The sequence below is a fragment of the Xenopus tropicalis genome, chromosome 1 (genome assembly GCF_000004195.4).
Source record: "Xenopus tropicalis strain Nigerian chromosome 1, UCB_Xtro_10.0, whole genome shotgun sequence".
Lineage (NCBI taxonomy): Eukaryota > Metazoa > Chordata > Amphibia > Anura > Pipidae > Xenopus > Xenopus tropicalis.
The window spans coordinates 17058823-17181339 of record NC_030677.2 but is presented as its reverse complement, the minus strand read 5'-3'; the positions used below and the strand labels follow the sequence as shown (position 1 = coordinate 17181339).

The 122517-nt window shown below is 43.3% G+C and overlaps 1 protein-coding gene across 2 annotated transcripts; it reads right to left on the bottom strand.

Annotated features, from left to right (window-relative positions):
• Nucleotides 1-17055: 17055 nt before the first annotated feature.
• Nucleotides 17056-108456, bottom strand: sfxn5 (sideroflexin 5). 2 transcript variants are annotated; one of them, NM_001004915.1, is given in 15 exon segments: nucleotides 17131-17340; nucleotides 43058-43175; nucleotides 56049-56134; nucleotides 57130-57245; nucleotides 60711-60801; nucleotides 68233-68298; nucleotides 69621-69677; nucleotides 75756-75809; nucleotides 81955-81980; nucleotides 82462-82516; nucleotides 84192-84218; nucleotides 88131-88208; nucleotides 91903-91911; nucleotides 91914-91971; nucleotides 108204-108396. In NM_001004915.1, coding segments are annotated over 14 exon segments (909 nt in total). In that variant the 5' UTR covers nucleotides 91962-91971; nucleotides 108204-108396; the 3' UTR covers nucleotides 17131-17262.
• Between the last annotated feature and the right edge of the window lie 14061 nt (nucleotides 108457-122517).

Below are 122517 nucleotides of genomic sequence, written 5' to 3'. Positions count from 1 at the left end.
ATGTTGCCCCTTTGTGGCCCATAATGCTTTGCAGCGACACAGAGCGATTTGTTTGTTTGTTTGTGCCAGGATGTGCAGCATTAGCCCCGTTACTTTACTTAATCATATTTACGGATTTTTACACTAGACAAACAAATGCTATTTTTGAGAACAAAGGCTGCCAGTTTGGCTCATACTCAGCACCGCAAAGCTCCTCTCCGCTCCAGATTTTTATTTTCTCACGTGTGCGCAGAGCCAGATGCCAGATCCCAAGGTGCCATCACACCTCCTTGGTACTTTGGGGTTACTGGAAAGTGAATTTGCTCAGCACATGTCACACCTTCCCCAGCATCGCTCCATCTATAGCTGTGTCTGAGATGAGCCCCGGCCCCTCAATAACTCCAACGAGCCACAGTCTGGGATCCTAGCCCCCCCTCACCCCCGCACAGCTGTACCACTAGGGGGAGACACTGCAACGGCTCCACTTTAATCCACCCGTCACTGGCACCATAACCCAACTCATGTTACCCCAATTTTCTATATACAGGTATGGGATCCCTTATCCAGAAACCCGTTATCCAGAAAGCTCCGAATTACAGAAAGCCCATCTCCCATAGACTCTATTTTAATCAAATAATTTAGAATTTTAAAACTGATTTCCTTTCTCTCTAATAATAAAGCAGCACCTGTACTTGATCCCAACTAAGATATAATTACCCCTTATTGGGGCAGAACAGCCCTATTGGGTTTGTTTAATGGTTAAATGATTCCCTTTTCTCTGTAATAATAAAACAGTACCTGTACTTGATCCCAACTAAGATATAATTACCCCTTATTGGGGGCAGAACAGCCCTATTGGATTTATTTCATGGTTAAATGATTCCCTTTTCTCTGTAATAATAAAACAGTACCTGTACTTGTTCCCAACTAAGATATAATTACCCCTTATTGGGGGCAGAACAGCTCTATTGGGTTTATTTCATGGTTAAATGATTCCCTTTTCTCTGTAATAATAAAACAGTACCTGTACTTGATCCCAACTAAGATATAATTACCCCTTATTGGGGCAGAACAGCCCTATTGGGTTTATTTAATGTTTTATTGATTTTTTTAGTAGACAAAGTATGGAGATCCAAATTACGGAAAGACCCCTTATCCAGAATACCCTTGGTCCCGAGCATTCTGGATAATGGGTCCTATACCTGTATCTGTAACCGTGTTATGAGCTAAGGGGGCCCAGCCTGAAGGCCAGTTAGGGGGGGATTTGGGGTGAGTGCTTATTTGTGCCCTGGGTACCCCTGGAACTATAGCGGGGTGACTGTTACCCCAATGTTTCTATATATCTGTAACCTTGTTATGGGCTAAGGGGGCCCAGCCTGAAGGCCAGTTAGGGGGGGATTTGGGGTGAGTGCTTATTTGTGCCCTGGGTACCCCTGGAACTATAGCGGGGTGACTGTTACCCCAATGTTTCTATATATCTGTAACCTTGTTATGAGCTAAGGGGGCCCAGCCTGAAGGCCAGTTAGGGGGGGATTTGGGGTGAGTGCTTATTTGTGCCCTGGGTACCCCTGGAACTATAGCAGGGTGACTGTTACTCCAATGTTTCTATATATCTGTAACCTTGTTATGGGCTAAGGGGGCCCAGCCTGAAGGCCAGTTAGGGGGAGATTTGGGGTGAGTGCTTATTTGTGCCCTGGGTACCCCTGGAACTATAGCAGGGTGACTGTTACCCCAATGTTTCTATATATCTGTAACCTTGTTATGGGCTAAGGGGGCCCAGCCTGAAGGCCAGTTAGGGGGGGATTTGGGGTGAGTGCTTATTTGTGCCCTGGGTACCCCTGGAACTATAGCAGGGTGACTGTTACCCCAATGTTTCTATATATCTGTAACCTTGTTATGGGCTAAGGGGGCCCAGCCTGAAGGCCAGTTAGGGGGGGATTTGGGGTGAGTGCTTATTTGTGCCCTGGGTACCCCTGGAACTATAGCAGGGTGACTGTTACCCCAATGTTTCTATATATCTGTAACCTTGTTATGGGCTAAGGGGGCCCAGCCTGAAGGCCAGTTAGGGGGGGATTTGGGGTGAGTGCTTATTTGTGCCCTGGGTACCCCTGGAACTATAGCAGGGCACTTTGAGACTTTTGAAAGGTGACTATGAGTATACTGTGCGATTATATACTTGTATTTACATTTGGGATACAGAACAGCATCCCTCTGGCTGATACAGATCTGAAACCCCTGTCAAAGTAAATAAGCCCCAGTGGCAGCTGACAGATCAGCAGACAATTATAAGTATTTAGGCGTAAGCCACCTGACATGTGTGTGAATAGTGCCATATACCCTGGATAAACAATATATTAATACAAATGGCAGGCAGTATCACACATCAAATGTTTTATTTGGTGCACAAAACAGAAAAAAAGGAAACCATTTTTAAAAATGTGAATTATTTGATTAAAATGGAGTCTATGGGATACGGCCTTTCCAAAATTCAGAACTTTCTGGATAATGGGTTTCCAGATAAGAGGTCCGATACCTGTACTTGATATGCCAGGGCATATTTTGTACCCCAGCCCAGACCTGTACACATGGCTGGATACAATGTTCACTGTAATTCCTTCCCAGCTATGCAGGGCCGGAACTAGGGGTAGCAGAGTAGGCAGCAGCCTAGGGCGCGCTGGGAGGGGGGCGCTATATCCAATGGGATACAGACACACGGGAAATAACGCTAAAGGTAGGTGGGTGATAAGGGAAAGGAAGCAGGGTATATGGGGAAATGAGGGAGGCAAGAAATAAAAGAGACACACTGGGAATGGGGGGGCAAGGTGACAAGGTGGGGAAGGAGAGAACAGAGGCAAAGAGAGACAGAAGCTGAGAGGATAAAGGTGGGACAAACAATATAATTTATGTCAAGAAAAAACAAACAAACAAAGACCAGGAAATCAGGGGGGTTAGAGGAGAACGAAAGCTTGAGAATGAAACAGTATTAAACGCTTCCTTATCCCCCCCCCCCTTCTAAATGTATTACCCTTTGGCCAAACTATCAGTTTGAAGTTGATTGTTTTATAAAGACTTTGGCGCCACCTTGCCCTTTACTCCCATCTCTTCCGCTTCTGCAGCGCATTTGCCTCCGTCTGGGCCCCGGGCATCATAAACTAGATGAGTAGACAGGGAGACTGAGGGGTTCTATTGCCCAGGGATCCTTACCCATTAAATGCCCATGAGTGTGCCCTGAGTCAGCCATTTTATGGAACATGTAAGTACATGTACGTTTAATGGCCAATAATGACAGCATTATCTATGTTTGTGGTTTCCTTGTCCTTTAAAAAGTAAATCCAATATAAAAAATTGCTTTATACATGGATACCGTATGGGGTGTTATGGTGGGGGGAACTTTGCTTGGTTTGCCTGGGGCACCAACAGCTTAGGCCCAGCGCTGCCGCTATGTGTGCAAAACCATGCTTATGTGGCACACTGTAACCTTGTGTGTTCAATTTTAAAAACAGAGTGCTCCGGTCAGAAACAAAATACAATGAAGAAATAGAAACAAAATTGTGAGTTTTCACACAAAATTCTTCCACCAATATTGGCTGGATATTACACTATGGGGGCAGAGCTGGGGTGGGGCAGACCATTGTGCTTTGATGGGGGAGTATACAAACAGCGCTTTTGTCTGCCCGGGGGAGTCACTGACCCTAGGGGGTTATGAATGCTGAGAGGTGCTGATGCCCCGGCCTTTCATGTGACACTGGGGCCAGTGTGTAGGTTAAACAGACGGCTAATTGGTTTTGCTGCCGACATATAATCCCCAGCCCAGGTGTGAGGAGCGGCACAGGGAGGCTGCACAGAGCCACATACCTGGGCTGACTCTCAGCACAAACTGTGGGGATGGGGGGGTCGTATACCCTGATATAAACTGACAGGTAACATGAGCCGGGGCTACAAACAGACGCCCCTACAGCCACCTGGACACCATCTCCCTGCTGAGGGCTCTGTGCAATCAGGGATGGAATGTTCCAAACCATTGCTCTCCAGGGGGTGCCAGGGTCTGTAGAGGCCAGAGGCAATGGCTGCAGCTACAGTTGCTATGGGTTACTAGACTGGGACAATGGTAGCCCATCTTACTAGACGATAAACATTAAAAGCCAGATCTCCCAGAAGCCTTTGCGGCTGGCTGGCTGAAGTCCCTGGGGCCGTTTCCCAGGTGCCCTGGTACTGACAGGGACTTGTTTGTTTATTTAGAGTGTCTGGGCTGCTTACACGGCTTGTTAGAGACCCTTTGGGGAGACACCTGTTGCACAGCTACACATACAGCCACATTAGCCCCAGGGCGGGACAGGGAGCGGAGGGTAATTGGGAAGCCAAGTAATCTGATTTCACTGCTGCCCCTCCCCCACTCACAGGGGCAATGATCTCTTCCTACAGGTGGGGGAATTACATGTACTTACCCTCTACCTCTTAACACAGGGCTAAAGGTGTGTGTTAGCCTATATGTGGTGGAAACTGAAAACACAGCTATCTGTCCCACTGGCCATATAACTGATATCTGCCCCACTGGCCATATAACTGCTATCTGCCCCACTGGCCATATAACTGCTATCTGCCCCACTGGCCATATAACTGCTATCTGCCCCACTGGCCATATAACAGCTATCTGCCCCACTGGCTAAAGCACTTCTACCTGCCCCACTGGCCATATAACAGCTATCTGCCCCACTGGCCAAAGCACTTCTACCTGCCCCACTGGCCATATAACAGCTATCTGCCCCACTGGCCAAAGCACTTCTACCTGCCCCACTGGCCATATAACAGCTATCTGCCCCACTGGCCAAAGCACTTCTACCTGCCCCACTGACCATATAACTGCTATCTGCCCCTTTGGCCAAAGTATTTCTACCTGCCCCACTGGCCATATAACTGCTATCTGCCCCTTTGGCCAAAGCACTTCTACTTGCCCTACTGGCCATATAACTGCTATCTGCCCCTTTGGCCAAAGCATTTCTACTTGCCCTACTGGCCATATAACTGCTATCTGCCCCTTTGGCCAAAGCACTTCTACCTGCTCCACTGGCCATATAACTGCTATCTGCCCCTTTGGCCAAAGCATTTCTACTTGCCCTACTGGCCATATAACTGCTATCTTCCCCTTTGGCCAAAGCACTTCTACCTGCCCCACTGGCTAAAAACCTGTTACCTGCCCCACTGGCCAAATAGCTGCTATCTGCCCCACTTGCCAAAGCACTTCTACCTGCCCCACTGGCCAAATAACTGCTATCTGCCTGTGGCAGCCCAAAGACACACTGAGGCAGGGCAAGTAATGCATATGCTTTTATTATATATTGATATATATCTGTGTTGTCCAGTGAAAGAGAAGGCTACAGAGCGAGATAGAAAGGTTGGTTAGCAGTACTAGTAATTGCTCATCAGATAGAGGTATATGTGCTGTGATTAGTTTCACATTGCTTGGAAGACTGACAGAACTGCTGGCACGTCACATTCTATACCCACAATGCCAGGCTCCCTTCTCTGCAACACAAGCGCCCATGCCTACAGGGCAGAGTTGATGAACATAGCTTTATATGGATGCTGGGAAATGTAGTCCAATGACAGCAGGAAGATCTCTATTACACCAGAATACCATTAGCCAAAGAAAGAAAGCCATGGAGTTAAAGCACATCAATTCTATGCTACATTTATCTGTGTGTTTGTGCTGAGATTGTGCAAATATCAGTATAAGCAGGAACTGTCTGATCTGCTACTGCCTTCATTTCTAACCCCCAGCTTAGTCTGCATGTAATGTCTGTTGCAGGTTATTCTGTCAGAGTACCATGACAGTTAGACAACTGCAGAAGTTGCAGGTTATTCTGTCAGGGTCCCATGGCAGTTACAGGTTATTCTGTCAGGGTACCATGGCAGTTACACAACTGCGGCAGTTGCAGGTTATTCTGTCAGGGTACCATGGCAGTTACACAACTGCGGCAGTTGCAGGTTATTCTGTCAGGGTACCATGGCAGTTACACAACTGCGGCAGTTGCAGGTTATTCTGTCAGTGTACCATGGCAGTTACACAACTGCAGCAGTTGCAGGTTATTCTGTCAGGGTACCATGGCAGTTACACAACTGCAGCAGTTGCAGGTTATTCTGTCAGGGTACCATGGCAGTTACACAACTGCAGCAGTTGCAGGTTATTCTGTCAGGGTCCCATGGCAGTTACACAACTGCGGCAGTTGCAGGTTATTCTGTCAGGGTCCCATGGCAATTACAGGTTATTCTGTCAAGGTCCCATGGCAGTTAGACAACTGCGGCAGTTGCAGGTTATTCTGTCAGGGTACCATGGCAGTTACAGGTTATTCTGTCAGGGTCCCATGGCAGTTAGACAACTGCGGCAGTTGCAGGTTATTCTGTCAGGGTCCCTTGGCAGTTAGACAACTGCGGCAGTTGCAGGTTATTGTCAGGGTACCATGGCAGTTACACAACTGCGGCAGTTGCAGGTTATTCTGTCAGGGTACCATGGCAGTTACACAACTGCAGCAGTTGCAGGTTATTCTGTCAGGGTACCAAGGGGGAATGCAGATGTGGATGCTTTTCAGTTAGCAATAAAGCAGCAATCAGATTGAATATAATTCAGATAAAAATATGGCTCACATGTAGAAGACCCAGCTTAGAACTGGGGCAGTCTGAGTCCCTGAGGGTGGGAGCAAGGCTCCTCCCTGTAATTGCTATGGTCAGTGCCCCTCTGTCACGGCAGCCCCTCCACCCATAGTATGGCTTTAATCAAGGACAGTAGAAAAGATTCACTGGGGCCACGGGACACGGCTCAGTATCACACCTGAATATTCTGACAATGGTGACAAAGAAGGATAAGTGGCGGCTTGTGGGGTAAAAATCCAAACCCTAAAGAAAACCTCTTGCCCAACAATATGGCCCTTTTCCGGCTGTACCATGGGCTAGTCACTGCTTAGCTATGGTTCTGCCAGTGGCTACAGACACAGGTGTGGCCATAACTCTTGTATATCACACGTGTAATAGTGAGCCAGTATAGCACACGTGTAATAGTGAGCGTGTGTGTATAAGGAGCCAGTATAGCACACATGTACTAGTGAGAGTGTGTATATAAGGAGCCAGTATAGCACACGTGTAATAGTGAGTGTGTATATAAGGAGCCAGTATAGCACACGTGTAATAGTGAGTGTGTATATAAGGAGCCAGTATAGCACACGTGTAATAGTGAGTGTGTATATAAAAAGCCAGTATAGCACACGTGTAATAGTGAGTGTGTATATAAGGAGCCAGTATAGCACACGTGTAATAGTGAGTGTGTATATAAAAAGCCAGTATAGCACACGTGTAATAGTGAGTGTGTGTATAAGGAGCCAGTATAGCACACGTGTAATAGTGAGTGTGTATATAAGGAGCCAGTATAGCACACGTGTAATAGTGAGTGTGTATATAAGGAGCCAGTATAGCACACGTGTAATTGTGAGTGTGTGTATAAGGAGCCAGTATAGCACACGTGTAATAGTGAGTGTGTGTATAAGGAGCCAGTATAGCACATGTGTAAGAGTAAGTGTGTGTATATAAGGAGCCAGTATAGCACACGTGTAATTGTGAGTGTGTGTATAAGGAGCCAGTATAGCACACGTGTAATAGTGAGTGTATAAGGAGCCAGTGTAGCACACGTGTAATAGTGAGTGTATAAGGAGCCAGTATAGCACACGTGTAATAGTGAGTGTATAAGGAGCCAGTGTAGCACACGTGTAATAGTGAGTGTATAAGGAGCCAGTATAGCACACGTGTAATAGTGAGTGTATAAGGAGCCAGTATAGCACACGTGTAATTGTGAGTGTGTGTATATAAGGAGCCAGTATAGCACACGTGTAATAGTGAGTGTATAAGGAGCCAGTGTAGCACACGTGTAATAGTGAGTGTATAAGGAGCCAGTATAGCACACGTGTAATAGTGAGCACGTGTGTGTATAAGGAGCCAGTATAGCACACGTGTACTAGTGAGAGTGTGTATATAAGGAGCCAGTATAGCACACGTGTAATAGTGAGCGTGTGTGTATAAGGAGCCAGTATAGCACACGTGTAATAGTGAGTGTGTGTATAAGGAGCCAGTATAGCACACGTGTAATAGTGAGCGCGTGTGTGTATAAGGAGCCAGTATAGCACACGTGTACTAGTGAGAGTGTGTGTATAAGGAGCCAGTATAGCACACGTGTACTAGTGAGAGTGTGTATATAAGGAGCCAGTATAGCACACGTGTAATAGTGAGTGTGTGTATATAAGGAGCCAGTATAGCACACGTGTAATAGTGAGCGCGTGTGTGTATAAGGAGCCAGTAAAGCACACGTGTAATAGTGAGCGTGTGTGTATAAGGAGCCAGTAAAGCACACGTGTAATAGTGAGCGCGTGTGTGTATAAGGAGCCAGTATAGCACATGTGTAATAGTGAGAGTGTGTATATAAGGAGCCAGTATAGCACACGTGTAATAGTGAGTGTGTATATAAGGAGCCAGTATAGCACACGTGTAATAGTGAGTGTATAAGGAGCCAGTATAGCACACGTGTAATAGTGAGCGCGTGTGTGTATAAGGAGCCAGTATAGCACACGTGTACTAGTGAGAGTGTGTATATAAGGAGCCAGTATAGCACACGTGTAATAGTGAGCGCGTGTGTGTATAAGGAGCCAGTATAGCACAGGTGTACTAGTGAGAGTGTGTATATAAGGAGCCAGTATAGCACACGTGTAATAGTGAGCGTGTGTGTATAAGGAGCCAGTATAGCACACGTGTAATAGTGAGTGTGTGTATAAGGAGCCAGTATAGCACACGTGTAATAGTGAGCGTGTGTATATAAGGAGCCAGTATAGCACACGTGTAATATTGAGCGCGTGTGTGTATAAGGAGCCAGTAAAGCACACGTGTAATAGTGAGCGTGTGTGTATAAGGAGCCAGTAAAGCACACGTGTAATAGTGAGCGCGTGTGTGTATAAGGAGCCAGTATAGCACATGTGTAATAGTGAGTGTGTATATAAGGAGCCAGTATAGCACACGTGTAATAGTGAGTGTGTGTATATAAGGAGCCAGTATAGCACACGTGTAATAGTGAGCGCGTGTGTGTATAAGGAGCCAGTATAGCACATGTGTACTAGTGAGCGCGTGTGTGTATAAGGAGCCAGTATAGCACACGTGTAATAGTGAGAGTGTGTATATAAGGAGCCAGTATAGCACACATGTACTAGTGAGTGTGTGTATATAAGGAGCCAGTATAGCACACGTGTAATAGTGAGAGTGTGTATATAAGGAGCCAGTATAGCACACGTGTAATAGTGAGAGTGTGTATATAAGGAGCCAGTATAGCACACGTGTAATAGTGAGAGTGTGTATATAAGGAGCCAGTATAGCACACGTGTAATAGTGAGTGTGTGTGTATAAGGAGCCAGTATAGCACACGTGTAATAGTGAGAGTGTGTATATAAGGAGCCAGTATAGCACACGTGTAATAGTGAGTGTGTGTATATAAGGAGCCAGTATAGCACACGTGTAATAGTGAGTGTGTGTGTATAAGGAGCCAGTATAGCACACGTGTAATAGTGAGTGTGTGTGTATAAGGAGCCAGTATAGCACATGTGTAATAGTGAGTGTGTGTATAAGGAGCCAGTATAGCACACGTGTAATAGTGAGTGTGTGTATATAAGGAGCCAGTATAGCACACGTGTAATAGTGAGTGTGTGTGTATAAGGAGCCAGTATAGCACACGTGTAATAGTGAGCGTGTGTATATAAGGAGCCAGTATAGCACACGTGTAATAGTGAGTGTGTGTGTATAAGGAGCCAGTATAGCACACGTGTAATAGTGAGTGTGTATATAAGGAGCCAGTATAGCACACGTGTAATAGTGAGTGTGTATATAAGGAGCCAGTATAGCACACGTGTAATAGTGAGCGTGTGTATATAAGGAGCCAGTATAGCACACGTGTAATAGTGAGTGTGTGTGTATAAGGAGCCAGTATAGCACATGTGTAATAGTGAGTGTGTATATAAGGAGCCAGTATAGCACACGTGTAATAGTGAGTGTATATAAGGAGCCAGTATAGCACACGTGTAATAGTGAGTGTGTGTATATAAGGAGCCAGTATAGCACACGTGTAATAGTGAGTGTGTGTATATAAGGAGCCAGTATAGCACACGTGTAATAGTGAGTGTGTGTATATAAGGAGCCAGTATAGCACATGTGTAATAGTGAGTGTATATAAGGAGCCAGTATAGCACACGTGTAATAGTGAGAGTGTGTATATAAGGAGCCAGTATAGCACACGTGTAATAGTGAGTGTGTGTATATAAGGAGCCAGTATAGCACACGTGTAATAGTGAGTGTGTGTATATAAGGAGCCAGTATAGCACACGTGTAATAGTGAGCGTGTGTGTATAAGGAGCCAGTATAGCACACGTGTAATAGTGAGCGTGTGTATACAAGGAGCCAGTATAGCACACGTGTAATAGTGAGCGTGTGTGTGTATAAGGAGCCAGTAAAGCACACGTGTAATAGTGAGCGTGTGTGTATAAGGAGCCAGTATAGCACACGTGTAATAGTGAGCGTGTGTATATAAGGAGCCAGTATAGCACACGTGTAATAGTGAGCGCGTGTGTGTATAAGGAGCCAGTAAAGCACACGTGTAATAGTGAGCGCGTGTGTGTATAAGGAGCCAGTATAGCACACGTGTACTAGTGAGAGTGTGTATATAAGGAGCCAGTATAGCACACGTGTACTAGTGAGAGTGTGTATATAAGGAGCCAGTATAGCACACGTGTAATAGTGAGTGTGTGTATAAGGAGCCAGTATAGCACACGTGTAATAGTGAGTGTGTGTATAAGGAGCCAGTATAGCACACATGTAATAGTGAGCGTGTGTGTATATAAGGAGCCAGTATAGCACACGTGTAATAGTGAGTGTGTGTATATAAGGAGCCAGTATAGCACACGTGTAATAGTGAGCGCGTGTGTGTATAAGGAGCCAGTATAGCACATGTGTACTAGTGAGCGCGTGTGTGTATAAGGAGCCAGTATAGCACACGTGTAATAGTGAGAGTGTGTATATAAGGAGCCAGTATAGCACACATGTACTAGTGAGTGTGTGTATATAAGGAGCCAGTATAGCACACGTGTAATAGTGAGAGTGTGTATATAAGGAGCCAGTATAGCACACGTGTAATAGTGAGAGTGTGTATATAAGGAGCCAGTATAGCACACGTGTAATAGTGAGAGTGTGTATATAAGGAGCCAGTATAGCACACGTGTAATAGTGAGTGTGTGTGTATAAGGAGCCAGTATAGCACACGTGTAATAGTGAGAGTGTGTATATAAGGAGCCAGTATAGCACACGTGTAATAGTGAGTGTGTGTATATAAGGAGCCAGTATAGCACACGTGTAATAGTGAGTGTGTGTGTATAAGGAGCCAGTATAGCACACGTGTAATAGTGAGTGTGTGTGTATAAGGAGCCAGTATAGCACATGTGTAATAGTGAGTGTGTGTATAAGGAGCCAGTATAGCACACGTGTAATAGTGAGTGTGTGTATATAAGGAGCCAGTATAGCACACGTGTAATAGTGAGTGTGTGTGTATAAGGAGCCAGTATAGCACACGTGTAATAGTGAGCGTGTGTATATAAGGAGCCAGTATAGCACACGTGTAATAGTGAGTGTGTGTGTATAAGGAGCCAGTATAGCACACGTGTAATAGTGAGTGTGTATATAAGGAGCCAGTATAGCACACGTGTAATAGTGAGTGTGTATATAAGGAGCCAGTATAGCACACGTGTAATAGTGAGCGTGTGTATATAAGGAGCCAGTATAGCACACGTGTAATAGTGAGTGTGTGTGTATAAGGAGCCAGTATAGCACATGTGTAATAGTGAGTGTGTATATAAGGAGCCAGTATAGCACACGTGTAATAGTGAGTGTATATAAGGAGCCAGTATAGCACACGTGTAATAGTGAGTGTGTGTATATAAGGAGCCAGTATAGCACACGTGTAATAGTGAGTGTGTGTATATAAGGAGCCAGTATAGCACACGTGTAATAGTGAGTGTGTGTATATAAGGAGCCAGTATAGCACATGTGTAATAGTGAGTGTATATAAGGAGCCAGTATAGCACACGTGTAATAGTGAGAGTGTGTATATAAGGAGCCAGTATAGCACACGTGTAATAGTGAGTGTGTGTATATAAGGAGCCAGTATAGCACACGTGTAATAGTGAGTGTGTGTATATAAGGAGCCAGTATAGCACACGTGTAATAGTGAGCGTGTGTGTATAAGGAGCCAGTATAGCACACGTGTAATAGTGAGCGTGTGTATACAAGGAGCCAGTATAGCACACGTGTAATAGTGAGCGTGTGTGTGTATAAGGAGCCAGTAAAGCACACGTGTAATAGTGAGCGTGTGTGTATAAGGAGCCAGTATAGCACACGTGTAATAGTGAGCGTGTGTATATAAGGAGCCAGTATAGCACACGTGTAATAGTGAGCGCGTGTGTGTATAAGGAGCCAGTAAAGCACACGTGTAATAGTGAGCGCGTGTGTGTATAAGGAGCCAGTATAGCACACGTGTACTAGTGAGAGTGTGTATATAAGGAGCCAGTATAGCACACGTGTACTAGTGAGAGTGTGTATATAAGGAGCCAGTATAGCACACGTGTAATAGTGAGTGTGTGTATAAGGAGCCAGTATAGCACACGTGTAATAGTGAGTGTGTGTATAAGGAGCCAGTATAGCACACATGTAATAGTGAGCGTGTGTGTATATAAGGAGCCAGTATAGCACACGTGTAATAGTGAGCGTGTGTGTATAAGGAGCCAGTATAGCACACGTGTAATAGTGAGAGTGTGTATATAAGGAGCCAGTATAGCACACATGTAATAGTGAGAGTGTGAATATAAGGAGCCAGTATAGCACACGTGTAATAGTGAGTGTGTGTGTATAAGGAGCCAGTATAGCACACGTGTAATAGTGAGAGTGTGTATATAAGGAGCCAGTATAGCACACGTGTAATAGTGAGAGTGTGTATATAAGGAGCCAGTATAGCACACGTGTAATAGTGAGAGTGTGTATATAAGGAGCCAGTATAGCACACGTGTAATAGTGAGTGTGTGTATATAAGGAGCCAGTATAGCACACGTGTAATAGTGAGAGTGTGTATATAAGGAGCCAGTATAGCACACGTGTAATAGTGAGTGTGTGTATATAAGGAGCCAGTATAGCACACGTGTAATAGTGAGAGTGTGTATATAAGGAGCCAGTATAGCACACGTGTAATAGTGAGTGTGTGTATATAAGGAGCCAGTATAGCACACGTGTAATAGTGAGTGTGTGTATATAAGGAGCCAGTATAGCACACGTGTAATAGTGAGTGTGTGTATATAAGGAGCCAGTATAGCACACGTGTAATAGTGAGCGTGTGTATATAAGGAGCCAGTATAGCACACGTGTAATAGTGAGCGTGTGTATATAAGGAGCCAGTATAGCACACGTGTAATAGTGAGCGTGTGTATATAAGGAGCCAGTATAGCACACGTGTAATAGTGAGTGTGTGTGTATAAGGAGCCAGTATAGCACACGTGTAATAGTGAGTGTGTGTGTATAAGGAGCCAGTATAGCACACGTGTAATAGTGAGTGTGTGTGTATAAGGAGCCAGTATAGCACACGTGTAATAGTGAGTGTGTGTATATAAGGAGCCAGTATAGCACACGTGTAATAGTGAGTGTGTGTATATAAGGAGCCAGTATAGCACATGTGTAATAGTGAGTGTGTGTATATAAGGAGCCAGTATAGCACACGTGTAATAGTGAGTGTGTATATAAGGAGCCAGTATAGCACACGTGTAATAGTGAGTGTGTGTATATAAGGAGCCAGTATAGCACATGTGTAATAGTGAGTGTATATAAGGAGCCAGTATAGCACACGTGTAATAGTGAGCGCGTGTGTGTATAAGGAGCCAGTATAGCACATGTGTAATAGTGAGAGTGTGTGTATAAGGAGCCAGTATAGCACACGTGTAATAGTGAGCGCGTGTGTGTATAAGGAGCCAGTATAGCACATGTGTAATAGTGAGAGTGTGTGTATAAGGAGCCAGTATAGCACACGTGTAATAGTGAGCGCGTGTGTGTATAAGGAGCCAGTATAGCACACGTGTAATAGTGAGCGCGTGTGTGTATAAGGAGCCAGTATAGCACACGTGTAATAGTGAGTGTGTGTATAAGGAGCCAGTATAGCACATGTGTAATAGTGAGCGCGTGTGTGTATAAGGAGCCAGTATAGCACATGTGTAATAGTGAGAGTGTGTGTATAAGGAGCCAGTATAGCACACGTGTAATAGTGAGTGTGTCTAAAGATATAACAGGGCAAGTAGCTGGGGGTACAGTAGAACTATCTTGTGATTCTAGAGGCAGTGTGTTTCCCTGCTGTACCCTGGGGTGAGCATATAATGAATGCACAGAAATCAATTAGGCACAGATCATGTAACGACGTATTATTTGGGGCTGGTACAATGTCATTATCAGCCGAGGTGAGTACGTCAGGCAATTCCCCTGCCCTACTGCCACCTCCCCGGCCTCATTACTCACCGCTCGATAATTACATATAAATATGCGCTCTATGCTTATTAGCTACTATATGCTTTATTAACAAATACCAGAGAAGATAAGGGAGGGGCAATCCTAAGCCCCACCCACTGGGAGCCAGCAATTGGCTACGGCAGGGTGTCTCTGACACACCCATTGCTATCACTTTGTTATTACTGTTTCCCAGCAGTCTCTGGGCCCCAACTGAAACTGCTCAGCTCACAATATGCAGAACCACCAGTGGCCCAATGAGGTCTCTGATTTTGGACTGTTGGATTGTATCCAGCCTGCAGTTGGTCAGTTCTGTGCATTCAGTTTCGTTATCTCTGTACTAGGTAGTGACCTCTGACCCCAGCCACTGTATGGATTATCTACTGACTTCTCTGGAAGATGTACAGTCATATAATATATATATATATATATGGATTGTGCAGAAGGTTGCCAAAAATAGTCTGAGAATGTAAGCAGGGCATTCTGGGAGGTAATAGAGGCTCTGCTGATTGGCTGGGCTCAGACAGACTCACTAGAGTTCCTAATGTGAGATTTAACTTTAGGCCATAAACACGAGAATGGTACATACAGGAAACTGATTTGCCCCGTGGGGGTAATAGATTGTTTTTGTCTCCATTACCTGAACTGCTGAATGGCTTGGTATGTCCTGAGTTTCAATCCTGCCTCACTGTGCGTCTTGCACCAAAAGTAGATTGCAGGCTCTGCAGACAAGGACGAGATTTGCTAAAGTGATACTCTTATGCCACAATCAGGTTATTGCGTGCCAATTAACCACAGGGTGGTGCGCATACAGGTACGGAACCCACTCAGTGTGGAGGAAGAGGTAGCCCGGCGGGGAGACCAGCTGTGTATGCACGGCTACTGGTGCCACCACTGCTTTCCCAATCACACACTGGCACCAGAGGGGAGTCAGCCACGCTGAGACTGAGAATGCCTTCCCCTGATGTCTCGGGCACTGAATAGTCACGTGCCATTAGCCCAGAGCCATGGCCACTATACTCCATCTTTAGTCTCACCCGCAGGCATTCTCTGAGCAGAGGCTGGTTGTGTTCACTGAAGAGGCTGCTACGTTTATTTTGGCAAAATGAGTCTTTAGCGCCGGAGCCGTATCCCAGCCCATACTCCATTGGGGATGTGCGGCTGATGCCTCCAGGAAAGTTGGCACGGCTGTAGCATTGTGGCACTAGTTAGGGTTCTGATCCAAGGGCCCCATAACAAAAGGACATTGGCTTGAGCGCAGGAGACCCCTGGAAGCATATGTACCTATGTGACGTCACTTCCCCTGAGTTTGGGGGTTCAATTTAAGTAAAGCTGGTTCCACATCCAGGCAAGACATGAAAATGAGCTAATTTTGTACATTATAGACTATGTGAGGAACTCAAGCAACCATGGTCCGGTCTATCATAATGGAATATTCTGTGGCTTTTGCTGTGCCTGGTTAGGCCATTAGGTTAGCAGAGGCAGATGGTACTGAGAAACATGGATTGTGGTTGCACACGTAGCATGGAACCCGGGCTGTATGAATGTGGTTGGACATGGCACGGAACCTTGACTGTATGAATGTGGTTAGACACAGCACATACCCCCTGTAGAGGTTACGGAACCCTGGCTATAAGAATGTCCTTGCGCGTGGCATGGAACCTTGATTTTATAGGGTATGGAACACTGGCTGTATATGGCACGGAACCCTGCCTGTAGGAATGCCTATGAATATGGCACAGAACCCTGACTGTAGGAATGCCTATGAATATGGCACGGAACCCTGCCTGTAGGAATGCCTATGAATATGGCACGGAACCCTGACTGTAGGTATGCCTATGAATATGGCACGGAAACCTGCCTGTAGGAATGCCTATGAATATGGCACGGAACCCTGCCTGTAGGAAAGCCTATGAATATGGCACGGAACATGCCTGTAGGAATGCCTATGAATATGGCACGGAACCCTGACTGTAGGTATGCCTATGAATATGGCACGGAAACCTGCCTGTAGGAATGCCTATGAATATGGCACGGAACCCTGCCTGTAGGAATGCCTATGAATATGGCACGGAACCCTGCCTGTAGGAATGCCTATGAATATGGCACAGAACCCTGCCTGTAGGAATGCCTATGAATATGGCACGGAACCCAGGCTGTAGGAATGCCTATGAATATGGCACGGAACCCAGGCTGTAGGAATGCCTATGAATATGGCACGGAACCCTGCCTGTAGGAATGCCTATGAATATGGCACGGAACCCTGCCTGTAGGAATGCCTATGAATATGGCACGGAACCCTGCCTGTAGGAATGCCTATGAATATGGCACGGAACCCTGCCTGTAGGAATGCCTATGACTATGGCACGGAACCCAGGCTGTTATAATTCCCAGCACAGAAGTAGTTAGATGGCCAGTAGTGAGTGCCAGATGGCCATGGGGCTAACAGGAAGGACATGATGTGGCTCGCTGTTAATGACGAATGCACAATTCATGCAGTGCTGTTTCTGGGTGATTTGTTTTTAAATCTACTTCCTAAAATGTCCGTACTGCATTGTGCTATTTATTATCCTCCTTGGTAATCTTAAAAGTGATCATTTCTGCCATGGGGAAGTGATAACTATGTTAACTCCACCCCCCCAGTGGTGAGAGATTCTTGGCTCCTCCCCCATGTGCCGCTTACAGTCCCTTGTTGTAGACGACGGTTCTGGAGGTGGTTCTGGCCGCAATTTCTGGCTCCAGTCGGGAGGTCTCAATCTTAAAAAAAAAAAATCTTTGTCAGGTTCTAATATGTGTTATTATCTATATATATATATATATTCACATATAGATATAAACACATACACATATATACATACACATATATACATACACATATATAAATCTATATATAATACACATGAGTCATAAATATCCTGCAAATTATATCCTTATAAATGGCGCTTAGTGATATAATTTCTGTCACATGACCCACTGAAACTTTTGTATTATAATAAATAACGTGCCCCTATATTTTACAACAGAAGGTACTTTATTCACTAAATAAATACACAAATATATATATATACACACAAACAAAAAGATATATACACATATATTTATCCATACACATGACACACTCACAGGTGAAATACACACACTGAACACAGACACGCATTCTGCATAGACAAGGACACATGCAATGTACACACACAAACAGGTTATTATGTGCTATATATCATACAAACTGTGCATACACAAAGACTCACACAATGGGCCAGAATCAATTCAATGACACGCACAGTTCATTATACACAGATACACACACAGCTCATTATACACATATACACACACAGCTCATTATACACAGATACACACACACAGCTCGTTATACACATATACACACACAGCTCATTATACACAGATACACACACAGCTAATTATACAGATACACACACACAGCTCATTATACAGATACACACACACACAGCTCATTATACAGATACACACACACAGCTCATTATACAGATACACACACACAGCTCATTATACAGATACACACACACACAGCTCATTATACAGATACACACACACACAGCTCATTATACAGATACACACACACAGCTCATTATACAGATACACACACACAGCTCATTATACAGATACACACACACACAGCTCATTATACAGATACACACACACAGCTCATTATACAGATACACACACACACAGCTCATTATACAGATACACACACACAGCTCATTATACAGATACAAACACACACACAGCTCATTATACAGATACACACACACAGCTCATTATACACAGATACACACACACAGCTCATTATACAGATACACACACACAGCTCATTATACAGATACACACACAGCTCATTATACAGATACACACACACAGCTCATTATACAGATACACACACAGCTCATTATACAGATACACACACACACACAGCTTATTATACAGATACACACACACACACAGCTCATTATACACAGATACACACACACAGCTCATTATACAGATACACACACACACACAGCTCATTATACAGATACACACACACACACAGCTCATTATACAGATACACACACACACAGCTCATTATACAGATACACACACACAGCTCATTATACACAGATACACACACACAGCTCATTATACACAGATACACACACACACAGCTCATTATACAGATACACACACACACACAGCTCATTATACAGATACACACACACACACAGCTCATTATACAGATACACACACACACACACAGCTCATTATACAGATACACACACACACACACACACAGCTCATTATACAGATACACACACACAGCTCATTATACAGATACACACACACAGCTCATTATACAGATACACACACACACACACAGCTCATTATACAGATACACACACACAGCTCATTATACAGATACACACACACAGCTCATTATACAGATACACACACACACAGCTCATTATACAGATACACACACACACACACACACACACAGCTCATTATACAGATACACACACACACACACACACACACAGCTCATTATACAGATACACACACACAGCTCATTATACAGATACACACACACAGCTCATTATACAGATACACACACACAGCTCAATATACAGATACACACACACACAGCTCATTATACACAGATACACACACACAGCTCCTTATACAGATACACACGCAGAGCTCATTATACACATACACACACACAGCTCATTATACACAGATACACACACACACACAGTTCAATATACAGATACACACGCAGAGCTCATTATACACATACACACACACAGCTCATTATACACAGATACACACACACAGTTCAATATACAGATACACACGCAGAGCTCATTATACACATACACACACACACAGCTCATTATACAGATACACACACACACACAGCTCATTATACAGATACACACACACAGCTCATTATACAGATACACACACACAGCTCATTATACAGATACACACACACAGCTCAATATACAGATACACACACACACAGCTCATTATACACAGATACACACACACAGCTCCTTATACAGATACACACGCAGAGCTCATTATACACATACACAGCTCATTATACACAGATACACACACACACAGTTCAATATACAGATACACACGCAGAGCTCATTATACACATACACACACACAGCTCATTATACACAGATACACACACACAGTTCAATATACAGATACACACGCAGAGCTCATTATACACACACACAAAGAGAGCTCATTATACACAAATACACACACAGAGAGAAACTTTATGTACTGAGTTGGAGCTGACAGAAAAGCTCGGGATGTTGCGGTTGCCGCGAGTTAGACAAATTAGTGGGGAATAGTGACAAACAGTTTAGGGAGCGGAGTGAATAGTGACTGGGAGACGAGAGAAGGAGTTGTGGGTTTGAGGTGCAGAGCCAAGAAACTGCAGAGCTGGATGGGAGTTAGCATGAGGTGCGACGCAACCCTTAAGCAAAGCTGTTAAACCGCGCGGAAAGCATCATGGGAAATAGCACTTCATTTATTCAAATGCACATATGTCAGGTTTTTGCACCATATGCCATTCCGAGCTATTTACAGTAATAATTAAATCTTAATCAACGTTTAACCTCTGTAAAATGTTTGAAGGATCTAATCACCCTTCAGACAGCACTAATGAAGGAGAAATATATAAACATAAAAGGAAATGATGCATAGATATCACACCGCAAAGAAGAGGAGTAATTGCAAAAATTCTATGGCTTGTGATGAAAGTGCGGGCGGCGAGCGAGGGGCTGAGGAGGCAAGCGGGGATCTGCGCGCGGAGCCATCTTGGGTGTCAGAGGTGTGAGGAGCTAATTTTGTACAGCTATCCATAACAGATGCAGCATATTCCTCCTACTGCCATTATTAGCAACTTCTACACTCACACACAACTCAATAGCAATCCCAAACTAGTCACCAAAGGTGCCCCTCGCTGGGAGACCAGCCCTTAACCCCTCGCTTGCCAGCTGCCATATGGATCCTCAGCAGCTCCCTAGCCCACACCAAATCCCATGTATGAGCAGATGGGGGAAAGCTACTGTCGGTTGGGTTTGGGCTTATGGTACCTAAAGGGAACCATTTGATCGGACCACAAGCACGCGAGGCTAAAGGCGGCCATACACGTAACAATTACGATTACCATTGGTCACAGTAAAGATCGTTCCTAACCTCCACTGACATTCAGGGCTCAATTGTTAAATATGGAGGTAGATACAACAGGAATTGTACCCCATCTGACAATTCTATTCTAAATGCAGCTTTTGCTCAGGTGCCTCAACGGAGCCGAATCATAATCTTTTGACCCGCCCGATCGGCGAGACAACCAATATCCAAAGCTTTCACGAAATCGGTCATCTCATCAATCCACCTTACACACACCGAATATCATACAAAACCCCATGTTGTGTGATAATATCAGTGCGTGTATGGCCAGCTTAAGGGTCCCCGACTAGCGTAAAGGTGGTCACATTTGGCCACTGGCCCATAGGGATACCGGGAAAACTCCCGGTGGGCCCAGGTGTCAGTGGGCCCTCCCGCTCACACTACCATTTGCCTTGTATGCCTATTTCATGGCCATTTCTCAATTCAATATGAAAAAAAAAAACAGAATAAATAAAGGAAGGAATAGATAATAGTAAGTAAAAAGAAGTAATTAAGAGACTAAAGAAAGTGAGTGTACAGGGAAGGGGAGAGTGGGGAGAGTGGGCCTAAGGTTTCCTGTTGGGCCTTTTGCACCCCAGTCCGACACTGCTTAAAGGGGATATAAACCCAGCCATGACGCTGTCCCACTAAGCCCCCTAGTTTTGCTATAGAAGTTGCTGGAAAATGTAATTATAGATGCAATAAAATTAATCAATGAGAATTGTACTGACCAAAAACTTTATGATAAATGGAAAAGAAATGACCAATGAGAATGCTGATTCCCAGCACTGTCAGGCACCTTCCATATAGAGATAATGATGGCATTTTCTTCCCTTCATTATATGGCACAGGAATCAGACATGGGACAGATTTAAAAGGGTTGTTCACCTTTGAGTTAACTTTTAGAATGATGTAGAGAGAACTATTCTGAGGCAATTTGCCATTAGTCTTCATTATTTGTTACTGGAGTTTTTTTTAATTATTTTACTTTTTATTTCACAGCTCTCCAGTTTTTGAAATTTCAGCAACTATCTGGTTGCTAGGGTCCAATTTACCTTAGTAACCAGTGTGTGGTTTGAGGGAGTGACTGATCTATGGGCAATAAAAGTGAAGCCTCGCAGGGCAATAGTTTTTGGCTGCAGGGGTCAGTGACCCCCATGTGAAATCTGCACAGGGGCAGAAGATGAAAACTATACACTGTACAAGATAAAAAAATAAGGACCAATTGAAAAGTTTCTTAGAATTGGCCATTCTAGAACATATTAAAAGTTACTGAAAGGTGAACCACCCCTTTAATGCAGATTCGGTTCAGCCAGGACCGTGGATTTGGCCAAATCCGAAAAAGGCAGAATACCAAACCGAATCCTGTATTCGGTGCCTCCATAATTCTAACCAATCAGCACTTGGCATCTTACGATCACTCCATTTACTTGGGAATTCTTGCTTTACTATAAAGGACACCTATCTCTGGAGGTGCGGGTGGCTGGGTAATACAAACAGCACACCTCCCTGTTCAGCCTATTTAAGTGGTAAAGTCCAAAAGGGGTGTGGCTTAAACAAGGAGGGCAGTATTTGTGGCAGCCTGGGGATATATGTAACTTGGCATGGCCTAAAAAAATTATAATGTATTACTGAAGAATAAACGGCAGTGTGGGTAACTGATGAGACCTGCTAGAAGGGTCCGCATACGGCCCCCCAGGGTAATTTACCTGTCACCCCATCACCATCATGGTGGTGATGGTGACCTGGCCCCCCAACATTCTGAGGGGCATGAACTGGCCCCTTGCTTAAGAAGTTTGAGGAGCCCTGCTCTAGTCCCTATGGCTTCTAATAGTCATAGGGAAAAATACAATTATAATCCAGTTCACACTTCCAGTCATGTACTTTGAAGGATTAACACTTTCATCAATGAGAATCATGGTACCATTGTGATTGGATCATACCTTCTTACACCTGTCAGTTTCAGCTAACACCTAACTGAACAAGTTCAATGGAACCATTGTGATTGGATGCCTGTGACTGTACTACCATCAAGAGTTTAAATACCGGGGAATTCCCTACCAGTCATTTGAACTGAAGAAGCCACTCGGATGAGGGGTGAAACGTTTTCAAGAAAAACTCAGAAAAGTCCAGTTGTTTTAGACTTAATTCTACTAGATACTGAATATGCACTTTTAAAAATGTCTAAAAAACACAGGGACTTACTTACATAAATGTTAAACTGCACCAGCACAGTTACTCACGGGAACCAATCAGAGCGTTTTTTTCATTTACCCCATGCAAGTGCCACATATAGGGCCCCCTTTTCCTACAGAACAATAAAACTGCCCACTAAGGTGCCCCTAAATGCCCAGGGGGCTGCTACCCATGTGTACTTTATATACATTATACACGTTTATTTAGAGCATAACAGTTTGTAGCACAGGAAAGGCAATGATCCATTACTGGGGATCCTTTTCTCCAAATGACTTGTTATGTCAGTTGTACAGTGTTAATATAGCAACATCATTATCTGTGGAGCAACATAAACACTTACACCTAATACTGTCACAGCCATTTGCATATTAATCAGCCCCGGAGCTGCTGTACAGAGCGGGGAAAGGAGTGAACGCAGGGACGGCGCCAACCAATGTGGGTCTGGGTTCTGCACGAGCCGCCATGTATAATACATGAAAGTAAATACATTAAATCTCTATTAACATGTGAAACGCACAAATTGCCACTCCCGGTACCAAAGGAGACGTCTGTGACAAGGTGAAAATTGGAAACACGTAAGACAAAAGAGAGAGCAGCTGTTAATGGGCCCTTAGAGTCCTGCCTGTTTATTTACGTCCATGTATGATGGTAATACAGGGATACAGTGTGGCCCCAGTGGGGGGAATATAGTCTGTAAAGCTCCTGATCCTAAACTGGGAATTACTGACTCGAATTCAGGTATAGGACCTGTTATCCACAATTATCGGGACCTAGGGTTTTCCGGATAAGGGGCCTTTCTGTAAAGGTGGTCTTACACGTTCAGATTTTAGTCTTCTTCCAATGAATATTCGATCACACGTTTAACTAACATTCAGAATTAAATTGTAGGATAAAGCCCTAAAAATAACAAATGGGAGGATGAAAATAACATGAAATAGTTGGCACCAATCGTACGAAAGTGACTCCCACTGTAGGTCCCACAAGGATATCGGCAGATACACAATACATGCGCAGATTTTATCCTTATCCAAAAGAAATTTTCTAACGTATCCGATCCACTAAACAACCAATCGCTATAATATAAAAATTATTGGAACAAGAATTTGGAGCCCACACACTCCGAAAATTGTACGATCGTACCTACGGCCACTTGGATCTCCATGTTAAATCTATTAAAAATAATTTATTCATTAAATAAACCCAATAGGATTGTTTTCCCTCCAATAAAGATAAAACATATCATAGTATCTTAGTTGGGATCAAGTACAGGTACTGTTTTATTATTACAGAGAAAAGGGAATCATTTAACCATGAAATAAACCCAATAGGGCTGTTCTGCCCCCAATAAGGGGTAATTATATCTTAGTTGGGATCAAGTACAGGTACTGTTTTATTATTACAGAGAAAAGGGAATCATTTAACCATGAAATAAACCCAATAGGGCTGTTCTGCCCCCAATAAGGGGTAATTATATCTTAGTTGGGATCAAGTACAGGTACTGTTTTATTATTACAGAGAAAAGGGAATCATTTAACCATTAAATAAACCCAATAGGGCTGTTCTGCCCCAATAAGGGGTAATTATATCTTAGTTGGGATCAAGTACAGGTACTGTTTTATTATTACAGAGAAAAGGGAATCATTTAACCATGAAATAAACCCAATAGGGCTGTTCTGCCCCCAATAAGGGGTAATTATATCTTAGTTGGGATCAAGTACAGGTACTGTTTTATTATTACAGAGAAAAGGGAATCATTTAACCATTAAATAAACCCAATAGGGCTGTTCTGCCCCAATAAGGGGTAATTATATCTTAGTTGGGATCAAGTACAGGTACTGTTTTATTATTACAGAGAAAAGGGAATCATTTAACCATGAAATAAACCCAATAGGGCTGTTCTGCCCCCAATAAGGGGTAATTATATCTTAGTTGGGATCAAGTACAGGTACTGTTTTATTATTACAGAGAAAAGGGAATCATTTAACCATGAAATAAACCCAATAGGGCTGTTCTGCCCCCAATAAGTCTGTACTTACTGACAAAGACACCCTAATCACAAAATGAGACCACCACACAGACAATTTCATGCAAAAATAAATGTACAAATTTATTTCACAATCCATAAAAAAAATCAGTAACCCCTTAGATGTATGGCCTACATTAGGCCAATTTTTAATGGATTGAAATAAATTTGTATATTTTTTATTCATTTCTAAGTGGTATTTGAGCTAATTTTTGCATCTAGTTGTTCTATTTCCCCCCCCATTGATCACTAGGGGGAAGTTTCTTTATACCACCCAATATAGAGTTTACTTTGTATCGTACTTCTTTTTTTGGGGTTTCCATTTTTCTGGAGTTGTGGTTCACCACACAGACCGACAAGATACATGAACATATGTCGCCTGTCCTCAGCCTGCATCCCCACAATCCCATAATTCCCTGCACACATGATGCCAATAAGGAAAGGCACATCACAGTGCAATGCTTTGTGGGTTATGTAGTTCCTGCATGCTGTCAGTAAGCTGTGGAGAAGTTGTTACAATTTGTAACATCAATGTTTTAGTCCCTCCTCCCCTGCCAGGATTTCAAATGATGCAGAAAGAGAACAGCTGTTTTGCAGCTGGATTACAGCTTTTAAAAATGGTGTTTTTTTGGTACTTTTTGAAGGAACAGATTACAGTGATAAATATAATAGGGGTTTCTGGGTTGTGTGGGGCTCTTTAACAAATTTTGGCTTTAAAATGAAAAATAGAAAAAAGATGTAGCTCCGTCTGGTTCAGGAGTTTAACACAGACTCGTCCAAAAGATCTAGGAGAATGTACTGTGTCTGCTGCATTTGGGGTAAGCCTTCCATGTTACTACAATGTAACTACATAGGCACCGCATGTATCAGATCACATATTTGTTGTCAAGTTCTTGTGTTTATTCATATTAAGCACTACTATGGGGGAACAAGGTGAGACAGGAGGTGAAAGAAGAAAAGAGACTGTTTAGCAGGGTGATTAGGGTATGAAGAGAGAGGCAGCTTTACACCGAGAATGGGAGCAGTTATCTGGAGAGGGTATCTATCTGGCCGGAATCAGCTTGGCTGGACACTCACTCACTGCGAAGACTCTCAGCCCAAACAAACGGCAATCTATAGAATCTTACAGCGAGTGTGTGATGCACCTCAAAATATTCACCTGGAAGTGGGTGTAGGAAGACGTACAGTGGCCCGACGTTCACCTGTACCAAGGAAATGTTTATTTTAATGTTTCTCCTGTTTTTTATCATTAACATTTAACGAGTGGGAAGGCGGTGGGAGCTTTTGGCTGTGAGCTACAAACTCAATCATAAAAGGAATTTAACAACAGGAAAACAATTTGTTCACTGCCTACAATAGCTTCTGGGTCTGGTTTGTACGTATGTGTAGGTATGTGTGGATATATACGCATAGGTAAGTATGTGTGAATATGTATGCGTAGGTATATGTAGGTAAGTACATATAGGTATGTACTTATTGGTAGGTATGTGTAGGCATGTATAGGAATGTAGGTATAGGTAAGTATGAGCAGGTAAATATAGATATGTAGATATAGGTAAGTATGTATAGGAAGGTATGTACAGGTAAGTATGTGTAGGCAAGTATAGATATGTACATATAAGTAAGTATGTATAGGAAGGTATGTATAGGTAAGTATGTGTAGGCAAGTATAGATATGTACATATAGGTAAGTATGTATAGGAAGGTATGTATAGGTAAGTATGTGTAGGCAAGTATAGATATGTACATATAGGTAAGTATGTATAGGAAGGTATGTATAGGTAAGTATGTGTAGGCAAGTATAGATATGTACATATAAGTAAGTATGTATAGGAAGGTATGTACAGGTAAGTATGAGTAGGCAAGTATAAATATGTACATATAGGTAAGTATGTATAGGAAGGTATGTATAGGTAAGTATGTGTAGGCAAGTATAGATATGTACATATAGGTAAGTATGTATAGGAAGGTATGTACAGGTAAGTATGTGTAGGCAAGTATAAATATGTACATATAGGTAAGTATGTATAGGAAGGTATGCATAGGTAAATATGTGTAGGTAAGTACATATAGGTAGGTATGGGTAGGTAAGTATGTAGCCAAAACTTATTGCTTTGCAAGGCCACAATTTTTTTTTTTTTATAATTTATCTTTCTATTCAGTCCCTCTTCTATTCATCTCCCCCTCTCTCATTCAAACCACTGCCTGGTCTCTAGGTTAATTCAGACCCTAGCAACCAAATACCTGCTGAAATTCCAAACTGTAGCAGTAGCGCAGTAGCGCAGCAGTAAAGTGTGCCTGAGTCTGAGCTTTCAGAAGGAGCCAGCGCTACACATTAGAACTGCTTTCAGCTAACCTATTGTTTCTCCTACTCCCATGTAACTGGAGGAGTCCCAAGCCGGACTTGGATTTCTTACTATTGAGTGCTATTCTGATACCTACAGAATACAGCATAGCAGCCTTATATACCAATTAAAAGATGGGGGGAGGGGGCGGCATAGCCTAGGTCACATCAGGGTGGCACTAGGGGTGAAATGCCCCTGACCCCAATGACAGCGGCTACACCTGGGAATGGCTTTGACTGCCATTTGCTATGTATCTGTATACTTGTAACAAGTGAGGATTCAAGGTTTCTGGTCTAAAAATAAAATAATGAAAGAAATGAAAATCCGAGTGTATAATAATCTGTTTGGGATGAACAGAGCTGCCGAGAGACAATGTAGTGAAGGAAAGGGGAAGGTGACGCAAGTGTCAGAACAGGAGCTACATCCATCTGCATCATGAATATATGAATGAACCTGGTGGGTGTCAAACGTGGGCCTGCATCCCATTTGCACTCCGGGCCCTCACCAAACTGCAATCTGTGAGCAAGAGAGTAAAGTTGAGGCCTCGCACTGGGTTTTTTCCTTTGAGATCCCTGCAGATGAGTGGGTGACGGATTATCCGCTGCCTTTAAGTTCAGTCTCAGTTTTGCATTGTATTTTTTTAGCTACGGGTTTGCCTTCGACACATACAGAGCCACAGCAGTGTGACCAACTGCATAGCTGACTGCAAGGGAATTCTCCCTAACTGCCCCAGAAATCCAAGTGCCCGTGCAGAGACAGTCCAGCTGGGATTCTCTCGCCCGAGGTGGTGGAAAAAAGAGCAACTGGAAATATTTCTGATTTCAGAGCCGCCCCTAGTGCTTTTGCCCCCCATTTGTATACATACGCAGCCATATCTGCCCTTATATAGATATTATTATATATGTACATATTTACAAATGGAAAAGGGCAGGAAATAAAGATGGTGGGGAGCCGCCAAGTGCTTGCATTTATGTTTCCGGCATCTTTGTTTATCAGTCTAATAAGTCTGGGCACTTCTAATGAAGGGTGGGCAGCTCTCGTTAATAGCTGGTGTCATGGATTCGGAGGGCCGCCAAGGCTCTATTCTGGTTGGGAACATGTGAATATATCGTGGGAGAAGAGTCTGCTCCCAGCTGGCCCATACTTACTAAGCCACAGATGCTATCTTTGGCTGCTTCTGCTGTAAGAAGGCTTTATGTGCAGCTAAGATTTAGCACGAGATACCGGAGCGGGAGAGAAAGCCGCACTGACCCCCATGGCCAACTGGCGGCTTGCACAAACAGGTGGCGCCTCAATATGAGTGACAGCTTTCCATTGGTTAGAAGCTGTCACTAGGATCAGTGCTGTATGTTACAGGGGCTGTACCTGGAGGCCCTGAGGGGCCCCATTATTTACATAAATATTAGACCTATGGTCATTCAATGTTTGCTGCTCTACAGCCCCCAACTGAGTGTTCCTGTCCCCATCTTGCCCCTCTAACATGACTTTTATACCCCAAGTCCAGCTATGTAGGGCTGCCACTCAGCAGACAATTAGCACTTTAATTGTGGGCCGTCTGTGCTCAAAAGAATTACAGTGCGGGGTTATGTAGTGGGGGGGACATAAGGAGGCATTTGTTGGATCAAGGTGGGGCATGGAGGCTGATATGGGAGAGGGGATTGGGGGAAATCGGGAGTGTAAATGGGAGCTCAGAAGAAGGTGGAAGAAAGGGGGTACAGTAAATTTACTAAATACAAATACTGCTGTTTAGATTAAGGAAACCATCAGGAAATGTGTGAGTCAGGAAGGATTCTATCCACTTTAGAAGCTTTTTTCTCTCCATGACAGTATCTCCGTCCAGTTTCAAGCCTCAAGGGCCTTAGTCAGCCAAGAAGTAACGTATACCTTCCTAAGTGCATGACATTAACCATTTGCTGAGTCAAACAGTGGTATTTCGCCGGGAAAATACACCTAATGTCTGGCCTTTACAGGCCCCCAGGCCATGAGCTGGAAGGGTCACAGTGCATATAAAGGCAAAGCATTTTGCAGATACTGCACAAGGTCTACACCAATCACTGCCACGCACGGATATTGCCCCAAGTTATTTAACTTTATGTATTTGTATAGGCTACATCTAAATCCTGCAAATAGTGATGGCATTGAGCCAAATCCAAACTGAACCCTGGATTCAGTACATCCCAAGGAGATACACTTTCCCATGTAATATATGTTTAATAATTAGTGATCCCTGACCTGTACAACTCAGCCTGTGGCCTTGTGTCTTTATATGGTCACAGAACCCCTCAGTGACTGCTTATATCCTTATCATTTACAGTAGGGGGTACATTATCCCTTATAATATATGAGTGATACTCAGAGTTCCCTGTATAACTCAGCCTGCAGCCTTGTGCCTTTATATGGGCACAGAACCCCTCAGTGACTGCTAATATCCTTATCATTTACAGTAGGGGGTACATTATCCCTTATAATACATGAGTGATACTCAGAGTTCCCTGTATAACTCAGCCTGCAGCCTTGTGCCTTTATATGGGCACAGAACCCCTCAGTGACTGCTAATATCCTTATCATTTACAGTAAGGGGGTACATTATCCCTTATAATACACGAGTGATACTCAGAGTTCCCTGTATAACTCAGCCTGCAGCCTTGTGCCTTTATATGGGCACAGAACCCCTCAGTGACTGCTAATATCCTTATCATTTACAGTAGGGGGTACATTATCCCTTATAATACATGAGTGATACTCAGAGTTCCCTGTATAACTCAGCCTGCAGCCTTGTGCCTTTATATGGTCACAGAACCCCTCAGTGACTGCTAATATCCTTATCATTTACAGTAGGGGGTACATTACCCCTTATAATACATGAGTGATACTCAGAGTTCCCTGTATAATTCAGCCTTCAACCTTGTGCCTTTATGTAGTTACTAAAGTCTGATATTCAATACTAGGAGTGTGTACAGAGGTAGAAGAGAAGGCAGAAGAGGACAGACGCTGACACCCTTGCGCTGGGAAGAATGCCCTCCGCTCCCACACGACAGTTAGATGCCATTCAGGGCCTGCTGTAAGCCTACACACTGGCTCCGTCTGTTAGGAGAGCAGCATGCATGTATGGGTGTTGGGCATTTAACCTCTTAGCTGACTATTGGGCAAGCAGTGCTAGGCAGGGCATACAGAAGCTGTTCCCTGGCCTTCACTATAAGGAGATAACAATGAGGTGGCAGAACAAAGCACTATAAGAACCATATGCCACAGAGCTATTTGTTTGTGTATGAGTTGATTCCATGGGTTAGTATGGGAGTTCGCAGGGAGTGATTTCCTGCAGAAATTAGGGGAACTTTGCAGATCCCATGGTTAATGGGGAGATCTATTAATAAGAAGAATGGAGAAAAAAAAGAGATAGTAGAAGAGAGAGGTAGAAGAAAAAGGGGGAGAAAAAAAATGAACAGTGGAAGGAGGGCAGAATAGAGAGGAAACAGGGAGTGTGGAGATCCAGAAGGGAAGATATGGGGGCACAAGAGAACTACGGAAAGGGGGCGATGGTGAAAGCACGGAGAAATGGGAATAGGGGCAAGAGGGAAGAGCGGAGATCCTTAGAAAAATGAGTAAAATGGGTTCAGATAGGGATTCAAGTACACAGCATGTCAAGTTAACAGAGGCTCAAACAGCCCCCCACTAATCCACAGATTGCCAGTCCGGGTCTGGGGGCTAGGGATAAGAAAAAAACAGAGATAAGAATAGAAAAGGGGGAAAAAAACTGATATGTATGGCAAAAGAACAGAGGCACAAAAGAAAGAACAAAAGAATGAACAGGATAAGGTGAAGCACACCCCCTGAGGGGTCCTTTCTTTAGATGTGGTTTTAAAAAATCATTTGTGGCTTGAAAATCAAGAGTGGTGTAACCACAGGAACCTGGTTGGTGACCAAGATAACAGGATAACAGAGGGCAAATCGCGAGGCCACAGGTGGATAAGAGCGGGTAAGGCCGTGAGTGGATAAGAGCGGGTAAGGCCGTGAGTGGATAAGAGCGGGTAAGGCCACCAGTGGATAAGAGCGGGTAAGGCCGTGAGTGGATAAGAGCGGGTAAGGCCACCAGTGGATAAGAGCGGGTAAGGCCACCAGTGGATAAGAGCGGGTAAGGCCACCAGTGGATAAGAGCGGGTAAGGTCACCAGTGGATAAGAGCGGGTAAGGCCACCAGTGGATAAGAGCGGGTAAGGCCACCAGTGGATAAGAGCGGGTAAGGCCGTGAGTGGATAAGAGCGGGTAAGGCTGTGAGTGGATAAGAGCGGGTAAGGCCACCAATGGATAAGAACGGGTAAGGCCACCAGTGGATAAGAGCGGGTAAGGCCACCAGTGGATAAGAGCAGGTAAGGCCACCAGTGGATAAGAGCGGGTAAGGCCACCAGTGGATAAGAGAGGGTAAGGCCCTGAGTGGATAAAACTTTAGCCTGCCCCTGAAGACAATAAGGCCGCCCTTTGCACTTGGAGCAGGTCACACCATTTAACACAAGAGTAAGCTTGTTTTAATACATTAATATGTTACTTAGATGCTGCAATTTGCATTTGCTATCAGACTACAGAACAGATGGGCAGCTTTAGATGAATGTAGAACAAGCACTAAAATAACCCAGGCTGCCTGGCGACTCCTCTAGTCATGGAGAGAAACCCACATTCGGCTGCACTGTGGACACCGACTACTGATCTGTTTAGATAAACTCCCAGCAGCCTCAGCCAGCAGTCATTTCTTGCCTACATATATTTCTATATTCGTTATGTACCAGGAACTCTCATACACACAAAGAGCAAACCCACAAGCCCACTCCTAGAGGTAAATGAGGAATGCTTGCCATCACATAAAGGGGTCAAGGATAATGGGGCCAACTACTTGCCCCTTCAACTGGTACAAATGAGGGAGCTATTGGGCTATATATCTAGTGGTGTTGGTAGTCAAGCTGCCTAAGGGGCATAATGGACTGCGTGCCTGTATAATAATATTTCTTCCAGGTAAATATTTTAGACACAATCAGAGAGGTGGGAATCTCAGGCCCCAGTGGGGAGAAGCTAGGCTGGAATCTAAGCCCCCCTTGCCAATGCCCAGCCCCTGGGAACTGTATCCCACTCAGGGCCAATGAGCGAGGGTGCCGGAAATGCCTCCCATATAGTATCATTCAGCTGCACAGGCAGATCTGGTTTCATGTTTACAGATGGGTCGCCCCCCGGCAGACAAAACTATGTCAGCTCTCCGCGCCCAATGCTCTGCAGGTGTGAGGGTGGCATCAGCATCAACAAAGCCCTGACACCTTGCTTTCTAAACACAGCACACCTCAAAGGCCCGGCAGCCATTAGCATTCAAAGGGAAAGCACTGACATCCGACAGCCGGGTTACAAACAGCTCACCGTTAACTCTTTGTGGACTTAAAAGCAGCACTTAAAAGGCACTTGAGCAGAAGACTTTTTTTTCCGGTACTTGATAATTGTTCCCCTGTCAACGTAATGATCTGTGTCCTGGGTCTGGCTGCAGGGCATAGCCCGAGCCAAGCGTCTGAGTCTGGGCAAGTGTACCCTGAGGGGACCAGGCAATAGCCACCCCTGACCTTTCAGAGAAACAACCATTGCAGCCCACAAGCTTCCACTGATTGTTAAAGGGGTAGTTAACTTTTAGTATGATATAGACATTGATACTTGCAATTGGTCTTCATTTTTTTACTTAGCCTTTTTAGTTATTTAGCTTTTTGTTTAGCAGCTCTCCATTTTGGTTTTCCAGCAGACATCTAGTTGTTAGGGTCTTATTTACCTTAGCTACCATGGTTTGAACGGGAGACAGGAATATGAATAGTAGAGGGCCTGCCTAGAAAGATAAGTATTAAAACAATAACATTTTAGCCTCACAGAGCAATAGTTTTTGACTGCTGGGGTCAGTGACCGCCCATTTGAAAGCTGAAAAGATATAGAAGGGGAAGGCAAATAATTTAAAAACTATAGCAAATAAATAATGAAGATTAATTACAAAGTTGCTAGGAATAGGGCTTCCTAATACATACCATCATTTAACCTAAAGGTTAGTTAGTGCAAATGCCCAAATACTGTGTTTTTGTTAATTATACCACTCAAAATTTAGCCAAGTCCAATAGACTGGAGATACGGGAAAAGGAGTGAGATGTCGAACCCAAAGCAGCACAAGGATCTCTTTACACTGGAATATTGGGGTTACACCTGCTAGGATGGCTGGCATTAGTGGGTTAGGTACAGTAAGCACTACTCTGGTATTCTGGAGGTTAACCTTGCACCACAGAAGGGCAGTTATCCTATAAAGGGTAAATCCTTGGTAAATATGATTTTTACTTAGATTTTAAGAGGACAAACTGAAATAGAATGAGAGAATGTAAAAGCAGTGTGACTCCTGGGTAGCACCACACCACTTATCCTGCACAGCATCTCACCACAGCACTCAGGGGCACAGACTGGGCAATGCCTGGCATACAGAAACCTTCTGCTGCCGACAGGCTGGGGGAACGTGTGAGTGGAGAGAGGCGCTTGTGCCTGCTCCTTCTTAGCACTGGGTGCCTCTGTACATATGGACGGTACATGAACTGCTGCTCCAATCACATCTTATACAGCGCTGAATCACTTAGGGAGTCAGAATACTATAATTGATAACCATAGTGTTGGGTCAGAATAATGATACCTGTTAAATTATGAACATGTATTTATAAAGCACCAACATACTCTGCGGCACTGTGCAATGGAAGGAACATACGAATTATAAACAAATACTGATCAATTTGGGAGGTAAAGAGGCCCCCTGCTCACAAGGTCTTCTTGTGCTACTTCACAGGTCTGCTACATTGTTTCAAGAGTCGGGAGGAGCAGGGCAGAGATCAGAAATGGACAGGCAAATACTCTCCTTTCAATAGCAATTGATGTCGGAATGCTGGCAATTCCCCAAGAGATGGTGGCTCGGGATACAGTCAGCGGAAAATCTCTTTATTTACATGCGAGGCAGAGAAAGCAAAGTGATTCCGTTTATAGCTCGGCAAGACTTGGAGAGAATCAGATGGCAGATCCGCGCTTGCCGACAAGACAATATCTGTTGAACACGTTTTCCTCGTTCTTAATCGCTGTTCTTGTTATAAAGAAGGTCAACAGCAACAGAACCAAAATAATAAAAACAATGCGGCTAAATGCAGCCGCCGAGACAATTAGGCCCCCCTTAACTTCTGTTTAGATAAAGAAATTATGTTCTGAGCCCGATACCTTGCAAAATATAGCGCTTGCCTTGTGTTCATTTCCACCGACTCCGAGCAAGCAGCAAATCATTTATATATAAATACTGTATTCATATATGGAAATTTAAAGTGGGGTACATTAAAACTGCATGAATTTGTGGGATAATGTCTTACATAGAAATTGCCTGAGCAGGAAAACTGCTTAAAGGGGTAGTTCACCATTGAATTAATATTCATTACATATTCTTAAACAATTTGCAGCTGGTCTTCATTTTTTATTTTTTCATGTTTTTTATCTGGTTGCTAGGGTCTTATTTTCCCCAGCCACCATGCAGTCGTTTGAATAGGAGGGGTCCTGCTGAGAAAGATAAGTAATAAAAAAACTCACAGAGCAACAGTTTTTGGCTGCTGGGGTCAGTGACCCCCATTTGAAAGCTGGAAAGGGGCAGGAGATCAAGGCAAATAATTCAAAATCTATAAATAATAAATAATGAAAACCAATTGCACACTTGCTAGGAATAGGACATTCTATAACATTAAAAGTTAACTTAAGTGTAAACCCCCCCCTTTGCTGTGTAATTGCTGCAATTTGGGGGAACATTTTTTAAAAAATTACAGTCACATTTTTGCTTGTAAGGGGGCAGTATTTCCTGGTGCTCAGGAACAACTTCCATTTTGGCATTAGCCATCTTGCTTTGTGGCAGGGATTGTAGATATATATTTGGGAGCAATGGCAAGAACAATGGGTAAAAGCAAGGGAGTAATGGGAGAGGGATAACCTACATATATAACTGTATAAAAACCCTTGGGATAACACGACAATGCTTACCAGGATATTTAGACAGTGTTTTGGTGCAAAGCAAACTGCAGAATAGTGCCGGCAGAATATTATGGAGCATAACAAGTACTGATTAACAGGGAAGGGGCAGGGTATTTATGACAAGAGGCCGGGCAGAAGCAGGCTTGTTCTTCCAGGAGAAAAGACGCTTGCGAGGTCATGCCGCGATGCTTTATCCATGTGCTGGAGGTCACCGCAGAGGAAAGATCTGAGGGTTTCTCTAGACACGAGCATGTATGTAGAACAAGAGGCCATTCCTCACAATGAGATGAAAGCATCTTCCCGTTCAGCCACATAAAGGGTTCCCCGCCGAGGGATCGGCACTTATTCCCTGCCAGGCTTTGCTCACCATGGCTTATCTGAAAAGGCGCACATCTCTTTTTATAGATGCTAAAATACCCAAAGCTTAATCTTTACATTCCATGGAAATGTTCCAATTGTTGTTTTGGAGGCAGGATGATTTGAATTCTACTTTCGGAGAAGCCTATGAGGCTCTGGTATCATAAAGCCTTCCTCTGCAGACTAGCTGAGTATAGGTTTTACAGCTTAGCCCCCTAGACTCAATAAAGTCAAGGTACCAAAGAGTACCCGCATCCCCCAGCCAGTCCACCAATTGCTCCATCTGCATTTCATGCACAAGTTACACATGGAATGTAAGACGGGGCTGGAATTTGACACATAACTTCCACTAACTGGTCTCTTATATATAAACAAGACCAATAAATATGGTTTGTCTGGAACGATTACTAAAAGGCTGATTGGGCTTCTCTCCTAAAAACACTGTTTCACTAACTTTGGGCACGGTTATGGTAAAGTTTTTATGTTGGTTCCCTTTGATTCCCCTAATGAAGTCAACTGGGGGTCAGGGTATTCATTTCATAATGTGCAATTATGTATCTGCCACTCCAAAAATAAGTGGGGCTAGCCCAGGAAGAGAAAGTTCAGTAGAAAGTAACTTCCTGTAGGAGGTCAGAGCTCCAAGGCCCTTTTGGCACATAAGGCAGGTATAGCCTTATCTTAGGGAGAGACGTGTGTTGTGGCTCCATGGGGGAGCCCATCATTAGTGCATTGAGATCCCCTCAGTACAAATCCCAGTACTAAACTGAAAGTTAGGAATGAGCCCATCGGTCATATTTTGAGCTGTATCTTGGCTATACCCATTAGGCTTCTTGCCCATGCCTTATTATGATCAGTGCCGGACCGGCCTACCAGGAAAACTCCTGGTGGGCCCAGGTGTCAGTGGGCCCTCCTGCTCCCGGCCATCTGGCTTTATGGTTATTCCCTATTTCTGAATGAAAACAGAGAAATAGATGGAAGAATAGATTTTAGCATGTAAATAAAAGAGATTAGGATAATAAAGATGCTGGGTGAGGAAAGGAGGAAAAATAGTTTGGAGAGTGGGCCTTTGGTCTAAGGTTTTTTTGTGGCCCCCTGGGGTCCCAGTCTGACTGCCAACCCCCCCCCATTTATGCCCCCTACAGTCTTGCTTCTATCTAAGATTAATTTGAGAGGGACTCCCTACTACCAAAGCCTCTAGATCACTTATGAGGGCTCTGCTATTCTATGCAAAAAAAAAACTGTGGCCCTACACTGGATGGGTTCCCTACCTCCTACTTTAAATAAATGGATAAAGTTGATTAACTCACAACTGGAACTCTACAGGTTAACATATCTAGCCAGAAGATGCCCACTAAAGTCCGAGAAGATTTAGAACCCATGGTTGGAGTCTCCAGCAACAACTGTCTAAAGCACCATAATACACTCTCCATTCCCTACTTCTCACTTTCTTCCTACTATCATTTCCCTTGTTTATAAAAAAAATCAATAAAAGTTGACTACTAAACAAAAAAGATAAATTTGAGAGGGTTTATAGGCTGAGTAATGGCTGAGTGCAAACTATAGAAAACTCCTGACTGGGCTGTTACTGTGGGAAATTGTCGGGTCAAAACTGTGTGACTCTTAAAAAATTTGGAAAAGTTGACGTGTCTGCTGAGATTCCCCTTGGGAGGCTACACTTAGATCCTCTGTTTTCTTTTCCTCCTTATATTGGTGAAAAAGGACAAAATCCTCCCCAAGCCCTCGCTCCCGACCTCTCCGTAGCTCCTCTGTCAAGTGGCATTTCATTAAAGCGTCAGCCTTTTAACTGTGGACACATTTCAGCCGCACCAGATCTGCTAATTATTGACAGTTGGTGAAGAGGAGATTTCACTTTTTCCTCCTGTTAAACTGCATCTAATTAGTAATTACTGGTTCCCTGTCATCTCCCTGAAATAATCCCACTGCACATTGGCTCATTAACCTTTTGCTGTTTGCGATTTGGCCTGCCAGCAAAGAGGAGGGCTCCAACAGATTGCGAGAAAAACACCCTACGTTTGGCTGCTGCTGTTCATGGGCCGCAGTGGGGGAAGGAGAGGTGTGAAGTTGGTGGGTACCGCAGCGTTGCCAGGAGGAAGGGGTAGTCTGTGGCTTTGGGGTCTATACAGTTCAGCTTCTGGCTATATGGAACTCTGCACCAGAAACCAGTAGTACAAAATAACAATATGCTCTTAAAGTTGGAGCCATGGGGCACGGATACCTATAAGCAACTCATTCTGTCCTCAGTTACCATTTCTCTTCCTAGTAGTAGCTATAAAAGACCTGAAGGGTAGTAATTGGGCAATTAAGCAGGTTTGTATGTGTGGCTGCCTTGTGAGATCCTGTGTCACATTGGGATCTCTGTTCCATAATGGAGATCTGGATTAATACTGCATACTCCTTTTGAAACTAGTGTCAGTTTCTGCTTTATATACCCCTAAAGGAAAAAATTAGTGGGTAACTTGGGCAAGGGCATTGCTTTCCCAACATATACACAGTCGCTGGGTAAATAAATCCTCTCCGGAGCCTTTCCTGGGAGTCAAACAAATCTGCCTATGGTAGGGGCATATACTCCGCTCCAAAGTAAAAACAAAAACTCAAGCTGTTTCATAATTGGCTGAAACAAGACAGTTGCAGTTTAACATGACTATTCTGGGTCTTGACTTAAAATATTACTATTGTTTATAGGGGTATTTCACCTTTAAGTTAACTTTTAATTTGTTATAGAATGGCCATGTCTATGCAACTTTCAGTTAGCCTTATTTTTTTTTTTATCTTTTATAGTTTTTTTTAATTATTGGCCTTCCTCTTTACAGGTTTCAAATGGGGGTCACTGACCCCAGCAGTCACAAAACTATTGCTCTGTGAGGTTACAATTTTAATAAAATTGTTACTTTTTATTACTTAAAGAGAAGATACTGAGGGCAGAGGGGATAGAGGTAGGAATACTGAGGGCATAGGGGATAGAGGTAGGAATATGGAGTGCATAGGGGATAGAGATTGGTATACTGAGGCATAGGGGATAGAGATAGGAATACGGAGGGCATAGGGGATAGAGGTACGAATACGGAGTGCATAGGGGATAGAGATTGAGATACTGAGGGCAGATGGGATAGAGGTAGGAATACGGAGTGCATAGGGGATAGAGATTGGTATACTGAGGGCAGATGGGATAGAGGTAGGAATACGGAGTGCATAGGGGATAGAGATTGGTATACTGAGGGCAGATGGGATAGAGGTAGGAATACGGAGAGCATAGGGGATAGAGGTAGGGATACTAAGGCATAGGGGATAGAGATAGGAATACGGAGGGCATATGGGATAGAGGTACGAATACGGAGTGCATAGGGGATAGAGATTGAGATACTGAGGGCAGATGGGATAGAGGTAGGAATACGGAGGGCATATGGGATAGAGGTAGGGATACTAAGGCATAGGGGATAGAGGTAGGGATACTGAGGGCAGAGGGGATAGAGGAGAGGATACTGAGGGCAGAGGGGATAGAGGAGAGGATACTGAGGGCAGAGGGGATAGAGGTAGGGATACTAAGGGCAGAGGGGATAGAGGAGAGGATACTGAGGGCAGAGGGGATAGAGGAGAGGATACTGAGGGCAGAGGGGATAGAGGAGAGGATACTGAGGGCAGAGGGGATAGAGGAGAGGATACTGAGGGCAGAGGGGATAGAGGAGAGGATACTGAGGGCAGAGGGGATAGAGGAGAGGATACTGAGGGCAGAGGGGATTGAGGCAGAAGATACAGAGGGAATAGCGGCAGGGGAAACACAAGGCAGAAGGATAGAGTCAGAGGGCAGCAGGGGAAGGATACACAATGCATAGGGTGGATGAATCATTAGATAAATAAGGCACAGAGAAATAACACTTGTTTTGTTCTTGGATCAGTACTTTTCTCTCCCATACAGCATTCTCCTTAATTCGCAAATGTTGTTATTAATCATCTCACTAATCATAAAATCAGCGATGGCCACATGACCTCAGACTGGCGTAATGGAGCCAACACAGACGGTAAGTAATGAGCGAATGGTACATTTCTGAGACATCCACATGAAAAATAAACGACTACTTGCATCTGGGCACTTGGCATTACTCATGGATCTGAGGGAGCTCAGGGCTCGCGGCCACTGAATTCTTGGCGCCTTGCACTGGAGAATGATGGGTTTTGGGTTGCTATCGGTGCTTAAGAGAAAATGTTGCTTAATAAGTGAACAATTTCAATGTAATATACAGAGAGGGCCTATAAGACCTCAGTCAGTCAGGGTGTAAGAAACAATTAGACAACCCACAGCCATTAGCATGTTGTTGAATGATTACTCACAATTCCTTGAGCTTTGGGTAGCATGCTGGGTATTGCAGTTTTACTATATCTGCTTTTGAAAGGAGAAGATGTTAAACACAGAATACTTTAGATCAGTAGTTTAAGGACTTTTATTCCTTTTTTTGTTTAAGCCCCCATTTGACAATCAAAATTTGCCCAGGGCTCCTCCCAAGGTTACAGATATATGAACGCAATGCTAATATAAACCAGCCAGCTTTACTCTGTGATGGCAAATAGGAGTTCACACCAAATATAACCCTAATTGACCTTCAATGAGACTTGCAGGACTATTTAGAAGAGAAAGTTCAGAAGCTGAAGAAGTGGTAATGGGCCACTGTGTGCATCAAGCTTAGCATGGAGACTGAAACACACCTTGTGTATATTATCCTGACTTTATTAAAATATGGGTTTCAATTTATAGAGGATCTAGGTGACAAGAGCCGTACATTTGTATCTGATTTACCTTCCAAAACTCCATGTTGCTTATTGAACAGTTGTGTATATGCACTGCCAGGTGGATGTGCTTGTGTGCACTAGTGAAAAGCACCCCAAGAGACTTCTCCCGTACTCCCCTGGGTCCTTGCTTTGGTTTTGGAGACTGGGAGATATTGAGCCTACATATTGTCCTATATGTGAGGTATGCCTATTTATTCAAGATATTAGTGCAGCACCTCCCTATAGCAACAGCTGATAGTGAATTTTTCTGTACCGAGCTAAACCGGGAGTGCCAGTAATCCTGCGGAGGACAAAAAGTGCTTTAAAGGGATACTTGGGCTCAAGGCACCTATATAGCATTTCCAGGCCAAAATCCACCAGTACATGCATCTCTCTGACAATGCCCCCTGGTGCCTGCTGTGGGACATCACTGGATATCCTATAGCCCCCAGGCATAGTACAACATACTCACAGTGCAAGTGATTAGTCCAGATTCCTGGGCATAAAGGACACTAGAGACAGCACAAAAGGGATTATACGGTACTTCTGGCCGCTGGAAAGTAGATGACTCCACACACATAGTACTAACAGTCTTGCATACCCAAACACACATACACACACAAAACAGTAATAAAAGTCTCAAACATACAAGCAAATCTACTCACATAATACAGTTGCTCATACACCTAAATTCTTTGGCCCCTCTTCTGTATTATACAAAGGTACAAATACAATAGAGTTTTCTTCCCCAGGGATAAACACATTAATAACAACAACCTTCCCAGTATTAAAAGTATGTGATCATTTTTAAGTCATGCCCATTACTGCAAAATCATGGCACGTGTGTTTATTGTGCTTAAAGAAAAACTTTACCCCTGAACAATGTGGGTCTCTATAAAAACACATTGCATAAAACTGTTCAGATGTAAAACCCTGCTTCAGTTGATACTGTACTGATAAAAGTTTAAAGTTTGCTCCAGAAAGACTTCTATAGTTTATATAAATAAGCTGCTGTGTAGCCAAGGGGGCAGCCATATAAGATGGAAGAAAGAAGAAAAGGCACAGGTTACATAGCAGATAATAGATTTGTAGAGACATTTGTAGAATACAATACACAGCTTATCTGTTTTCTGCTCTGTAACCTGTACATTTTCTCCTCTTTTTAATTTTATATAGCTACCCCAATGGCTATTATACTATCTATAGTAGCGATTTGAAGTAAACACAAAAATTTTACCAGAGCAGGGCAAGAGAAAGGTAATATTTACTGATATAATATATTTAGCCTATTGAAGAAACTTACCAAACTGGAACATATATATATATATATATATTCTAGTTTGGTAAGTTTCTTCAATAGGCTTAATATATTATAAACTATATGTGGGTTAAGTATTCATTCTGGGGGTATAGTTTTCCTTTTAAAGAGACCTGACACCTTCAGGCAAAATAAACTTACACTACAGGTATTGGACCCCTTATCGGCAAATCCATTATCCAGAAAGTTTCGAATTACAGAAAGGCCATCACCCATAGACTCTATTTTAATCAATTAATTCACATTTTTAAAAATGATTTCCTTTTTCTCTGTAAATATAAAACAGTACCTTGTACTTGATTCCAACTAAGATATAATTACCCCTTATTGGGGGTAGAACAGTCCTGCTGGGTTTATTTAATGGTTAAATAATTCCCTTTTCTCTGTAATAATAAAACAGTACCTGTACTTGATCCCAACTAAGATATAATTACCCCTTATTGGGGCAGAACAGTCCTATTGGGTTTATTTAATGGTTAAATGATTCCCTTTTCTCTGTAATAATAAAACAGTACCTGTACTTGATCCCAACTAAGATATAATTACCCCTTATTGGGGCAGAACAGCCCTATTGGGTTTATTTAATCCCAAAATCTTGTTTATGTGCAAGAATGGGAGACCCAAATTCCCAGGCCCAGGATACACAGTTATAGAGGGAGAGAAGGGAGGGGGACAGAGAGGAGTGTAGTGACATCCAGGAAGTGTATAATGGGAAGAGTAATTGCCTGCCCCGCCTCTGTGACCTAGAAGCCAGTTGAGAGGCGGGGCATATAATATATGATTGACAGCTGATATTTTGAAATGCATTAATAACAGGCATGGTTTAATTAAAAAAAAATATTGGCTTTTGTATTTCATTTTAAAAGAACTTTTATTATACAGCTTTTTATGTCTGCGTAACAGGTTCCCTTTAATTCAGCATGTAAGGCAGACATCATTCTTAATGAGATTCCCTATATTTTTTTCTTACCTTCAGGTCCTGCCTTGGCACTGTGGAAACCTGACAGAAGCTAGTGTTGCCGGGCTGGGAAAGCTTAATGAACCAAGCATTTTAGACTGTTGGTGACTATTTCCGAATATTGAATGGGCCACTTACAGTGCAGGTTGTTGGACTGTGCCAACACACACACAGTAATATGGCCATTCAAGGTAATGGCAGAGCAATCACCCAGTAGAAAGGAAGAGTGTGACTGACCTCTGACATCTGGGGAAAGAGACTGATGGCCAAAGGAAGAGCCAGTCCAAAGGCAGCAAGGCACACAAGGCTATGCACGGGGAGGACCAGTCTTGGGTATGAACGCAGCAGAGATGTCCTGCAGGAGAGAGAGAGACAGAGGGTGAGAGGAATGGTCGCTGGATATGGTGCCAATACAGTCGATGCTGTTTGCTGGGTTCTGCTCAATAACATCAGCTCATTATGATAGTGGGATTTTATTTCTGGCTGGGAACATACTTGCTAGCGCTATGTTGTTTGTTACTTACAACAATACATTTCCAGCTTTCCCCGTTAGGATTTTAAATTAGCAGATCCCTATTTTAAGCCTCGCACCAAAGTAAAATCTGCATGTTTTTTGACATTGACATTGCGTTCCTCAGCGAGACACGCATTCTCCTAATGACTGCATTTCATACATTATGAAACAAGAAAGCAAGCAGGTGTTACATGCGCTAATTTTTTGTTTACTTTTACATTAATTACCAGACTATGTAACAAACTGTCACCGTACAAACATACAGAACAGGAACCAGGTGAGGAACCGTCGACTTCTTTCCTTCCGGATCCATGAATAATGTGACACACATTTCTGTTACGGTTTTAAGAAAAGGAGTGTCATTCTCATCAGTGGATGAAGACATCTCCCACAAGACCCTGACTCTACTCCATGCTATCCAGTCCTATGTGTTTCTACTCCATGCTATCCAGTCCTATGTGTCTCTACTCCATGCTGTCCAGTCCTATGTGTCTCTACTCCATGCTATCCAGTCCTATGTGTCTCTACTCCATGCTATCCAGTCCTTTGTGTCTCTACTCCATGCTATCCAGTCCTATGTGTCTCTACTCCATGCTATCCAGTCCTATGTGTCTCTACTCCATGCTATCCAGTCCTATGTGTCTCTACTCCATGCTATCCAGTCCTTTGTGTCTCTACTCCATGCTGTCCAGTCCTATGTGTCTCTACTCCATGCTATCCAGTCCTATGTGTCTCTACTTCATGCTGTCCAGTCCTATGTATCTCTACTCCATGCTATCCAGTCCTATGTGTCTCTACTCCATGCTATCTAGTCCTGTGCACGTCTACTTCATACTATCCAGTAATATGCATGTCTACACCATGCTATCTAGTCCTGTGTACGTCTACTTCATGGTATCCAGTAATATGCATGTCTACTCCATGCTATCTAGTTCTGTGCATGTCTACTCTATGCTATCCAGTAATATGCATGTCTACTTCATTGTATCCAGTAAGATGCATGTCTATTCCATGCCATCTAGTCCTGTGCATAGCTACTTCATGCTATCTAGTCCTTTATATATCTACTCCATGCTATCTAGTCCTATGCATATCTATTCCATGCTATCCAGTTCTGTGCATGTCTGTTCCATGCTGTCTAGTACTATGCATGTTTATTCCATGCTATCTAGGCCTGTGCATGTCTACTCCAAGCTATTCAGTCTTACTCTCTAACCTCTTTGTTTTTTGTGCACAACTTTCGTCACTCTCTTTCCTTTCTTCTCCATTTATCTCCTAAAGCTTATTTTATGCTTGTACCTTCTTTCTTTTCCTATACTATTCTCCTTTTCCATTTGCTCTTTCACATTGCCATGTTGTGGGATTTCTTGTCTTTCATACCACCCTCTTTTAGATGTTTTTTTTCTCTCTCTCTCTTTCTCTGTCTACTCCTTTTACCTACTCCTTACCCCACATTCCATTCTCTATTATTATATTAGCTCTTATGGGCATTTGTACCACATACAGCTCCATGTGTGCTTGGATAAACCAGACTATACCCCTAGGTAGCAAAGCTTCATGTTGGCTTTGAAACCGGGGCCAAAGTAAATTAAAAAAGGGTAATTGCCATGCAGGCATCCCACTGGGTCTACATTTGGAAGGGTCCCCCACAGGACTAGCACCTGTACTAACCCCCCCGAAGGTGGCCCTGAGCACATTACACATTACCATCTCACACATCTGGCGCTATATAAAAGCAAAGTCATCATTTTAATAACAGGGAAACTGGTTCCTTTCTTTTCCCCCAAATCTTGGCACGTACCCATTCACTTTTATCAGGCGTTTAAATGCCTTGGGTGACTTGTAAAGAAGACAGAACCCAACAGATAATTTCTGTCTGTCTTCCACAGCCATCAATAGCCCAATGCATTGCCTAATTAACAGTTATAGCTCATTAGTTTGAGGGAAGAACTTTTGGTTGCACTGTGTCTGTTTTCTATCTGCATCAGCACAATCAGAGGGGAACGTGAGAGCAAGTCACATAATGACTTCAGCAAGTGCACATACAAATGAAGGCCCTAAGGGCTGCGAGTTACAGAAGAACAGACAGACTGAGCCAACCCCGTCTTTGTTTGAGAAAACTTCAATGTGATCAAGAGATTAGGATGTGTTGGGACACCTATACAGGAAGTATCAAGAGCGATCGTGCAAGCGTGAAAGCGTGTCAGTGACGCTGAGGTGACAGGTACAAGAGATTACACCGCTCCTTCAATGAATGGACCAGATTGCCAGCTTTAATGATGGTGTCAGGTTGGATTAATTTTCTAGCAGGTAAAAAACAAAAAGAGTGCTTGGAAGCAGATGACTCTTATTCTATGCCAACCCTTGGGCTCTGTCATTGTAAAGAACTGTGAGTTTTTGCAGAAATAAAACCAGTAACTGTGACTGAAGGAAAGGGAGGAGGATCAATATGTTAGGGCATCTACTGTTCATTCTGTGCGGCTTTAACTAAGTGCCAGAATGGTGCCTTTCTTAGTTCTGGTTATTATTTATATAAAAGGCCTTTCAGTTGCCAGTCCTTTAGCTGACAACTAAAATCGACAACCTGCAACCACCAAAACCAAGGGTTCCAACTCATACCATGAGGCTATTATCCTGCTGCTACTATAGGCACCATCTCTCCCTACTATACCTGCTATCCCACAGCCCCAGTCCCTTCCCAGAGGCTATTATCCCACTGCTACTATAGGCACCATCTCTCCCTACTATACCTGCTATCCCACAGCCCCAGTCCCTTCCCAGAGGCTATTATCCCCCCACTGCTACTATAGGCACCATCTCTCCCTACTATACCTGCTATCCCACAGCCCCAGTCCCTTCCCAGAGGCTATTATCCCCCCACTGCTACTATAGGCACCATCTCTCCCTACTATACCTGCTATGCCACAGCCCCAGTCCCTTCCCAGAGGCTATTATCCCCCCACTGCTACTATAGGCACCATCTCTCCCTACTATACCTGCAATCCCACAGCCCCAGTCCCTTCCCAGAGGCTATTATCCCCCCACTGCTACTATAGGCACCATCTCTCCATACTATACCTGCTATGCCACAGCCCCAGTCCCTTCCCAGAGGCTATTATCCCACTGCTACTATAGGCACCATCTCTCCCTACTATACCTGTTATCCCACAGCCCCAGTCCCTTCCCAGAGGCTATTATCCCACTGCTACTATAGGCACCATCTCTCCCTACTATACATGCTATCCCACAGCCCCAGTCCCTTCCCAGAGGCTATTATCCCCCCACTGCTACTATAGGCACCATCTCTCCCTACTATACCTGCTATCCCACAGCCCCAGTCCCTTCCCAGAGGCTATTATCCCACTGCTACTATAGGCACCATCTCTCCCTACTATACCTGCTATCCCACAGCCCCAGTCCCTTCCCAGAGGCTATTATCCCACTGCTACTATAGGCACCATCTCTCCCTACTATACCTGCTATCCCACAGCCCCAGTCCCTTCCCAGAGGCTATTATCTCCCCACTGCTACTATAGGCACCATCTCTCCCTACTATACCTGCTATCCCACAGCCCCAGTCCCTTCCCAGAGGCTATTATCTCCCCACTGCTACTATAGGCACCATCTCTCCCTACTATACCTGCTATCCCACAGCCCCAGTCCCTTCCCAGAGGCTATTATCTCCCCACTGCTACTATAGGCACCATCTCTCCCTACTATACCTGCTATCCCACAGCCCCAGTCCCTTCCCAGAGGCTATTATTCCCCCACTGCTACTATAGGCACCATCTCTCCCTACTATACCTGCTATCCCACAGCCCCAGTCCCTTCCCAGAGGATATTATCCCCCACTGCTACTATAGGCACCATCTCTCCCTACTATACCTGCTATCTCACAGCCCCAGTCCCTTCCCAGAGGCTATTATTCCCCCACTGCTACTATTGGCACCATCTCTCCCTACTATACCTGCTATCTCACAGCCCCAGTCCCTTCCCAGAGGCTATTATCCCCCCACTGCTACTAAAGGCACCATCTCTCCCTACTATACCTGCTATCCCACAGCCCCAGTCCCTTCCCAGAGGCTATTATCCCCCCACTGCTACTATAGGCACCATCTCTCCCTACTATACCTGCTATCCCACAGCCCAGTCCCTTCCCAGAGGCTATTATTCCCCCACTGCTACTATAGCCATGCCATGTAGTACAGGTAGGCCTTACACAGCAAGGGAAATGACACTTCTCCTGGCCAGGAACTCCGGGCAGGGAGGCTTGCGTGACGTCACAGGGGGCAGGGCGTGATGGGTTGATACAGGGCAGGTCTATGACATGGAGATCTGCGACTGGTCAATCGCCGCGTCAATCTTAGAGAATCCTGTCTGGTTTTCAAAATTGAGAATACCAGGCAGGTAGTCAGCCCTACCGAAAACCGAGCTGTCTGGGTCAAAACCAGACAGGTAGCAACCCTACTCATCTCATATTCATGGGTCCTACTCCATGAGCACAGAATACTAGCACTCGAGGCTTAATGATACAGGTCATAGAACTCTGAGTATCACTCATGTCTTACAAGGGATAATGTACTCCCTACTGTAAATGATAAGGATATTAGCAGTCACTGAGGGGTTCTGTGCCCATATAAAGGCACAAGGCTGCAGGCTGAGTTATACAGGGAACTCTGAGTATCACTCATGTATTATAAGGGATAATGTACCCCCTACTGTAAATGATAAGGATATTAGCAGTCACTGAGGGGTTCTGTGCCCCCCATATAAAGGCACAAGGCTGCAGGCTGAGTTATACAGGGAACTCTGAGTATCACTTATGTAATATAAGGGATAATGCACCCCCTACTGTAAATGATAAGGATATTAGCAGTCACTGAGGGGTTCTGTGACCATATAAAGGCACAAGGCTGCAGGCTGAGTTATACAGGGATCTGTAAGTATCACTAATGAAATATAAGGGATAATGGTGGATCTTTCAGTGTATGGCCATCTTTACCCCTACCAGACATTGCATCAATGCTTACTACCAATTCCATTCCCCAATGCTAACCCATCAAAGATATCCTTTCTACTGAATGTATTTCTCTATTAAGAGAACCAATGTACCCATTCCTGCCTTCACATTTATGTCGTTGGTGAACTCCCTGCAAAAGAGAATCTACGCCGGAACTGAAGAAGTCCCCTTTGGCTTTGCTTTCCTGCGGCTCGGAACACAAAAGGGAGGGCTACTTAAGCAAGCGGCCGTGACAGCTCGTTGTGATGGCAGAGTGGAAATTAAGGGCTTAAGAGGACAAGGGTAATAAGATATCTCTGTGCAATGAGTTAGCAAATATACACCAAATTATGTGTGAAGAGGACTCGGATCCCATCAATGATTTGCAAGTGAGCCCTGACTTACATCACTTATTAAGATTGTTGTTAGCCTTTAAATTGTCCCGCAGCCTTGTGGTCACATCCCCCCAGCCCTCTCCCTTCTCTGAAGTTTCATCGTTTGTAATTAATGCCCTCTTGGTCTCCCTTAATCATCTAAGCCCAACAAAGTAATAAAGAAAAAAAAAACACAGGCGAGAAATAGCGAACCAATTTAAAATTAACATGGATAGCGTGAGGCGTCCTGCGGAGTGGTAACGAAGAAGTCCAGTTCACATTATAATGGATGGAGCATCCTAATTAAGCAACAATATGACTTCATTTAAAGAGTGAGGACGGGGGGGGGGGTCCCCCCAATTAAAAGAAGAAGGTGTAATTTCTTAATTGGACATCTGATTCTAAGATTGGTAGGACTCTGCCTTCAATTAATAATTTATTAAAGAAGAAAAAAAAAAGTACTGACGGTCATTATTATCCAGTTTAAAGGGGACCTCGTTTGCAACAGAAGTGATAATCCTGAGCTGGCGATTTCTGCAGCATTCGGACTTTGTTATCAACACTTTCTCAAACCAGTCTTCTTTTTTTTATCTTAAAGGGACATGGCCACAGAAAAGAAAATATATACTAAAACGTTGTAGTAAGTTTAATAAAGTACGGTGATTTTTGGAAGAATTACTAACAAATTGTAAAATGGATAATTACACCTTTGGTTAAATCTTTCTGTTATTAACTAGCAGTCCTGCCCTGCTTTATGGCTGAGATTCTAGCTATCTGTATAACAGAGCATTTTGTCACAGTGGCACAGATCCTATCTGATCCCCCCCATTGTAAGCAGCAGTCCTGCCCTGCTTTATGGCTGAGATTCTAGCTATCTGTATAACAGAGCATTCTGTCACAGTGGCACAGATCCTATCTGATCCCCCCATTGTAAGCAGCAGTCCTGCCCTGCTTTATGGCTGAGATTCTAGCTATCTGTATAACAGAGCATTCTGTCACAGTGGCACAGATCCTATCTGATCCCCCCATTGTAAGCAGCAGTCCTGCCCTGCTTTATGGCTGAGATTCTAGCTATCTGTATAACAGAGCATTCTGTCACAGTGACACAGATCCTATCTGATCCCCCCATTGTAAGCAGCAGTCCTGCCCTGCTTTATGGCTGAGATTCTAGCTATCTGTATAACAGAGCATTCTGTCACAGTGGCACAGATCCTATCTGATCCCCCCATTGTAAGCAGCAGTCCTGCCCTGCTTTATGGCTGAGATTCTAGCTATCTGTATAACAGAGCATTCTGTCACAGTGGCACAGATCCTATCTGATCCCCCCCATTGTAAGCAGCAGTCCTGCCCTGCTTTATGGCTGAGATTCTAGCTATCTGTATAACAGAGCATTCTGTCACAGTGGCACAGATCCCATCTGAGGGGACCTGTCACCTAAACATAAATAGTTATATAATAAATATCCTTTTCAAATTAAACATGAAACCTAAATTCCTTTTTATTAACAAATCCATACCGATTATAAAGGCATTTAAAATCCCAGCTGTCCATCATATATTGCCTGCCCCGCCTCTACGCCTTAGGCATAGAGGCGGGGCAGACAATTACTTTCACTTTCTATTCAGCACTTCCTAGATGTCACTGCACTCCTCACTTTCCCCCTCCCTCCTCACCATCTAATTGTGTAGCCATATAAAGCTTCAGGCATGATACAAAGCTTGCCTTACTAACAGTGCCCACAAAATGGCGCTTCCCTGCTTGCTGTGATTGTGAATTCCAAGACTGAAGGAAACAAAACTTAAATAATTCATCTAGTGTAAGGGAAGTCTATTATGCTTGACAAACACAATAGAAAACAATTAAAAAACTATTTCTTAGGGTCCCCTTTAAAAAAATATTTATAATAAATCGGCTAAAATAAGATACAAATATGCTCAAAATGGTCATTTGAAAAATCAATCATTTTAACTGAAGTTGAGTTTTTAATATTCAGCTAAAGCAGGAGAAATTAGAGAATTTGATCAGATCTGACACTTTTCTTATGTGGATGATTTGTATATAGGGTGCAAATGAAGATATTCAGGGATGAATTTTCCGAATCCCATTTTGTGGGTTAGACAGAACCACAGACCAGTCAGACCAACTGCAAGGGTGTCTCTAGCCTTTGCAGTTCTAACTGCCTGCTACTCCCTAGCAGCCTTCAGGGCATCTTTTCTCTCATGTATCACGTTACAGAGACCCAAGTCACTTTCACAAATACCATTTCCAACTTTGAACTGATCTATGTCCGTGTTTAATTTGCACTTCTTGTCATATCCCAGGGACAGAGAGCTCTTAAAGGGGTTGTTTACCTTTGAATAACTTTGAGTATGATGTAGAGGGTGATATTGTGAGACAATTTGTAATTGGTCTTCATTATTTATTATATTGTAGTTTTTTTTAATTATTTAGCTTTTTGTTCAGCAGCTCTCCAGTTTGGAAATTTGAGCAGCTATCTGGTTGCTAGAGTCTAAATTACCATAGCACCCAGGCAGTGGTTTGAATAAGACAGCAAAATATGAATAGGAGAACACCTGAATAAAAAGATAAGTATTAAAAAATGACAACAACAATAAAACTGTAGCCTCACAGAGCAACAGTGTATGTGCTGCTGGGGTCAGTGACCCCCATTTGGAAGCTTAAAAGAGAAGAAGAAGGAAAATTATACAAAAATTATAAAAAATAAATAATGAAGACCAATTAAAAAGTTCCTGAGAATTGGCCATTTTATAACGAGAAGGTGAACTACCCCTTTAAAGAGGAAGAGATGGATAGGTACCGACATTGACTCCGAGTGAGCAAAATCCCTGTATTTGCCAAAACATTGACTGTATGAGCATACATTTCAGATACTGTAAAACAAGGGTGTTATACCTGTAAGACACAGAGTGTAGGACTCATTATTATTATTATTATTATTATTATTATTAACATTTATTTATAAAGCACCAACATATCCCGCAGCGCTGTACAATAAGTGGGTTTCATACATTGGACATACAGAGTAACATATAAAGCAATCAATAACCGATACAAGAGGTGAAGAGAGCCCTGCACAAAAGAGCTTACAATCTACAAGGAGAAACCTTTAAAGGTACAATAACCCTATGAGCCGTTTGATGTAGTATTTAAATGCTAGCAAATCAATTCAATCCCCAGACGGCCAGAGGCTGTGCAATTGGCATTAACTCTTATTCATCCCACCAGCTCACTATGCCCGGCACGTACTCATCAACTGGTGATGTGACTGCCAGCGTCTGGCTGTTGTGACTTGCCAGTCTCAGGTAGAGAGCGGCCAAATTGCCACCGTCAGATTCCCCTTGTCGTACATCTGCTGATCTGCGCCCAGCCCCGCCACACCTGCCGCCGCGTCTCGTCACCTTGCTCATTAGTGCCGCTCATTTGCATAATATGGCAATGCCCTGTGGGTTTGCTCTGCTAGCCGGTTTTTGTCTATATAGAAATGATATTCAGGAGCCCTGCATGGACAAGTCCCCCCTGAAAAGCAGGAGTGCTGCACAATAGCAATCTGCGGATGGTTTTTGTCACTGCTATTGGACTATAAAGCCTGTCAGTCACAAGGGTGTAACTATATTTGCTTGATTTTCAAAACTATGAGATAATCCATTTTAGAGCAGTGTCCAATTTGGACATTTGCAGCAAACAAGCACCCTGATGTTCATATAATGTTAACTAAATGTTTGCATGGGACAACCATTTCAAGCCTGAGAAAAACAGATCTGTCAGGTATCAATTGTGGATACACAGAAAGGGGTTGTGGGAGCACTCCAAGGCTAAATAGAGTATACAAATACAATGGAAGTGTGACTGATCTGGCCAAATTAGCTACAAGCATACAAAAAAAGAGAGGGGGATTGATCAATGCACATTCCCTGGTCCCCTGTTTCATAAGTAAATTATCTTTGCTAGTGCATGTGTTTCCAAAAACAGGGGTTTTTAGTTACAAAATTATGATTATAAGATTGGTAAGCCACCATACCACGTCAAGGTATCAATTGTGGAACAGAAATGTGCAGAAACCTGTCCTATATGCACCTTACTGTTAGACACCGGGCAAAAACACCATTATACACCTCTAAAGGGACTGTCCTGCAGGGGAAACTTTTCATTTCTGGAATGTGCCCCCCCCACGCCCTACAGGCTTACCCATCACCTTTTATTCATTGGCAGCACATAGTTTGTCACATGGAGTTACATTTCATGCATACACTTCAGTGAAACAGTGACCTCTAGTGCCCAAACTGCCAGTTTCATGCACTGCCTGATCAGCATAATGTGCATATAAGGCAGGGGGCAGACTGCAGAAAAGGCCCTGGAGATATCGGTCTGATTCCCAACCAGATATGAGTCAGGCAGGCTGTCATTCTGGCCTCATACACAGGCCAAAAAGCTGTCTATCGATCTTGAGTGGCTGCAGCCAATGGTGGCTCCCGTATGGCCAGCTTACATAATTTTGTCAAATTTGACACCAAATCTAATTGAAATCCACCTGTTAATTAACATTGTAGGTGCATGTTGCATGGCTGCACAGAAACCAGTCTGAAGTGTGAACATAAATAAGTAACTCTAGATAAAGATAATTTACTGTGCCTATGGCAGGGTAGCCAGGTAAAGTTTGTTAAGGAGATTAACTCTAATAAAGTAAAGTATTACCAGTCAATATAGTGTAAAAAAGGTGAATTTCCTGAAACTAGTGATAATTGATAAAAAAAAATCAGTACAACAACTCTATATAAATACATCCCATGGTGGGTAACATAGAACAAAAATATATGAAAGCGTTAAAGGTGTACTGAACGGGAACAAACAAAGCATGACACATTATATTTAACGTTCATGCCCAACAGTAATCTTGTAACTAAGCGGAAAATCCACTGGACCTCATTTCTAAGCAATTTATCAAACACATTACCACCTTGTTTGCTTACACTTTCAATGCCCTGCGAGTGCCGAGTCCATTTTTGATCTGTGTTCTACATTTATTACTTGGCCCCCAGGCACAGGACTCCTACGGTGTGTGCACTCCTCCTATTATGTTATATATATAAAAAGAGGGAGGAAAAGAGTTCCGCACTCACTGGGACTTAGTATAAAAGAATAAAATGTATTATTGTAAAAAAATAACTTTTTTCCTCAACCCTGATATATCTTTTTCTTTTGTACTAAGTCACAGTGAGCACAGTACTCTTTCTCTATACATTTATTTTTTTTACCAGCAGCTGTCTAATTTTTGAAGGGTTGTGCTCCTGTCTCCTATATATATATATATATAAAAATATATTAAAAAAAATAAATATATATATATATATATATATATATATATATATACACACACACACAACTCAGGAGGTGCACACAAAACAATGTAGAAAACAAGGAAAAAAAAAAGTTCTGCACTCATGGGTCTTGAGTATATAAATCAAAAATATTTATTCAATCATCAATATAATTGAATAAATATTTTTTATTTATTTACTCAAGACCCACGAGTGCAGAACTTTTTTTTGTATATATATATATATATATATATATATATATATATATATATATATATATATATATTCCTCTGTAATAATAAAACAGTACCTTGTACTTGATCCCAACTAAGATATAATTACCCCTCATTGGGGCAGAACAGTCCTATTGGGTTTATTTAATGGTTAAATGATTCCCTTTTTTCTGTAATAATAAAACAGTACCTGTACTTGATCCCAACTAAGATATAAATAATCCTTATTGGGGCAGAACAGCCCTTTTGGGTTTATTTCATGTTTAAATGATTCCCTTTTCTCTGTAATAATAAAACAGTACCTGTACTTGATCCCAACTAAGATATAATTACCCCTCATTGGGGCAGAACAGCCCTATTGGGTTTATTTAATGGTTAAATTATTCCCTTTTCTCTGTAATGATAAAACAGTGCCTGTACTTGATCCCAACTAAGATATAATTACCCCTTATTGGGGGCAGAACAGCCCTATTGGGTTTATTTAATGGTTAAATGATTCCCTTTTCTCTGTAATAATAAAACAGTACCTGTACTTGATCCCAACTAAGATATAATTACCCCTTATTGGGGGCAGAACAGCCCTATTGGGTTTATTTAATGGTTAAATGATTCCCTTTTCTCTGTAATAATAAAACAGTACCTGTACTTGATCCCAACTAAGATATAATTACCCCTTATTGGGGCAGAACAGCCCTATTGGGTTTATTTAATGGTTAAATGATTCCCTTTTCTCTGTAATAATAAAACAGTACCTGTACTTGATCCCAACTAAGATATAATTACCCCTTATTGGGGGCAGAACAGCCCTATTGGGTTTATTTCATGTTTAAATGATTCCCTTTTCTCTGTAATAATAAAACAGTGCCTGTACTTGATCCCAACTAAGATATAATTACCACTTATTGGGGGCAGAACAATCCTATTTGGTTAATTTCATGGTTAAATGATTCCCTTTTCTCTGTAATTGATCCCAACTAAGATATAATTAATTCTTATTGCAGGCAAAACAATCCTACTGGGATAAATTAATGTTTAAACAATTTTTTAGTAGCCTTAAGGTATGGAAATCCAAATTACAGAAATAGCCTATATCCAGAAAACCCCAGGTCCTTATCATTCTGTTTAACAGGTTCAATATATAGATCCTTTGTGTGTTATAAAACATGCAGAAGGCATGCAGGATTAAGATCGCGATGGTGGTAGGGTTTTCCCTCCTTTAAAATTTCTCATGGCATTGTGGATCCTTATTGCCTATGAATAAGAACCAGAGGGCATGAAACGTGTAAGGCAGAGTACCATGGAGTCTGTTAGTATCTTTTAACATTATGATCTGAGTACATTTTTTGGTTTTATGATCAGTTTGGAGTTGCTGGATATTTTTCCTTTATGATTTTGATGTTGCCTCATGGTTCGAAGGGTTGTATCCTGCTTTCACTGGCCTGCTAATGGAGCCATATATACTCCCTGGCTAAAGACATTGTTGGGTTTATGTAGAAAAGGCACAAAGTTTGCCCAGGAGCAATAACCCATAGCAACCAATCAGCAGGTAAAATTTACTGGTCACCATCTCATTGGTTGCTATGCATTACTGCTCCCGGGAAACTTACTGCCTTTTATTACATATAGGGGTGTGTATGTTATGTAAATAAATGACTATACCTGAAAGAGATAGAGCTCCCATGTGGCTGATGTAAGGACAAGGTTGCTAATGTAGATGAGCAGATGATACAGATACAAATGGAGCATCATTTTGTTCAGAGAGTGAAACTTACTTTTCAAGTACAGACATAATGATGGGAGGTAGAACCAGTATCGGCATGGGCAGCACCACTCTAGTAAGAGCCGTTTCCAGCAGCGCCTGAAAGCAAGGGAACAATAAAAGAGTCAGACAGGCAGTTTTAGTCTAAGCGATTTATTTAGAATGCATGCTGCAGACTGCACTGACTTTGATGCAGGCATATGCACCTAAATTAAATGTCAATTAGGCAAACAGCATGTACATTTTATATGTGTCTGTTTAACCCTAATTTCATTGACCTCCCCTTTATCCTGGTGCAGTGTCAGTCCCTCTATATGCTGCCCGACACAGCCTATCATTAGGAGCCGATGTGCAACTCACATTAGAATAGGAGTTTGCCCTCTTACAGAGAGTGATCTGTGCAGGATAGCAATTAATATTCCGATGGAACCCGGGGGGAACGAGCGGGCCTTGCTAAGCGAGCAGAGAGAAGGAGTGTATAAAAAGCGAGAAGCATATGGCCACTTCTCTCAGATTTTAAGGCAGGTGTTTAAATAAAAATGGAAACAGCTGGAGGCTTCGCACCATAAATGTGTGTCTGCGGGGCTCTGCGTGTAGCGTGTTACTTGCACAAACAACATGGCAGTCAGATTTCTTTCATTCACGCAAGCACAATGTATTTGGTTTAGCAAAGCAGGGTGAGATGGGGGCAAGACAGATATAGGTTTATTTGACTGACAAGCCCCGTGTGGAGGTACTTCTGTAGGGGACTGGGACCAGACTCTGGAACATGGCTGCTGGTGCATTATTCTCAAATGCAATTTGCACAATGTGAGAAATAGATTCTCAGAGAAAGCAGTGACCCAAAATCCCCTATTCTGCACATGAAATGTAACAAGGAAAGAAAATTACTAAAAGAATATCACCTCACCCAGTAAGCAAAATGCATCTTTATCCTGCCCTCCCCAATGTCCTTACAAGTGGGAATGCCCAGTTCAGCAAACACACACCATGAATTTCTTAAATCAGGTCCCTTAAAGGACATTGGGAATGCAGTAAAGCTTCTAACTGGTTCCTTTCAGAGAAAGAAGTCCAGTCTAGGGAACTATACCCACATGTTTAGCAGCTATCCTCGAGGAGCCAACGATCTGCCCGCTGCTGTCCAGAACATCAATCCCATCCTCCAACTCGCCGTGTCTCATCAGGACCACGTTGCACACATTGGCACTGGCTAGAAAGGAAAACAAAGTTTAGACACCCCCATCTGCCAAATTATGTTATGGGACCAGATTTGTTCTACAATTCTACAGATCATTTATGACAAGGTGATTGGTTCTCCTGCCATAGAGGAAGAAAAATTCCCAGCATCCCTCTAGTCTCCGACCTGAATTCATTGTGAAGGGCTGTAGGTTGAATAATTAATAAATAAATGCAAACATAATTAACATAAACATGCAATGATATGGATTCAACGTTATTAGTGGGAATTAGTGTTGTTCCTCCACTTTATTGTAGGGTGGGTCTGTAAGCTACGGGCAGAAGGAGGTGGCTACCATTTGGGTAGGTGTACCTTGGGAAGTTCCTGATCCTTGTAGGCCATGTAGGGTTTTCTCTGCCAAAGTATGGATGTGACAGAGCACCATACATTCCCTTTAAATCACTTTAGGGTGGGCTGCTAAGCTGAGGTTGGATACCTCTAGAGAAGCAACGTTCAGGTAATGTCAACTATGTGTAAGTACTGTATATATCTGTGTATGTCACAAATATTATGTACTAACTACAGGAACAGCTGTTGGTGGTATGTTAGGTCTATATAGGTTTATTACCAATCATAATGTAGATTATCAATAATCTCTATTTGGTGCAGAATGACTTGATTAATCACATGACACAAAGAGGTGCAATAAGGCGCAATGATTCTACATATGATTGTGAAATGGGTACGAGAGGATGTGGCTACAGACTGATGGAATAACTGACGGGAGAAAGCTAAAGAACAGGGCTGTGAATCAGAATGGAGCAGTAAACCTGCAGCCAGCTGTCCTGAACTACAAGTTCCAGCATTCACTACAACCATCAGTACCCAATGGCAGGCTACACTGCTACTCGCTAAAAGGCAATCACTGAATAAAGGGGATAAAGCTTCCAAAACTAGAACCATAGGAGAAGCAGGAGAAGTGTCAGTTTCTGACCAGGGGCAGAACAACAGCTTATTAGCCCCCTAACTCAATTAACCAGTAAAACAGTGAGAGGAAAGCGTCTGAATGTGAAGTTTAGCATATGGTTAGGATGTAACTTAGACATCCCTCACCGGCCATGTACAAAGCCTGTGCAGATGGGAATTTCCCAGGTGGCCACTAATCTATTTCTTTATAACTGGCCTTCTTTAATAAATGCTGCTGTATTTGTGCCAAGAATGAAATGGACACTAATACATGTCAGGAACGAGAGTATGAGGGAACCCCAGGAATCCACCCCGGGGGAACAATCTGGGGCCCCTAAATGCTGGTATCTCGGACAGAAACCGAAGAGGAGCTGAAATCCTGTGCTCAGACATCAGAGAATGGAGAGAAGAATGAAACACACAGTAGATGGCAGTGGCTGACCATACGGAGGCTATGTTAGTGTCTGTGGGAAGCAGCCAAGCTCCTGCGGCACAATGGGGACATTATGGATAAAGACAAGTGCTGTGTGCGGAACGGCAAGTGTGACAGGACACTGACAGGGAAGGGGGCAACAGTTGTGGCTCTCTGGTCAGTGTGTAAACTCCCTGGACTCTCACTATACTAGTTATCTGCCTGTATGACACTGTGGTGTGATGGTGATGCCTATAAAAGTTGGTTATAAGCAGCACTCTATTTAGTTTAAAAAAAAACAACACTTTATTTTCAGGTCAAGGGCAAGAGCAACAGTAACGTTTTAAACCATATTTGGCTCTTTATCAAGCTTGATAAAGAGCCAAATATGACACAAAATGTTCCTGTGATTTTAAGGATTCGGATTAGATTCTGCTAGCAGCGTGGATTCCGCCGAATCCGAATCCTGCTGAAAAGGGCCGATTCCCAAACCAAATCCTGGATTCGGTGCATCCCTAGTATATAAAAAGAGCTGTATAAATACAAAACAACTACATATATAGAAACACATAGGTGGTTTGGCGTACATTGCACATTGTTTGTTGGTTCTGGTGGCAAACTGAATAAATATACAATTTCTGCAAGCTCCACCACCTTACCCAAAGGACTGGACAACCTGACCAAAGCAGCCATAACAATTCCAAATCTCATGTGTAATCCGGGCAGAAGGGCAAGTTACATGGGTGCTGGTTACATATTTATTAATTAGGCATGTAGGCCTGGTGATGATTCTGCTAACCCCAAGGGCTTTCTTATTAGAACTAATAATCTGTTTACCCCAGCCCCGGTGGAATTAAGGGCAAGCCTGTGCTTAATTGGAGGGGTTTAGGAAGTCAAATTGAGCAAAAGGGCAGGTTAGGGCACAAATAAAGCACTAATATAGGGAGACTGTTATGCCAATATGAGCTTCATTAGAGACTAGTGCTGGTAGACACAGAAACAAACATAACGACAGCAAAAAGCAAATATAAAGGCAGATTCTGATGGCTCTTACTTCCCTGAGACTTTTCTCACCTTCCCATATCATTTTAAAATAGGCCCTTATGCTCTATGGAGATCTATCAGAGAATAAAGTCCCACACAGTTTCTTAATTGGACCTCTAATATATTTAGGTCTTGGTGTAAACAATCCTAGGTTGGCCAGGTTAGCGATAGCTTTCATTGAAGGAAATATGTAACATATGTTCAGCTTGCTCATATATGTCCAGCCCTCATATCTGTGCCCCACGCTGGCTCTGTCATGTAACTAACTGCCAATTAGCAGTGATATCTGGGCCTCCCAGTTCAGTTACATCCCCCTAAATGCCCACCAGCTACAGCCCTACATAATTAGTGCAGCTATAACCACTGGAATATCATAGAGTGGGCGAGGACAGTGTGTGTGTGAATTAATCCATTCCTTGCACCCTTTGGCTTTATTAACAGATATTGGGGCCCATTTATAAAGTTTGCACGAGGCAGAAAGTCCCATAGTGAACATAATTGCCCTGTGTGTTTATATTTATAAAGCTGGACAAGATTGGCGAACTTAACGAGCAAACGTTTGTGATTGTTATTAAAACTGATTGTTTTTAAATAGCGAAAATTTATGCGCTGACTCTGCAGTTATGCTACAACTTTGGCGACAGATAAAATATCCACCAAACAGTTTTCACAAATTGCAAGTTTATATTTGCGAAATGGATGCTACATTCGCACACAATGACCATGGTCACGCAAACAGCCATTTCATTTGTGAGCCGTTTGTGAATATTTTCACACAATGCTTGTCTCAATACATACTTGATACATTTTTTCCTTTCTTTGGTGTTACTTTTCCTTCAAGTGGAAAATGTGCAAAACAAGCACAGGAGAATATATATGTGCTGCAAACAGTTTACTATTGAACCCCATTGTGTCCTGTTCCTCTAATTTCAGTGTCAGTTTAGGAGCAGAGGAATCTGTCCATGTACTCAGTAGCAGACAAACCAGCTAGAGAGATACCTGGAGTAATAGCAACCTGCCCATCCAAGCCAAGCTGTTCCCCATTGGTGCATTTGGGTCAGTGGGCAGAGCCTTACCTACAGCTGGGAATGGTACAAAGCGCTGGATCAGGAGACGGGTTGAAGGAGTAAACTTGTTAGCTCTCTGGACCAGAATATTAAGGCCTACCTTGAAATGAAAAAAGAAATAATATGTTATTGACATGATTCCGCCCATGATAGGGGCTAAATGCACTTCTCTTTATCCATTTAAAGGGGAACTCCAACAAAACACAACTTAAGCTGTTAAAAAGTAAACATAATTCCAAGAAAATTTGCAATATACATCCATTAAAAAATATGCAGCCTTTTCATGATTTTTAATGTAATAATATGGTTTGGAACAGTTCCCTAAGCCCCACCTCCTATTCACCTGTTGATCTGGCTGACTACTTTGTGACTCAAATAAAATGTAACTGTAGTCGCCTGTCCTCAGCCTGCTTTTAGCCTGCATCCTCCCAATCCCATAATTCCCTGCACATGTGATGTCAATAAGGTAAGGAACATCACAGTGCAATGCATTGTGGGTTATGTAGTTCCTGCATGCTGTCTGTAAGCTGTGGAAAAGTTACAATTGGTAATATCATTGTTTAGTCCCTCCTCCCCTGCCAGGATTTCAAATGATGCAGAAGAAGAACTGTTTTGCAGCTTAATTTCAGCATATATAAATGGTATTTATTCCTACTTTTTAAAGGAACAGATTACAGTAATAGGGATATTAGGGGTTTCTCTTTGACAAATCTTGGTTTAGAAGCCAGAGTTTCCCTTAAATGTTCACATTTAATTCTAATGGATCATTGTTTTTAGCCCAAATAGCTCCCTCCCCCAGGATTCAAGTACATTATTTCAAAAATATAAAGACTTGTGTATACGTCACTTGCTGCCTGTGTCTCAGGTTTACAGATAAGGAGCAGTTCATTATACCGGCAGGAAGAATCACAGTAAATACATTTTAGAAGGCAGGATAAAAGTGTAAAGTTAAATGGATACGGTCATGATTTTCATGGGGTACTTTTTATTTCTAAATTACACAGCAAATAATTACCAAATAGTTAAACTTTTATTCTTGAATCAACAAATGTATTTGTAGCTGTAATATTGGTGTGTAGGCGCCATCTCAGCGCATTGTGCCTGAGTCTGAGCTTTCAGCCAGCGCTACACATTAGAACTGCTTTCAGCTAACCTATTGTTTCTCCTACTCCCATGTAACTGGAGGAGTCCCAAGCCGGACTTGGATTTCTTACTATTGAGTGCTATTCTGATACCTACTGGGAGCTGCTACCTTGCTCTCTTCCCATTGTTCCGCTGATCGGCTGCTGGGAGGGGGGGGGGATATCACTCCAACTTGCAGCGCAGCAGTAAAGTGTGACTGAAGTTTATCAGAGCACAGGTCACATGGCTGTGGCACCCTGGGAAATGAAGAATATGGCTAGCCCCATGGGAAAAACAGATTACAATGCAGGATTCTGCTGGAGAAGCTCTATTAACTGATGGGTTTTGAAAAAAACATGTTTTCCCATGACAGTATTCCTTTAAATATTTCTTGTATTTTGCATTAAAGTGGCAGGGGAAAAGAGCAGGTTTAACGAGGCTTTAGAGAAATCTAGGCTGTGACTTGTGGCCAAGTGGGCACCAAGTGAGTTTAGCGGGCACAATGCACAGTCCCTATGTGTCCTACTTTCCAGGCCAAGCTAAAGATGTTTCCTGACAACACTAAGTAGCAGCGAGTCCTGAGGGCGGTGGGAGGCTCAAGGCATCTTGGCACAAAGTGATTATGGGCTGTAACACCAGCTTCACAAGCTGTCAAATGCAGCCACTCGACGCACCGCTCACAATTATCAGGGATAGGGAACCGGGATTAAAAACCCCACAGGGGCATCAACACTTGGAAGTCAGTGAAAAATAACCTGCGCCTATGTTGCTGGGGAAAGGATGTTATCAAATAAATAAATAGGGGCGCCTTGCTTTACATTACTTCAATCTTCCTGTGGATTCGAAAATATTCCTTTCCCTGACATTAACCATTTTTCTCCACAGTAGGTGCCCTTCTACCCATGGATGGGGCTCAGGAACAACTAGCCAGCCAGCCGCTTACAAACATTCTGCTCACCAACAATCATACAGAATCATGCAGTGATATCCTTATAATTTGTAGTAGGGGGTACGTTATCCCTTATACTACATGAGTGATACTCAGAGTTCCCTGTATAACTCAGCCTGCAGCCTTGTGCCTTTATATGGGCACAGAACCCCTCAGTGACTGCTAATATCCTTATCATTTACAGTAGGGGGTACATTACCCCTTATAATACATGAGTGATACTCAGAGTTCCCTGTATAACTCAGCCTGCAGCCTTGTGCCTTTATATGGGCACAGAACCCCTCAGTGACTGCTAATATCCTTATCATTTACAGTAGGGGGTACATTATCCCTTATAATACATGAGTGATACTCAGAGTTCCCTGTATAACTCAGCCTGCAGCCTTGTGCCTTTATATGGGCACAGAACCCCTCAGTGACTGCTAATATCCTTATCATTTACAGTAGGGGGTACATTATCCCTTATAATACATGAGTGATACTCAGAGTTCCCTGTATAACTCAGCCTTGTGTATATGGTCACAGAATCCCTCAGAACTCCCCCTTTTAATATACTTGAATGAATGCTAATCTTTGGCAAAGTAAACACCATAATTATTTCTATACAGTATTAACTACTTATTATGAGCCCCAACAAAAAGCCCTTTCAGTGAGGACGACTGGACATTCCCTGCAAAGTGCTGCACAATATGCCTGAATGGCATGAATAAAACACAATAAATAAAGAATAATATGCTAGCTAGAGGTACTTCTAATAAGACCTGCTCGGAGTGGCAGAGCACAAGGTATCCTGAGGTACCAGACAATAGAATGGTTAAGGGTTGAGCAGGATCCTTTAAATCCAAGTGTTATGTCTTTGTTGCTGGCGGGGAAGGTACTGGTTCCCCACCCAAGGCACTTTGTGCTCTGTACGGTGCTAGTCAGGCCAAAGAGCTCATTAACTGATCTCGCCTGTCAATTAGCTGTAAATTCCCTCCCAGTGAGAGCCTATTAGGAGCAGATGACCTGAAAACAAGTGCTATCACCCCCAATGGTCTGAGCCGAGCTCCTATTAATTAAAGAGAGCCCCTCTGTAGGGTGTCAGGCCTCTGAGCTGTGGGGTGGGGGGAGGAAGAGGGTCAGGATCAATGTGCCTTCCAGGTCAGCTTCCCCCGGAATCCAGCCTTGTCTTCATAAAGAGATAATATTTGTAGTGATTAAGTACAAATCTAGTTAACCTCTTGCCTCTCATTTGTGCGTTCCCACGGATTGCGTGTCCCGCCACCCTGACCCCAGCCAGCCAGAGGATGCCTTCCATTGTGTACCCACGTTATGTGCCTGCTTCTCATAGGGGGTTGTCATGGCACAGATGCACACCGTGGGGGGGTAACCAAACATGAAACGGCCTATTGACTCAATGTTCTATAAGCCGTCACCAGGTTAAAGGCCAAGCAAACCTGTTTGATGAGAACCCAATGGCATGAACCTCTGTGCCAATCCTAAAGTGATGCCATATATTGGGCATAGAATGCAAACTGTTTAAGACATGCCCATACCACCATTTTATACCAGACGCATATAAATTCCACGCGCCAAATGGTTAACTTGCAGCATATTTAGATGCAGGTTACATGGCTGCACAGAAACCAGTACATTCTGCAGCAGGCATCAAATGCGAATTAGCTGTTCCCCATGTGAATTTGATACAGGTCTGAATTAAGGGGGTAAATCTAGAAGAATTTTGAAGGATTGGGAGCAATGTGTATATTTGATGTATATACCCTTCTATTGTACTGTGCTACTTAATAGGGAGGCACCCCATGTCCCAATATATACTCCTTACTACTGTAGTGCAGACAAGTCCTACTACCAGTCCTTGTTGCACCGCATCTTCCATATCCCTCACCTGCTGCCCTTATACACAGGGTTGCCACTGGCCAGTAATTTACCAGCCAGGCCAGGAAAAATGATTATTAATGTTCATGTTTATTAATAGGGTAAAATGATAAAAATATAGGAAGGCCGGTATTTTTTTCCAGAAAAGGTGGAAACCCTACTTATACTGTACATAGTGTGTACTTGCTGTTCCCCTGTATGTTCTACACATTATGTTCTAGTATTCTAGCACATGGGTGTGTTTATAATAAGGCACCCTGTGCCGAGGGCGGCATATTTTAGGGGTGGTCCTCGGGTGGGCAGTGTTGGACTGGCCCACAGGGATACCAGGAAATTTTCCTGTGGGCCCTGGTGTCAGTGGGCCCTCCTGCTTCTAGCCATTTGGCCTAATTCATGGTCATTTTTTTCTATGGGAACAAAAGCAAGTTAATATATAGAAAAGATTATAGTCTGTAAAGATAAAAAAAAACTAGGAAACTATAGAGACAAAGTAAGAAGTGAATGAAAAATAGTTTGGAGAGTGGGCCTATAGTCTAAGGTTTTCTGGTGGGCCCCTGGCATCCCAGTCCGACACTGGAGGTGGGGAGGTGGTTGGGGGCTTTGCAGAAGTGATATCACACATACGACGTAGGGGTGTATTTAGGTTCAGTGCCTAGGGCAGCAATGGACCTAAATACACCCCTGAGAACACACGTGTCACCCACTGCTACACGCTCCTGACATGCTAATATACATTTCCAGAGATTTCTGCCCATTTCTCATGCACAGGAAGCTACAAACCAGTCATCTGTCACTGACACTTGTGCCTGTTTGTAGATTTCCTGGCAATGAGAAATTCTGTGTATCCGGGAATCAGTTAATGTTGTTGCACTGAAGAGGAAGAGAATTACTTGTGGCCTAATAACAGACTGTCTGTGTCGCCCCCCCCCCCCCCCATGTGCGTGACTTGTATTTACATGATATTTTGCAGCAGGGGGGCTAGCAAATCTCTGTGTCGGCATGCATAAGCTCGACTGGCCTAAGGTTAAGCCCGTATGAGTCAATATAATAGTGATCATATCTCCTGCCTCTAAGCCCCTCGTTTACACTGGATATAAAAAGTCTATTCAGCCCCAAAATGGCAGGTTTTTGTATAATGAAAAAAAAGACATTGAGATAAATACTGCCAGAACTTATTCTACCTTTACTGCAAAACTGCAAGTCAAAAACAAGTCAGAAAAATTTAAGGAAATAAGGAAAAGCAAAAATCATACAAAAGCTTGGTTGCCTTAATGTGTACACACTTTAATAATGTATTTAGAATCAACCAATCACATTCAGTCTCATCTCAAATAGTAGTTAGTATAAGAGTGAAGACACACAGAGCTACTAGTAGCAGCTACTTGTAAAGGCAGTGGCACAAGGGGAGATTAGTTGCCCGCAATAATTCCCCCCGCCCACGGGTGACTAATCTCTCTGAAATTCCATCCCACTGGCAAGATCAGGACCAGGTCCCTCCAAGACTGATGAGAAGGCAAGCGAAAAACTGGTCAGGGAGGCCACCAAGAGGCCTACAGCAACACTAAAGGGGTACTTCACCTTTAAATTAACTTTTAATATGATGTAGACATTGACATTCTGAGACTGTTTGCAACTGGTCTTCATTTTTTATGGTTTTTGAGTTATTTAGCTTTTTGTTCAGCATTTGGTATTTTAGCAGCTATCTGGTTGCTAGGGTCTTACTTACCCTAGCAATCAGTCCGTGGTGTAAACCAGAGGTGGGAATATGAATAGTAGAGGGCCCGCATAGAAAGATAAGTAACAATAATAATAACATTGTAGCCTTGCAGAGGAATAGTTTTTGGCTGCTGGGGTCAGTGACTCCCATTTGAAAGCTGGAAAGAGGCAGATAATCATTTAAAAACTATAAAAAAATAAATGGTAAAAAACAATTGCAAAGTTGCTATGAATAGTACATTCTTTAACATACTAAAAGTCAACTTTAAGGTGACACGTGACAACAATCAGTTTTATTCTTCAAACGTCTTGGTTGTGGGGTAGGGTAGCAAGATGAAAGCATACAAGCCCATCGGCTAAAGGTACACCCAAGTCTTCCAAGTCTGGAAAATGTATTATGGCCTGATGAGACCAAGGGTGACCTATTTGGCCATAATTCAAAAAGGTATGAAGGCTGAAGATGAAGAAAAACTTCACCTTTCAGCATGACGACAAGCCAAAGCATACATCTAAATCAACAAAGCAATGGCTTCACCAAGGGAGAATCCATGTTCTGAAATGGGCCAGCCAGATCCCAGAGCTTAGTCTGACTGAATATCTATGGGCTGACCTGAAGAGAGCTGTGCACACAGGGTCAGACTGGGGGGTGCAGGGCCCGCAGGGGCCCCCACCCGACATCCTCCCCTGAGCGCACGTAAGTGCAGGGGGAGCGCCAGCAAGGGTCAGGTCGGGTTTGGGCCGCTGGTTCCCACCAGGATTTTTCCCGGTGCTCCAGTGGCCCAGTCCAACCTTATGTGCACAGGAGAGGCCATTGCAATTTGACTGATCTGCAAAATTTTTGCAAGAAGGAATGGGCAAAATTTGCCAAGTCCAGATGTGTCAAATTGACAGATTGTAACCTAAAAAGACTGAGTTCTGTAATAAAATCAAAAGGTGCTTCAGCCAAGTATTAATTTAGGGGGTGGGCACACTAATGCAACCAGTTTTTTGCATGATTTTTGCTTTTCCTTCTTTCACTAAAATATTTCTGATTTGTTTACAACTTTTTGTATAGATGGAAATAAAGGTGGAAAAAGTTCTGACAGTATTTATCTTAGTTTCTTTTTTCTAATTAAACACAAACCTGCCATTTTGCAGGGGTGTGTAGACTTTTTTTTTTATATCCACTGTACCCCTGTGGCCACAAGTTATTGTTATGGAAATTAGTGATCTGCAGAGAACACTGCAAAATATGACTCAGAGCCTGGTCCAATTAGCCGGCAAGAACATTCCAATTAGTAATAATTATTTTCCTAATTTTCTCACATACTGGAGAGTGGCCAAAGACCATATTGATTCCCTCTCTAATTAGCCAATGTTTGTGTTAATTTCTCCAGTATATTCTGACATGCATGTATTTATTTCTGTATAGCCAGCTTTATGTTACATCTATTTCATGCTCTCTCTAACCCCTTCCTAAGGAACCATTTCCCAGTTCTGGTCCATGGATAGAAATCTATTTACAGATATCAGTGCAGGGGCTGGGTGGATAATATGTAGGTTAATGCTCTTAGCCCAGTTTTACGCTTTGTATATAGGGTGAAAAGCCAGTAACCGTTAGCAACCAAAGGTGGCATTTACGTGTCACCTGTTTAAAAGCAAGCATCTGATTGGTTGCGATGGTATCAGAATGCTGAGGCTCCTAAATTTTCTTTCTCTGTGGGTGCTAATACCCCTGTGGGATACCAGGCTCCCTCTTAAAAGCCACAAGCACAAAGGCAGTATGTGTATATATCTAGGGCATACTCCTAGATATATACATATACACAGATACACACTATAGAACAAGAGCTGGTAACCAAAACACAGAAAAAATGCTGTTCTACTCACTGCAATGGAGACCGCACTGATCACTGCCCCTGTGTATCCCAGAATGAACTTGGACGTTGGAGAAGGCTGAAATTGAAACAGGGAGAGACAAGCATTAGCTGGACTGAGAGCCAATAGTCTGGCCTCAGCTAATCTTATACAGTTTGTTAACATTGCCCTAAAAATGGAAACAGGTACAGTCTTTATCATTATCTTATGGAAATACACTGCGCAGTCATCTCTTCTACTAGTATATATGCAAGCAGGGCAGTGCACTAGCGAGGATGGGACCCAGCAGGCTGGCAGAAACCTAAGGGTGAAGACACACAGAGCTACTAGTAGCAGCTACTTTTTTTACGGCTACTAAACACCAGAAAATACCCTTCCATAGACAATACTGATAATTGCCTCTGCTAAAACACACACAGAGACAATTATCAGTAAATGATCAGCATTGTCTATTTTAGTAGCCATGACAAGTAGCTGCTACTAGTAGCTCAGTGTGTCTTCACCCTAAATGGTACTTACCTGTCTGCTAAAAACCTTACAGTACTAACTTTACTCCAATTCTCATTGGATGCTCAATGTGAGCTCACATCCTGTGTCCATGACAGGAAGCAGACCCTACCACTGCTGGGAGCTCAGAAGTGATGAGGACCAGTGCAGCATTGACTGATAAGCAGTTTTAGTATATGTCTGAGAACAGTGTTTTTTTCCCCAAGGTTTAGGAGTCCATAAAGTGATTTTTATTGTGTATATTTTCTTGCTTCCTGTGCCAGGCTTGCAATAAATGCCCACTTCCTGAGCCAAGCTTGTGCTGATAATTAGGGATAAGACATTGCTCCTTTAGGGTGAAGACACACAGAGCTAATAGTAACAGCTACTTTTTCACTGCTACTAAATGCCAAAAAATCCCCTGCCATAGACAATACTTAGAATTGCCTCTGCTAAAACACATGTTGAGACTGTTATCAGTAAATGATCAGCACTTTCTATTTTAGTAGCCACTACAAGTAGCTGCTACTAGTAGCTCCATGTGTCTTCACCCTTAGGCCCACAGAAGCCTTGCAGTGTTGTGGGCCTAGAATAAAAAGCAGTGGCTGATAGTCTAAGGTGGTGCATGTACCCAGGGAGGGAGTGGGCCCAAGCCAAGCCAATAACATGTACAGTCAGTCCTGTCAAGTCCAATTTGTAGGACAGTTGATAGAGGGGTGTGAATCATTTGGGAGTCGAGGCACAAGGATGCTCAGGAAATAGATTTAGCTGAAAGGGAATAAAGAGTGCAGAGGAGCCCCCCAGGGAAGGCGTATGGCTGCTGGAGCAAACAGACACAGTGCAATTAAGCCGAGCAACATGGGGCCATGTAGTGGCCGCTCTGACAATACGAGGTCCCGCGTGAGCCTTCTCACCTTGGTAGCATTGCGGTTTGCATAGTTGACACCTGCATTGTGACTCTGATTCAGCCACTAAATAACAAAGACAAGAGAATGGTGTTAATAGGAGAGAGCCAGGCAAACAATAGGCACTAATGATCCTTCCCCATAACTACACTCCATACAGTACGTGCCCACAGATTACACACAGCAGGTCTCTAGTGCCATATAATACATAAATACTTAACTGGATCATAGGCACATATATAGGTATATACGCTATCTTTATGTCAAAAGTTTTTCTATAAAGGCACATTATAATGATCAAACATGCTGTGTATATATTTCCCCCTGTATAAAACAGAAGCACCCACATATCTCTCTGTAGCCAGTCTGCATTCTGCCATTCTCCATGCCAGCTTGCCCACTGAAAGTATTTAAATGCCACTAGAAAGCCACTACAAGGCTTGGCAGGGCAAGTCTCACCAGTAACCCCATAGCAACTAATCAGAGATGTACTTTCAGAATTATACCTGTAGAAGATGAAGCTAAGCCAGTGTGGTAACTTTTAGGTAATTAGCACTGCAGACAAATAGAAAGCCAGTTTATGTTATTCCAGTGGCTTTCAGATGTTTTAAATTAAAAGACCTGTCACCCTAAGAAATAATTCCAAATTCTTTTCTATTGTGTTTGTCAAACAAAATAGAATTCACTTACACTATATAAATAATATAAATCTTGTTTAGTTTTGGAATTACCACGAACGTGCGTGCTGAACAGAAACTGAAGGTAATTGTTTGCTCCTCCTCTATAGGGGCGGGGCAGGCAATATATGAGTGACAGCTGGGATTTCTAAATGCATTTATAATGGGTATGGATGTGTTAATGAAAAAAGGAATTTGGGATTCATGTTTAATTTGAAAAGGACTTTTATTATACAATTTGTTATGTCTGGGTGACAGGTCCCCTTTAAGACACAGGGTCCCAGTTAGCTCACAAAGAGATATATCAAAATATTTCCTAGTTATTTGTCTAGCTATATTTTCAAGGATATTTATTAAATCAAGTAAAATTCTCCTTTACTTTCTGGCTCTAGCATCATGCTAGGTTACTTTTTCCTCAGTCTCACTCACCAACCCCCCCAGGAGAAAATGAAAGGAACCAAGGTAAGGGGGGGGAGGCAAGTGAGATGAAGAATCAAAAGTGTTTCCGGGTCTTTGCTAAAGCAATTACCATGCTGTCAGGCGAGGATTTGGTACATTGTGCGATTATTTCTCCTCCCAGCGTGAGACCAGAAAGCAAGGTCAAACCGTGTGACTGTCACACTAAATGCATGATATACAGGAGTGTCCTAATTGGCCTTCAGCCCCCCTCATAGCAAAGCCACAGATACACAGCCCCCTGTAGGCTGCCATTCCACATTGGGCTACCAATAACCAACCAAAGCCCTTATTGGTCACCCCCTAAGAACTTTATTTATGCTTGCACCGCAACTGTTATTCATATTTAAATGTTGCTCATGGGTAAAAAAAAGGTTGGAGACTCCTTAGATTAGCTCATAGCAAGGATATTATTGAAGCACTGGGGGTAGCACTCACCCTGCTACAGTTCCAGGGGTACCCAGGGCACAAATAAGCACTCACCCCAAATCCCCCCCTAACTGGCCTTCAGGCTGGGCCCCCTTAGCCCATAACAAGGTTACAGATATATAGAAACATTGGGGTAACAGTCACCCTGCTATAGTTCCAGGGGTACCCAGGGCACAAATAAGCACTCACCCCAAATCCCCCCCTAACTGGCCTTCAGGCTGGGCCCCCTTAGCCCATAACAAGGTTACAGATATATAGAAACATTGGGGTAACAGTCACCCTGCTATAGTTCCAGGGGTACCCGGGGCACAAATAAGCACTCACCCCAAATCCCCCCTAACTGGCCTTCAGGCTGGGCCCCCTTAGCCCATAACAAGGTTACAGATATATAGAAACATTGGGGTAACAGTCACCCTGCTATAGTTCCAGGGGTACCCAGGGCACAAATAAGCACTCACCCCAAATCCCCCCTAACTGGCCTTCAGGCTGGGCCCCCTTAGCTCATAACAAGGTTACAGATATATAGAAACATTGGGGTAACAGTCACCCTGCTATAGTTCCGGGGTACAAAGGGCACAAATAAGCACTTACCCCAAATCCCCCTCCTAACTGGCCTTCAGGCTGGGCCCCCTTAGCCCATAACAAGGTTACAGATATATAGAAACATTGGGGTAACAGTCACCCTGCTATAGTTCCAGGGGTACCCAGGGCACAAATAAGCACTCACCCCAAATCCCCCCTAACTGGCCTTCAGGCTGGGCCCCCTTAGCTCATAACAAGGTTACAGATATATAGAAACATTGGGGTAACAGTCACCCTGCTATAGTTCCGGGGTACAAAGGGCACAAATAAGCACTTACCCCAAATCCCCCTCCTAACTGGCCTTCAGGCTGGGCCCCCTTAGCCCATAACAAGGTTACAGATATATAGAAACATTGGGGTAACAGTCACCCTGCTATAGTTCCAGGGGTACCCAGGGCACAAATAAGCACTCTTCAGGGTGGGCACCACATTGGGTAGGGCTACACTAGCCATAACCCTAGCAGTGACATTCAGTTTTCTTGGGCAGAACATGTAGCAGTGAATGTTAGTTTACACTAATTGTGACTGTGAGAGTCATTCCTATTTGACACTAGCTGGGATGTTCAATTTACACTCGCAGTGGCTGCAGAAGTGGTTTTTGGGTTGCACAGACTGCAGTTGTGGTTATACTAGTAGCGACGCAGCAGTTACTTTCCAATTTAAATGAGTTCAGGAAGGAGAAAATAATGATTAGTGTCAACAATAATATAATTAAGGGTTAAGGAGCCATTGGTTAAACGATCTGATACACTGATATAGGTAAGTATTTGGAAAGGCCTGAGGTTTGGGTGCTGTGGCAGGACGGTGAATGTACCAAGTGTAAATTGCTTTGTGCCATTTCTACAGGGATGAACAGGAGCTGCAAATCACATGCAAAGTTCCAACACAGCTCCCGGGATAACGGCTCGATATACTCGCTAGAGTGAATCCAGATTAAAGCAAGTCAGCGTGTAATAGGTTAAATCACTGCAGAAATATTTACCAACAGAATGATGATATATTCCTCCTACAGCAAATGGGAATTAAAAGGAGAGATTTGGGGGAGGGAGAGCCCACACAGCGTGGCAGAACCAGTATTGGTATACATTATACATACTGTAAATAATCTCTAGAGCCCGTGCCGGGGGGGGGGGGGGTGAACATAGGGCTAAAGTAAAATAGTACCCGTCTGTGCCCTGTGGGCACTATGGTATACTTACTATAGAGTCCCTGAGTTTGGCTGGAACACATAGAGCCAAGTGATATCTTCCTGCAGATTTACACGAGAAACCTCTACCACTGGCAGAGCCTTCTCAGGGCCATCTTTTCCCCTTGTACATTCACACTCTCTGCATTTTATGGCACTATAGGCACAGATATAACAGTCCCCCTTCTGCCCCATTGTAAAGAATCCGAGGCAGCATGGTACATTTCTGTGCCCAGTTTCTTGCTGCCCTACAACTGCCAATGGCACTGCATTTCCATTATCCCTTTGCCTATCCACGATCACAGGCAAATAAACATAATGGGTAAGCGTTCTGTAAGGTTAGAAGTAATATCAGTGTCACCGAGTTTTGGGAAAACGGTCTGCGGGGACTGAGAGGGAAGAATGAGCACTGCCATAAGCAAATGAGAGACGGAAATTATTGTCATCGGGAGGGTGTTTATTCCAGGGAACAGACGGCCTTCTGATCCACACGGGAGAGATCCAAGCCCACGGCAGCTTTCTAAATGTCATCTCAGTGACAGTGACAAACACATGTCAGCGACTGTGAGTGGGATCATTCATCTTATGCTTAACCTCTCGTGTACCAGAGTCACCCATCTGAGCAGTGTCTTCTTACAATAACCAGTCTGCTCTGTGTGTGTGTTTGCATTACTAGCTGTGTGTACTTACTCATTAGTTATCAGGGACCCAAAAAAATCGCGTGCAAGGGTTGAGCGTGTAAGGCAGTGATCCCCAACCAGTGGCTCAGGACAACATGTTGCTCCCCAACCCCTTGGATGTTGCTCTCGGTGCCCCCAAACCAGGGAGTTATTTTTGAATTCCTGACTTGGGGGCAAGTTTTGGTTGAATAAAAACAAGATTTCCTACCAAATAAAGCCCCCTGTAAGCTGATAGGGTGCATAGAGGCCCCTAATAGCCAATCTCAGCCCTTATTTGGCACCTCCATGAACTTTTATGGTGCTTGTGTCACTCTCCAAGTCTTTTTACATTTGACTGTGGCTCATGAGTAAGAAAGGTTGGGGACCCCTGGTGTAAGGGAACAATATCAGTGTGTGTGTTCAAAGGAGCCCAAGTGTATAAGTGTAAATTAAACCCAAAGGTTCCGCGTGCACAAAGAGCTGTTGGTTTAAAGGAATCCAAGGGTTGTGAATACTGGGAAACCCAAGAGCTGTGCACTCACGGAAACCCAAGCACTGTGTGTGTGTATGAACACAAGAACTGTGCACACAGTTGTGGGAAATATTACGTCTCTCTACTGATTTATATACGATTTAAGGGAAACTTAATAAAGGATGAGGGGAAACAGAGCAAACTCTTTTTTTATGCTCCTGAAAATCCTATCCAAGTGAATACAGAGCTCTCATGTAAGAGATTTGATAAAATAACTCTATTTAGCCAATTCTATGTGTGATCTGGAAAGCAGACAGATGGCGGCTATGGAAAGCTTTCCTTTAGGAAAGTTTATTTCCACAGCCATTGCTTTGTGATTAATATAAAAGGAGTCTGAGGCTCTGCACGTCTCTGCGAGGGGCGCCTGATGCCATCGCACTGAGCCATTTGGGCCTATTTCCAGGAGGTACTGCAGGGGAGGGCATTTAGGACACCCACCTACACAAGGAAGAAGAGGCGGTACGTGGTTTGGCGAAGGCACGGTGGGAGTCCGCAAGTGTGAAATATTTACTAGCAGAACAGAGCAGCAGAACTCCCTAAAATCCACCAATAATTGCACATTAACAGAAGGACAGTTAAGTCCCCCGCCTGTTAGTGTGTTTCACATACAGCCTGTAGCTCTTATATATCTGGCAACAAGGAAAGCTGGTATATTAATGCACCAACCGCAGGGGCACTTTCTATCTAAAGACAGAACAAGCTAATGAATAATACAGCTCAGACTATATATATTATTATTCTATACTGGCATATTATATTTAGCCCTGTGAATTTCCAATCAGTCCTTTACAAGCAGATAATCATCATGACTGTGAGACAACATTATAGTGGATGCAAACCTAAAAAATACTATTTTAAATAATAAAATAAATGGTTATTTTAAGCAACTTTCCAATATACATTTATTAAATATTTTCAGTTGTTTTAAAAATAATTTGTAATTTGCTACTGACACACATTGTCTCTTTCTGTACTGCTGGTTCTCTCCCTGTGCTGCACTGGCCCCAAAGTCAGAACAACCAGGGCACAGGCATTAAGAGGCAGATATCAGTGTCAATAGCAAATACATTGGTATATAACATTAAAACCAGAGGCAATTTGTATTGCATGTTTATTGGGAAGTTGCTTAGAATTTTAATTATTTCTATTATGCAAAATGTTTTTGATTTACATCCCCTTTAATTTATTGGCAAGTTACTAGCCAGGAAAAATGGCACAGGTATATAGCACTAGGCCCTGACTGGCAATCTGTGGGCTCTGGCCCACAGAGCCACAAATGCCAGAGGGGCTGCTGTAAGATGCCATAGACACTCACTATTTATTGGGCTGGTCTGGGCCTTTGTACTTGTAATGCCAGGGCCTATTTTGAGTCCCAGTCCGAGCCTGTACAGCACTCTTTCCTGTAGGATCCTAACCAAAGGGGTCATATGTAAAGCGCTGTGCAATTAGTCACACTACCCAGCTGAACTGCCCATTTCTGTAAAATTGGGGGTTTGATATCATAGGAATTCATCCATGCATTGTGCGTGTCAGAATATCACATGTCACCCTAAAGCCATGACGTTATAGTGAGATACTGACATGGAGGTGCAGGCTCTTCCAGTGTGACAGGGGAATACTTACCTGCCAGAAGACAGTTGAAGCCAGTGTCTGATTTGGCAGCAGGAGACCCACAACCTGAAAACATAAACAGCCAAGGGATCAGTATTAGTGACAGGGTGTCCTTGACAGACAGCTTTTGTGTGTGAGTGCATACATGCAACCAAAATATGAACAGTTACATACCATGTAGACAATCATTTAAATTGAAAACTCTATGGGGCACAGACCTCTATCCTCTTGTCTCTTTGATTTCCACTTTGCAACCGTAACTTATATTTATTTGTATTTATTAGCATACTTTTTATTTATCTATTATTTTAATAACCCCCTGCTTGTTGTACAGGTATGGGACCTATTATCCAGAAAGCTTAGGACCTGGGGTTTTTCCAGATAAGGGGTCTTTCCATAATTTGGAACTTTATATTCTAAGTCAAGTAAAAAATAATTTAAACATTAAATAAACCCAATAGGATTGTTTTGCTTCCAACAAAGATCAATTATATCTTAGTTGGGATCAAGTACAGGTACTGTTTTATTATTACAGAGAAAAGGGAATCATTTAACCATGAAATAAACCCAATAGGGCTGTTCTGCCCCCAATAAGGGGTAATTATATCTTAGTTGGGATCAAGTACAGGTACTGTTTTATTATTACAGAGAAAAGGGAATCATTTAACCATGAAATAAACCCAATAGGGCTGTTCTGCCCCCAATAAGGGGTAATTATATCTTAGTTGGGATCAAGTACAGGTACTGTTTTATTATTACAGAGAAAAGGGAATCATTTAACCATGAAATAAACCCAATAGGGCTGTTCTGCCCCAAATAAGGGGTAATTTTATCTTAGTTGGGATCAAGTACAGGTACTGTTTTATTATTACAGAGAAAAGGGAATCATTTAACCATGAAATAAACCCAAAAGGGCTGTTCTGCCCCCAATAAGGGGTAATTATATCTTAGTTGGGATCAAGTACAGGTACTGTTTTATTATTACAGAGAAAAGGGAATCATTTAACCATGAAATAAACCCAATAGGGCTGTTCTGCCCCCAATAAGGGGTAATTATATCTTAGTTGGGATCAAGTACAGGTACTGTTTTATTATTACAGAGAAAAGGGAATCATTTAACCATGAAATAAACCCAATAGGGCTGTTCTGCCCCAAATAAGGGGTAATTTTATCTTAGTTGGGATCAAGTACAGGTACTGTTTTATTATTACAGAGAAAAGGGAATCATTTAACCATGAAATAAACCCAATAGGGCTGTTCTGCCCCCAATAAGGGGTAATTATATCTTAGTTGGGATCAAGTACAGGTACTGTTTTATTATTACAAAGAAAAAGTTAATCTTTTTTTTTTTTTTTTTTTTTTTAAACGTGAATTATTTTATTATAATGGAGTCTATGGGAGATGGCCTTCCCGTAGTTCAGAACTTTCTGGATAAGGGGTTTCCAGATAATGGGTCCCATATCTGTATTAATTTACTGTTCTACTGTACAGTGCTGCGCACATAAGTAAATAAAATTATCCATACATACATACACATTAGGTCTAGCTTACACCCCTGCAAGGAGTCTGGCATAGTAAGTACCATATTATGCTTTCCCCAAAAAGGCTGAAAAACAAAGGAGAAAAGGAAACCTGGAAGAAATCTTGGCTCTACACACACACAAAGCCAACCATGCATTCCATCAGTTCTGGGATGGATAGAGTAATAGCTAGATAATGAGAATCAAGGCTAAGCGACCCCTATCACACCATCTGCTGCTGTACCAGTGTGCCAGGAAGCAGCTGAGGGGTGTTATGAGTTGTAATGCTACACAACAGCTGTAGAGATAAGGTTGCACACCCCTACTATAGATAGACACACTGCCGTATCATTAACTGACGAAATCATCAAAGGTAAACAAAGCCCTACAGTAAATCAGAGTATAACTTGTTTGCTCACTGAGTACCACAAACAATCTCCCGATAAAGATCTAGCAGAGGAATTCGGCAAGGTTCCAGGCTCTTGTGCTTGTGTGAGGTTAGTGGTTATCAGATTTGAAAGAATTTTAAATTGTCAGAGGACCAAGACAAGGATGCCCCCTTTCCCTTTATTAGGCCTTTGTATGGGGCCATTAGCATAGACACAGAAACCTTCCTCTTAATGTTGCCTTTGAATAAAATTGAGGGATGTGAATCAGCAACATATGATCCTATTTGTTGCTATTCTAGTGTGGTACATAGTGCATATTATATGTATGACAGACTGCAGTATCCCTTTAACAATGAGTAAAGAAAATGAAGCATAAACAGTAGACAATACTATGGCAATCATTTCTGCAGAAGAATGGGCCCCAGGGAAAGTAACCCGTGATACTGAGTTTCCAGACTAGTAGTAGAACCGGCCATTCTAAGGACAGGATGCTAAATGGAATAACTCATACACATTATTAAGTGAGGTTGAAGCCTTTACACCCTTTAATATGGCTGTTAAGTGAAAATAAATGATAACATGAAGTCAGAGAGAATAATGGGCTGCCGGGTTAATAGGGGTCAGGTTGAGCCTGTAGGGCACACAGCTGTACAGCCCAAATAAAACATTATAGCTGAAGGGAATGGGCTTGGCTTAGACAGATAAGGAGCAGAAGATGAAAGGTGTTACAGGCCATTTCTGTGTCTACAAGTTCAGTTCATGTGCTGCTGACGTCTCACAAAACATCACAAAAGGACATTTCCAACAACTGAGGGCCTGTCCCTGGGGGGGGGGGGGGGGTGCTCTGATTGCCTTTACCTTCTCTTCTTCTATTTCTCATAAGACAAGGACAAAAAAAAGTATTGTACAGGAAGTGTTGATCATGTCTCTAACATCACTTAAATATATATATCTTTTATCAATAGATTTATTCTGGGACTTGTCAGACGGGTGCCAAACCCTGGCTGTGGGTCTGTACTTAGGAGTGTGGGTAACATAATCTGCAAGGGCTGTGAGTAGGACTGGGAAACCACACATGCCCTACGCCATTTGCCCATTACTTTTTTTTGTGACTGTTGGCTTGGCAAGATGGAGAAGCTGAGCAAATGTGGTACCTGTGCCAGATGGAGCATAGTGGTGCAAGTTGTGTCTCTTCTTTCCATTTCCCACTAGCTTCCCATGCCCCATCATTTCAGGTCCTAGTCCCCAATCTACCACCCTTTTTCCAAAACTAGTTGGGATGCAGAGTAAAATGTATATAAAAAGAGAACAGGATTACTTGCAAATCATTTAAACCCTATATTTAATTGCAAAAACTATACCAACAAATGCTGAAACAGAGAAATGTTTTTTGAATGTGACGCCAACAAAAAAAAACAAAAAGTTGGACGAGGGGCTTGTTTCACTGTGTTGCCTCAACTCTTCTTATAACAACACTTCTTTTAATATCACTATTGGAAACTGGGGAAACCAATTTCTGGAGTTTTAAAAAAAGGGAAATGTCCCATTCTTGCCTGATATAGGTTTTCGGCTGCTCAACATTTTAGGGCAGGGGTGCCCAGACTTTGTCACCCTGTAATCTACTCCTGCCACCTGGCATCTGTCATGGGATCAACCACAGTTAAAATAGTGTGACGTCTATCATTTGGCACAATAAAAAAAAGTACCAATCGATGTTTACCAAATATACATAGCAACATATAAATGCAGCGCCAAATTCACTTCATTTAATGCCCAAATAACATTATTCAAGTGCCAACTTCAAATTTAATGTGAAAGGATTGTGGTAGTTTTTACTTCCCTTCTTCGTGGCCCACTTTGTAGTCTGCACACAGAAACACTTCTATACTGGGATGAAACTACAAAGACAGATGGCTTGAGCAGCCGCACTCAGAAGCTCCAGTATGCTGGGGGGGAAAAAAGAAGTGGCGGGATGTCGTTCCACTGCATTCCACATCAAGGTCTACCAGAAACTTTAAAGTGATCTGCTGGTAGACCGAGATCTACCTTTAGGGCACCCCTGCTTTTGGGTCTCCTTCCATAACACGCTATATTTTTTCTTTCATAATGCGTCAAATGTTTTCGCAAACATTCTAATACCCATATCCTATGCAAGTACTATCATGTGTATGTTTAAGCATGTATAATAATATTTTGCAAATATGTGGTTTTATGTCACTTTTGCGGTGTATCCACCAGTTGCAATTAAAGGCCCTGATATGGGCGCTATTTTTTATTAAGAATATGCCTGAGTCCACTTTTAATTGATGCTGGTAGTGGCCATTTATGTGTCAGCCCAGTTGTAAATTGATAGAGTTGTAACTTGCAAGTGCAACAACAAACTATGTTCTCAGCTAATGGCTATTCTGGGCCCAAGTTGGCGCTTTATAAATAAATGTTAATACAGTGATATCCACTAGAGAATCACTGTGTGCACCCAATAGTGGCTTTCTGCCTTGTACCTTGTGTACAGAGATTTCTCCGGATTCTCAAAATCTGTTTGTTTTTGTGGCATTAAACAACTTTTCCAGGCTTTTGTTGCTCCTCTCACAATTTTGTGAGACATGCTGCTGGCATCAAATTCAATACGAGCAGATATTTTTCAGAAAACGTTTATCAGTTTCAACAATTGATCTGTGTTGTCTTTGTACTATTTGTGATTAAATATAGTTGTTAAATAATTTGCAAATCACCCATTCTCTTTCTATTTTATAGTATCCCAAATTTTTGAAAAAGGGGTCTATTCCTAATTCACCAGTACACTTCTGTATTTATTACCTATAAACTCCTTCCTTCCTACCCCATCCTCACATTTGATTCTATTTACCCCTAACCACCTCCCTCCCTCACACGTGTGATCCTACAACATCTATTTCTAATCCAACCTCACACTTCTTATCCTTCTTCTCCCCACTCTAAATTCCTTTTAACCTCACCCCGATACTTGTGCTCCTACTGATAATCCAACCTCATACTTCATTCCCTCTCTCCCTCCTGCTCACTTACACTCCTACACCTCATTCTTAGTTCTGCTGCTACACCCTGTACCTTTCCAACATCACATCCACACTTCTGTTGCTACACCCAATTCCCTTCCTACCTCCCTAAGCACAACTCCGTTCCTACAACCCATCCCTTCCACCCTCCCATTTATACTTGCATTCCTAAACCCCATTCCCTTCCTACTTCCCATTTCCACTTCTATTCCTACACCCCAAATCCCATTCCATATAGATTGTAAGCTCTACGGGGCAGGGACCTCCATCCTCTTCTGTCTTTGACTCTTAACTTAATTCAACTGTATGTTGTATTTATTTATTTGTATTTATTGTTATACTTTGTATTTAACTATTATTATCTTAATAACCCCCTATTTGTATTAATGTATTCTACTGTACTGTACAGCGCTGTGTACATAAGTAGCACTTTATAAAGATATACATAGATACATATATACATCCTACCTCCCATTTATACTTCTATTCCTACACCCCATTCCCTTTCAACCTCCCATTTATACTTCTATTGCTACACCCCATTCCCTTCCTACCTCCCATTTACACTTAATTCCTAAACCCCATTCCCTTTCCACCTCCCATTTATACTTTAATTTCTACACCCCATTCTCTTCCTACCTCCCATTTATACTTCTATTCCTACACCCCATTCCCTTCCAACCTCCCATTTATACTTCTATTGCTACACCCCATTCCCTTCCAACCTCCCATTTATACTTCTATTGCTACACCCCATTCCCTTCCAACCTCCCATTTATACTTCTATTGCTACACCCCATTCCCTTCCTACCTCCCATTTATACTTCTATTCCTACACCCCATTCCCTTCCTACCTCCCATTTACACTTAATTCCTAAACCCCATTCTCTTCCTACCTCCCATTTATACTTCTATTCCTACACCCCATTCCCTTCCCACCTCCCATTTATACTTCTTTCCTACACCCCATTCCCTTCCTACCTCCCATTTACACTTCTGTTCCTACACCCCATTCCTTTCCCGCCTCCCATTTATACTTCTATTCCTACACCCCATTCCCTTGAGATGTTGTTTGTTTGAGAATAAATCCTTAGAAGTGTTGATTATTGTGAAGAATAAAATTACACAACTCAAGATCCTGGAATGAATAGTTACACCACCTAGAAATGGAACTACTGGTCATTATGAATAAACAAAGCCCTGAGATATTGGCAGGTCTGATGAGTGGAAAAGAATAGAACTGAGTAAGAAAAAGTAATTTACTTACAATTGGGGTCCCAAAGGGAACATAACCTGGGGATGGGATAAAAGGTATCTGTTAGAGATGTGTAGGGTTCATGTCTGCACAACAAAATATCACAGTGTGACAGTGTTTACCCGACTGTACAATGTGCATGGGATCACATGCATCCAACTGACGCCCAACTATTGATCAGGTTTTACCTGTGAAATTGCTAACGATGTTAAAGGGGTAGTTTACCTTTACGTTAACTTATAGTATGTTAAAGAATGGCCAATTCACTGACCCCGGCAGCCAAAGAACTATTTCTCCATGAAGCTACAACTTTATAGTTATTGTTACTCTAGATTACTTATATTGCTATTCAGGTCCTTTCCTATTCATACACCAGTCTTTCATTCAAACCACTCCTGGCTGCTAAGGTAATCAGTATATTCTCCAAAGGGATAGCTCCGGCTATTTCTTAATAATCACAACTCCATTTTCAGTTAGCTTGAATAGCCCCGTTCTTCCAAATTACAAGGTAACCTTTACCTGACATTCTGAAAGGCATAAAAATCTTTTCATTTGTATCTGGGTGGATAATCGCCTGTAAAGACAAGGGAAAGCTGTTATGGCATACAGTGATCCCACAGTGGTTCTACATCACTCTAAAAAGAAAGACCCTGTCCGCTGGGTGATGGGAGCAGTGGGCAAAAAAAAAAAAAATGCAAATATTGACTGTACTTTATTTGACATCATTGAATGTATGTGTTCTTACATTATAAAACCCAAAGTATGCAGCTCCCAAGTACAATTTTCTAGCAGAACCCTGGCTGCCCTGCTGAGCGCTCAAAGAATACAGATATATCTGCAGAAATGCTGTTAAACCATCCGCTGGGCATGTCATATGGCAGGTTGGTGGGTGATCGCGGGTTGGATTATGCAGCACACCGAGGCAGATGTTACATAATGCACCCACATTAAATGCACATAAATTGTCAGCCCTTATGGTTGAGCTAACCTTAGGCATTGTCATTTGCCTTATTTTCTGCCTTTCCACATAAGAAAGGTGTTTATCACTCGGGTTTTACCTGCATTGCGATTTTAGCAGCGCACCTGCTTTCCCCATTGCGTAGCCGTAGGGCATATAGGCTGCCAAACGAAAAGGGGGTGAGAGGCAAAGTTTGTTCCCCCGACAAGGCATAAGCATAAAAGAAAGTTGCCGTTGTGCTACAGGAGGGGAGGCTTTGCCATGTATAATGCACACAAGGTGGCACATAGATCCGTTCCCGTGCCACGCATCCATCAGGTGCGCTTACACATTGCCCTATTTTCTACCTCCTCTTTTAGTATTTCAGCAATTAACACCTACTTAATTATGCTATCATTAATTATAACCAGGTATTGGGAGGTGTGTATATGTGTATATTTTTATATTGACGTTGCCAACGGGTGTGTTTTGTTTAGCAGGTTTAAAAAAAGAAAGAACTGGGGGGTGGTTTAGAGAGAGGATGGCAGACGGACACTGGGGACAAGGCAGCTGACACTCACCGGCATAGAGTTCACTTCAGTTACCTGGACTGAGTCATGGGTAAAGCAAGAGGATACAAGTCCGGATTTTCCTTGTGTATCAAGTACTGCATTGGGGGTTTCTTGCAACGGGTGAATATGATTGTAAAACTGTAAAACCGTCACGGTTCTGCCCGTTGCCCATTAGCCTAGACTTGCCTATCGTTTACCTAATTCTGCCTGCAGAGAATTCCAGATGTCACCACGAGGGGGCAGTAAGTAATTAGCTGCTGGCCTTACCAGCCTACAGGTGCCAAGAAGGGGCATCGGCTGGTTTGTCCAAACTTTTTCCCGATGGTCGAAATCTTTCAAACTGCCTAAACATGCATATAGAGATATATACTCAGCTAGAGACTTAAAGAGGCATTTCAATAAGTACCCACAGAGACAGGGGCCATATAAAAAGGTGTATGGTATGTGGTCACCCACTCACACTACAGAGGCGGCATAATGTAATTATTGTCTAGAGGCATGGGGGAATTATACAAGTATAGACACTTCTGCCATTCAGGCGAGACCGCATCAGGCCTATCCTCAATGGCTGAATTGGAAATAAGTATGCAGAGGAGCAGGGCCGGCATTTGAGAACTACAGCATATGTAACTGTTTTGGTTTCTTTATCGCTTTCTTATAAGGGGACGTCAATTGTCACACTTGGCAACTTATATTAATTACCTGGAGGTTTGCTTTGCCATTAAACAGAAGAGGCTTACCTGCTTAATTTTCTGGGCTCCCCAAAGCTGAAAATCAGAAAAACAAGAGAGTGTTACTAAGAGGGCCTTTACTATAGCTGCAAACAAACGCACAACAATTACAACAATTGTATGCTTCCCATAATGCATTTAGACCAGAATTTCTGTTTAAATGAAGTATTTCTATTTTGGTGTTTTGGTGCAGTGATAATGTAAGCGTGAAAAGCCTTTAAAAGCCCCATTACTGTGGCTAATGCAAAGGGAGGAAATGTGGAGATTCTATGAACATTTTTAAATGAACTCGATGATTGTAACTGAGAATGTCACGTAATCTGTATAAATATCCTCAGGACAAGGAAGCTCTACAGACAGTATGAAGAAGCGGACCCCCTAATGTAAGTCTTGATGTACACGTTGTGCAGCTTCCTTGTATTATGAGGGTGGGGCTGTCATTGCATCCATTCACCCTTTGTGCAGGGTGTTAGAAAGGCCATTACTGTGAGAACGGCAAGCTCTTTAGCCTCGGTGCACTGAGGGCACAAGTCACGCCACGGTGCGCACCCCTGCTGTGCTGATGATTGCATGGAGACAACAATAATGAACAGTGGTGCCCACACACAGCACACAAACGCACACTACTCGCAGATCCAATAGGCTGATGATGGTTCTTGGCTTTGGCACTTCCTAGGGGCAGCTGGAAATTAGGTGTGGCTTTCATTTGTAGGTGCAATATTATGGGGGGGTTGGCGCGAGAGCCCTCTGCAGCAGGAGATTCAATCAGTGAGAAGAACACAGCCAATGAAATTAGTAGCTCTTCCTATGGACAGTATGGGCAGCTGGGTGTTGGGAGGCAGAACATGGGAGCTGTTCAGCTTTAGCTCTTTTACTGCTTGACAGTGAGCTCCTCTTTACAGTGGGACGGATGCACTCTATTTGTACAGAGAGACTGTTACTGGCTACTGTACTCAGCTTTGTACTCTCCAGCCCCGGGCTACAGCTGCCCATGCACAAGGTCAATCTCCCTTTACTTCTGCAGCCCCTACTGGCTCAACCGGGTAGTGCATGGGTTAAACCCCTCAGATCCCTTACACTCACTGCTGAATCATGCAGTTCCCACCCTTTCCTGGCTAGTCCCAGCAGGACACAAAAGCTATCCAGTTATCCAGAAGATCCAAATTATGGGAGGGTCATCTCCTAGAGAGCCCATTTTTAAGCAATACATTCTAAATTTTAAAAATGTTTTTCTCTCTGTAATAATAACACATTACCAGTGCCAGTAACCAAATGTAACTATCAACCTAGGTAGAATAGGAAGGCAGGTCAGTGACCCCAATAACCAGATTTTACTAGCAACCTACAGACGGGGAGAATAGATGGGTAGGTCAGTGACTCGAGTAACCACTACAAACTAGGGAAAATAGGAATGAAAAAAAAAAAAAGAAAGGTCTTCATCCTTAAGTGAGGCATCTGTACACCTGTGTATATGTAAAGCCACACTGCTAGGTACATATTTTAATATTTTATTAGCAAAGTGGTTACTTCCCAACAGTATGAGTAAAACCAATGGTGTATTTTGCTTTCTATATCACCCCTTGTCCAATCAGCACATTCATTTAAACGTGTCAATCACTTGAAAGGTTCAGGGAATAGCCACAGACAGATGTAAAGGTCCAATAGTGCCCTAATGCCACATGATTAGATGCCTATATAATGCTTGGGCACATTCGCACCTGTCACTGTACTTTTGCTTCTGACATTTTTGTTGAAGCCCTAACTGAGTGGTGTTTATTGCTAGTGATTAGCACCGTGCCATGATAATAAAGCCACTGCCTTTTCTGATTGCGTGCGTATGACTGCTTTCTCTCTAACTGCATTTTTCAGGCTGGTATCGGCAATTTGGCACCGCATCCCAACTTATAAATACACTTTCCCCACATACACACCAGCAACATATTGCTAGGGAGCTGAAAACATATTGGCACGCACCTCCCATGAGCGTGTGCTCATCATAAAAATGTCACGAAGCCAATTTTTATCTGACTACAGATTATATAATCCATGCAATAAATGCATTTAAACGCATATGGTATTGACATTTTCAAGCCGCCTCATTTTGAAGTAGTAGAAACTGATTCAGTTATTTGGGGTGATTAGTTCTCATTACACGCTGTCAGTCATTACAGACCCATAGTATCTCAGTTCTAATGATGGGCTGCAAAAGAACATTTCCCATCAGCTTTCAATGCCTTGATAAGACACGGTAGGAAACCCTCAGACTGCAGCTCCTCTAAATCCTAGCCTTCTCTGATAGTGGGTGCCAGAAGGTCCTTTACCTATAAACACCCACAGCCATGGGGTGTGGTCCCTACTTTCCAGGCTCCTGACACTGGTGCCATATTACCTGATTCGGATTAGGTTCAACCAAAACCAAATCCTTTAAAAAAAAAGCCGGATTTGGCCCATCCCTAGTGCAAACATAGCAGTTACAGGCTGTACGGGCATAATCAGACCAAGGTATTTTGGCAATCTATGTCCCATCCTTTTCCACAGGTCCAACCATTTCATTACCCAGGAAGTTGAGTCAACAAAATTCCTTCAGTATTTAGACCAGGGGTCCCCAACCTTTCTTACTCGTGAGCCACAGTCAAATGTAAAAAGACTTGGAGAGCAACACAAGCACCATAAAAGTTCATGGAGGAGCCAAATAAGGGCTGTGATTGGCTATTAGGGGCCTCTATGCACACTATCAGCTTACAGGGGCTTTATTTGGTAGGAAATCTTGTTTTTATTCAACCAAGTCAGGAAATCAAAAATAACTACCTGGTTTGGGGGCACTGAGAGCAACATCCAAGGGGTTGGTGAGCAACATGTTGCCCCCGAGCCACTGGTTGGGGACCACTGATTTAGACACAGAGCTTTGATTCTGGGCTGTCCTCACTCTCTTTCCATGATCTTGCATGAATCTACTCCTGAGTCAATGAATCCAATCTTCCTCTTAACCAGCTACAGAGTCCTAATACTTCATACTCATGGGCTGCTCACTTTCATATGGTCAGGCAGAAGCATATCCAAGGATAACTGAACCAAACATCCTCCAATCACAGAGCTCTGGTTCTCTCGGCAGGAACCTACCCATCAGTAAGTGGATCTGCCAACAGTAATTTTCCAGGTACAGAGGTCTCATTACCCATACTCCTGTTCCTGGGCTGCTTTCTGCCCCATGTTCAGGAAAAAAGTTCTCCAGGCCCGGACTGGCAATCTTTGGATTCTGGCAAATACCAGAGGGGCTGCTGTAAGATGCCATAGACACTCACTATTTATTGGGCTGATGGGGGGCTGTTTGGGCCTCTGTGTACTTGGACTATTTGGTATCCCAGTCTGGGCCTTCTCTTAGGTAAAATGCAAAAGAAACAACAAACCCTCCCAAGTACTGTCAGTCCGCATTAGAAATCAATTAGTATCCTGTCACTTTCCCTGATTTAATATGCTTTTTGCACCATGCAAATAGCGTTTACATATTAATATAAATATTTATGCGCAAGATGTTACTTGTAAACATTCTGCAGAGTTTAGGAAAACGAATTACAATAAAAGAGAGTGAAAATCTTATTCCTGTTCCGAAGAAGTAACAAGTACTCGTGACTCCGTTTGTATGTGGCTTCTGCTCTTAATTATGATACAATGGGATCAATAGGATAGCATGGTTACAGGAACCCCCATGATGGGCTGTGAGCCTATCCTAATAGAAAATGTAAGACCCCTGCATCGACACCCAGCAATATACTTTATGCCCTGACTGGCATTCCATTTGTGGATTTTTGCCACTCTGCCCTCAAGGCTATCTGAACTGACAGCTAGAGACAAACCCAGCCAGCCCATATAAACTCAGTTTGGGCTCATTCCAAAGACTGGCACTCCTGCCTTACCTGGCCTTGTGTAAAAGCTGACACAGATATTTACCTCTTTATTGGTGATTCCAGGTGGCAGGGTGCCATGCTTGTAATCTTCCAGTAACTGGATGGCCTCCTTAAGGCGACTCTGTGAATAGAGCAATAATGGATGATTATTACAAATGGGAGGATAGCAGGTTTTCTAAAACAAACAAAGCACAAGGGGGGGCCTCTGGAGACAGCTCACTGTACATTGCCCTGGGTGTATATGAAAAGCTTTAAGACATCTAATGCAAGGGTCGATCTCTATACTGTCTGATCCCTTATGGGCATATGTAGAATTAATATTAATTGCCCATTGCTTATTATTTCTGCATATTAGCAAGTGGCAAAGTACGAAAAGTAGGAAAGAGCACACCTCTGATTGGGAAATTAAGATGATAAGTTTTTCCCCTGGGGATCATTGTAGACACAATATCTAAATGTGTAAGAAATACCTACAGCGCTGGGGGACACATGGAAAGGTGTAAAGATGCTTTTGCAGGGTGTAAAGGCATGATTAGTGTCAGTGTGTGGGGATTCAATTCTGTTTCACTAGTCATTTATGGTAGTCACTACTTCTACTCCAGGCCATTGCAGCTCCACCCGCAGGCCCAGGTTTTACATCTCCCTCTACAACCCATTTCCACCCAGGACACTATGAGTAGCCACCTTGCCCACCCTAGCCAGTACAGCTCCCTCTACAGGCCATTCTTGCCTAGAACAGCAGAAGATGCCACTCTCTCTTTTTTATGGGAATATAAAAGCATTATATAAACAAGTCTATGCAGAGTGAACATTTTAGGGCTAAGACACACAGAGCTACTTAGTAGCAGCTACATGTCATGGCTGCAAAATGACAATTTCCCCTGCCATATACAATACTGTGAAGTTGCTACTCCTAAAACACACGTAGAGACAATTATCAGTAAATGATCAGCACTGTCTGTTTATGTAGCCGTAACAAATAGCTGCTACAAGTAGCTCCATGTGTCTTCGCCCTAAGGTTGAAAGCAGATAGATTGAGGCTACGCTTTTATTATTGTTTGCCATTCTGACAAATAAAGAATGTGGCTGCTTAAGCCATAACAAAAAAAAAAAAAACAAATATAAAGATCAACAGAAAACTGCCTTAGAAGTTATTAAAAGGTAATCTTTTCCTTTACACATAAAATTACAGCTGACAGTCAGTGCAGTTCCTACCAAAGGGCTGCTGCCCACGACATTCCCCATGCAGGGTGTTCTTGTTAAAGGGAGAATGCTCCAGCCTGCCCGTATTCTCTGCTTGTTCCCACCTTGTCTGTGAGTCGCTCAGCCGGCACCCTGCTCCCTTTAATGATAACTTCCCAGCTGTGCATTAACAGTCTGTCTAAGTCAGTGTCACATTGAATAAATTACCCCGATAAAAATATCTGCTGAGCCCACTTGCTTAGACGGTGGCGCTTAATTAAACTGCAATTAAATACATAATTCCAATGATTTTGCCCTCACACATTTTAGGAAATAAGTATGACCCATGCTGAGATTTAGAGCATTAAGTCTATAGATTTTCTGCGGGCAGAACATTTGAAAGGAAATTGTGGCAGAGGGGGGACAGCTGTGTCACGGGGGCCTTGGAGATATCAGCTTTACACGTAGCCCTTTGCCTCAAGAGCTGATAATATGGTGTTATTTGCCCTAAGTGTTATTGAGCTTGGGTGTTATTTGGCACAGGGATTTTAAAAAGGATTTGGGTATAGAATTATCTGACATCTTTTGGTTCTGCAGTTCCCTACACTGGCATTTAAACTGGTCCTTGTGACTGTAGCAACCAAACCTTTGTCTAAATGTCAGGATGTAGGACTGAAAGGAGAATCGCTGATAGGAACGGAAGCAACACAAAGGTATAATAACAATCTAGTCTTACTGGCAAATACATTTCTAATTACTAAGGTCACACAGAACCAACTGGCTACCCCAAAGCCAAGGTCACTTCCCAGATGCTATTATCCCACTGCTACTATAGGCACCATCTCTCCCTACTATACCTGCTATCCCACAGCCCCAGCCCCTTCCCAGAGGCTATTATCCCCCACTGCTACTATAGGCACCATCTCTCCCTACTATACCTGCTATCCCACAGCCCCAGCCCCTTCCCAGAGGCTATTATCCCCCCACTGCTACTATAGGCACCATCTCTCCCTACTATACCTGCTATCCCACAGCCCCAGTCCCTTCCCAGAGGCTATTATCCCCCCACTGCTACTATAGGCACCATCTCCCCTACTATACCTGCTATCCCACAGCCCCAGTCCCTTCCCAGAGGCTATTATCCCCCCACTGCTACTATAGGCACCATCTCTTCCTACTATACCTGCTATCCCACAGCCCCAGTCCCTTCCCAGAGGCTATTATCCCCCCACTGCTACTATAGGCACCATCTCTCCCTACTATACCTGCTATCCCACAGCCCCAGTCCCTTCCCAGAGGCTATTATCCCCCCCACTGCTACTATAGGCACCATCTTTCCCTACTATACCTGCTATCCCACAGCCACAGTCCCTTCCCAGAGGCTATTATCCCCCACTGTTACTATAGGCACCATCACTCCCTACTATACCTGCTATCCCACAGCCACAGTCCCTTCCCAGAGGCTATTATCCCCCCACTGTTACTATAGGCACCATCTCTCCCTACTATACCTGCTATCCCACAGCCCCAGTCCCTTCCCAGAGGCTATTATCCCCCCACTGCTACTATAGGCACCATCTCTCCCTACTATACCTGCTATCCCGCAGCCCCAGTCCCTTTCCAGAAGCTATTATCTCAAATGGTATAGATGCCTCCTGAAGACACCGAAACAGACATAACGCATGCTGGTAAAGCCAAGTCCCACAGAAGTGCCAGGCTTCAGCAAGCAAAACAATTAGTAGGGCCCAGTATAGCATATTCATATGGAGATCGCAGTGACATCCAAATCTGAGCCCCCTGCACATGGCATCCTGGCAGCCATACCATGAAGGCATTACCAGCTCAAACTGCAATAATATAAAGACCCCTTTGTTACTCTCCATCAGGGATTCCCATAGTCTGCAAGCCTCTTCCTAATCAGCCAAAGCTTTCTATTTAGATGTGGATCTAGTGAACACAGTGTTGCCCATGACCAGAGTCAAAAAACACCCACATTTATCCCTTCACTGGGTTTTAGAAAGCTCAAGAAAAACATCCTTGTCTAGAATTTGGCGAATAAGGGTATAAATAGGACAGGCCCTTTTGGTCTAGGGCTTGCTAATAATGGGCAAAACAGGCTGGGCATTCTTGATTAGAATTTGCTAAATGAGAGCACAAAAGGCCCACATCTATTAATTCACATTTACTGTACTACAAAGGGAAGGAAGGTGAGCAAACTTGTGGTTGGATGTTATTTTGTGAGAATTTTGCAATATTTACTTTTCTGTTCTGCTGCTGTAAACAAACTGGAATTTGATGCTGAAGTCACTGACCCTGAATGTTTTGAAACATACAAATAAATCCATTTGCAAGCTGAATCTTTAAATGTCACCATCAACATCAAAAATCGGAATTGATAAACCCCAACTTTAACTGCTGTATGACATAAACTTGAAGTGTGAAGGCTTGCATTGTAATCGATCCAGTGAGTTGGGTGCATCACTCATGTTGGGTAAAATGCCCAGGCTGGATATAGCAAGGGGCTACATTTGTTTTATACCTGTTATTTCCCTGTATGAAGGCAACAATACAGATATAATTATTTAGCTTACTCTCATACAGATGTATAAGCCAGGGAGAGAAGGGCACAGTACCTCAGTTACAAAAAGGGTGCGGGGATCAATGATGTCCAGGAAGTGTCGGAAGCGGCCATAGAAGGTGCTCTGAAAGAGAAGAAAGGACAGCATTTATCAGACATGTTCCACCATCCAATGCACTAATAAACCATACACTTGGGTGCTATTTGTTGAAGCTCTTACCAAGAAAGCGCATTACATTCTCTGGACCCGGACACACAAAATCTAAATTTGGAACATCTAATCCAGCAACCATAGTCATACTATAGTTCAACGACATCTGGATTACCGCATTAGGGCTGTAGGAAAGTCTATCTTTTATGAGCTGATAGCTGTGAAGGCATGCTAGGAGTTGTAGTTTACAGGTTGAACAACCCATGCTGCAATTCTGACTCCAAGCTCTGACTTCCTAGCAGGCACTTTATTTTATTGTAAATGAAACCCTTTCATTTGATTTTATTTCCTTAATGAGGTAACATTCATTTTTGTGCCTCCGTTGAGTTCAGGTTCATTATAGTTTCCTGATTAACTCTGAATAAAGGGCACATTATTATGAATTTATATTCAGTTAGCAACCCTTGTCCAATCCTTACAAGAGGTCAAATCGATATATAAAGAACGGATTAGCCATGTGTAAATTCCCATTGATCTGCGGAGGTTGCTGGTAGCAGGGGGGAAGCAGGACGGAATGGATATATAGGCACCTTACTGTATGATTAATAGCCTGGGTGCCTTCTGACTGAGCATGACCCCATTGCCTTCAGGCCAGGCTCCCTTATATATTAGGCCACACCTCAACAAATAGGAGCATTATTATTTGGCATAGAGGCGGGACAGGCAATATATGAATGAAAGCTCAGATTTTTCAACTACAATAACTTCAATTTTCCATTCAACCCTTAGATAGCAAATGTACAAGATTTTTGGATGAAACAAAGCTTCCTTAATCACAGCATACACAAAATGGTGGCTGCCTGCTTGCTGTGACTGTCAATTCCAAGACTGAAGGAAAAATAGATTCAATAATTTATATAGTGTAAGTAAAGTTTATGTTGCTCTACTAACATGATACAAAAGGATTTGGAATTATTTGATGTGATAGACAATCCTACTCCTAAGAGCTCCCATTCTAATACCAGAAATATATGAATTAAACAGCAAGGTTATCTGTGTAAAAACACTTTGGCACAATGCAGAAGCGAAGCCAGTGAACTCTGAGTTATGGGGGTGGGTGAAGAGTTTTATATTGAACCCAATAAAATCTACAAAATAAGGCAAAGTGCACGGAGCAGAGAGGCAAGGCGAGTTTAAGGAGCAATAAAAAGCTTTGCCAGTGCTTTAGCATGCAGGTTTGGGTACTATGAGCACCGAATTTCCCACAACACACAAGCAAAAGACAGATTCCCTCACAATATAATTCAGTCAGTCCAATATGATTTCTTCTTTGGGCCCCCACCACTTTAATCCTATAATAATAAGTCAAGTTACACTCCTCACAACTTATAAATACTAATTAAAAAGCTTCCCTTTAACTCGTTGGAGTCACAGATTCTCTCAGAAGCAAAGACCAACTGCAACAAAATACTTTTGCGGCCTGGTCCTTGCCGGACCCAATTCACGGGTTTATTTAGCCAAAAATGAATAAATAAGAAGAGAGGATTAGCCACGAAGACCTGTTTAAAATTCATCACCATCATCATGTTCAGTTAAAAGGTCCATTCTGCCACCATGGTACTACACAATCCCCTTTATGTGGGATGTAATCAGAACACAATGGCCCAAACACATTCTATGATTAAAAGCAGCCTCTCGGTTTCTCAGCCTTTTTAAGGGTAAGTTAACCTTGGAAATTGCATCAGAATGTAACCTATGTTGCTTGGTAGCTCCGCAGTTGGGTATTTAAACAGTTACGTAGGAATTTATTTCCCAGGGCATTGCTAGCTATATTAATAGCCCACTTCTGGGTCTTTGATGGGGGATTATAACACAGTAGAAAGGTTATAGTATAGTAAGTTAAGGTTGGGGCCAGTCAGCCTCTGGCAAGACGTGAATGCCATCATAGATGTGCAACAAAACCCAAACAGGAGTTTATTTTGTCTTATATTTCCATTAGACAAATACACATGTAACGGTATAACCAAACCAATGGGTTTATTCTGCTGATGAACTTTATTCACCCAACTGTAAAGCAAATGAAACCAATTCCTTTGTGTATCATGTTCAACAAATCCCAGCTATTGTGCGGCTCGCCGAGCAGGGGTCTGACTGTGTAGGTGGCACAACTGTTTTAATATTCTTCATATTTTTATGCCCCTAAGTGATTATTTCAACAACACAGATGCACCATAAATGATTAAGAAAATGCAACATATTTCCTTCTCTTAATCATACGACTACAGATGAATGCTGTCAGCCGGGTGCCAGAAGCCCGTTACTGTGGTAACCCCTTCCCACCAACAGCCTTATGGAAGCCCCCCAAATTGTAGAAGGTATATGCCCAAACCCACACACCAATAAAAGGGTAAGCAGGGTTTATTCTCAAGTAATAAATGAAAGAATATTTTATTGTATGTGGATTGTGCCTATGTATGTATTAATTTATAAGGCTGGGTAAGATAACCACTGACAGTACCCCTTTCACGGGTGGCTATAAAATATAGAAGAAGTCACTGAGGGGTTCTGTGCCCATTAAAAGGCACAAGGCTGCAGGCTGAGTTATACAGGGAACTCTAAGTATCACTCATGTATTATAAGGGATAATGTACCCCCTACTGTAAATGATAAGGATATTAGCAGTCACTGAGGGGTTCTGTGCCCATATAAAGGCACAAGGCTGCAGGCTGAGTTATACAGGGAACTCTGAGTATCACTCATGTATTATAAGGGATAATGTACCCCCTACTGTAAATGATAAGGATATTAGAAGTCACTAAGGGGTTCTGTGACCATATTAACGCACAAGCCATAATAGTGTCCTTGGTACACAGACGCAAATATATAGCACCATATAGCATTATAGCATTTCCACACCTCTTAGCCAACAGTAAAGACTAATACACTGTATATGAGACTAACAGAGCAGAAGCCCCCTGATGGCAATCCTGGGAGCAATGGCAAGAGCTGTGCGGGCACAGGTAGGTGGCACAGAAGTAGAACAGCTGAACATTTTGCAAAGAGGAATATAAGAATAGCATCATTGTGTGCCGCTTGTTATCCCCCCTTAATGTAAATGAGAAGCATCTCCAGGAAAGTAGAAAATCTCCTGGTTCTGTGCCCCTCTGTCCTGCCAAAAGCTCTGAGCATCATCTGCAGTGTCTGTCAAAAAGACCGTACAATATGTCTCCCTTTCTCTCTCCCCGCGTATTTCTGAAGATGAGAAGTATGCTGCGCTACCCTTCCAGATCTGACATCATGCGTTATGGCAGCTTGCACACAGATTTCCGCTTCAAAACACCAAACACGAATCTTTCATCTGCTCGCAAAAATGCCGTTACCTCTTAAAGGCGCAGTCAGAATAGGCTCGGGCCAGACCCTCTCCAAATGCTGAATTTACTTTATTTCCATTAAAAAAAAAAAAAAACACAGCCAATTATGAGATACCTATAAAATACAGAGTTTTTCCGAGATTCTAAACTTGCTGAATTACGACAGCCTTTGGAGCAATAATACAGTGCTACACCCATTTCTGAAATACACTTTTAATAGTTCCTGCCAAGCCTATGAAATCATGCTGTTTATAATACAGGTATGGGACCCGTTATCCAGAAAGTTCTAAATTACACAAAGGCCATCTCCTTTAGACTTCAATGTAATCAAATAATCCACATTTTTAAAAATGATTTCCTTTTTCTCTGTAATAATCAAACAGTACCTGTACTTGATCCAAACTAAGATATAATTACCCCTTATTGGAGGCAGAACAGCCCTATTGGGTTTATTTCATGGTTAAATGATTCCCTTTTCTCTGTAATAATAAAACAGTACCTGTACTTGATCCCAACTAAGATATAATTACCCCTTATTGGGGGCAGAACAGCCCTATTGGGTTTATTTCATGGTTAAATGATTCCCTTTTCTCTGTAATAATAAAACAGTACCTGTACTTGATCCCAACTAAGATATAATTACCCCTTATTGGGGCAGAACAGCCCTATTTGGTTTATTTAATGGTTAAATGATTCCCTTTTCTCTGTAATAATAAAACAGTACCTGTACTTGATCCCAACTAAGATATAATTACCCCTTATTGGGGGCAGAACAGTCCTGTTGGGTTTATTTAATGGTTAAATGATTCCCTTTTCTCTGTAATAATAAAACAGTACCTGTACTTGATCCCAACTAAGATATAATTACCCCTTATTGGGGCAGAACAGCCCTATTGGGTTTATTTAATGGTTAAATGATTCCCTTTTCTCTGTAATAATAAAACAGTACCTGTACTTGATCCCAACTAAGATATAATTACCCCTTATTGGGGGCAGAACAGTCCTATTGGGTTTATTTAATGGTTAAATGATTCCCTTTTCTCTGTAATAATAAAACAGTACCTGTACTTGATCCCAACTAAGATATAATTACCCCTTATTGGGGGCAGAACAGTCCTATTGGGTTTATTTAATATTTAAATTATTTCTAAGTCGACTTGAGGTATTGAGATCCAAATTACGGAAAGATCCCTTATCCAGAAAACCCAAGCATTCTGGATAACAGGTCTAATACCTGTACCATGCCTTCTGGAAGTACTGTGTAGTATTGGAGGATATATGATACAGGTATAGGGTTTTCTCAATAAGGGTGTTTCTTTTGGATTACCGCACTAAAAAGTAAGTCTAATAACATTACATTTGTCTTCAATAAGAATTAATTATGTCTTAGTTGGGATCAAGTACAGGTACTGTTTTATTATTACAGAGAAAAGGGAATCATTTAGCCATTAAATAGACCCAATAGGGCTGTTCTGCCCCCAATAAGGGGTAATTATATCTTAGTTGGGATCAAGTACAGGTACTGGTTTATTATTACAGAGAAAAGGGAATCATTTAACCATGAAATAAACCCAATAGGGCTGTTCTGCCCCCAATAAGGGGTAATTATATCTTAGTTGGGATCAAGTACAGGTACTGTTTTATTATTAGAGAAAAGGGAATCATTTAACCATTAAATAAACCCAATAGGGCTGTTCTGCCAGGGTCGGACTGGGGGGTGCAGGGCCCACCGGGGCTCCCGCCCCAGGGGCCCTGCAGGTGCCCCAGCCGCGTCCCCTAACCCCCCCCCAGGGGCCCCCCTAACCCCCCCCTGCAGGGCCCCCGCCTGACGTCCTCCCCGAGCGCGTATAAATTGAACGCGTCAGGGGAGGAACAGTCAGTAGAGGGAGCGCCGGCAAAGGTCGGACTGGGCCGCTGGGGCCCACTAGGGCCGGGGCCCACCGGGATTTTTCCCGGTGTCCCGGCGGCCCAGTCCGACCCTGTGTTCTGCCCCCAATAAGGGGTAATTATATCTTAGTTGGGATCAAGTACAGGTACTGTTTTATTATTACAGAGAAAAGGGAATCATTTAACCATTAAATAAACCCAATAAGATTGTTCTGCCCCCAAAAAGGGGTAATTATATATTAGTTGGGATCAAGTACAGGTACTGTTTTATTATTACAGAGAAAAGGGAATCATTTAACCATGAAATAAACCCAATAGGGCTGTTCTGCCCCCAATAAGGGGTAATTATATCTTAGTTGGGATCAAGTACAGGTACTGTTTTATTATTACAGAGAAAAGGAAAATCATTTTTTTTAAATTTGAATGATATGAATTAAACAGAGTCTACGGGAGTTTGCCTTCCCATAAATCAGAACTCTCTGGATAATGGATTTTCAGATAATGTATTCCATACCTGTATTCACCTTTACACAGACAGAGGAAGCCCTGCATGCAGCTAGTTAAATGTACCAAGGCAAAACAGCCTGCACAGATATGTTTAAGTGAACATTTACAGGGAAATAAAGTGAAAGGAAACTTATGTGAGAAATGAAATGAGAAGTCAGATGGTGAGTGCAGAAATCTGGAGCAATTACCCCATTATTTGCCTGTTCAGCTAAAGAAGAAGGGAATCTATTGGAATAAAGCAGGCACGGATGGGTTTTGCCTCTTCTGTTAGCAGCTGAGTGCAGCAATTAGCAAATTAACAGCTTGGCAAATATTCCGTAGCGCTGGGCTCTTGGTCAGAAAACGAGAGAATATTCCCTGGATGCGAGGCAGGCTTTGGAAAGATTTCTCACAGTCATAAGGAAAGTTCGCGTTTATTTAATACAATTGAGTCCTTGTTTGAGAGATTTGGGCTACCTCCTAATAAAACACTGGTACGTTTTCAGCAACGCTGATCGGAAACAGCCTGTTTAGAATCAGAAAGCACCTAATGGAATCCAAACACAAGCATCGCACCAACGCTCTTGCACACCCAGACGGTGCCAGGGCCGATGCACAGACTGGCAGCTAAAGGGTGTATCCTGCAAGCACAGAATAAGCAGCTCCTATGTGCATACGTGTCCCTTAGGGAGAGCAGGGATCAGCACATAAACATTAAGCACCTAAGCTTGCATTTAAGGTCGTTAGAGGAATATTGTCAAATTATTTTACTTACTGTTGACTTCTCAGTAAGCAAAATAGCAAAAAAGGTTATTTGTGCCCAAATCCCCACCTGACCTGACTTAGCCAATTATTTACTGACACAAGTTCCTTGCACCCTCATTTCATTAACTGCTTCTTCCGCTCCCATCCTAGTGCCACATATCAAAGTGCCAACATATACAGTGAATGCTATTTGCATATACAGGTATGGGACCTGATTTTTTTCCGTCATTTGGATCACCATACCTTCAGTCTATTAAAACATCATTTAAACACTGAATAAACCCAATAGGATTAATTTGCCACCAAGTAGGAATAATTATATCTTTGTAGGAACAAGTACAGGTACTGTTTTATTATTACAGAGAAAAGGGAATCATTTAAACATGAAATAAACCCAATAGGGCTGTTCTGCCCAAATAAGGGGTAATTATATCTTAGTTGGGATCAAGTACAGGTACTGTTTTATTATTACAGGGAAAAGGGAATCATTTAACCATGAAATAAACCCAATAGGGCTGTTCTGCCCCCAATAAGGGGTAATTATATCTTAGTTGGGATCAAGTACAGGTACTGTTTTATTATTACAGAGAAAAGGGAATCATTTAACCATTAAATAAACCCAATAGGGCTGTTCTGCCCCAATAAGGGGTAATTATATCTTAGTTGGGATCAAGTACAGGTACTGTTTTATTATTACAGAGAAAAGGGAATCATTTAACCATTAAATAAACCCAATAGGGCTGTTCTGCCCCCAATAAGGGGTAATTATATCGTAGTTGGGATCAAGTATAGTTCTGTTTTATTATTACAGAGAAAAGGGAATCATTTAACCATTAAATAAACCCAATAGGACTGTTCTATAAGGGGTAATTATATCTTAGTTGGGATCAAGTACAGGTACTGTTTAATTATTACAGAGAAAAGGGAATCATTTAACCATGAAATAAACCCAACAGGACTGTTCTGCCCCCAATAAGGGGTAATTACAGTGGTGTGAAAAACTATTTGCCCCCTTCCTGAATTCTTATTCTTTTGCATGTTTGTCACACAAAATGTTTCTGATCATCAAACACATTTAACTATTAGTCAAAGATAACACAAGTAAACACAAAATGCAGTTTTTAAATGAGGGTTTTTATTATTTAGGGAGAAAAAAAATCCAAACCTACATGGCCCTGTGTGAAAAAGTAATTGCCCCCTGAACCTAATAACTGGTTGGGCCACCCTTAGCAGCAATAACTGCAATCAATCCTTTGCGATAACTTGCAACGAGTCTTTTACAGCGCTCTGGAGGAATTTTGGCCCACTCATCTTTGCAGAATTGTTGTAATTCAGCTTTATTTGAGGGTTTTCTAGCATGAACCGCCTTTTTAAGGTCATGCCACAACATCTCAATAGGATTCAGGTCAGGACTTTGACTAGGCCACTCCAAAGTCTTCATTTTGTTTTTCTTCAGCCATTCAGAGGTGGATTTGCTGGTGTGTTTTGGGTCATTGTCCTACTGCAGCACCCAAGATCGCTTCAGCTTGAGTTGACGAACAGATGGCCGGACATTCTCCTTCAGGATTTTTTGGTAGACAGTAGAATTCATGGTTCCATCTATCACAGCAAGCCTTCCAGGTCCTGAAGCAGCAAAACAACCCCAGACCATCACACTACCACCACCATATTTTACTGTTGGTATGATGTTCTTTTTCTGAAATGCTGTGTTACTTTTACGCCAGATGTAACGGGACACGCACCTTCCAAAAAGTTCAACTTTTGTCTCGTTGGTCCACAAGATTATTTTATTATGTTTTTTAGCAAAATTGAGACGAGCCATAATGTTCTTTTTGCTTAAAAGTGGTTTGCGCCTTGGAAATCTGCCATGCAGGCCGTTTTTGCCCAGTCTCTTTCTTATGGTGGAGTCGTGAACACTGACCTTTAATTGAGGCAAGTGAGGCCTGCAGTTCTTTAGATGTTGTCCTGGGGTCTTTTGTGGCCTCTCGGATGAGTTGTCTCTGCGCTCTTGGGGTAATTTTGGTCGGCCGGCCACTCCTGGGAAGGTTCACCACTGTTCCATGTTTTTGCCATTTGTGGATAATGGCTCTCACTGTGGTTCGCTGGAGTCCCAAAGCTTTAGAAATGGCTTTATAACCTTTACCAGACTGATAGATCTCAATTACTTTTGCTCTCATTTGTTCCTCAATTTCTTTGGATCTTGGCATGATGTCTAGCTTTTGAGGTGCTTTTGGTCTACTTCTCTGTGTCAGGTAGCTCCTATTTAAGTGATTTCTTGATTGAAACAGGTGTGGCAGTAATCAGGCCTGGGGGTGACTACAGAAATTGATATTGAAATTGAAAATTGAAATTGATAAACCACAGTTAAGTTATTTTTTAACAAGGGGGGCAATCACTTTTTCACACAGGGCCATGTAGATTTGGAGTTTTTTTTCTCCCTTAATAACGTAAACCTTCATTTAAAAACTGCATTTTGTGTTCAATTATGTTATCTTTGACTAATAGTTAACGGTTTTTGATGAGCAGAAACATTTAAGTGTGACAAACATGCAAAAGAATAAGAAATCAGGAAGGGGGCAAATAGTTTTTCACACCACTGTATATCTTAGTTGGGATCAAGTACAGGTACTGTTTTATTATTACAGAGAAAAGGAAAATCACATGTTTAAAAATGTGAATTATTTTATTAAAATGGAGTCTATGGGAGATGACCTTCCCGTAATTCAACACTTTCTGGATAATGGGTTTCTGGATAACACATTCCATACTTGTACAAACTTGGTTCATTTAAGAATTGTTTTAAAAAACAACAAAATTGAAGAAATCTGGCAAAGCTAAAAAAAAGTATCTGCTTTTTTCCACCTTCCATTTATAAAATCTCTTTAAAAATCTCTCTAATTTAAAAACATCTTGATTTTATATTTAGACTTGGTTACAATACACACAATTGTATATGAGTTTGAAGAATCTTTGGAGGAAAGAGCATTGCTAATGATCCTGCTGTTGTTAATATGATTAGTCATATACTTGCTATGAAAGTAATGGGATTTTAGTAATACTATATTATTTTTAGACAGTGTAGAGTTAGGTGGTATTACGATGATTTAAAAGGGAATGTTGGCATTTATTTTAGCTTTCAGTAACGGATATTGATGGATCTACTTCAAGTAAATGCACCATTTTCCTCTCTCTCTCTCTCTCTATATATATATTATATTTTTATTATTTTTTTATTTAGTATAAGTTTTCAAATTCTGCCTTTTTCCAGCCTTCAACTATCTGGCTGTTAGGTAAATGTGTTTACCCCTGTAAGTGATACCCAGGTGTAAGGGTAGGTACACTTTGTGTTTGGGGTATTTGGGAAAGACAGGGGTGAGTCTTGATTGTAAGTGTAACAACGAATATGTATAATTAGTGATGTTTAGGCTTATATTCATGAATCCAGGGAGAGTCTGCAGAACTGGGGCAAATACTGCATCTTAATATGTCATTTACAAATGTTGGGTGTCACTTGGGCAGCAAGAATGAGACAGTATCCTTCCAGCAAATAAGATCCATTACAATCCCCATGGATGTCGGATGAGGCTCCCTAATAAAGCTCTGTAAGGGGGAGGCATAGAGCAAAGACAAAGATAGACTCCATCTGGCATAAGCCTAGTGATGGGAAATCAGCATGAACCCCCTCTATTCTTGTACCAGATCTTCATCTGACTCTCCTGTTAATCTGGAAACATTCACAGGGGTCCCAAAGACAAATTCCAACCCTTGGCTGGTTCTCTACTTCCAGTGATTGAGTGACAAATCCTACCTTCTAAGTCTGTTCTCTTCCAAAATATTCTTATTCCAAAGCGCTGAAAAGCAAAAAAGGAGTGTATGTATGGTCCCTCATAAACACGGCCTGTCAACTTTCTTCCAGTCAAGTGAGTGAGTGGCCGGAAAGTGCCTGATACTGACACAAGAAACACAGGAGCAGGATAAACAAGAGCAAAGGGAAAACAAGTCAAATGTATAAACTTCCGATCACTTGAAGTTAAAGATTAGTGCCTGGAAGAGCTCTAGTAAGAGTCTGCAGGCTGCAATCGGCCAGAGATACTTTTTCACACTATGGAAGGTGCTCTGGGGGTGATTTCCAGCATTTTGCCATATGCCAAAAAGCAAGACACTCATTCAGTCAGTCATTAGTATTAAATGACGTCTCCGGCATTAAAGGAGATGAGTAGAAAAGGGAAATGATCTTCCCAGGCTGCGGGAGTGCAAACCACTAACTGGTAATTTAGATATGGGCCACTGGTCATGCCTGGAAGACAGCAGAATTAAATATATTTCATCATGCAGTTTAAAAAAAAAGAGGCTAGATCTTTAGATTTAAAAAAGCTAATTTAATGCAATATTATTTATTGCATCTTGGCACGAGTGATATCAGAGAGCAGTGCCGCACACAGCAATTTATAGTGACAGACCATTGCATTTTGTCACCCAAAACACAGTCTGAATGCCCAAAATTAACCCCATGGATCCTTTTGTTGCTGCCAATGGGACTCAAGTGAATCTCTCAACAATGCTGCTTTCATATGAGGGTCACTGCTAGCAATGGGGCGACTTAGGCATTCTGACATTGCTCAGAGACTGGGTAAAACCCTTGAAGTCTCTTTGTGTGCCATAGCCTGAACTGCTCAGCTGGTAGCCAGTTCCTTTGCATTCAATGCTGTAGTTGTTTTAGTTTAACGGAGACGGCAAGGGAGCCAGGGTAAGTATGCTACAGTATAATCGCAATGAGGGAAACTGTTGCTGCAGTAAAGTGATTGGGCTGAAGTTCCTGGGGGCTGCCATGGTGCAAATGCTGACCCTGAAATCTCCAATTCATCTGAACAATAAAACTCTGATTACAGAGAACAGATCTTTCTTCGGTAACGTGAAGTGTTGGGAAACATTCATGGAAACGCACGACTGCCTGCGTTCCTCCAAGTAGAAAGTTTCTGCTGCAGCCCGTACATGTAACAATATGCAGCGCATCTCTTTCATCTCTTACTCTGACTGCTGGGCCAAAACAAAGCCAGCACCCCACAGCCAGGGTGAGGGGCCTCTGTTACATTTATATCGCTTAATAAGCATGAATGATCGATGAGACTGCTACTGTGCTCTAACGCCTAACATGAAGCCTCAAACACATCCTGGGATACAACGGGGAACTCTGAAAGGCAAGGATAGTTCCACTGGAAGTCGGTACAGAAAGAATGGAAATATGGAAGAAACACAGCAGCCAAAACGATTTTATTCGGTAGAGGAGTGCTGGCTGTTAAAGGGGTAGGTTCACCTTTTAGTTAACTTTTAGAACGTATAGAATGGCCAATTCTATGTAACTTTTCATTTCGTCTTCATTATTTATTTGCTATGGTTTTATAATTATGTGCCGCCTGCTGCTTTCAAATAGGGGTCACTGACCCCGGCAGCCAAAAAAACTATTCCTCTGTGGGGCTACAATTTTATTGTTACTTTCTATAACTTATTTTTTTGTTCAGCCCTCTCCTATTCATATACCAGTCTCTCATTCAAACCGCTCTCTGGTTGCTTAGGTAATTTGGACCCTAGCAACCAGATAGCTGCTAAAATTCCAAACTAAATAGCTGCTGAACAAAAAGTAAAATAACAAAAAAAAACCGCAAATAATGAAAAATGAAGACCAAGTGCAAATTGTATCAAAATATGACTCTCAGCATCATATTAAAAGTTAACTCAATGGTGAGCAACCCCTTTAACTCTGTTGATTGGAGACGTTTCTAATCTAACACAGACCTTTCAGTCCCAGGTTCAGAGTTTTCTTTGGAGCTCTCAATTAATATTCATATATCCACATATATAATCTTTTACAAAAAGTGTAACACATGCATGGAGTTAAGATGGACTTTCCCGCAGGCTATAGGTAAAAGCTTTTATGATATTTATATACTCTCATCTCTTTGCTGCAGCACATACACATCCCCATGTAAAACTGCCTAAAAGCCTTCTCTGACCTCTAACACATGTTCCGCTAGAAACACTCACCCTTTCTCATGTGCTTTGTGCACAGATGTTAATAATTACATGCTCTATTTATACAGTTACCTAGGAACTGAGCTATTTTATACATGTCAATTTCCCTGCAATCCACAGGCCGTGTCACTGTGACAGATGCTCTGTTATTTAGATCACTGTTATTTAATATCAGCCATAAAGCAGGGCAGGACTGCTGCTTCCAGTTAGTATCAGACAGGATCTGTGCCACTGTGACAGAATGCTCTGTTATACAGATAGCTAGAATCTCAGCCATAAAGCAGGGCAGGACTGCTGCTTACAATGGGGGGATCAGATAGGATCTGTGCCACTGTGACAGAATGCTCTGTTATACAGATAGCTAGAATCTCAGCCATAAAGCAGTGCAGGACTGCTGCTTACAATGGGGGGATCAGATGGGATCTGTGCCACTGTGACAGAATGCTCTGTTATACAGATAGCTAGAATCTCAGCCATAAAGCAGGGCAGGACTGCTGCTTACAATGGGGGGATCAGATAGGATCTGTGCCACTGTGACAGAATGCTCTGTTATACAGATAGCTAGAATCTCAGCCAGTGTATCACTCCTGGTACCCAGGGGCCCCTCAGTGTATCACTCCTGGTACCCAGCGGCCCCTCAGTGTATCACTGCCCGGTACCCGGCGGCCCCTCAGTGTATCACTGCCCGGTACCCAGGGGCCCCTCAGTGAATCACTGCCCGGTACCCAGCGGCCCCTCAGTGTATCACTGCCCGGTACCCAGCGGCTCCTCAGTGTATCACTGCCCGGTACCCAGGGGCCCCTCAGTGTATCACTGCCCGGTACCCAGCGGCCCCTCAATGTATCACTGCCCGGTATCCAGCGGCCCCTCAGTGTATCACTGCCCGGTACCCAGGGGCCCCTCAGTGTATCACTGCCCGGTACCCAGCGGCCCCTCAGTGTATCACTGCCCGGTACCCAGGGGCCCCTCAGTGTATCACTGCCCGGTACCCAGGGGCCCCTCAGTGTATCACTGCCCGGTACCCAGGGGCCCCTCAGTGTATCACTGCCCGGTACCCAGCGGCCCCTCAGTGTATCACTCCTGGTACCCAGCGGCCCCTCAGTGTATCACTGCCCGGTACCCAGGGGCCCCTCAGTGTATCACTGCCCGGTACCCAGCGGCCCCTCAGTGTATCACTGCCCGGTACCCAGCGGCCCCTCAGTGTATCACTGCCCGGTACCCAGCGGCCCCTCAGTGTATCACTGCCCGGTACCCAGCGGCCCCTCAGTGTATCACTGCCCGGTACCCAGGGGCCCCTCAGTGTATCACTGCCCGGTACCCAGCGGCCCCTCAGTGTATCACTGCCCGGTACCCAGGGGCCCCTCAGTGTATCACTGCCCGGTACCCAGCGGCCCCTCAGTGTATCACTCCTGGTACCCAGCGGCCCCTCAGTGTATCACTCCTGGTACCCAGGGGCCCCTCAGTGTATCACTGCCCGGTACCCAGCGGCCCCTCAGTGTATAACTGCCCGGTACCCAGCGGCCCCTCAGTGTATCACTGCCCGGTACCCAGGGGCCCCTCAGTGTATCACTGCCCGGTACCCAGGGGCCCCTCAGTGTATCACTGCCCGGTACCCAGGGGCCCCTCAGTGTATCACTGCCCGGTACCCAGCGGCCCCTCAGTGTATCACTGCCCGGTACCCAGCGGCCCCTCAGTGTATCACTGCCCGGTACCCAGGGGCCCCTCAGTGTATCACTGCCCGGTACCCAGCGGCCCCTCAGTGTATCACTGCCCGGTACCCCAGCGGCCCCTCAGTGTATCACTGCCCGGTACCCAGCGGCCCCTCAGTGTATCACTGCCCGGTACCCAGCGGCCCCTCAGTGTATCACTGCCCGGTACCCAGCGGCCCCTCAGTGTATAACTGCCCGGTACCCAGGGGCCCCTCAGTGTATCACTGCCCGGTACCCAGCGGCCCCTCAGTGTATAACTGCCCGGTACCCAGCGGCCCCTCAGTGTATCACTGCCCGGTACCCAGCGGCCCCTCAGTGTATCACTGCCCGGTACCCAGCGGCCCCTCAGTGTATCACTCCTGGTACCCAGCGGCCCCTCAGTGTATCACTCCTGGTACCCAGGGGCCCCTCAGTGTATCACTGCCCGGTACCCAGCGGCCCCTCAGTGTATCACTGCCCGGTACCCAGCGGCCCCTCAGTGTATCACTGCCCGGTACCCAGGGGCCCCTCAGTGTATCACTGCCCGGTACCCAGGGGCCCCTCAGTGTATCACTGCCCGGTACCCAGGGGCCCCTCAGTGTATCACTGCCCGGTACCCAGGGGCCCCTCAGTGTATCACTGCCCGGTACCCAGCGGCCCCTCAGTGTATCACTGCCCGGTACCCAGCGGCCCCTCAGTGTATCACTGCCCGGTACCCAGGGGCCCCTCAGTGTATCACTGCCCGGTACCCAGCGGCCCCTCAGTGTATCACTGCCCGGTACCCAGGGGCCCCTCAGTGTATCACTGCCCGGTACCCAGGGGCCCCTCAGTGTATCACTGCCCGGTACCCAGGGGCCCCTCAGTGTATCACTGCCCGGTACCCAGCGGCCCCTCAGTGTATCACTGCCCGGTACCCAGCGGCCCCTCAGTGTATCACTGCCCGGTACCCAGGGCCCCTCAGTGTATCACTGCCCGGTACCCAGCGGCCCCTCAGTGTATCACTGCCCGGTACCCAGCGGCCCCTCAGTGTATCACTGCCCGGTACCCAGCGGCCCCTCAGTGTATCACTGCCCGGTACCCAGCGGCCCCTCAGTGTATCACTGCCCGGTACCCAGCGGCCCCTCAGTGTATCACTGCCCGGTACCCAGCGGCCCCTCAGTGTATCACTGCCCGGTACCCAGCGGCCCCTCAGTGTATCACTGCCCGGTACCCAGCGGCCCCTCAGTGTATCACTGCCCGGTACCCAGCGGGCCTCTCAGTGTATCACTGCCCGGTACCCAGGGGCCTCTCAGTGTATCACTGCCCGGTACCAGCGGCCCCTCAGTGTATCACTGCCCGGTACCCAGGGGCCCCTCAGTGTATCACTGCCCGGTACCCAGCGGCCCCTCAGTGTATCACTGCCCGGTACCCAGCGGCCCCTCAGTGTATCACTGCCCGGTACCCAGCGGCCCCTCAGTGTATCACTGCCCGGTACCCAGCGGCCCCTCAGTGTATCACTGCCCGGTACCCAGCGGCCCCTCAGTGTATCACTGCCCGGTACCCAGGGGCCTCTCAGTGTATCACTGCCCGGTACCCAGCGGCCCCTCAGCATATTTCTGCCTGCACCTTACAGCCCCTCGGTGCCCCAGAGGCTTTGCCCAGCAGTACCTCCATGTACAGCCCCTAGGAGCGCTTATATCAAACGCAGCCAAAGTAGCTCCATTAGCATTCCGTACTATACCAGAGCAAAGAATCTTGCCGCGTCGAATACCGCCCATATGCAGCTGCCACGCCCACACCAAGCAGCGTATCCAATCTATGCTCTTCTGCAGTCAACTCATGCCCGCCCCACTTAGGAATGGCACCCAATTACACCAATGAGAAAAGTGAGAAAAGGACGCGGGGGCGCGGCCACCTGTCACAACACGCTGCTTGCGCTAAGGGGAGTCAGGGTGCCGGGGGTCAGGTGGTGCGGGGAGCCGGACCCCTCTACACTCACCTGCTCGAAGCGAGACTTCCCGAGTATGAAGGGCGGATAGGCGGCCTCTGTCGCCACGTCCAGCATGTTTGCGGCTGCTTCTCCCGTAAGTCTGTGTGCGCACCCCTATGAGATGGAGAGAGAAGGGAAGTCAGTCAGGGCCCGCCGCGGGGGGTGCCGGGAACTCTCCGCATGATCCCTCAGTCGCCTCTCTTTGCTACTGACTGAGAAGCAGCGGCCACTGGGCTTCCTCAGGGGGCTACGCGTGACGTCAGACGCTGGACTGGGTGATCATGGGAGTTGTAGTCTTTTTTGCTGCTGGGCTGTAGGCGGCTCTTATAGTGCGGTATCCTGATTCTTCTGAGCTCTGGGAGCTGCGCCTCCCAGTACCGCTAGTGCCAAGGCGCAAAGTTGTACAGGGGATCATGGGAAATATATGTTTTTAAGGGAGCTGCCCCAACGTTTGTGAAGGGGAAAATTTAAATTTTTGTTTAATTACTCCCACTTTTACCGACTTTATATATAGTGAATGTTACACACAATATCATGTTTTGGAATTGTATCTCCTGTGTCCAAAGCTCAGGGGCCCAGCCAATAGCCTCTCTGCCCTGCTCTCTGCCTGTAATACTGCTTATGGGATTCTGGGTATCCCCCTATATTACTGCTTATGGGATTCTGGCTATTCCCCTATATTACTGCTTATGGGATTCTGGCTATTCCCCCTATATTACTGCTTATGGGATTCTGGCTATTCCCCCTATATTACTGCTTATGGGATTCTGGGTATTCCCCCTATATTACTGCTTATGGGATTCTGGCTATTCCCCCTATATTACTGCTTATGGGATTCTGGCTATTCCCCCTATATTACTGCTTATGGGATTCTGGCTATTCCCCCTATATTACTGCTTATGGGTTTCTGGCTATTCCCCCTATATTACTGCTTATGGGATTCTGGGTATCCCCCCTATATTACTGCTTATGGGATTCTGGCTATTCCCCCTATATTACTGCTTATGGGATTCTGGGTATTCCCCTATATTACTGCTTATGGGATTCTGGGTATTCCCCCTATATTACTGCTTATGGGATTCTGGCTATTCCCCCTATATTACTGCTTATGGGATTCTGGCTATTCCCCCTATATTACTGCTTATGGGATTCTGGGTATTCCCCTATATTACTGCTTATGGGATTCTGGCTATTCCCCCTATATTACTGCTTATGGGATTCTGGCTATTCCCCCTATATTACTGCTTATGGGATTCTGGGTATTCCCCTATATTACTGCTTATGGGATTCTGGGTATTCCCCCTATATTACTGCTTATGGGATTCTGGCTATTCCCCCTATATTACTGCTTATGGGATTCTGGCTATTCCCCCTATATTACTGCTTATGGGATTCTGGGTATCCCCCTATATTACTGCTTATGGGATTCTGGGTATTCCCCTATATTACTGCTTATGGGATTCTGGCTATTCCCCCTATATTACTGCTTATGGGTTTCTGGCTATTCCCCCTATATTACTGCTTATGGGATTCTGGGTATTCCCCTATATTACTGCTTATGGGATTCTGGGTATTCCCCCTATATTACTGCTTATGGGATTCTGGGTATCCCCCTATATTACTGCTTATGGGATTCTGGCTATTCCCCCTATATTACTGCTTATGGGATTCTGGCTATTCCCCCTATATTACTGCTTATGGGATTCTGGCTATTCCCCCTATATTACTGCTTATGGGATTCTGGGTATTCCCCTATATTACTGCTTATGGGATTCTGGGTATTCCCCCTATATTACTGCTTATGGGATTCTGGGTATCCCCCTATATTACTGCTTATGGGATTCTGGGTATTCCCCTATATTACTGCTTATGGGATTCTGGCTATTCCCCCTATATTACTGCTTATGGGTTTCTGGCTATTCCCCCTATATTACTGCTTATGGGATTCTGGCTATTCCCCCTATATTACTGCTTATGGGATTCTGGCTATTCCCCCTATATTACTGCTTATGGGATTCTGGCTATTCCCCCTATATTACTGCTTATGGGATTCTGGGTATCCCCCTATATTACTGCTTATGGGATTCTGGGTATTCCCCTATATTACTGCTTATGGGATTCTGGCTATTCCCCCTATATTACTGCTTATGGGTTTCTGGCTATTCCCCCTATATTACTGCTTATGGGATTCTGGCTATTCCCCCTATATTACTGCTTATGGGATTCTGGCTATTCCCCCTATATTACTGCTTATGGGATTCTGGCTATTCCCCCTATATTACTGCTTATGGGATTCTGGCTATTCCCCCTATATTACTGCTTATGGGATTCTGGGTATTCCCCTATATTACTGCTTATGGGATTCTGGGTATTCCCCCTATATTACTGCTTATGGGATTCTGGGTATTCCCCTATATTACTGCTTATGGGATTCTGGGTATCCCCCCTATATTACTGCTTATGGGATTCTGGCTATTCCCCCTATATTACTGCTTATGGGATTCTGGCTATTCCCCCTATATTACTGCTTATGGGATTCTGGCTATTCCCCCTATATTACTGCTTATGGGATTCTGGCTATTCCCCCTATATTACTGCTTATGGGATTCTGGCTATTCCCCCTATATTACTGCTTATGGGATTCTGGGTATTCCCCTATATTACTGCTTATGGGATTCTGGGTATTCCCCCTATATTACTGCTTATGGGATTCTGGCTATTCCCCCTATATTACTGCTTATGGGATTCTGGCTATTCCCCCTATATTACTGCTTATGGGATTCTGGGTATTCCCCTATATTACTGCTTATGGGATTCTGGCTATTCCCCCTATATTACTGCTTATGGGATTCTGGCTATTCCCCCTATATTACTGCTTATGGGATTCTGGCTATTCCCCCTATATTACTGCTTATGGGATTCTGGCTATTCCCCCTATATTACTGCTTATGGGATTCTGGCTATTCCCCCTATATTACTGCTTATGGGATTCTGGCTATTCCCCCTATATTACTGCTTATGGGATTCTGGGTATTCCCCTATATTACTGCTTATGGGATTCTGGGTATTCCCCCTATATTACTGCTTATGGGATTCTGGGTATCCCCCTATATTACTGCTTATGGGATTCTGGGTATTCCCCTATATTACTGCTTATGGGATTCTGGCTATTCCCCCTATATTACTGCTTATGGGTTTCTGGCTATTCCCCCTATATTACTGCTTATGGGATTCTGGCTATTCCCCCTATATTACTGCTTATGGGATTCTGGCTATTCCCCCTATATTACTGCTTATGGGATTCTGGCTATTCCCCCTATATTACTGCTTATGGGATTCTGGGTATCCCCCTATATTACTGCTTATGGGATTCTGGGTATTCCCCTATATTACTGCTTATGGGATTCTGGCTATTCCCCCTATATTACTGCTTATGGGTTTCTGGCTATTCCCCCTATATTACTGCTTATGGGATTCTGGCTATTCCCCCTATATTACTGCTTATGGGATTCTGGCTATTCCCCCTATATTACTGCTTATGGGATTCTGGCTATTCCCCCTATATTACTGCTTATGGGATTCTGGCTATTCCCCCTATATTACTGCTTATGGGATTCTGGGTATTCCCCTATATTACTGCTTATGGGATTCTGGGTATTCCCCCTATATTACTGCTTATGGGATTCTGGGTATTCCCCCTATATTACTGCTTATGGGATTCTGGGTATCCCCCCTATATTACTGCTTATGGGATTCTGGCTATTCCCCCTATATTACTGCTTATGGGATTCTGGCTATTCCCCCTATATTACTGCTTATGGGATTCTGGCTATTCCCCCTATATTACTGCTTATGGGATTCTGGCTATTCCCCCTATATTACTGCTTATGGGATTCTGGGTATTCCCCTATATTACTGCTTATGGGATTCTGGGTATTCCCCCTATATTACTGCTTATGGGATTCTGGGTATTCCCCCTATATTACTGCTTATGGGATTCTGGGTATCCCCCCTATATTACTGCTTATGGGATTCTGGCTATTCCCCCTATATTACTGCTTATGGGATTCTGGCTATTCCCCCTATATTACTGCTTATGGGATTCTGGGTATCCCCCTATATTACTGCTTATGGGATTCTGGGTATCCCCCTATATTACTGCTTATGGGATTCTGGCTATTCCCCCTATATTACTGCTTATGGGATTCTGGCTATTCCCCCTATATTACTGCTTATGGGATTCTGGCTATCCCCCCTATATTACTGCTTATGGGATTCTGGCTATCCCCCCTATATTACTGCTTATGGGATTCTGGCTATCCCCCCTATATTACTGCTTATGGGATTCTGGCTATCCCCCCTATATTACTGCTTATGGGATTCTGGCTATTCCCCCTATATTACTGCTTATGGGATTCTGGCTATTCCCCCTATATTACTGCTTATGGGATTCTGGCTATTCCCCCTATATTACTGCTTATGGGATTCTGGCTATTCCCCCTATATTACTGCTTATGGGATTCTGGCTATTCCCCTATATTACTGCTTATGGGATTCTGGCTATTCCCCTATATTACTGCTTATGGGATTCTGGCTATCCCCCCTATATTACTGCTTATGGGATTCTGGCTATTCCCCTATATTACTGCTTATGGGATTCTGGCTATTCCCCCTATATTACTGTTTATGGGATTCTGGCTATTCCCCCTATATTACTGCTTATGGGATTCTGGCTATTCCCCCTATATTACTGCTTATGGGATTCTGGCTATTCCCCCTATATTACTGCTTATGGGATTCTGGGTATCCCCCTATATTACTGCTTATGGGATTCTGGCTATTCCCCCTATATTACTGCTTATGGGATTCTGGGTATCCCCCTATATTACTGCTTATGGGATTCTGGCTATTCCCCCTATATTACTGCTTATGGGATTCTGGGTATCCCCCCTATATTACTGCTTATGGGATTCTGGCTATTCCCCCTATATTACTGCTTATGGGATTCTGGCTATTCCCCCTATATTACTGCTTCTGGGATTCTGGCTATTCCCCTATATTACTGCTTATGGGATTCTGGGTATTCCCCTATATTACTGCTTATGGGATTCTGGCTATTCCCCCTATATTACTGCTTATGGGATTCTGGCTATTCCCCCTATATTACTGCTTATGGGATTCTGGCTATTCCCCCTATATTACTGCTTATGGGATTCTGGCTATTCCCCCTATATTACTGCTTATGGGATTCTGGGTATCCCCCTATATTACTGCTTATGGGATTCTGGCTATCCCCCCTATATTACTGCTTATGGGATTCTGGCTATTCCCCTATATTACTGCTTATGGGATTCTGGCTATTCCCCCTATATTACTGCTTATGGGATTCTGGCTATTCCCCCTATATTACTGCTTCTGGGATTCTGGCTATTCCCCTATATTACTGCTTATGGGATTCTGGGTATTCCCCTATATTACTGCTTATGGGATTCTGGCTATTCCCCCTATATTACTGCTTATGGGATTCTGGCTATTCCCCCTATATTACTGCTTATGGGATTCTGGCTATTCCCCTATATTACTGCTTATGGGATTCTGGCTATTCCCCCTATATTACTGCTTATGGGATTCTGGCTATTCCCCTATATTACTGCTTATGGGATTCTGGGTATTCCCCCTATATTACTGCTTATGGGATTCTGGCTATTCCCCCTATATTACTGCTTATGGGATTCTGGCTATTCCCCCTATATTACTGCTTATGGGATTCTGGCTATTCCCCCTATATTACTGCTTCTGGGATTCTGGCTATTCCCCTATATTACTGCTTATGGGATTCTGGCTATTCCCCTATATTACTGCTTATGGGATTCTGGGTATTCCCCTATATTACTGCTTATGGGATTCTGGCTATTCCCCCTATATTACTGCTTATGGGATTCTGGCTATTCCCCCTATATTACTGCTTCTGGGATTCTGGCTATTCCCCTATATTACTGCTTATGGGATTCTGGCTATTCCCCCTATATTACTGCTTATGGGATTCTGGCTATTCCCCTATATTACTGCTTATGGGATTCTGGGTATTCCCCTATATTACTGCTTATGGGATTCTGGCTATTCCCCCTATATTACTGCTTATGGGATTCTGGGTATCCCCCCTATATTACTGCTTATGGGATTCTGGCTATTCCCCTATATTACTGCTTATGGGATTCTGGCTATTCCCCCTATATTACTGCTTCTGGGATTCTGGCTATTCCCCTATATTACTGCTTATGGGATTCTGGGTATTCCCCTATATTACTGCTTATGGGATTCTGGGTATTCCCCCTATATTACTGCTTATGGGATTCTGGCTATTCCCCCTATATTACTGCTTATGGGATTCTGGCTATCCCCCCTATATTACTGCTTATGGGATTCTGGCTATTCCCCCTATATTACTGCTTATGGGATTCTGGCTATTCCCCCTATATTACTGCTTATGGGATTCTGGCTATTCCCCCTATATTACTGCTTATGGGATTCTGGGTATTCCCCCTATATTACTGCTTATGGGATTCTGGCTATTCCCCTATATTACTGCTTATGGGATTCTGGGTATTTCCCCTATATTACAGTTAATGGGATTCTGGGTAATTACACAATATTACAGTTTATGGGATTTTGGGTATTTTCCCTATAATACAGTTAATGGGATTCTGGGTATTTTACCTATATTGAAGTTAATGGGATTTTGGGTATTTTACCTATATTGAAGTTAATGGGATTTTGGGTATTTTCCCTATAATACAGTTTATGGGATTCTGGGTATGTTACCTATATTGAAGTTAATGGGATTCTGGGTATTTTCCCTATAATACAGTTTATGGGATTCTGGGTATTTTCCATATATTGAAGTTGCCCCCAGTTTGGGGCAAGTCCCTAACAAAGGGACCCAGGTAGCGACTGCACTTATAGCCAGTTTGAGGCAAGTCCCTAACAAAGGGACCCAGGTAGCGACTGCACTTATAGCCAGTTTGGGGCAAGTCCCTAGCAAAGGGACCCAGGTAGCGACTGCACTTATAGCCAGTTAGGGGCAAGTCCCTAACAAAGGGACCCAGGTAGCGACTGCACTTATAGCCAGTTTGGGGCAAGTCCCTAGCAAAGGGACCCAGGTAGTGACTGCACTTATAGCCAGTTAGGGGCAAGTCCCTAACAAAGGGACCCAGGCAGCGACTGCACTTATAGCCAGTTTGGGGCAAGTCCCTAACAAAGGGACCCAGGTAGTAGTGGTACAGTATATTAAAGAGAGGAAGCTCCAGGGGGAACAAGAGTATGTACCCTGAACTCTGCCGCCTGATCTGGGTCAAAAATTCTGCCTACTGCCTGGCCTGGCAGATACAATCATATTTAGGTCACTATTCATAAACCAAAAGGTCATTATAATGTATGGCTTCTATCTTTGGGGGGGCTACATACCTTATGCCGCTCCCTGGGGGAGTGACTGAGTGGCTCTATCAGGCACATTAACCTTAACCCTTATTATGTCAAGTGGGACCTCAGTGCCTGGGCTGGGTGGGGGCAATTAGTGTATTTAGTGACCTAGACTCCTGCTATTGATTCTAGCAAACTGGCATCAAGGTACTGTTCCCCACTGAAGCTGTTAAGGGGCACTCAGACCATGTTAGACCCAGTGGATCCCACATTGCCAACCTGGTTCCCTTGACTGGACCCTGTACTGAAGGCAGGTGGGTAACCAGTGATTTATACATGGGCAGAATTATTCCTGTATTAATAAAGGGCATCTCAACCCCAAATATATGTTTTTGCTTAATAAAAGAAAACATAATTCCAAGCAACTGTGAATTTATTATAAATTTTTAGTGCTTTGAAAATGTAATTGCTATTGAAAGCAGAATTTGCTGAACTCTTAAACAAACTTTTTAAACAAAGTTGCAAAGGCCGGTCTCCTCCAGCGAGTCAGGTCTGTCAGGCCGCTGCCTTGTGTTACATTGCTTCAAATGCCCGAGCCCCCAGGGCAAGAGAATAGAAAAGGACAGACGCTGCTTTTAATAGCAAATATATATACAAATAACTCAAATCCATTAGTGTAATGGATGTATATTGCAAAGTTGCTTAGAATTTTGTTTTCTTTTATTAGGCAAAAAATTATATTCTGGGCTTACTTGTCCTTTAAATCTAATTGTTTATCCAATGCCTCTGATTTGGCTACAGAGCTGGCAGTCTGTCCGGCCATACCGGTTTCTTTTATATATGTATATATATATGTATTCCCTGGGAAGCTGTTGGCTAGTAGTGTATGAGCATCTGGCCTGCAAGTGAATATTTCTAGCTGAGCAACCAGCCCCCCCCCCCAGCCCCATGATAATGAGAGCCATAGCTCAGCCAGAGACAGTTAAATTGAGCCATTTGTTACCTGGACAGCTGCTGTCCCCGGCACGTCCCCATCCCCGTGTGAGCGTCAGAGTGCGAGCTCATTAACTGGAGACTGCGGCGCTCTAATCTACAGATCTGTATCAATAACACAGAGGTGCGCAGTACGGCTTGCCCACTGCCAGCGGCACAGACTGAAATAGCCCCCTGTGTTTATCTGCCCCATAGAGCTGTGTCATAGCCACGGTCATTGCCTCTTTTCTTATTCTAAAATAGGCAATAAACTATGTACCAGGTCCAAATTGTTTAGGTCCAGAGGAATGCTACATAAACCAAAACACTAATTAATTCTCTAATAAATCAGAGGGTATCTATTAAAGGGTTTGATATTCTGAGGCAGTTTGCAATTGGTCTTCATTTTGTATTTTTTTATGGTTTTTCAGTTATCTGTTTGTTCAACAGCTCTTCAGTTTGTACTTCAGCAGCTATCTGGTTGCCAGGGTGGTATTTTGCCTAGCAACCAGGCATTGGTTTGAATCAGGAACTGGAAGATGTATAGAAGGGTTACTGAAAATATGTAATCAATTTTAATAACAATAAAATCATGGAGCACAACTTTTTGCCTTCTGGTCTTAGTGACCCCCATTGGAAAGAGATACAAGAGGCAAATAACTCAAAAAACTATAAAGAATAAAGCATGAAGACCAAACGCAAAGAGTCTAGGAATAGGACATTCTGTAAGGTACTAAAAGTTAGCGAAAAGGACAAGTCAACCCAAAAAAATATTCCTTTGCCTAATAAAAAAAACCATAATTCTAAGCAACTTTGCAATTGTAGTGGTTTTTGAGTTATTTGTATACCTGTATATTATTGCTGTTAAAAGCAGCGCTTGGCTGCCTTTTTCTATTCTCTGCCCTGGTGGCTCTGACTGAAACAATGTAACACAAGGCAGCAAAAAGGTCCCACTGGGTTACATTACATAGTCTCCTCCCGTACTTAGCTGTTTGTACTAGATGCTCCTGGGCTGCTCTCTTTCCCCTGGTACGGCAGGAATCTCCCCAAGTACCTCTCACCCACTTACCCAGGCACAGAGCTGTTTCTCTGTACTTCTTGTAATTGGTTGATCTTATTCCCCTATATTACATTTTATTAGATTCTGGGTATTCCCCCTATATTACATCTTATGGGATTCTGGGTATTTCCCCTGTATTACATCTTATGGGATTCTGGGTATTCCCCCTATATTACTGCTTATGGGATTCTGGCTATTCCCCTATATTACATCTTATGGGATTCTGGGTATTCCCCCTATATTACTGCTTATGGGATTCTGGCTATTCCCCCTATATTACATCTTATGGGATTCTGGGTATTTCCCCTATATTACATCTTATGGGATTCTGGGTATTCCCCCTATATTACAGTTTATGGGATTCTGGGTATTTCCCCTATATTACATCTTATGGGATTCTGGGTATTCCCACTATATTACAGTTTATTAGATTCTGGGTATTCCCCCTATATTACATCTTATGGGATTCTGGCTATTCCCCTATATTACTGCTTATGGGATTCTGGGTATCCCCCCTATATTACATCTTATGGGATTCAAGGTATTCCCCCTATAATACATTTTACGGGATTCTGGGTATTTCCCCTGTATTACATCTTACGGGATTCTGGGTATTCCCCCTATATTACATCTTACGGGATTCTGGGTATTCCCCCTATATTACATCTTAAGGGATTCTGGGTATTCCCCCTATATTACATCTTATGGGATTCTGCGTATTTCCCCTATATTACATCTTACGGGATTCTGGGTATTCCCCCTGTATTACAGTTTATGGGATTCTGGCGATTCCCCCTGTATTACAGTTTATGGGATTCTGGGTATTCCCCCTGTATTACAGTTTATGGGATTCTGGGTATTCCCCCTGTATTACAGTTTATGGGATTCTGGGTATTCCCCCTGTATTACAGTTTATGGGATTCTGGGTATTTTCCATATAATACGGTTTTGGGGATTCTGTGGTCAAACAGGTGGTAGGGGTTGGAAGCCAGTTAAAGTTGATTTACCAACTCAGGTCTGGACTGTTACTCACAATAGGCCCTGGCATATCTATATAGGAAGCAGACCCCACAGTCGCTGGGGGACAGGGGGGCCCAGACTTACCTACACAGCACGAGCAGCCGGGGAGCAGAGGGTGAGTAAGTGGTGGATGGGCCCCCCACAAAAAAATCTTCTGTCTATGGCATCTTACAGCAGACTTCTGTCTTTTTCCAGAATCAACAGATTGCCTGTCTGTGCCTGCAGTCAGTGTGGAACAAGCACACCTACTAGTTGTTACTAGTTGTACTAGTAGTTACTACCTTAACCTTTCTTACATTGGCCATTGGCATTAATGTAAGGGAAAAGACTGATTTGTTGGGCTCACATCAGCCCTCTCTGTGTGACCAGGAGCTGAGATGGAGTTCAGGAATATGCGGTGGTGCAGGTTCTATTCCCTAGGGAAGCAAAGCCACTAGTAATGACAGGGGCCTCGGCGGCAATCCCAGGCAGATGTTTATGGCATGTGTTCCCACCAACTGAGTCTTCATTACCCCTGGAATCCCTACTACTACCTCCAGCCTTATAGGGAAAGAGATCTTATTTCCTGGAGATTGCTCCATATCAATAGAGTCATCGATGGCAGCTGCTAATGGGATCAGTGTCGGCTAATACCCCCATTTTGCAGCTAATTCATTATATGTATGTTATTAAAAGGGGGGGTGGGAAATGAGGGAGCGATTAGCCGATAAGTAGAACAGCTGCTGCAGATTAGCAGAAATCCCCAGTATATTTAACTAATCAGCTGTTTGTACTGGTTTCTCAGGGGCCGGGGGCTCTGTGGCTGTTATGTATCAGGTCAGAGTTCAGATCTTATTAAAGAGTTAACAATCACCCAGAAATTCCCCCAAATCCTACATAAACACATACAGAAGCCCAGTTACCATAGACTTGCCCATAGGAAGGGAACATTGGTGAATGGAGAGGAGTCTGGGCCACGCTAAGGGCCTCTATTTTCTGGTCCCAACTTAAAGTGATACTGACAGCAAAATAATACTTTTGATTATATGATTCTACCTCCAAAAATACCTATTACTCATGTTGACCGTTTTCTCCAGAAAGTGCTTGTTTTCTAAATAGACGCTTCTTAAGATCCTGGACACGACTGTGAGACAAACCCGACTGTCTCTGTTCCTGAGCGCCAACGTGTGCGCAATGATGTCATCGCACACTGAAGCAAGGGCAGGGCAGGACCCGTCGGCGATTGGTGTAAAGGTAAGCGTTTTTTTTTTTTTATTTCAGGGGCGGCGATCAAGGAACCAGGAAGAGAAGAAAGAAGATGGCGGAGTTGTAGGACTTAGATTCAGAAGGTGCAGACAGAGGACCAGCTGGACCATGGGATTTCTTTTAATAGCGTTTCAGTAGCGTTCAGGTAAGTCCCTAACATGGCAAGTTAAAAAAAAAAAAATTAAACTCTGTCAGTATCGCTTTAAAGGAATACGGTCATGGGAAAACATGTTCGTTTCAAAACCCATTAGTTAATAGAGCTTCTCCAGCAGAATCCTGCATTGTAATCTGTTTTTCCCATGGGGCTAGCCATATTCTTCATTTCCCAGGGTGCCACAGCCATGTGACCTGTGCTCTGATAAACTTCAGTCACACTTTACTGCTGCGCTGCAAGTTGGAGTGATATCCACCCCCCCCTCACCCCCAGCAGCCGATCAGCGGAACAATGGGAAGGGAGCAAGATAGCAGCTCCCAGTAGGTATCAGAATAGCACTCAATAGTAAGAAATCCAAGTCCGGCTTGGGACTCCTCCAGTTACATGGGAGTAGGAGAAACAATAGGTTAGCTGAAAGCAGTTCTAATGTGTAGCGCTGGCTGAAAGCTCAGACTCAGGCACAATGCGCTGAGATGGCGCCTACACACCAATATTACAGCTACAAATACATTTGTTGGTTCAAGAATAAAATGTTAAATGGAATTATTTGCTATGTAAAGAGTGTAATTTAGAAATAAAAAGTACCCCATAAAAATCATGACAGTGTCCCTTTCATTAACTAAAACCATTCTAAGAAAATACAGATTTATAATATTAGTTGTCTTATTATAATGGGTAATGGGCAATTTAATAGATGACCATAAGAAGCGGTAGAAAGGCTTTATAGAGGCTGGTGTGATTTTGAAGAGCAATAGCAACTAGAATTATCTGGCAGTCATGATCCGCTGATTTAACCTTTCCTTGTCTTTTAACTCATCTTGGCGTTGATGAGGGCTCAATGAGCCATAACTATACCTCAACAGCTGCACTTGGCTTGTCTTTTCCTCTGGGAACATAACAGCTAAAGGCAAGTGCTGCCGTTGTACTTTTAGACCTTATCTGTGGGGGCTTTCTAAAGGTTTTTATTCTGACAGAACCAGTGTAAAAAAAACAAAAACATTACTTTATTGTTGAACCAATAAAATGTACCTGCAGGGGGCACTGTTGGTGTGAAAGACATCTGTTTGTTATTATTGCTTGTAGTCTGCAAGTGAATTCCTACAGGTATTCCCCTGTACTAAGCACAATTCAGCAGGAACAGCCCCCTAAGTTTGCTCATAACCTGTACAGAGAGATACCATAAACAGGGGCGGGCCAAGCCGACCGGGCGCCCTAGGCAACCCGGTCGGCCACCTCGCCCCTGCATCTTCCTACTTCCCTCCCCCACCCCTTTGGCGCGCATGTGCAGTTGAACGCGCGGGGCGAGGTTTGGGTTGTGATTCTATGCATCATTGCCCCCACCGCGTAAGGACAAGCGGCGGGGGCAATGACTAAACAGAGCGAACTAAGGGTAGGCAGGAGAGGCTGCCTGGCGCCCCCCAATTGTTGCGCACTAGGCAGCTGCCTCTTCTGCCTACCCTTAGTTCCGGCCCTGACCATAAAACTATGGCACCACAGGGATTCCCCTGTACTAAGCACAATTCAGCAGGAACAGCCCCCTAAGTTTGCTCATAGCCTGTACAGAGAGATACCATAAAACTATGGCACATAGGGATTCCCCTGTACTAAGCACAGTTCAGCAGGAACAGCCCCCTTACAACTGTCTAACACTGTCAGAACCATGGCTAGACATGGATGGGTACCAGATCTCCTTAACCTTCAGGTCAAATATTCCATAGTTCTGCAGGAACAGCCCCCTTACTCATAGCCTGCACAGAGAGATACAGGGTAGGGCTGCCATTGGAGAAGCGGTGGGGGTAATGGTTGTGCCAGTCCAAGGGATATCCTGATCTGAAGGGGGGCCTGGCTGCATAGCAAAAATTATACAAATCACATCAGTTACATATACAGTTATGTTAAAACTTACACAATTTACTTAGCTTCTGCAAAAATAGTTGTGACTCGCATAAAAACTGACCAACATACCATTATAACCCCCCAAAGAACTGCCTGACTCATTAATTAATGGATCGGTTTATATGAGCTGCTTATTATAGAATAACATCAGCTGTTTATATTGGGGTCTATTTACGCATTGATATTATCTTTATGCCTCCTACATGAACAGCAGGGGGATGACTGCTTATTGCCCCTTATATCTTAGTTGGGATCAAGTACAGGTACTGTTTTATTATTACAGAGAAAAGGGAATCATTTAACCATTAAATAAACCCAATAGGGCTGTTCTGCCCCCAATAAGGGGTAATTATATCTTAGTTGGGATCAAGTACAGGTACTGTTTTATTATTACAGAGAAAAGGGAATCATTTAACCATTAAATAAACCCAATAGGGCTGTTCTGCCCCCCAATAAGGGGTAATTATATCTTAGTTGGGATCAAGTACAGGTACTGTTTTATTATTACAGAGAAAAGGGAATCATTTAACCATGAAATAAACCCAATAGGGCTGTTC

Bases quoted from the DNA above. Each gene is read 5' to 3' on its own strand.
- sfxn5 (XM_031897791.1), bottom strand. From the start codon at position 108,269: ATGCTGGACGTGGCGACAGAGGCCGCCTATCCGCCCTTCATACTCGGG. The intron at 82,517-84,191 runs GTAAGCCTCTTC...TTGTCTTTACAG, and splicing joins GAGCCCAGAAAATTAAGCAG to GCGATTATCCACCCAGATAC. The intron at 68,299-69,620 runs GTGAGAAGGCTC...TTTCAATTTCAG, and splicing joins CAAACCGCAATGCTACCAAG to CCTTCTCCAACGTCCAAGTT.